This window comes from Protopterus annectens, chromosome 2.part1, assembly GCF_019279795.1.
Source record: "Protopterus annectens isolate FY-2018-M chromosome 2.part1, PAN1.0, whole genome shotgun sequence".
NCBI classification, from domain to species: Eukaryota; Metazoa; Chordata; order Ceratodontiformes; family Protopteridae; genus Protopterus; species Protopterus annectens.
The window spans coordinates 1,013,004,845-1,013,149,023 of NC_056729.1; positions in this window are offsets into that span (position 1 = coordinate 1,013,004,845).

Genomic DNA, 144,179 nt, shown 5'->3' on the forward strand with positions numbered 1-144,179 from the left:
TACACAGTATACTAATAAAAATCACAAAATTTCAACAAGCAACCCCACAAGCTGTCAGAAAAACATAATATAACAGTAATTAAATAGTACTAAATATTGGAATTAAAACTACAAACCACTGAATTAAATCAAGAAGAAATAAGGAGAAGTGTATTAACTTTAGAGCAAATTTTTAGATAAAGGGCATTCTTCTTAGGACTCTTACTAATAAATTTGTGAGCAGCCATGTATGTAAATACCAATGATTTAAAGTTATTCCAACAAAGCTTAGTACGATCCATCCAATTTCTAGAGATGTACAGCTTCATGAGAGAACATAAAAAGACCAAAACATGGGTATCAACTAAAGAAAGAGTACACATAGGTATGTGAAGGATGGCTAGTTCCCAACAAAGGGTTGATTTGTGGTATCCCATTTTTTGAAGATGGACCTTTAACGAAGTCCAAAGTTTATGAGTATGATAACAGGACCAAAAGATATGAAATAAATCAGCATAGGGTGCTGAGCAGCAGGAGCAAGAAGGAGATTTATTGGAGTCGATTTTTGCTAGTCTAGCTGGAGTAAAATATGTATTATTGTTAATCATCAATTGTGTGTAACAGATTCTTAAATGGGGAGAAATTAATAGTGTTTTTTATAGACAAAAGCTTCTGATTATGTGAAAGAAGAGGGTGATAACTATTCCAATAGTTTGAAAAAAGACATGGACTATTATTTATCATAGATGATATAAGTTTATATGAATTAGAAACCATTTTCTTGGGTAGAGTAAGATTATGCAAAACAGATTCTAATAAGGATATATTGTGTCCATTATCAAAAGGTGTATAAATTTATACTTAATAATATCTCTCAATTGTCTGATTATCGATAAATATTTTTATTTATCTTCAATATCACACATAGGTTAGAAAATGATTCATTATTATGTTTAAGTAAATCCCAGACCACAAAGCTTTTAATTTCCGGGAATTTAGAAAGATTAACAGGAAGATTATTAATTGTAATATTAGGATTTAGATGTAAGGGTTGAAGTAAGGGAAGGGTTTTATCCAAATTTATAAGTTTCATTAAGTTTTGAAAATAATAATCTTATGTTTTAAATTATTTGAGAGTTTGAGATTTTAAAGGAATCTTTTACGAGAAAAGGGAGGGCCTCAGTTCAAATTCAGACTTATAACATGTTGAAACCATATTTTAGACCATAAGGGATAAGAATTATAATCCACTAACTTAAATTTGGAAATACATAATAACCTACTTGCCGAAATGATGAAGTAGTATAATTGAAAATTTGGCAGTCCCAGTCCTCCACCCGATTTGGGAATAGTTAGTTTATTATATGCAATTCTCACAGATTTTGGATACCAGATAAATTTAGATAAATCCCTACATATTTTAGTCAAAAAAGACTTTGGTATTACCTGATCTACAGAGTTGAATTGAAAGAGAATTTTAGGTAGAATATTCATTTTAATTATAGCAGCTTTAGACAAGAGAGATAATTTCAACTTCTGCCACCTAAGAATATCGAGAGTTATTTTGGACCATGATTTAAGGAGATTATTTTGAAATGTAGATGAAACATTATGATTAAAGGAAATCCCTAAATATTTAATATCGAAAGTAATTTTAAAGGAAGACAAGGGAAAATAACTTGGATTATACCCCTGAGGATTTATAGGAAAGATGTGAGATTTCTGAAAATTGACTTGATAATCTGAAGCTTTAGAAAAGGCCTCAATGGAGGATTCAATCTTATGAAGATCAGTGTTAGGAAGTTGAAAGTAAATAATTAAATCATCAGCAAAAGCTGACAAAGGAACTATAGTATTCATTACCCTAGGATTCACATGAACTGTATTTGATTTTATATAAAGAAATAGGGGTTCAATGAATATATTAAAAAGGAAAGGAGATAGCGGACAACCCTGTCTAGTACCATTAGTTATTTGTATTGGTTTTGATAAAATTTTGTTTATCCACAAGCAAGTCGAGGAGTTATTATATAAAACTTTAATCATATCTATGAAAGAAGGGGGAATATTGAAATATGATAAGGAAAGAAAAAGAAACATCCAGTTAACCCTATCAAAAGCCTTCGTCGCATCTAATATCAAGGCATAAATTGGATTTTTGTCTTTTTTCAGAATATGCATTAATGAATCTAAAGTTAAGGTATTATCCCAAGTATGTTTACCTGACATAAAGCCTGATTGTTCCTTGGATATTATAGAAGGAAGAATTTTCCTAAGCCTATTTGCTAAAAGAGAGGCTAAAATTTTAATGTCAATATTAATCAAAGAAATGGGGCGATAATTGTGGGGATCTGATTTGTCCTTTTGATTTTTTAAAATTAAAATCGTTTTCGAAGTATTCCAGTAAAGATCTGAGATACCATGTTTTATTACATAATTATATACTTTTAATAATATAGAAGAAATCAATAAGTTATAAGTTTTAAAGAATTCAGCTGTAAATCCGTCAGGACCAGGTGATTTCCCTGCCTTAAGATTCGAGATAGCTTCTTGAATTTCTTGTAGGCTTATAGGAGCTGAAAGCAAGTCACCTTGACTTTTACTTATGGAGGGAAATTTAATAGAATTAAGAAACTCAATCATATTTTTATGCGTAGTACTACTTGTATTTCCATTAGAATATATGTCAGAAAAAAGGTTAGAAAAAAGTTGTATTATTTCTTGGTCAGAGTTATAAATCTTATTATTAAGGTGTAGCCGAGATATCTTAGGAGGTTCTTGATTGTTTCTAATTAATTTTGCAAGAAATTTAGATGGAGTTTGTGCCCATTCAGAGTAGGTTGCAATCATCCTTTGTTCAAAAATAGTTAGGTTCTGTTTATGTAGTTGAAGTAATTGGAATTGTAAGTCATTTATTAAATTATCTCTATTGGGATCTACATTTATTTTTTGTTGTTTTTCTAGTTTGAGAAGTTTATTTGTAAGCTCCATTTCTTTGTCTTTATATTTCCTTTTAAGAAAAGAGGCTTTATTAATTAAAATACCTCTCATATAAGCTTTACAGGCTGCCCATTGTATATCTAAGGGTATATCAGAACTATCCAGATTAAGAGTAAGATTAGATAGTATTTCATTAATTTCCTGAATAATGTCTTTATTACGAAGTAAATTATTATTGAGTGTCCAATTATTATATTTAGAGGGGGAATTTTTTTTGAATAGGGTTAATATTTATTGAAATCTTAGAGTGATCAGAGATGGATCTCGGATCCAAGAATAGAACAATTTCAAAGTGTGTAAGAAATTCCGAGATTAAAAAGAAGTCCAATCTTGACCAAGATTTGGAGCATTTTGAATAATAAGTGTATAACTCCTCTTTCGTTATCTGGTCCTTCAAAGAAACAGGGTCAGTAAGACTAAGGTCAAACATCAAATCTTCCAAGGCAGAGGAGGATTGGGTATTGTACCAATAATAGGAGGATTTATTAGAACGATCTACAATAGGATCAATAACAGCATTCCAATCACCCCCAGCTATAATATAATGGTCTTTAAAGGTTGCTAAAATATTATGAATTTCTGCAATAAAAATATATTGCTGAGAACACGGGCCATATAAATTAAAAAATAGAATAGGTTTATTAATATTAGGAAATTGAGATGTGAAAAAACACCATCTACCATTTACATCAGACCTTGTATTAAGTATGGTACCCTGGAAAGATTTTTTAATAATTATCGCTACTCCTCTAGCACTAGAACTATTACCTGAAGAAATAATAAGTTTCACCCATTTCTTTTCTCTTACTCCTGCCCAATCCTTATCATACAAATGTGTTTCTTGAAGGAAACATATATTAGCATATGATTTAAAAATCAAGTGACAGATAAGCGCCCTTTTAGACTTATTTTGCAACCCTCTAATATTCCACGAATCTATATATAAAGTCATAATACAATAGGCTTAGTAGGCCTAGTATACACCTATTTTAGAAGAAGGGAAAAGCCTAAAAAAAATAAAGACGGTGACTTTGTAAAAACCAAAAGCGCTCATTTTTATTCGTAAATACATAGCTGACTTTTATTTTCAATCTTCTCCTATATTTTCCATACTTTCCTTTATCTATAATCACAAAATGACAGTGGCAAGAATAGAAAAGGGACAAAGAAAAAAACAAAATATGACAGCAAAGAGAATCCTTCCATACCTCCCCAGTGCCTACCCACCCCTCAAAACTAATGGAAGGAAATAATATATAATACATCTGAGAAGCTTTTGAAATGCTAGCATAATAATTCTTGTTATAACAAAAGAAAGAATAAAAATTAAGTAACAAACTAATACTCCAACAATATGTACATATATACATCACACACTGTTTCCAAGACACAGCCATGTTAGAACCCATAAACCAACACCCACGAGATCATATTCAGAACAATGAAATTAGCCATAAATAAAAGGAAAAGTGAAATTAACTTAACTAACTATAACCTATAAATATGCGATTTTTCAGAAAAAAATTAAAACTAAAAAAAATATTATTTATAAAATGTAAACATTTTTATGGTACATACCTAGAATAACTTTAAGATTATATTTTAAATTTTAAGATTATATTTTAGTGCATATTCAACAACACTAGTAAAAATTAAAATTTAAGATAAAAAATCGACATATAAGAACACTAGACATAATACATGCACATACTGAACAAAGTTGCAAATACCCCAAGAAAAAACTGTGAGAAGCATTTATATCTTAACTGAGTCATGTAAACTAGACCCCACCGCATGTATTAAGGCAGACATTAACAAGTAATACATTAGATATATATTAAATTATACCACCATTACTTAAATAACTACAGAATAAAGTCCAGAACAATGAACTGTCATTGTAGGAAACCTCATGAAGTGAGAACCTCATGAAGCGAAGCATATCAGCATCTCAGCGACAGAATCATAAGCAGAAGTTCCGCCTTTTACAGTTAAATTAGAGCCAGAATTCTCACGCAACTCCACACGGAGAAAATGTATCCACCATTTCTTAAATAACTAGAGAATGAAGTCCAGAACAATGAACTGTCACTGTAGGAAACTACATGCAGTGAGAACCGCATGAAGCAAAGCATATCAGCATCTCAGCGACAGAATCATAAGCAGTAGTTCCGCCTTTTACAGTTAAATGAGAGCCAGAATTCTCACGCAACTCCACACGGAGGAAATGTATCAGGAAAATAATCTCCAGAACTAATCATGACACCATTTACAGTCACCAATTCCGGAACACCATGTTGTTTACTGGCATCTGAAGAATCATACAGTCCTCCAACGCCTATTCGAGTTTTCTCACTTTATAGTTCAAGTTAACAAAGAAATCATGCCACACCAAGACCAGTGTTAAACCAACAGCAAGGCTTACTTACTTTGTTTGTATATTTGCCAAAAGATAAATCTTGACATCCTAGATAAATAGCCCTTGAACAACCACTCATGCTGAACAAATGATTACTCGCATAAGACACTTGCATATATCAGCACTTGTAAACGAACAGCATTTCTCCACAGCGCAATTGTAAGGCAAACTAAAAGTTAACCAAATACATTTTTATAACACTGGATAAGAATTGAAGGCTTTAATAAAAGCATCTTTAGCTTCAGACGGTGTACTCGCTGAATATTTAGTCTCTTTATATGTAAATAAAAGGACACTCGGGTATCTCATCTGAAACCTTATATTTCTTTTAATTAAATCAGCACAAAAGGGAGCTAACCTCTGCCTATTCAATTTTATTTGGTGTGGCAAGTCTTGAGTAAAAGTAATTTTATGACTGTTCCATACCAATATTTTTTGCTTTCTTGCTGACTGTAGAATATTTTGAACATCCTGAAAGTTCAATAGTTTGGTATAGATGATGCGAGGGATTTGTGAATCCTGTCTACGTCTAATGGCTCTATGTGCCCTCTCAATTATTATTTTATCAGCTGCAAAACTCGGACCCAAAAGTGCACTGAAAATCTGACCACAAATTAAAATAAGGTTTTGGTTATCATATGTTTCAGGTAGCCCCTAATAATAATATTATTACGGGCTTCTCGCTTCAAGATCTGTTAGTTTAATTTGTAATTCCTCAATAAGCACAGAATTATTTTTTGTTACATCAGACACTTGACTAATTTTAAAGTCATTATTTTGTGTTTTTGCTCTAAGCGTGTCCATTCTTTGTACTAACTGGTTAATAGATTTAGTAAGACCAGACATTTGGTCAGATATAACCTGGATAGCATCATGAATTGGTTGAAGCGCTATTTTCAGATCGTCGATGTGAAGATTCGGTTCAGTTTTTGTCTTCGCATTTGTTTTATTATTTGAAGAACTACTATCCACAACTGTTTTTGAAGTTCTCAACCTTTTACAAGTGTTATCTTTCTCAGGGGAGAGAATTGAGGAGATTTTTGCCTTGGTACTCTGGGCATCCATATTCTCCGCACTTTCTGTCATACCTGGATACCGATGTACAGAACAGAAGTAAGGAGCGCCAACTGCTAGAAGAGCGAATCCTGTCAGGCACCAAATTTTCACACAGGCCTCTCGAATACTCGTACTCCTTATCCCAGAAACTGGTTAAAGGTAAAAAATACAATTTTTACCAGAGAACAGACCACCAAACGACTTCAGGTATATTATATTAGCCTCTTATATCAGCGAGTAATAATTACTACCATTAAGAAACAGTTAAGGCTACATAAAATAAAAATTAGTGGTAAGAGCTCGTGGTTAGGGTGCTAACTAGCCGACCACCATCTTGGAATGTGTGTAGCATGTTTGTATTTCATTAATTGGTATGGTAAGTAAGTAAAAGGTGGGAGACTTGTACAGAAATTACCTTAAAGTATGAAAGCATACTTATTTGACTTATATATGTCCATTACTAAGTAGTAGGCCTCAGGCATCAAAGAGTCACAGTCATACCTCTCAAACGTAATGATGATCACATCATGTCCATAGTTAATCACCATATGTTTTTACTGGAAAATCCTTAAAGAGAGAAGTTAGAAAGGATTGATAGACATTGCAGTTTCTGACTTCAAAGCCCTCACAAGAGCCTTCACTACAAAGTTGAGAAATGTTGTGCTTTCAACTATCTAACTTTCCCAAGCCAATATAAGTCAAAGCTACAGTTACCAGTTCAACACCACAAATGCAGCTATAATAAACACTAAGGTAGTTATGCACCCTGAGCATCAGACACAAAGGTTGTTTATCCCTGAATATCCAAAAGATAGAAAACAGGGGTGTGGCACAATTATCATCACTTGTGCAGGGTGTTGTTTTGGGGAGGCAGGAAGCCTAGGATGAATGAAAAGGTCACTGAATGCATGTGAGTAAGAAAGAGAAGCAGGCAAACATTTAGATAAACCAAAAAATGGCAAGTGAGACTAAGTGAGTAACTGGTGTGTGTGTGTGTGTGTGTGTGTGTGTGTGTGTGTGTGTGTGTGTGTGTGTGTCTGTGTGTGTGCATTTGAGTATGTCTGTAGGTGTCCTCCAAGTGAAACTGGTGTGTGAGTATCTGCATGAACACAGCCAAGCTCTGTACTGGCTCTACATCTTGGTATGTCAGACAGTTGTGAGACATGCATGGTAGAGGTGGCAGTTCATTGTTGTCATCCCCAACCATGAGAACTGGCTTTGTCATAAGTTGCACTGGCATGTCCATGCCCAAGGTCAGGTGCAGTACTGCTATCTGAATGTGACTGATGTCTGCTGGATGAGCTCCCTTCACAGGGATGCTCAGGACCACAACCCCACGGCCTGCCATGCCTGGGTGTGGACAGCACACTCAATGATGGAGCCCTGGAAGTACTGCCATTATGGGAGCATGATCAGTTATGGCCATGTTAGCTGACAGCAGATCTGGCTGACTTACACCCACGTGGATGCTGCTCCTCTCTCAGCAGATGTTCCAGAACAGACAGTGCTCGTTCTATGACAGACACCCCTCATTCCATAAAAGACACCCCTTGTTCCAATAGGTCATTCACCCGATCCATAGAATCAGCAACATGGTGGAGGCAGTCATGCATGTCAGACAGTGCCATATCTACAACCCTGAACATTTGTCTGGACTACCTATAGGATGTTGCTGTGCCTCCATGATGGCCCTAAACATACATTGAGTGACATGGGAAGAGACACCTGCACCAGCTGGAAGTGGGACAGCAGGCCTCATAAGATCACCCCTATCAACCCTCCTGCATGGTACCTTTCCCCATACTTTGGCTATGCCCAGAGTAAACAGGCACTGACGTGGCAGTAGCCACACTTCCCTGATCAATGGCCTACTCCTCCACCTGTCCAATATCTGAGGGCTTACTGAAATGGGTAGGTGTAGGTCTACTGGCTGTGTCTGATGGAATTGCAGGGGATGGCTGTATGTCACCCTCCGTGTCAGATTCAACCTCTTCATCCCCCTGACTGTGCCTCATTTTGGACACCATCATCATCAGAGTCTGCTGATACACTGGCATCAGGTGACAGAAGGCCCACACTACTACTGTCATGATCACCTGTAATAAAAAGCAATAAACACAGGAATACATTAATAACTACACTACTATAGTCCAATGTATGCTAACAAAGTAATAGTGCTGCCACTCTTACAGACAGTACAGCAATATACTCAACAGGCCTGACATCAACAGCACACTATAAAATGTTTCTTTAAATTGCTCAGCAGTACTGACCTAACAATATTTGGCTTACTATCTGCAGAGGAGATGCTTCTCTGCAATCCAGATTGTTTTGGAAGAAGTTAAGCAAGTGGTAACAGCAAAATCACTACAATTAACAATAACACAATGGGTAATAATTTTACCCCTTTATATGTCCATTCACTGTACATTCAACAAGAATGTGCCCGACAGCTGCAGCCTAAGTTAATAAGTGTAGCAATCTTTAGTCCCCCCCTCAAAAATGACACGTGAGATAGAAGTAACTTATTGATTAAAAGCTCTTCCTGGAATATGTTTGCTATCTTTGAAACTGCTGCTATGATGTTTTTTATTTATTTTATTTTTATTTTATTTGACATTTGTTAACTGGGTTGTTCCAACTGATCCAGAGGCCCATTTTCAGGGGAGACCCAAGGAGAAAAGCTCCAAAAGATTTTACAGACACAAGAACAAATGTTAACATAGTTAACATCCAGCACATGCTGTACTGCACTCTCCTGGGATTTGTTTGGATCCCTAATATCTGCCCAAAAGTCTTCATTGGGTGATAATGGTGATTCCCTAGCAGGCTCTCCCCAGTATTTGTCTAGTCACAGCCCACTGCAGCTGCTTTCCTCTGTGCAGATGTGATCATGTCAGTGGCCCTGTGGCATACCTGCTCATATGTCCTGCCATGACCACCCATGGCATTCAGATCATCCACTATCTGTTGCCAAATTTTCATCCTGCGTGCCATATTTCCCAGTCCACTTTCCAGCAGAAAAGCAAAATGTTGCCAAAAGGCATCCACTATAACCTGATTCTCAGCATTGGTGAAGGGGGGGTCCCTGAGATTTGACATGCCTAAGTGGCATATTCATAGGTGTCCTAAAATTCAACAGAAGGATAATACACATAGGTATCATATAACTACTATATAATTGTTTCTAGATAAAACAGAAAAGGTAGCCACTCAGTATTACCCCCTGGAGAAACATATAACACTCAGCAGATGTGAAATATGAACAGGTAGGCTGCAAAACAAGGAGAGTAACCAGAGCTACATATCCTTGTTTGCACCATAACAGTAACTCAGCTTTGCTCCCCCAAAAATAGCAGTCTATCCCTGTTTGTGTCATAGCAGCAACTCACCTTTACTCCCCCCAGAATGACAGTTTACCCTTGTTTGTGCCATAAGAGTAACTTACCTTCTCCCCCCAAAAGAACAGTGTACCCTTGTTTGTGCCATAACAGTAGCTCATCTTTGCTCCATTCTGCAAAAGAACAGTGTACCCTTGTTTGTGCCATAACAGTAACTCATTTTTACTGTCCCCACAAAAGAATAGGAAAATGACACATTTTGCTAACAAACCATCATTAAAATGCTAAAAGCACTATCAAAGAAATGGTTCCTGAAACATTTAGACATATTTATCACACAGCATTTCATTTTCATGTATTAATAATCATGTATACCTCTGAAATGACTTGACAAACATGCCCAAGCCATCAGTACACTTCTAACTAATGCATACAGATAAAAACTGTAAAAGCCTTTGCTTCAGATTTTTCTTACATACATTCCAGCATATACAGTATGTAGCTGACAAAATGGAAACATACCTTCTGAAGTTCAGTACTCCTCTGTGCAGATATATCCTGAAGAAATAGCTTATGTGCAGTCTTCCCAGCATAAGCAAATCTCCTTATCATCAGTTTGCCTAGCTACATGGTTGCCTTTTTATGTGGTGTAGATTCAGGGCTGTTAGCACAGTGAAGATGCAAATGAGGTATTAACTCATTATAATTGCTGAATCCCAAATAGTAGCATCCATGTAGGAGATGTAAACATAGTGCATGCTCTCCCTCAGAGTTTTGTTTTAATGGACTGCAGAGATGGTCTGCACCTGTCACCCCTGGGATTCAGGTTACTAGCTAAAGCTCTTGCCACCCCTATAGTGCCTTTTTTAGGCAAGGTTCAAAGGACAAAACCACCACCATAACAGATACAAGCATGCAAAAATCTGAATGTAATGCTACTCAGTGCTAGAAGTCTAAACCTCAAAATGCACTCTCTCAAGGCACTCCTAAAAATGGAGAACATCGATATCTGTGCGGTAATTGAGACCTGGTTCAAGGATCCAGAGAGCACCCCTGCAATACCAGGCTACAACTCTTACCACACTTTTCTGCCACAAAACCAAGACCAAAACACTAAAGGTGGAGGAGTGTCCATATTCATCAAGGATATTCACACCTTCAGGCTAGTTGCCCAACATAATGCATCTGAAATTCTCCAGGTGCAACTAACACTAGGTAAGACTGCAATCCAAATTATAGCTTGCTACAGATCCCCTACCATGCCCCAAGATTCTCACTACACCTTTCTAAACATACTGAAAATATTAAGATACAACCAAACACCCTAACACTGGGTGATTTCAACTACCCTGCCATTAACTGGCAAAACTACTCGGGTACCAACACCTTTTCCCAGTGGTTCTTGGAATTCACAAATTCCAACACCCTGGATCAAATAATCCATTGTCCCACCAGGGGCCCCAATATCCTAGACCTGGTCATTACCAACATGGAAGATAGATGCTCCACACCAATTGTCACCCCCTCATTGGTCAGGTCTGACCATAAGCAAATCACCCTTGACATCCACATCCCACCCCCACCCCCCAGTAAGGAAACCTTCATTAAAAAAACTCTCCAAAGCTAACTTCATGCTACTGAAGTCATAAGTGACAAACATCATGACATTCATGCATACGGGATCTGAATGTTCGATTGCTGAATCCTACACTAAGGCACTGTATGAGCATATCCACTCATGCATGAATCGTGTCATCCCAAATAGAACCAAAATGCTCTCTTCCAAAAAAAGGAAGCCAAGCTGGTGGTCCCCTGCTATAAACAAACTATACAACAGAAGGAAAAAAATGTTGCAGAAAAGAGGAAAATCCCAGGATGCAAAAAACTCCCTCACCAGCCTCAGTAAGAAGCTGAGATCCCTCATAAAATCCTCAAAAGCTAGTTATGAAAATAAAATTGCCAAAGATTCCAAAGACATCCACAAGGCATTCCATAGTTATGCCAGGAATCTAAATGTAATGCTCTGATCTGCTCTGAGCTACAACAGAATGGCATTAAATATACTGATCCCAAGGATATTGCCAATATCCTGGCAGATCAATTTAGTGCCAACTTCACAACCTTCTCACCCCCTAAAGGGCCCATCTTAATACCAAAAGCTTGCCAAATTCTGGTAGTCATGGCCACACAGTTAGAAACCTCACTCTCCAAAGCTCAGAATACAGCATCCATGGGACCAGATGACATCTCGGGCTGTGTACTACATGAACTACAAAATGAACTGGCATCTCACCTAAGTGTCTTGTTTAATCATAGCCTAACCTCAGGCTTCGTGCCCACTGAGTGATGCACAGCTACAGTTATCCCACTCCACAAGGGGGGATCCATCTTGGATCACGGGAACTACCGTCCCATCAGTCTGGTGAGCCTGATCTGCAATGGCATGGAACGCATTATCAAGGAACTTATAAACAAAGACATTGGCAACCTTCAAACACTGGACCCCTCCCAGTTTGGGTTCATGAAGGGCCAATCTTGTCTCCTGAACCTGATTGACTTCTTCGAATCAGTCTCCAGAGCAGTGAACAAGGGTAAGGCATTCCACACAGCCTATCTGGACCTCACCAAGGCCTTCAACACCACCCCCCACTCTTGAATCATAGATAAACTTACTAAGCTGGGCATAAATCCCTATGTCACTCGATGGGTTGCCAACTGGCTTACTGACAGAACCCAGACTGTAAAAGTAGCCGACTCCAAATCCAGCTCCAGACAAGTGACAAGTGGAGTACCTCAGGGTTCAGTCCTGGGACTACTCTTGTTTGGCATCTACTTCTCTGAAGTACAGGCCAGCACTAAGGGACTCTGGATAACAAAGTTAGCAGATGACTGCAAACTGGGAGCCATTATTGAATCCCCAAATGATGTGGATATTCTACAAAATGGCCTTAAAGAAACAGATGCCTGCTGCCAGAGCCATAGGCATAAACGTAATGCCAAGAAATGTATAGTTATCCCCTTTGGAAAAAACATGTACCCATGAATTACCATATAGGTGGCAGTACACTAAACATTGAAAGTGTGATGAGAGACTTAGAGACACAGGTGGACAGTGGTCTCAACTTTGATAAACATATCACCACAGCAGTCAGGAAATCCTTCCATGTGGCATACCTCATCACTAAGGGCTTTTCATCCAGAAAAAAGGAGGTCATTGCCCCACTGTACTCATCCCTCATTAGACCCATTATAGAGTATAATGCCCTGTTTGTTATGTACCTCACAAGACATCTGCAACAGCTGGAAAGGCCACAGAAATACCTCAATAAAAGAATCACAGGCCTAAAGCAGATGCCATATGCTGACCGTCTAAAAAAATTCCAGCTATACTCTGTGGCATATCGTCTACTCAGAGGTGATCTCTGCTTAACATACAAGGCCATGTCAAACCCTGAGCTGTTGGACATGTCCACTTAAAGAAATCCCAATCTCTCAGAGTCACATGCTCCAGGGATCTAAACCTTGTCATCACAATAAACAAAACATGCTGGAGGGATAGTTTCCTGACCCAGAGACTCCCCATTCTCTGGAATAGACTGCCCATACATGTCAAGCAGAGTGTCTCCTTGGCCCTCTTCAAATGGAACCTTGATGATTGGATGGGAGATAGGAAATTCACCCCGGGGATCATGTCAATCGCCGTGATAGACAGGAGTCCAGGGAAGTAAATATTGTGGGAAGAAATATCCAGGGAATTGTTATGGCTAGGCTTATATAGGCCCTAGGGCCGATATAGCTTAGTACCAACCTATGAACCTATGAACCTATGAATGATTAGTGGTTAGGAGAAGGAAAACACAACAGTACTGAAGGCAGTTATCGATAGCTTTTTTGGTATTTTATAGAGTTGTATCAACTTGAACATGCATATCTCAACTGTAAAAGCAAGTATGCATGCATTAGTTTGTAGCACAAACCAAGAGTACAATAATTAGACTTTAGTTAGAGATTTTGGATTCAAATACCACATTTCCCAACTATATAATATTGTTAATTCTTCAATAATATTTAAATTAAATTAAAACCTGTATACCAGTAGCACAAATGTTCTGTTGTAAACTGTATTCTGTATAACTGGGACATGCATATGTGCAAAATATGCACATGTCAAGTATTACATGCTACAGTCTGTAGTACAGTGTGCATCTGCTAGGAGGTGCTAGTCTTAAATGTAAAAGTTAAGATAATAGTGTCAAATAATTGTATTAATGCATTGTATGTCACATAAGATGGTACTAATCTTATCTCTTTTTGTCTCTCACCCTAACTCTTATCTCTCTTTTATTTATTTAATTTTTATTTTATTTCATATTATTTATAATAAAATATTTTTGTGTAATTTTTATTTCACTTTATTTTCTTTTATGAATATTTTTTTATTTTATTTTATGTTATTTTACTTTATTATAAAAATTATTTTTTATTTTCTTTTTATTTAATTTAATTTAATTACATTTTTGTTTCTTTTTGTAATTTTATTATATGTCATCAAAATGTATCCATGTCATCCATGCATACCACATCACTAAAAGCTCCACAGCACAGTGGGGTATGCTTGTCCCACAGGATTTGCCTGGCCACCCTTCACCAGCTCCAGCATCGATGCCCAGCATGTCTGGGAGCTAACCCGGTATTAACCATATTTTATTGTAGTTGGTTTCGCTTAACATTTTGAATAAATCAACCTTATTGAAGAAACACAAAGCAGCGTATATTTGGATGAATAAGAGAAGGAAAGTACTGCATGTTCCGTTTTCTCACAGCTATTTTGGGTGTATAGTTGTAATGGCTTTTTCTTGGTTTGTAGATCATCATTATAAGACATGAGTGGAGGACAGTGTCAAAGGCCTTGGATAACTCAACATAGGCAGTATGTCCTGTTATCCCTCATCCAGGTCTTTGGGATCAGTATCAATCAAATCTACAAGATTTAATAAGCAAGATCTACTCTTGACAAAAGCAAAATGGGTTGGGTCAAGTGTGCTGAATGTCACCTATGTTCTTGCGGATATGGTCCATGCTGAGTCCATCCATAGCCTTGCAGAAAAGGATTTTAGGTGTCTGGGTCAATAGTTGTAGGTCAGCATGTTATGAGATTGATATGCATTGCATAGCACACAACATTTGATATTACAGTTTGTAGTGTGGTTGATATTTGTGTGGAAAAAATACTATGACACCAGGGTTGCAGTGCTTGGGGGCATGCCGATGCCCCTTCAATCCCTGAACCCTCATGTAGTCCTGTTCTGGAGGCTGATTCAGTGGTATCCTCCGGGAGCAGTGGTGGCAGAGGTGGTGATTTTATTACCTGCACTAAGTTGCCAGGAATGGTTTATAGGATTGTGCGCCGCTCCTTTGGTGCATGCCTACACTGGCTAGAGAAGCCACTCTCCCTCATTTTGCGAAGTACTAGGAGAAAGAAAAGGAGATGTCAAGCACTCCAACCAGTGGTGTAGTGAGGTGACAGTGTTAACAGTCCAGTGGGTGAGGACTTGATTCTCACTGTCACCCAGCTTGATGACTGTGGGTTCAGAATGTCCCCAACCTCACCCCAATCATGATGTCCCCCACACTTTGTGTCTATCAACATCCATGTCTCTTGTCTTGTCTGTCTGCAATTGCTTCCTCACCTACAAAGATGTACCTGACCCAGACATTCCTACATCCCTTCCCCTACATTCCTTTCTCTCTGAAAAAAAATGGACACCTGTCCCACAAAAAAAAAAATTCATCCCATACATTGCTCTCCATTTTGCACATGTAACTTCTTGACACACTTGATTCAGTCCAATTGGCTATACAACATGATTGTTGTGGTCACCCCTCTCTCTGGAGGTGACATCCCAAATTCAATTAATATTTTGTATATATGTTCACATTACACTGTTAAAGAAATGGATAGGTATGATTCTTTCCTACCTCCTTCCTGCACATTCCTTTCCTGATTTCCCTTTGTTCTTTCCCCTGCTTGTTCCCCATTTCACCACTTTCCTATCTATCCCATTTTCACACCTTTAATTTGGTCAAAAATAGAATAACACACACCAGACATAAGTTCCTGGAAAACAATGGATTCCCTTCAGTTTTTGGGATCCATGTTTGTGTGGAAGTGTGCACCATGCACCAACATGCAACAATAGTGAGAGGCAGCAAACAGGTTTGGTTACCATCATACACTGCTGCTTAACACCACTGCTCTATGACAACACACAGCAACACATCTTATATAAACAATTCACGTCATAGAATTATCAGTCTGTAATGCAAAATATTAAAAAGTATTAGATACACCTGTATTCAAACCCAGTGCCATCTGGCCCCAAAAAGAAATGCATCAATGTATTAACACATGCTGCCACAGAGTCAGTTAAGCAGCAGGTGTATTTCATAGACTCAGTACTATCAGACTTTAGCAATGTGCTTTATGGTTGTGCACTGCTTAGCTATGGAAAAACAAGTGTATCACACATACGTATGCACTACGGAAATCATCTCGCAAATCCACTGCTCTCTGTGCTATTGAAATGTACATATTATACTGAATTACTGCTGTTTACTGCCCATTCCCTGTCTATGCCATCAAGTTCATGTGGAAACAATATAAAATGAGGTCCCTATCTAACAATATGTTAAATATTTACAATACACCCATGTGTTGGCATGCCCCCAAGCACTGCAACCCTGGTGTCATAGTATTTTTTCCACACAAATATCAACCACACTACAAACTGTAATATCAAATGTTGTGTGCTATGCAATGCATATCAATCTCGTAACATGCTGACCAGCAACTATTGACCCAGACACCTAAAAATCCTTTTCTGCAAGGCTATGGATGGACTCAGCATGGACCATATCCGCAAGAACATAGGTGACATTCAGCACACTTGACCCAACCCATTTTGCTTTTGTCAAGGGTAGATCTTACTTATTAAATCTTGTAGATTTGATTGATACTGATCCCAAAGACCTGGATGAGGGATAACAGGACAGATTGCCTATGTTGAGTTATCCAAGTCCTTTGACACTGTCCTCCACTCATGTCTTATAATGATGATCTACAAACCAAGAAAAAGCCATTACAACTATACACCCAAAATAGCTGTGAGAAAACGGAACATGCTTTACTTTCCTTCTCTTATTCATCCAAATATACGCTGCTTCGTGTTTCTTCAATAAGGTTGATTTATTCAAAATGTTAAGCGAAACCAACTACAATAAAATATGGTTAATTTAAAACAACAAATATTCAATGCTTTTCGTTTTCGGCTGTCCAAAAACTTTTTCAAACAAGTTATTACTCCTCCTCTTTCTTCTATTTATAACATCGAATGACATCACATGTCTCTTACACAATGTAAAATTAACTTATTTATCATTAATCTTTTATATTCTAATATACATTTGTTAATTAATACAGTCAAGTCTCTACTGTCATATACTCCTGTTATATATTCTTATCTATTCCAATGTTAATACGTATGCAAACCACTTTGTAACACATTAAAAGTACTCTAAGTTGCCTGTTTTTACTCTAAAAGGAATGCATATATATATATATATATATATATATATATATATATATATATATATATATATATATATATATATATATATATATATATATATATATATATATATATATATATATATATGGACCCTTAAAGAAAGAATGTACGAACATCTGTATAGTATAAGTCATAATAAACTAGATAATGCATTGGCAAGACACACGACAGAATACCCAGGGCATAGTTTTAAGTTCCGAGTTATTGACCAAATAAGAACTGATATAAGAGGTGGACCTGATAGTCTTCTTTTAGAAAGACTAGAGTTAATGTGGCAACTCATTACAAATGCATGTGTCTATCCAGGTATCATTGAGATGTATACTATCCTATGTATTTTAAGACTAAAGAACTTAGACAGAAGTAACTGACGTGTATTACATCACTATGTCTATAAGTGTTAGCGACACAAGATTCAGACATTAGTCATAATCATTTAGTATACACCTAGACTCTCTTGGTGTACAGTTATTTAGAATGACTAATTTTATGATAATTATAGGAGTCTTTGTATAGAGCTATGTAGTCTATATGTTAGACCAGTGTAACGTTAACCTGTAAAAATAGTATATAAACAGTTTAGGCACACGCTAACTACTTGTGTTCGATAATTAACTTTCATCTATCAGGCACATAGTTACATACACAATTTCATTATCTTTATTATTTGGATTTTATTATTATTTATTTTTATTATTTATTATTTTTTATTATTGTATGAGCATATAAGTAGGATATCAGTTCCATAAGCATTAACATGAGTAGGAACGGAAATGTATTTTTAGAAGATAGATGTGGATGAACTAGTAACGCATTGTAGAAAAGTTACTAAATGGTTCATGGCGTGCTCCTTTTGTTTAGAGTATGCACCTGTATCTTTAAGTTTTACTCTAAAATGGCAATATAGCTTCAAGAACTTGAAGACATGGAAGAACATATAGTACAAAAATAATAAAATAGTATTAGTTTGTATGCATACAAGTGATGTGTAATATACGCACTACAAACTATTACAGTGTTTTTCCAAATATGACAATATAGAGTTTCAGGTAGATACAGACATTGAAAGATAGGGTAGAATACAAAGTTTAAAAATAATATATAAAGGTAATGGTTTGAATTCATATAAGTAACGTGCTTAATAAACACTACTTAAACAATATATATATATATATATATATATATATATATATATATATATATATATATATATATATATATATATATATATATGAACCTCACCAGACACCTGCAGCAATTGCAGAAAACACAGGGTTGTACCTGAGAGACTCCAGGGGCTCCAAACATGGGCATAAATGGAAAAACTGAAAGACCTGTCACTGTACTCAGTATCATGCAGACTGCTTACCTACACATGCCCTACAGAGCAGTCTTAGGCCCTACCTTACTGGAAATGTTGGAAATCTGCAAATCAAATGGGACAAGAATAACTTGGTCCAGGGTTCTTATCCTAGCCTGTGAAATAAGCAGGGCATGCTAAGGAGACAGATATATCCCCAATGACTCACTGACCTCTGTAATAGAGGCTCCCATTGCATGTGAAGCAGTGCTCCTCAATGACCATGTTCAAGTGCAACTTTCACTTCTGGTTGGGTGATGAGGAGTGGTGATTCATCACTGTGACAAAGTAGAAATTCCCTGAGGCTCCAAGAGCAGAATCATTTTTTTAAAAAGCCTTTTTTACTGTTTTACTTCACTGTATTTTTGTACTGTTTCATACTGTTTTTAACTGTATTTTCATTGCTAGATAATGTTTCATTACTATAATTACATTTTAATTGAATTACTTAACTATAAACTGCTTTTTCACACTTAAGAGTTGTATTTTCTGTTTGTGAGTGCATGTCCCATTAAAGATCATTTACACAACTTCCATACACAATACTAGGAATGGGATATCACAATACTCTGCACTCTAGGTACATTGTCCTGTACTATGTTTGGACCATATACTTCATATTCATATCTCTCAACTGTCCAGATATTCTCAGAATGTCCAGAAGTTTTCCTTATCAAATTTATGGCTTTTTGCCATATCACTGGGATGATCTCAGGACTGATATGAGCAAATATTACATATATTTGGGGTCATATCTCTCAACTGTCCTGATTTGTGCAGAATGTCCACTCTTGATCTCATATTTCTTATTTTTTTTTCCTCATAACATATTGGTTTTCTGGCAAAGCATTGGCATGTCATTGCAGATTGAAGTCAGAAACCAATGACAGACATTTCAGTTTCAAACTTCATGCTGTTCAGACAGTTCATGGTTCTGTACAACCTATTATTCCTTCCACTTTCTAATTACGGAAGAGCAATATTACAAATACGTCCCTAGATTTGGGTCTTTGTCCCCCCATTATTTATGGCTTTGTCCAGATTTCTTGCTCTAAGGGGTTGAGAGAGTTTCATTCTAAGGCATTTCTATGCAACATCTATGACAAATATGTCCCTACTTCTAGTCATTTGTCTCCTCATTATGTTGGCCTCTGTGCAGATGTGTCATACTAACACATTGACAGCTATCTGTGAAATCCTGGTGATCACTTTGACATTCTGCGCAAATTCGCTGATGGTAGCTGCTCTGCTTTACACAGAATTCATGTCCATGTTCACTTACATGGTTTCCTGGTGGGCAACATGATTGCCTGCCATGAAACCTGGCTTAGACAGGCCCCACATAATTAACATGCATTGTGAGCTACCACTCCCCACATACACTGCACAAATATGTAAACTCTGTGTAGACTTCCAGCGGACGCAGCACAGAATCTATTGAATCCCAGGGACTGTGTACTATCAGTGGCTGCTATGTGTTTAAATAACACATTAGTAGCCACCTGTCTTCTAATATCAGATAAATAGCCACAAAATGTTCTTTTAAGTTTTTATTGCTTTTCCCTACATAGAATGCAGTACATTTGCAGCATGTGGCTAAATAAACAATATTCACTGAACTACATGAAGCAAAGCATTTATATTTATATTCCGTCACTGTAGCTGTATGTTTGAATATATTATCAGTTGATATATAAATATAAAACTGACAACTGAAACAAGGACTAGTATAATCTGTCATAAGTTGAACTACATTTGTTCTTGGTAAATCCTTGTAACATAATTGCTCTTTTAAATTCCTTTCTTTTAAACATAAACCTCACTCAATCACCTACTATATTCTTTATCTCAGGAACTGCAGATAATATGGACCAATTCTTCCTTATAATAGTCATAATTTGGTCTGACCTCCTATTATATTTCATAAAATATCTCATACCAAATTCCTCATTTTTAACCTTCTTACTAACACATTTAGAAAAAATGGTGTTCCTGTAGTTCCACTTTGTAGTTCAACCTCTAATTTATTAATTTGTAAACTCTCCAGTTATAGCTTCTGTCTATAAAGTCTATACTCATTTCATTAACTTGCTCATTAGTTATGCTTCTTAGTACTTCTACTAGCTCTCAAAAATTGCCCATGAGCCACCCCATTAAACACATGCTCAGGGTGTATACTCATCCTTTGCAAATATTTATTCTTTTGAATGTTTTTCTTATGTAATTTAGTATGTATAATACAATCTAAATGATAAATATAAATATCTAAAAATAACTAAAAAATGTACTATTCTCATTTAACTAATCCAAAAAAGATTAAAACTGAACCTCCCTTCCTGACCATATTAAAAAGATATCATCCACAAAGCATTTATACCTCAAAATAAAAGAAGCATATAAGCCATTCCAAGCAAATTTTTCTGCCCAATGTAACCAGTGTAAAGGAGAACACATTTGCTAGTTTGCTAGTTGAGTAATAAGTACAACTTTAGTCTAATCTTATGGAGCAATGCCCCTTTTAATACAAACTTAGTGCTCATCAAACAACTAGGTGCTCAGGAACTTACGGACAGTTTCATAACAAAATAGAGATTCTAATCACCTGTATCTATACAGGGCATTGCTAACCACTGCTGCATGATGAGAACCATCACACAATATGGCTATTTAATAGAGGGAGAGAAAATGAGTAAACCAGTGAAACAACCTACTGGCCAATCACAGCAAGCAGATGTTAACATTTCTTCAGTGATTTTCAGCATAGAAAAGTCTAGGCTATACTCTACTCTCAGTAGATGGCAGAACTGACTTTGTAACTGTAAGCTACTAAAATGAAGCCCAAAATCCAATAACCAGTTTAAACAGTAAACCTAACAGCTAGCAATTTGAACCAGGCAGAAATGCAGAAACGTAGCGGTTGATTAGAGTGGCAAAAAACTAAAAAAAAACTTTTAAAATAGATGAGTGCAAAAACTCTGCAAATAATGCATCAATATAAAAAACATCACTACTATATTTCAAGATGAAGTGCAACATCGCAATAAAAAAGTAATTATTTGCCACTAGCTACCTTCTCCCAGCTCTCTTATACAGTACACCCATTCTAACCAACCTTCAGTCTATAGTTAAAAATAAGCTGGAGGCATGGTATAATAAGGCTGCAAAATTTGCACCAACAAACAATAATACATCCAGCACTGTACTTCCCTTAAGGCATTAAACTGGCTTGAACTGCCTCACCACTTAGATTACATACACCGTATCTCCACTTACAATATTATTCACAAAGCAGATGACTGTTCTGCTATTAGTCCTATTTTCCATCCTTACCACCCTAATAGACCACTTTGCTCTAATGAACATTTTCTCAGCATATATAAACCCCTCAAATCCTCTGGCAAAAGTCTCTACTTATACTCAGTCACAAAAAACTGGAATTATAGCCCTTTGCAAATTAGATCTACATCTAACCTCAAACATCTACTAAATGACCACGTAAATAAGATGTGGGTCTGCTTCTGCACTACACCAGGCTGAACCAGTCTCTCCATACCCCCTGGCATATTACTTACTAATTCCTTTTTTCTGAATATAGTAAATCTAATTCTTAGGTAAAGGACAAGTAATATTTTGCCTACACTACATTATCTAGTCATATCTGTTCAAAAGTGTGTACTTAGTGTGTATATCATTTCTATGAACAATAACTAAGGTTCTGAGCTTTTTAATTATTGACAATGTTCTTTTATCAGTTTGATATCTCTGTCCAAATATTTACACTCTATATAAGTTCACACTATGTGAACTGAAATTGTGATTTGTTTTTACATAATTAATATGTCTTATGCATTAGTTTTTGTAATAACTTTATTATTTAACTGTAACCTTACTGTGTTATTGTGGAGCTTTCCTTCCAGTGCCTCCACAGAAAATGCAATATCATTCCATTTGGACATTCCTGGTAAATAAATGTCAACAAATATATACATTTTAACTATGTATGGATCTGAATAAAGCTCAACAGTCAAATACAGTGGCAGAAACAGCAGCACCACAAAATATCTGAGTTCAAAAACTGCAAATAATGCACAAATATAAAAGTGCTAGTATATTTCATTTTTTTATTTATTCTTTGTTGATTGGTTTAGTGGCCTCTTTTCAGGGGACACCTTAGGGGGTATTTAAACTGCTAGGAGAAGTTTGGCTAGGACATCAGGAAACTTCCATTCTTTTTGATAGGTGCTATGGGATGTTTTACATCCACCTGAGCTACCAGCAAATGATGCAGACAGAGCTTCAGATTAACATCTCATCCAAAGGATGACACACTCAAGAGTGCACCATCCTCCTTCTGCTGCACCGCAGTGTCAGTAATCAATCTGCCTAGATTTTCTCCCTAGGCCTCCACTGAAAAAGGCTCATGCTCAAGTGGACATACCCGCTTAACAAATGTCAAATAAATAAATAAATATTGAGACCGTGATGTGCTTTGTATATTTGCTTTAACATTTCAACACATTGTAATAAGGGCATTACTTTTCTGTCTTGGAACCACCATGCTCAGACAAATGTGCTTGGATGGTTTGAAAGTTATACATCCATCTCAGATATATAACAATTTGTCATTGTTAATCTTTACAGTTTGTTTTGACATTTTGAGTTTTTGAGTCTTTTTTTTTTGTAGTCACTGGTCACATTGTCATGATGTTCTGCACGTAGATGACACAATATTCTTAGGTATCTCACTGTATCTGGTCACATATAGGATTTCTGGAAAGCATATCAGCCCCAATCAACAGTAAATGGATTGCTGCGACATTGAATTGTTTCTTTCCTTTGAGTAATCATTGATATCTGGGTGACATCGTATCTAAATAATAGGAATTAATCATTGTAACTAATGGCTTATGGAGCTGTAACCTCGCTACATCAGTAGGCATCTGCTGCATTTCTCACATTCCCACATAGTCATATGTCATTTCTTTTAAATCTGTGAAAATCTCTGTTCCACACTGGTTAACATGCTTTGGCAATAAGGAAATGGATTTAATGCTTGTTCCTCCAGTTGGAGTAATGCAGCACCTAGACCAAAGCTTTGAGCACAAGCACTCACTGTTGTCATATGTTAGCACCAGAACAGTTGTCAGTATTTATAACAAAACAAAACAGAAAATAATCCACAGGGTAAATACTTCGTTGCAAAAAAAGTTAATATAAACGAAAACAAGGCAAGTGCTCACAACCAAACAATCAAGCAGGTTCTTAAAACCCTTAAGTTCTTTGTTCAAAGAATTTATTATAAACAGCAGTAAAAACAGTTACGGCAAGCGCTTTCGCTAATATGCTTTTTCAGACCATCCAACACTTAATAAAACAAATACTCTATATATAAAAATATAAAAAAAAATTGTCCAATCACAATGCTATTCCAATTAAGTCATACAACTTCTTAAAAGAACAATGTCATATCACATAAACATAATCTATTACCATATAAAACATTTCATAATACATTATGAAATGGAAAGAGTAGAAAATGCAAACAGCAAATGCATATAAAAAGGGAACAAAAATGCAATATGTGAAGGGGTATAATAAACATTTTCCATCCTATTTCTGTATCCTCCGTTTTTTAAGTAGGGGTTTGATGGATGCCCTTTCATTCAACTCCCTCCCCCTATCCGCTCTGAGAGTAATAATCCAGTTGGTTTCTCTGTATTCCATGTGATTCCTAATATCACCTTCTCTAATATGCGGAATAACAACCTCTAAAACCCTAAAATTGAAACTATGTGTGTCCCCAGCTTGCATAAATAGGCAGGATTTACCTTACCCTGTGGCAAATGTAATTTTTGTCCCTTAATTAATACATCAAATCCTTTTCATCATCCTGATCTCCAGAAAGAATTCATGTTTCATACTACTGCTACCTGTATGAAATCTAATGTGGTATATTTAGCGGAATGTGAAATCTGCCACTCGTTCTATGTTGGCAAGACCAATAGGATCTTTCAAGGCAGGATAAGAGAACATATGTACAATGTTAAGAAAAAAGAAGAGCATAACGCACTTTCTAAACATATTATGCATATTGTGCTATTTAAAAATGTGGACTATTTAAATGCTATGACCAAAATTGTTATGGATTCCGGAAATTACGAAGTGGTCTCTCTTAATGAAATCCACGTAGGATATAAGAAAATTGACCTTGCTATTGAGGAATATTTGTTGGATAATAGAATTTCCAAAGATGTTTATGATTTTCTTAGGGTTGATTTTCCAGTTTTAGCCACTATTTTCGGCATCCCCAAAGTCCATAAATGTGTATCCAACTCCCCTTTCAGACCGATTGTATCTGGTAGTAAGTCTAAAACCTTTCCTATCGGTGTGGTAATAGATCGATGGACTAAACCCTTGTATGAAAAGATCCCCCACCTCATTAAAGACTCTTGGTCTTTTTTAGGGAAATTATCCCCCCGATTTGTGGAGTAATGATTTGTTTTTTTTGACTATCGACGTTGTCGATTTATTTTCATGTATTCCGAGGGACATTGGTTTGGAGTACTTTTCTAATAGTCTTAGAACTATTTCTGGTTTTACTTGGGACCGTATTTGTGTCCTGGTAGATATGATGTCTTTGGTTTTAGACCACAATTTCATTTTTTTCAAAGGAGAATTTTACAGACAAATTAGAGGAGTGGCGATGGGTGCCTCTTGTGCACCCATCTTCGCTAATCTAGTTATGTTTGAGTGGGAGAATCAATTTCTTTTTTCTAGTAAATATTTTTCTAATATTTCTTTTTATAGTAGATATCTTGATGATTTGTTCATCTTATGGAAAGGGCCTGTTAGTGAGATTTCATCATTTATGGATTACATCAATAAAACCACTGATTTTTTGCAATTTACCTACCAATACAATACCAGCGGGATTGCCTACTTGGATACCTTTATCAGTCATTCTTTTAATGGTTTTGATTCGAGGATATATCGGAAAGACACTTTTTCCAACAATTATTTACACTTTTCTAGTGATCATCCTCGGTTTACCTTTAAGAACATTTTTAAAGGGCAATGCATTAGAGCTGCCCGTATGTCATCTAATAAGGGTATTATGTTAAAGGAACTTGACTTTATTAAATCATTGTTTTTGGATAGGGGTTATCCAAATAGTATGCTAAATGATGTTATCTCATATGTCAAACGGGAATGGGGTAAAAAATTCTTTCCAATTTTAGGGAAAGGTGACCTGTTTAGGAAAGCTTCAGTGACTTCATCCATTCACGGGTCCAGAGTATGTGTTTTGAATTTTTCCCCTTATGTTCAATATATAAAAAATATTATTTTCGAATGTTGGAGGTTGTTTCAAGCTGACTAAGATTGTGTTAACATTCTTGGTAACCAGCCTAATTTTGTGTATAGGACTGGCCCAAATATCAAGGATCTTTTAGAGTTAAGGAAAAAACCAAGATTTACTTTTGGTATGACCAAGAAATGTGGATACTGTGGGCAATGTTCATCTTTATTAGACACTAATGGGGTTAGGTTGGATGACCTTAATAGAGTTTATGTTAAAAGTAAAGGTGGTAATTGTCAAACTCCCCGTGTGGTGTACATTGCTGTTTGTTCTAAATGTTCTGTGTTTTATATTGGTAAGACCGAGAGGTCTTTCCGAAAGCGTATTTACGAACATTTGTATAAAATTAGAACTGGTGATCAAAAGAATGCTTTAGCCAGACATATTTCTCTTTATGATAATACTCACATTTTCAAGTTTTTCATAATTGACAGGGTTGATATTGTCCCTAGTGGTGGGAATTGGAAAGTTAATTTGGCCAAAAGGGAAGCTACATGGCAGATTAGAACCAACGCCACTTGTTCCCCAGGTATTAATGATTTATAAGTATTAAGCCATTTTTACAAGTTTGATTTTCATTTATTATTTTTATTATTATTATTATTTTTTTTTAATATTTTCAGTATCACTTTAGGGTACATTTCTAGTAGATATGTTTATATACATATATACATTTATAGTATTAATATTTATTAACCATATTTTATATTTACGTCTTCATATCAAATCATTGAATTCATATGTATATATAATTAATATGTATATGTGTACAACTATTTAATTATTAGTTAGCTTTATCATTTATGTATTACCGCTGGGGATTTATGAGATGTTAATGGGGTATGTGAACCTTTAGGATTGTTTTATGTTATTTTTGCCTTTTGTAATAAGCATTTTTAGCGTGTTTTCATGCATTTTTTCACTCATTCCTTGTATAGAGGAAAACGTATTAACTTTTTGGAAACGGTCTCTTTAAGATTTTTGGCGCCAACATTTTAAACTTGTGTATATAATGGGCAGATTCCTTTTGTTCAGGGTTCTGATGAAGTCTGGCTATCAGACGAAAGCGCTTAACCCTGTATGTGTGTACATTTTGTTTTGACTATGTCAGTTGGATTACGTGAATTTATTTGCAATAAATCCTTCTAACTTTCTACTTTGGATTCGTGGGTCATTCCCTACATCTTGGGATTGTTTCTTGTGCTGTTGGAAGTCTTCAGCCTTGGGTCGGCTTGATTTGGTTTTCTTATCAAAATGGTGTTTTTATTTGCATTTATGAATGTTCGTTAATTGATTGATTGATTAATTGTGATTTCAATGAGTATTTAAGAGGATCTTGCTGGGTGTGTTTTGTATGACTCTGATGAAACCAGTTTACCTGGTGAAAGTGCTCAGTCGGTGTGCTTGTTTGGAATAAACAGTTTCCTTATATATCTGCATTGAGTTCCTGGTCTGTGCCTTATTGTCTACTCCGCTCACATTGTGGTCGACCTTGTTTTTCTCTTTTTAAAGTGGATTCCTGTATTGGAGTTGGTGTTTGAACTGAATTTCACAGTTGGTTGACTTGGTGTTTGTGGCGTTGGCATGGTGAGACCAGAACATGGAAGGTATTCTCAAAGAGCTTACAGCAGTGTTGGGCAAGTTGGTTCATGTGTATGAAGAGGAGAGGGTTAATAACGATGACACTCCGGTTAATAGTCCTACGGAGACACAAGTAGAACTATATACTATGCATTCACCAAACGACATCACACCAGGGCAAAGGGATAACCCTACTGCTACTTACAGTGGTGTCGTTGGGAGGAATCAACCTGGAACTAGTGCTTCGAATGCTGCTGTGGCTGCCTCATTGGGTTCAAAGAACTACACTACCCAGCAACGTAATCTCGCTTCCTGGTTCGAGGCTCCTGAGTTGAGCTTGCAGCTTGATTCGTCCACGAGTGATCAGAGGGGCGATGGTCATCAACCTGTTCTCACGCTCAGAGAACAAATCTTCAAATATGAGAAATTGTGTACCAAATACTGAGCGGTTCAACTAGATAGCTTGTTCTTGTCTAAATCTAAGGACCTGAAGCAGGTACCGAAGGGTCTACGCATTTGGAAATTGCCTACGGGGGTTGACCCTGGGTCGGAGGCCTACAAGGAATTAATTGAATTATATCAGAGAACAGGTATGGAACTGCTTGATGTGATTTTACGCAATAACGATATCAAACTAAAGCAGCTTCGTGAAGAAATTGTTAGGCTTGACTCGAGTATTACTAATGATTTATTGTTTTTTCAACACAAGAACCACTTTGAAAAAGTTATTAAGAATGTTGAAAGTTTTGTTAAAAAGAACACGATTATCAAAAACAAGAAGTTGGCTAGAGACTGTATTGAATACAAAAACATGGTAGCATATCCACCAGGGTGTAACGCAACCGGTTTTCAAATCGGGACATATACTAGGGCTGACTCTAGTAGTTCCAGCAGAGATTGTATTGATGACTGTCAGGACCAAGATACTTTTTTAGAGGAGCCGGTGATGCCTCAGAGGTCCGAAAGACTACAGAACAAGGGGCAGCACTATGGCAAATTTCATCAATTGAGTCCCAGGAGGAGGGGAATGAATTACCATTAATATTTTCCACCTCTGACTTTATTGTTGATTTTGAAGTGTGCAAGGACATTGGAATTTTGTTTATTCCTGACAGTGTTTATGATCAATCTGTTCATGACGATTGTGTTATGGGGGGGTCAGTGATTATAACAATACCATTACGGTACCTTTACCAACATGCATTTCTGACGACGTTTTGTTTGTTACTGGCAGTGTTCATGATAATGTTGTTTATGACGAATGTGTTGAGGTGGGGGTCAGTGACTATGACAATACCATTACAAAATCTGCACCATTATGTAGTTTGCAAGACAGGGTTAGTAATCATGGGTTGACCAATGGAAATGTGTACAACAATTTTTTGTGCTTTGAAAGTGAACATGTTGCAGAGGATGGGTGTGTCTCTGCACCGGTAGGTTCTGACATTCTTGGATCTATGGAGACTAATACTTTAGAAAACTTAGCCCATGAGATGTTTAGTCTTGATGGGGGTGACAGTAGTTTTAACATAGAAGGAGTCAACAATCTGATTACAGTCCCAGTTGAGGGGATGAAGCACAGTATAACTAAGGAAATGGGATTTATTATATACAATTATACTGACCTTGTGCTTAATGAATCCCATTTTAAGTTGTTTAGTAAGGGTGACAAATTTGTGCCGAGTTTTAACATTGACACAACACAGTTATTGAAAAGTTTTAAACTGTTTGTGAGGGAATTAAACCTGAAGTTGCATTTTCATTCATCTTGTCCTGGTGTAATTACTCAAGACAAAGGGCAGAAAGATACAACACTTAAGAGGAAAAGCACCTTTATGCCACTTCCTAATAAGGAAATTAGTATTTTTGAAAATATGGTTGAGTATGAATTGAGGAGAATTTGTGTATGAAAAGTTGGATATGTTGACAATTTGACTAAAGGTGAGAGAGCTACACTCAATGAATTTATTTCATCTAGGCAGTATAGATGCATGAGACCAGACAAGGGTGGGGGGATGGTTGTCATGCACAATATTGACTATACTTGCCAAATGATGAAAATATTGAGTGATGACAACATCTATGGTAGGGTTTCTATGCATGAGGTGAATTTGGCATATCAGAAAATTGATTTATATTTATTGGACGCCTTGTACCAAGGCGTCATTAATGAGGTTGAATTCCATTATCTAGCAGTGAAGTTCCCTAATACGCCTAAACTTTTTGGAATACCTAAGGTATATAAGGGAACTGAGCACTTGCAGTTTCGACCCATTGTTTCTGCCAAGGGTTCAAAGACTGAACCATTGGCTGCTTTTGTTGACCTTTATTGCAAGAAAGCCTTATTGGATGCAGGACACATATTGAAGGACTCTTGGCATTGTCTTGAGAGACTGAATTCGGTTGACTTTTCTAAATTGGGTAACTTTGGTTTTTTGACAATTGATGTCATTAATTTGTTTTCTGTAATTCCACATAAAGAGGGCCTAGAACTATTTTATGACAGTTTATTCTCTAGTTCGAGTTTTGATTTGGAGAAATTGGAGATCTGTTGTGGGTTGATGGAGTTAGTTCTAGATAACAATTTCCTAATATTTGAAGGAGAAATGTAGAAACAGCTAACTGGGGTAGCAATGGAGGCTCGATGTGCCCCAGTTTTTGCTAATTTGGTTCTCCTGGCCTGGGAAAAAGAAAATATTTTTAATTCTAGGTTTGTTGAAAATATTTTACTGTACAACAGATTTCTTGATGACTTGCTTATTTTTTGGAAAGGTGATGAATTGAGTGTTAAGGAATTCATTGATTATTTAAATAATAGTTCTAGGTTCCTTAAATTTACGTACAGCTGGAGTTACGATTGTGCCAACTACTTGGACATTAAGATCTCTAAAAATAGTTTGGGGTTTCTTAGTAACATTTATAGGAAACCTAGTTATGCCAACTCCATGTTGCACTATTCCAGTTGTCATCCGATCCACCAAAGGAAAGGTTTGGTGAAGGGCCAAATGGTCCGTTTATCTAGATTGATCAGTGATGACACAACATTCAAAAAGGAGATTTATACACTCATTGGTCAATTTCTTGAAAGGGGTTACCCATTGGCATTGTTAACTAAAACCAAAAAAGAAGTTTATAGAAAGAGGAAAAGTAAATATGTACCGATTTTAAAAATTAGGGGTACATCATCCTCTATTGCCAAGTTCAATAGTGACGCATTGAACAATTGTACTGATGTGATTGGTCCAACTTTTGTATTGAAATACAATGATTTTTCACCTGAAATATGTGCAAGTTTGAGGGGTCTTTGGGATTACTTCTTGAGTATTGGCTTGAAAGCAATTTTAGGTGATGCACCTGCTATTGTTTATAGCAGGGGGCGTAATTTGAAGGACATTTTGGAAAGGAGCAATGATGGGTTCAGGCGATCTTACATGGGTAAATGTGGATGTTGCAAATGGTGCAGATACATAGCTGAGGGTTCCTACCTTACGGTGGCTGGTTTTGGACGCACAATTGCATGTCCTGGACGATGCAATTGTGTTACGAGTAATTGTGTCTATATAGCTTCTTGCATGTTATGCGAAGCATTTTATGTAGGCATGACTATGAGAAGCTTGAAGGAGAGGATTAGGGAGCATTGCAGTTCCATCAGAAGAGGGGATGATCACAACGCCCTCTTTTTGCATACAAAGAATTGCTGTGATTTTAAAAAGTTTTTATTCTTTATAGTTGATAGGATAAAATCAAGTTGTTATGGTGATGTTAACAATTTAGTAGCCCTTCGTGAAATGGAGTGGCAGATTAGATTGAATGCCACAAAATTTCCGGGGATCAATGAAAGTATTTCCTTGAAACCTTTATTGAAATATAGGGCTAATTTTATTTAAGTTTATATACTTGACTGTGTCATAATAGTTGTTTTTTATTCAACATTTGATAGTGTGTTATGTTATTAATATTTGTTATAGAGTATGTTTACATGTACTTTTGGGAGCAAGCTGTTTAACTATATTACAAGTGGTTTTTTATAGTAGATTGTTGCAATTTTATGTTTACATCAACTTTCTTGTAGAATTTCTGTGGACAGTGTGTTGTTCAGGCCAAACGTTTGTATTTGGTTTTATTACATGGTATCAAAACATTTAGTATTTCAAGAATTTTATAATTCTGAACACTTTTATGAATGTTTGTTAATTGATTGATTGATTAATTGTGATTTCAATGAGTATTTAAGAAGATCGTGCTGGGTGTGTTTTGTATGACTCTGATGAAACCAGTTTACCTGGTGAAAGCACTCAGTCGGTGTGCTTGTTGGGAATAAACAGTTTCCTTATATATCTGCATTGAGTTCCTGGTCTGTGCCTTATTGTCTACTCTGCTCACATTGTGGTTGACCTTGTAGATAATCACATTGATCACCAGTGTGGGGATACCTGTAGGACTGATCAAAGCCCTGGCAACACTATCACATGCTTCAGATTTGTATTCTGAGCCTGAATAGTCCCTCTGCAGTAATCAGGGTCGATGATGCTTAACTAGGAGTCCAGCAAACACTTTGGACTCCTGGATACCCCACCTCTGAGCTCAGATGTGAGCTCCCTCCTCAAGCCCAAAGTAGAATGAAGTTTTCCCACCAACTGCATTTTGTATCCTGATGTTTTGCCATCAATTCCAGTTATTATGCACTTACTGGGTATGTGCACAGTGTTTTAAAATGTTGCACAATGCTTACCATTGCACAAACATTGTGCTCGGAAGTGTACAATCATAATCAGCATTGGCTAGGAATGCAATTTCAGGTTTATTGGATGTGCAGGTCTTTGTGTATGTGTTTTAGGCAAAAGTGAAGGCCATGCCTGTCCACATAGAAGCAATACACTGCCAACAAACAAGTTACATGACATCCCTTATTTTACTATTTTGTTGGCCCAGATACTCCACTTTCAGTGTTTGCACTACATGGTTCATCATGCAAGCAGTGGCCAAAATATTTAAATGAAGAAAACTAAAGAAAGGAAAAATCAAATGTTGTGCTGTCTTACAATTATTGAGCAGAATCAGTGCTATATGTGTCATAGCTCTCAACCTTCCATCTTCAAAATGAGAAAGAGTAGCCCTCATAATGTGGAACAAATAGGCAAAATGTGGAAAACATACTAATGGCTTACTAACATCTGAAACTAGGAAGGTTATATGATGGTTAAAATGTGCTGGTTTTACTTACATAAAAGATCTTTTAATGAATTAATGTGATTAATTTCTATTTACCCCTGGCTGTCAGTGACAAATTTCATAACACTGGGTGTGTGACAGACCCTTGCAATGTGAAACTTCATGCAACATGAACTTTTTAAAACCCCAAATGAGGTACAATTGAAAGGTATGATTTGTGCAGTCCTGGTGGTTAGTGTCACTTTGCACAAATTTGCACACTGGAGCTGCTAGGACTGACACAGAATTGCTATCTACATTTGCTTGCAAGCTTTTGTGGCCAGCAACCTTGTACGGAAATGTTATCCACAGTCAGACCTAAGAGTTTTCATGGCCATCAAAACTGGTGTGAGCTGTGAAATCTTGCTTAGGCGCACCATACATCATTAATATGCATTGAGCAATGCAGAGTGATGAGCAACATCACATCCATGGTAACACTTAGTGTAGGCTCTGTGCAAAGTCTAAATGAAGTTTACTGAGTCCTGGAGAATAGATATGCAACAGAACTCGAGGTCAGCATAGGGATTACCTGCCTGTCCTGACAGGGGTTAGTACTAGTTTTTGGCAGGGCTGTCTTCTGGGGCAATTTCATTTTGGACCTCTATTTCACATATAAATGTGGGAATAGAGCTATAGATAATCATGTATGCTAATGAATGCAAACAGTGTTGCATAATTATTTCATCAACAGATTACAAAGTTTACCAAGTTGATCTGCAAAATATGCACACATACTGTAATAGTGGTAAGGACCTCACCTTTAATGTCAGTAAATGTAGCATCATGACACTTGACAAAAGGACATTAATTATAATTACAAAACAAATGAACAAGTCATAAAAGATGACACTATCCCTCAAGACTGAGGGACAATGGCAGACAATACATTAAACATTGGGCTGTGTCTATAAAAATATTCTGTAGCCCATCTAATTCTAAAAGTCATGTCCAGTCACTCAGTGGAGATCATCGTATTACTTTATGTATAATCTGTTCCATTAGGGGATACAATGCTATGCTTTGCAGCCTTTAAACAAACCACCTGCATGAACCTCAAAAGGTATATCAATTTCTTACAAGCAAAAGCATAAGACCGAAATACTTGCATTTAACAACAAAAAAGCTTCAAGAATTGTTATATTGTGTTTTTTACAGATTACCCTGAGGTAAAGTGAGTAATGTGTAATCCAGTGGGTCTTAACAGGTTTCCATTAGAATGAAAAGTCATTGATTAATCTTTTTCAAAAATAACCTATATCTTGTATAGAAATAAATCAGCAGATAAATATAAAACAATGTGTCAGTCTACAATATATTACTGAACTGAAGGAGAAATTACTGGAAAATACTCTTCTGGTAGATACATTTGAAGCAATCAAAATTGCATAAAAGATGTTTTCTGTTAGTACCACAAGTTAAAAAAATCTTTCATAACAGTTTTAACAGAACTTGTCTGGCATTTGGCTTAGGGTATTAAGGAGCTGTTAGTGAGCTGTTTCCTGTGGTCCAGTGGTGCAAGGTTTGATTCTCTCGGATTCCATTGCCTAACTGTGAGACTCTGAACAAGTCACTTAACCAGACACTGCTCCTGGGTTGAGTCTGAAGAGGGTTCATGGAGATAAGTGCTCTACCCTGGACAACAAACAATAAAAAAATAGTCCAAAAAGCACTTTCAACCAATTCCCTTCTTTCCGGATTCCTAGAGGAAGATGTCCAGAATTCTTCTTGTTATTTTTGAAAATAGGTTATCCTTTGTTGTAGTACACTAGTCAGAACCACTCTTCTGGGTACTAATGCCCCTTCTTATACTAAAAGAGACATACATGTTAGAAGCGTCTCTAATTAAAACTGTTGCTGTCTGTCTTACAGAGACAGTGCTGGTTGCACTATTTATAACAATATTCTATTTACAATCAATGTTATTCGCATTAAGTCACTTAAGTTTTATATAATTTTGCCATATCACAGGGAGGGAAGAATCATGCTATGTTGCATTTGACCCTCCAAAATTGAAACCATTGGTTTCAGACCCAGACCATCTATACTGCAGTGGGTAAAGCCTTACTAGTGTTTTACACCAAACTATTAAAGGCTATAAACAGAGCACCAGCCTATAAAGTTTAGTATTTCGAGTTGACAGAGTGTATTATGACATCATCCAAGTGAGCAGTATGATTTTTGACATGGGGCTTTATGGTTCAGTTACTTAATCTTTGAAGGATTGTAAGGGCACTATGTAACCAAAAAGGAGAAGAAGGGTGGTGTACTGGAACAAGCCCTCTGTAGTTGAAAAAGGCTGTCTTTACCTGGTTTCAGTTGTTAGAAGGATTTGCCATTAGCCCTTTATCAGATCTAATGAAGTCAATAATCATACCTTCCCCAATGGTTCTATTAGTGCATCTTCCCTAATCACTGCTGAATCTTACCAGTCCATTGGTCTTTGAGACAAAGGCTATAGGGCAGTTTTGTTTGCATTATGACTCATCTGTCTCCTTCTTACAAATGTTTGCACTTCCTTTTGGATAGTCTTTGGAATGGTCTCCATATAGTTTTGAATCGGGTTTGCAGTTCTAGGTACTTCTGAAAACAGTTCCTTTTTTAACAACAAAAAAGCCTTATTCTTGTATCTATGGCTCAAACAAGTTATCATGCACTGCACTGTAGGCAGGATGTCAGTTTTCTTTCTCTACCAGTTCCATCGGTTTCTTCCATTAAGCTAACTACAGAGATATGCATTTCTTTCCACAGTTTCTGAACATCAATATACTATATCTGCTGAGTCTTTCTCTCACCAGTCTGGCTAACCTTGTTATTTGAATCATTTAGTCTCTTCACTGTTTCAAAATAGAGCCTGCTATTTAGTTAGAAGGGTGCTTTCTGTGGAGAGGACCAAAACTAGAGCCTGCTCTCCAACTTTCTCTAGTCGTTGCATGTGTTTTATGAGCCCCTTTGACTCTTTCCATGTGTTTGCATATCTTGTAAGTTAGTATATTTCTCTGACACGTTTAAATGGGATTTCTCTTTATTCCAAGTACCTCTGGCAATATATAAGAGTCTGCTTGGTTGTCTGCCATATAATAACAAAAAAGGACTGAAGCATTTTGAGACGTGTGGTACATATCCAGTGGCAAGCATGAAATATGGTATTAATTGGTCTCAGTTTTTGCCATCTCCCATGATACCAAAGTAGTGTCTGAAACTGATCAGTTGTGACTGATGTACTACCCTGTTAAAGAAAATAAATAAATAAATACATGAATACATAAATAAATAAATAAAACATATGTATTTCTGTAACTACCCCTACTCCAGAAAATAATAAGACTAACTCCATAGCTTTAGATTTACATTAACCTTACATGCGGGCAGTCTGGTAGTCAAGATGCTTAGTTGCATAGTCCAAAATAATCAAGAAGCACTGAAACCCATTGCTGGATTTTACCAATGGCACTATAATGTCTATAGCAATATGTTCCAATGGCACCTCTGTGAGAGGTATTGGAATCGCAGCATTTACAAAGCCTGGGTGAGGGTCTGCATTCTGGTATGCAGGGCATTCAGGGCATCCAGCACAGAGGCTGTCACTTTACATTATTATTCTTGATCGGTGAGATATTGCTATGATCTATGGTTTAGTCTTGCTCACCTACTACAAGGCTATTTGCAGATGCAGATTGTTTTCTGAAAGGTCTGGGTGCAAATTATTGGCACAATACTGCCTATTTGCCTTTACTTATATTGTACAATAACCATTAGTAACTCAAAGAGATATGCATAAAAACTGTAAACATTTGGCTCAGCTTCTTCTACTAAAACCATAATTACGTGAAATAAAATGTTTTGTCAGTACAGTAAAACCAGCAAAATTTATTAGGACTCAAAAGCCAATAGTTAGCGCTTTCGTCTCCTCAGTCAGAGACTTCTTTAGACTAAGGCTTCAACACTTCATTAAACTTTTTAAATACTCATCAACCTGTCACATGACATCAGTTTAAATGAACATGTCATACTACTTAGTTCATTAATAATATTGTGTTCATTCATTAAAACATCTAATACTATACACTTAAAGTTAACTTTACATTTATTCTCAATATAATGTTTGCTCATAGCATTTTTTCATATTTCCATGCATAATTGTATAATTGTGTTCGTAGATCCTTCTATACAACACCCCATTAGTTCTTCCCACATAGAATGATCTGCATTCAAAACACATTAATAAATACACTACATTTTTTACTTTACATGTAAATCTTTCAGGAACCTCTACTAATACTTTTCCAACTTCTAATTCATTATCTTCAGTATACAAGTATTGACAGTAATTACAGTTGAAATACTTCACCATTCCCCTTTTTTGTTCAACTTTTTTGGGCCTATTCAACTTACTTTGAAAAAAAATCTTTATCATTTTTGGCCCTTTTTTGCACAAACTTTGGTTCAGCTCCTACCTTTTCTAATATCTCTCTATTACCTTTTAATATCCCCCAATTTCTCCTAACTAAACTTTTTATAGTATTGTAATCTATACTATTTTGTATAGCTAATGCTGTCTTGGAACTATCTATACCACTTTTAACCTTAATATTGTTTTTCCTGAATCTTTTCTTCTATTTTCTACTTCTTCTTCTTCTAATAAGACTTCTACTTCCTTCTGTGGATAGCCTCTTATTTCCATTCTTTTACATAAATTATTTGCTTCTTCCACAAACAGATTATGTTCCTTAGTTAAATTACTTATTCTTTTCAACTGTCCCTTTACTATATTTATTTTAGTCTTCTTAGGATGTAGGCTGGAGTAAGCAAATACATGTATATTTTAGATATCAGTTTGTTCCCTTCCTTATAAATGGTGAGGTCTAAAAAAATTTATTTTGTTTCTATCGTAATTATAAGAAAATCTTAAATAGGAACAAACATTATTGATGCATTCAAACTTTTTTTTAATTCATTTTCTGAACCTCCCCATATCAAAAGGATATCATCAATAAAATGCAACATTTTTATTATACATTTTTTTAACTCACTGTCTAATATGTTTGCTGTCTCCCAGCCTTGCATAAAGACATTTGCATAACTTGGGGCTTGTGCTGCACCCATCGCAACACCATTTGCCTGAACAAACTTCTGTTCATAGAAATCCAAATAGTTATAACTTAACACTAAATCAATCATTTCCATTAGAAGTCCCACAATACTAGATGAAAATTCTTTAGATTTTAATATTTCTATTCTAACAGTTTCCATACCTTCTTTATTGGGGATCATGGTATAGAGAGAATTAATATCTAAGGTAACTAATATGTCTGCATCTGTAACATACATTTCTTCTATCTTTTTCAGACAGTCATAACTGTCTTTTATATAGGTTTTGCTTTTTGGCACTATCTTCTGTAAATGTTTATCTACAAATACTGACATTCCCCCAGTTTTATTGTTTTTGCTTGCTATTATTGGTCTTGAAGGTGGTAAATCTAATTTTTTGTGACTATTTGGAATTCCAAAGATCCTACTTATTTTGGGGTTTGTGTTAGTTAAATTTCTTTTAGTTCTTTCATCTAGTCTTCCTGTATAGAACCATTCTTCTATACAGGAGTCTATTTGTGTATATCCTTTCATCGTAACTATTCTATAAAAATCTTTGTCTGCTAACATTTCCCCCATTTTTTGTTTATATTCTTTTCTGTCCAACAATACCATAGCTCCACCTTTGTCAGCTTTAAACACTAATACTTCATTTTTAATAAGCAAGTCAAAACATTATTTCTCTTTCTTTGTTAAATTATAATATTTAAATGCAGTTTCATTATCTAACATTTCTAACATTTGTGCTTCACAAACATTTAAAAACATTTCTAACAATTTAATCAATGGTGGATTATAGCAACTAGGCTTGTAGAATTCAACATTATTATGCCTTTGAGTCTCAAACAAAATGTTCAAGTTGAGCCTTCTAACATAATCTCTTATTTCATTTATCATTGTCAATTTATTGGCTCTTTGAGCTGGGGCAAAATTCCACCCCATGCTCAGAACATAGCAGTCATCTTTAGTTAATTCATGACTGGATAAATTAATAATTTAAAAATTCACTGCACCTAGGTCTTCCATGACTGCTTCTTCTTGTTCCAGTTCTTTCCTTGCCCTCTCTTAGCAAATTCATTTTTTTGCTGTTGATGCTTATTTTGATAATTAAATCTCTCCTGATTTCCAATTGCTGTCACTTGTGCCCAAGACTTTTGTTGGTTGTTGACCCTTTGGTAAACATCAATATCTTTTTGACATTCACTGACTTCTTTTTCTTTGCTTTGAGACACAAAGTTTGTTTGGTTGGCTTCCTTAACTTTTGGTCTCACTACTTGTTCTGTAACTTTGACTAGTTGCGTTTGTTTAAGCTCCTTTTTATTAAATAAACTTCCATTTACTATTTTCCCACTCTCGTGGCTAACCATTTGACCGTTAGCCATGTTATTCAATCTTTCTGATCTTCTTAACGTATTTATGTCCTCTTCCGATGATGCAGTATCCTCCATCATTATGTTACTCTGTATGGCACTCTGAAGTTGTAAGCCATATGCTGGCACCATGGCCCCAGCATAATCACCACGACATCTTTGAAATTTCTTTATTTTCTTTTACTCAGCGCCTAGTTTAGCTTTAACAAAGTCTCCTGTATAATATACATTTTACTGTTGAAATTTTCAACCAGTGTTATTTATTTCAGCTTTATATAATTAGTTTTTAACCTTTCAGTTAATTGCACTATTCTAGTATTGTTAAAGTCACAAAGCACTCCCATATATTGCAGACCAGCCTTCTGACTAATATCAAGTCACTTGTCAGTTAATTCTTTAGGTAGGTCTTTTCCAGCTGGTAAATTTTTAATTCTAAGCCCCTTAGGGACTGTCTTGCTTTGAGGCTGTTCTCAAAGAACAAATTTTCCCACTGTAAATGTTTCAACAGGGAGAAATCATTCACTAATGTGCAGAAACACTCTTGGAAGTTCAGGTCATTAGTTGGCATTTCATCATGCAAATCCCTTTCTTCGATGAAGAAAGGGGTTACCGGTGGGGCTAAACACCCATTTAAGATATCTTCACTAAAAATAATATTCAAACCTGTCCTTCTTTGACTTCCAATTACTGGGTTCATCACTCCATCTTCATTAACAATGAATGAATTACTCGGGGTGTCATTCAGCATGCATCCAGCTCATAAAGCTACAAAGCTTGTCCTCAGTAAGGAACTGTTCTCCATACTGATATGGCTGCAACAAACAATCAATCCTTGAACCAGCAGCAAACAAATAATCCAGAATATATGTGAAATAAAATGCTGTATCGGTACAGTAAAACCAGCAAAATATATTAGGAGTCAAAGCCAATAGTTAGCTCTTTCATCTCCTCAGTTGGAGACTTCTTCAGACTAAGGCTTCAACACTTCATTAAACTTTTTAAATACTCATCAACCTGTCAAATGACATCAGTTTAAAGGAATTTTTTTAACTAAGTAATGTGACGTTCCTTTAAATTGATGTTATGTGACAGGTTGATGAGTATTTAAAACATTTAATGAAGTGTTGAAGCCTTAGTCTGAAGAAGTCTCCGATTGAGGAGATGAAAGCGCTAACTCTTGGCTTGGAGTCCTACTAAATTTTGCTGGTTCTGCTGTATTGATACAGCATTTTATTTCACATATTTTCTGGATTATTTGTTTGCTGCTGGTTCGAGAAAAGCATAATTACATTTATCCCTGTTCTGCACTAACTGCCACTCTCTCATTGTTTATTTAGCTTATGCAGGGGTCAGCCAGATTTAGAGTTTCCTGCAGGTCAGTTAGTATTGAGGCAGATGACATTGCCTTTTCTCCTACTAGCAAAGGCCCTGGGGACTCTGTGTCTAACTCTTTTCCTAAGAAAGGTAACGCATACCAATACTAATTGCTGTCCACTGCTATTTCTTTTTTTCTTATTCCATTTTTCTAGCTTCCTTCCTGTATAAGTCTTATGCACAAAACTCACCTTCTTCTATTTAGTCTTCCTGCATTTTGACTCAACAAGAACATCATTAGGACCGTGCTTGAGATTATCTGGTCTCTTAGGAGTATTTTCTTCTTTTTCTTCTCTTATTTATGTTAGTGTCCATGTGTCTCAGTGTGATAGAATACTGTGCCTTCAATTTCTTTTACTTCTGTAGGTGGTTCTCCCTTTAAAAGCATTTATCTTCAGTTTTATTTTTCTTCCTCACTTACATTTACCTCTTGGCTAAAACCATCCCTTGACTGAAATCTCTGTGTTACACTGACAGATGTACTGTTTCTTTGTTTTTTACCACCACACTGAAGTCTTTCATATTTTCATATTAACCCTTCTAACAGTCATTTACTACTTAGAATGTTTCATTTTGAGGGTGTTCTGTTTTAGCTTTACAGAAAGTTTAGACTTCTGCTCAGGTTGTGCATTTTATCCATCTCCTAATGTCATACCCTTGAAATACATTCTTTTAGTACTTATTCCTTCCCTTCACTGCAGCAAATAATTTCCACTCCTCTGCTCTGCAACCCTTTCAGACTGCAATGACATGTCTTCTCCCTGCTTTGCAACGATTTGGGGTTGAAAACTTTTACTGTGCAAGTTCTTCCCTTCTACAGGGTCTGCTGTTGCAGGCTGTTCTGGCACAGGCATGTGCTAACATGTATCTTTAAGTGGCACAGGTTCTTACTCTTGGTACATTCTTAGCCAAACTCTTGTATCTTTATGGTTTTCTAACAATGTGTCTTCAGCTTTGCTGGATATATTTTATTCGCTCTTATGAATTTGTCAGGTACTTGCATCCTTTTTTTTTTTCCATGTTAGACAGAGGTGTATCTGTAGCATTATTTACTTGCTGATTCCCCATATAACACTGATAAGGCAGGCAGAAAAATACGTTCTTGACATTGCCTCCTCAGTTTTTTTTAAACTAGGGAAATATTTCCCTATTATCACATCACATGTTAAATTTGGAGCTGCAACAACATATTGAACTATCTTATTTGCTTAGATTTTGTTAACTTTTTAGATGGCTTTAACAGAGGACTCTCTTCAGCCATGACCTAGGTGCAGAAAGGCAGGTGTAAATAAACTATTAGAATATACAGATAGTTCATGGGAGCAATTGTGAAAATTGCAGTTTAGTGACCTACTGTTTCAGTAAGCTGTTTTGTCAAAAGCACTTTCACCAATAGAGGAGAATTCCCTTTTATCCAATCTTCTACAAACCAAGAGTAGTTATATTTAAATCTGCATGTGAGGGGTCCCCCTCATAAAGGGTGCAGGGCTACTGCAAAAAACATTTACTCTAGGTTTTACCAAAATGTTTTCTGCAAAACATTTTCAGGGTTTTTTGCTTTCAGGGAAAGTGGTGTTGCTCTATTGATATAAATCTCTTCAAAACCCAAAGATAATTGAAGAAGAGTCATACAGAAGTAAATCAACTATAAGAAGAACCATAAACATATGCAGAACACTGCTGCATTCCAACGATAAGTGAAAATTCTAAAAAAGATAAAGGCCATACAATAAATACATATGATGTTTTTATAGTGACTGAGTTCCAACAAATGCACGCAATCATAAATTTCACTGGAGTATAACGGGGTATGGCCAAAACCTAAAAGACAACTGAATATGTTCTTTGTATACCTAAAAGGCAATTGTGTGTGGTTTTTGTAAGGATTACACATTTAATCACTGCAGTTGCTAGAATTATCTCAGCTGTCAGTTGCATGTGTATCATAACTGCAGGAGTTGAGCTTAGTCATTAGACAAATTTTGGAGGAAAAGAAAAACAGGTTTATTTACATATATAGAAATTGCTGATCATATTGATTTTAATGTTAGAAGTCTGAGGTAATAGACCTGTCACGCTAACTGAACTTACCTTTTTTGCAATGAACCAAGTACATTTATAGTTAGATTCCAAGTGATTCAGGAGTTTTTCTCCAAATTCCTTGTAGCTTGTTGATATTTCTGAAGTTAGGGTAAGATGTATCCAGTTAGAAGAGAGAATTTTGAGAAACTTTTTCATCTATAGCAAGGTTGTATTTCAGGACAGTACAATGTGAGGGTTCTGTCATCCCAGCTTCACAAGATGTAAGAAATGAGCATAATTAAGGACAGTAATTCTTGTTTAGAGTGAGTGAGACTATCAGAAAAGTAGCATGGGCTAGAATAGGTAACCAGTTCACCTTTAAGAGGTGATGCCCATGTTGTGGAGAGAGATTTACAAATCTACAAATAGCAATGTATAAAGTCTGCAACCAGTCAGAGCAGTAGGAAGCACTTGGATAACAGAGAGAATAGCCTATAAGGGCCATTTTGCTTCCCCGTTTTCAGCCTCAGTGGTAAGATGTTAGTGATGGAGTAGGGAACCTTTAGTTGAGTATTTAGCTACGTGTCTGTCTGGGTTTTGAAGTTGCAGTTTGGTGATAGCCATAGACAGAAGCTGATGACCTGGTGGCAGGCAAGATGAGAGACTAACAATTCTTAAAAACACAATTTAAAAGGGCATCTCAGAATATCATATCTTCCTATTATTTTAAGGTTAAATTCTGAATATGGAGAAGGGTAATTAATTCATGAGAGCATTTCCTGCATGACTGAAAACTATTTTTACTACCAGAAATGATGCAGTTGAGAAAGCAGTATGGTTGATAAGAATGCTAGAAATTTTAGATGTATGTCTATAGACAATGGATCTTCTTATTGCCTTTACCTTGAGCAAACCACGCCCATCACCCTGCCTTGAATAATTACTGTGTTAGTGTTAATCTTGATTTGCAGTTTCTGCAGGATTCTTCATTTCGCTTTGGCTGAGACATCCTTAAAGTAAAAAGGGAGACTTTAGAGAAGGGTGAGCAGGCATGAAGTAGTGTTAGAGAAGGAGGTTTTTGATTGGTTAGAGATTGTGCTATTAGAAGTGACAAATAGTGAGATTGGTGGGTGGTGGGGAGTTGTGGTGACTAGAGTCGGGTCTGGGGATGCAGTAGGAAGGAAATGATTTAAAGAGATTTGGAGAGGAGGAAAGTGGGGGAGAATGTAAGTGGGAATAGTGGAACAAATAATAATTTTAACCAATTAAGAAAGGAGGGATTTGTCAGTTTGGTGAGGTTAGATTCATTCTTATTAAAGTAAGTTATGTCTTGATTTTTTTTTCTTTTTTAGTATGTTTTTGTTTTGATAAAGCAGGATTAAAATTTGTTGCTTCTCAGGTAAGTTGATATGGTTTATTTTAGTCATAGCCTGTATCTTTAATACAGTACTAGATATAATCTAGTATAATCTTCTGTGTTGTCTCCCTAACAAGTATTCCAATAGGTAGGGTGAGCCTAGGGAAATTTAACTCTTAATTACCTCTTAACTTATCTGTTAACAACTGTGAAGTCTTTGTTAAGTACTGTAAATGGAAAGCAATTCTTCTTTTCCCGGTTAGGGGTCGCCACAGCAGATCACCTGTCCGCTCATGATTGGCAGTGGAGTTTCACAGTGTCAAGTTGCCAATCCAGTGCCCAACCTTCCACAGAAGGCACACAATCACACCTAGGGCCAATATAGAGTGGCCAATCCACCTACAGCATGTCTTTGGGATGTGGGAGAAAACCGGAGCACCCACAGGAAACCCACATGACCACATGAAGACTCTGTATAGAAGGCACCCCAGCCAAGGATCAAACCGGAGAACCTCTTGCTGTGAGGTGGCAACGCTAACTGCTGCACCACTGTGGCCACCCTGTAAATGGAAAGCAATTAAAGATGTAAAATGCAGAGACAGGGATACTGGATTAATAGAGTGGGGACAGATCTGTGTTGTATAGGCCAGAGAGTACCTCATCCTCCTTAGGTTCAGAAATGGGTCTAGTTTTATATAGCTACAGCTATATATATATATATATATATATATATATATATATATATATATATATATATATACATAAATCTACACACACACACACACACACACACACACATATATATATATATATATATATATATATATATATATATATATATATATATATATATATCTTAGGTAGCTGAGGTCCATGGTGTTGTGAAAGAAACAATTGCTCGAGTGGGCAGATGTTTTTTAATGACACTGGTTAGGCAAAATGCTTCAACAACTTTGTGAGGATTGCTAATGATAATTAAATCTAGATCGGAGTTATTACCTCTCTGAGAAAATAGACTGGTAGGGTTGCAGAGTGTTTCATTGGGGCTCCATTTTAACAACAATGTGAGCATATGATTTCTTTTTATAAATAGTGCTTTAATGCTAAAGGCATCTAAAATTATGACTTTGTTATTGTTGCATATTTGGATAATGTCTGTTAGAAAAAAGTCAGGCAGATTGAGTGAGGTATGTAATCTGCTGCTACTTGACATTTTAAGTGAGAGACAATTGCAAACATGAGTATGTGTCCCATTATGGTCAGAGTAAGAGCAAAGTAGATCTCTCAACTCTCCCTGTTTTGGAGGAATGTTCCTATTTTCAGGCCTGATGTAAGATATCCCTATTTTTGAAGGTATGTCCCTATTTTCCAGTTTTATTTACCTCTTTACAGAATCATCTGTATCCCCCTCATCACATGTGATTTTTGAAACTGTCTAATGCACAGAAAACCACACTGTATGACCAAAATATTAGTGACAGCAACAATTTAAAGAAATAACATACACATCCTACAAGTACCTTTTTCTGAAGCAAAAATAAATGACTTATGTGATAGAATTTTGAAATACAGTTCATTAAAGTCTCTGAATTTACACTGTCTCTTTAATAATGTGCTTACATTTTCCATCATTTTATTTCACTTTCTGTTTTTAAATGCATTTCTGAGTCCGATTTTATGCTAATTAAATGTTCAGATTTTTAGCTGGATGTTTCTATTTTTCAAGGGCTTTTGTGTTTTCAATGTCTGCAGGTTGAGAGGTATTGGACAGGGAGAATATGTGGTTACTGTACAAGAGCCATTGCAAATTAATGGTGCTCTTTCACTGAGTTCTAAGAACAGATTTGAAGATGTGAAATCTGGGCAAAAGAGGAGAGACTGACAAAGACTGATGTCAAAGGGAGGAAAAGTGTAAGAGAATTATGTGAGACAGGCATGGCTTAGGTTTAAGTTGATGGTGATCTTCAGCAGGTAGATGTTTTTTGCATATTTGAGAACTAACTGAAAGGGAAATTGGAAGTATCAAGAAAGAAGGGTCGATTCGAGGGCGGAGCCTAATGGCTAACTGAAAGCAGCTTGATTTTGAGCTCTTCATACTCATACTAGAAAATACAGGAAAAAATTAATATATTTAAAAAAAATTGGGTAAATATTGAAGATGAAGTAATTTATAACAAAACTACCAATTTTGAAGAAAAAATTCTGAAATTTTCCTGTCAAATACTACAGAGGACATTCTAAACTGTTTGAAGATGAGTAACTCCAAGAATTCACATTCTGACTCTATTATAAAAAAAGAGATGCAACAGATATCTGCTACTTTGCTGGACTTATCGCTAAAAATGGACAGATTTACTGAAAATCTAGAAAGTCTTAAGGATAACTGCCAAAAACAAACAGAAGTTTTAAAAGAACAACAGCAACAAATAAAAATATCTGACATTGAGACTTCCTTAAGCGATGTTGATGGGAGGTTAAAAGAAGATGAACTACATACTCAATTTCTGCTACAACAGAACACTTGGTTAATAAATAAAGTAGATGATATAGAGAATAGAGAAAGAAGAACAAATATAAGGATTTTTGGTCTTCCAGAGAAATCCGAAGGTGACGACATTATCTCATTCTTGAACTCTTGGTTTCCTAAAGTTCTTGGACTAAAAGAAGGCTTATCTTATGGGATAGAAAGAGCACACAGAGCTATTGGTAAGACCCTTTCTACTTCTTCTAAATCAGCTCCAAGATCTATAGTAGTTAAATGTCTTTCTTTTATGGACAAAGAGCTTATACTGAGATCTGTATGGAGGAAAAGTCATGTTATGTATAAACAGTCATTATTAAGATTTGATAATGATTATTCAACAAGAGTTCTGGATATAAGGAAGAAAACATGTCCATTAGTAAAACTTTTAAAACAACACAAAATCAAAGTGCAGCTCTCTTATCCAGCCAAAATAAGAATCCAGTATAACAATGACATGAGAACATTCAACAGCATAGAGGAAGCCACATCTTTCATAAAGAATAATAACATAATTCCACTACCTGAAGAAATGGACTGGATAAATTCATCTTCTTTAAAAAGGGCTCCGGGAAAAAATATCTGGTCGGAGGCGAGAGAAAAAAAGAAACAAAAGACTGACAAAAAGAACTCTGATGATACTATTTCTCTCAAAGTATCAACTAAGGTATGATTATAATATGTTAAAACTAAACTCCTTATTACACTAATATAAAGCAGTTCTTTTCTTTTCTTCCTTAGTTGTTTAGTTTAATATAATACTTAAATTTTAGTACTAATTAATAATTTACTAAAGCCCTGAAGTATATATTTATTTTTTGATAACTTGAAAACAATAACCAATGAAGTTTACTAGACTTTTTTTTTTTGTCACTAAGCTTTTAATATAAACTGTCTTTTTAAATGGTTCTCTCTATACAACTACTTAGTGGATAAATTAAGGCGCTATCAATGCCTGAATAAATATTATCATTTTTAGTAATTACATTTATGTTATTTAAAAGTGCACATTTAAAATTCATTGATTTAATTTGATGTAGAGTATAGTGACAAAAATGTTATACAATAGAATCACTCATGAGCATTTTAGATGTATTCAGTATATTACTGTATTATTTGAAAGTAAATAAGCATCCACGAGCCTTCTGCTCAGTTATTTTTAGTTTTCTTATCTGAAAAGTTGTTCACTGCTTCATACATAGCACGCGATATATTTAACTGTACATAGATGTAATTTAAGTTACTGGCCAGAAGATGGCGTGTAAATACACACTATTGTAGAGTTTTCCTCTTTAACACTGCTGTTTCTTCTCTATACAAGTATTTGGTTACTAGAAAAGTGCGCTATCATTGCCCGAATAAATATTGTTGTTCTTGGTGAATGCATCTATGGTGCTTAGAGGTACACATTTAGAATTTATTAATTTAAATTAATGTAAAGTATATTGATGAAAATATTATAAAATGGAACCACTCGTGATCATTTTGGGATGTATCCAGAACATTATTGTATTATCTGAGGGTGGACAGTATCCATGAGCCTTCTGCCTGGCTTTTTCAGTTTTTTTGTCTGAAAAGTTGTTCACCGTTCACATTCATAAGCACGCGATACATCCTAGCGTGTTTAGATGTAATTTAAGTTACTGGCCACAAGATGGCGCGTAAACTTGCACTATCGCAGAGTTCTTTCCTTAACACTGCTGTTTTGATTACAGTAAAGGAAGCGTTTGCTTCAATTATTTTCATGTTTCATAAACATTCTTTTGAATGTTATTAAAAATTTTATGGTTTACTATCAAACTCAGCTAATATCTCTTGCAAGTATAGCACTAGATCTGCTTTGAAGAAAGCGCTATTATAACAAGAAAGATAGTGAATCATTTAAATACTGTTGTGTCTTAGTGGGTGAGTGTCTGGTAAAAGTATAATACATGCGCTCTGTGAACACATCTAACTGACACTATAAAGATTGCTTTATCATGCTTGTTATAGTATAAAAGAAGCACTATACGTATAATGATTATTACAAATGATTACTTATGGGACAAGAATGCTTTCGCACCATTATTAAGGTGGATTTCTCCTGCAAGTATAATTCTAATTTTGACCTTTTTCTTTTTTGTTTTATAGTTTAACATATACGATGAGACCTTTCACTAATTACCAGATGCTCACTACATTTGTGATAAGCAGAAGGCAATTTCTGATATGTGTGATCTTTAACTTGAACTTAATAGAGAAAATCTTATGAATAATAACTTACTAATAACAGAACTACAAAAAGGTCACATACAATTAACTTAAGAGTGAAACCTCTTACACATTTTATTAATTTTAGATTGTGGAATTATCAGAGTTATAAAACTGACATTAACTGAAGAATGAGAAAATGCTTTTATGCAAAGCATTATAAATGTTGCTTTAATTCTAACTGTTATTATATTAAATCTTATGAATGAATATTATTATCTGTAAATAGCTTATTTGGTTTCGATAAGTGGTTAGCTATATATTAATTAACTTTACTATGTTGATGTGATACCTCATATAGATCTAAAAATATGTAAAAAAAATCCTTTTTATTTTAAACAATATCTATCATACTCACTCTACTTCTTTTTATTATTAATAACAATGTTAAATGCCACTAATGAACATTAATGACCTGACATTTGCTAATATATTATCTACAATTGGTAATTTGCAAAAATTTCATAATATTAATGATAAATGAACATCTAATATATTGTTAAAGTAATTAACAAATGTCTTATTTAAAATTGTTTGCAATTGGAAATAATATCTCATTTTTTAATCTAATTTGTAATGAACAAAATTTTACAGACTAGACACTTATGTTATTTACATAATAAGTGTATTATGTTCTCTGGTTTTAGTTTTCTTTTTTTTTATTTCTTAATGAGGAGCTCAATTTAAAGCAACATTTCTTCATTAATGCAACTATTATTATTGAGGGTAAATCTGTTTGAACTTTTAAGTCCAAACATATTCGAGGTGCTAGACACTTCATGTTTGGGATTTAGAATGGCAAAATCATTAATTGTTTATTCAAAATATGTTAACGCAATGTTTTTCAACTTTTTCATTTTCCAGTGGTCCAATTTGAAATTTTTTTTAAACATAAATAGAAATAAATATACTCATTTCAAAATAACTTCTAAAAGAAAGGATAAATCTAGCACTCAAAACACATTAATTTCCAAGGTAAAACAAAATTTCAAGAACAAACAATCTAAAAGTACAAATAAATACTTATAAAAATGACAGACACAACTTTATTATCTATAAATATTAATGGTTTAAATAATCCTATAAAAAGGTCGAATTTTCTAAGATATTTGAAATTACAAAAAGCACAAATCATATTTATACAAGAATCCCATTTTAAAATAGATGATAATTTCACATGGAAACCTAGTGACTATCTAATTCTTTCTCACTCCCTATACAAAAAAAAAAAAAAAACAAGAGGGGTTATAATTTTATGGAAAAGAAGTGTAGTTATTCCACAGATCATTTACAAACATGAATATAAAGAAGGGTTAATGTCAATTGTAATAATAAAATATCAAAATAGATTTTGGACTTTAATAAATATTTACTGGATTCCTGGAATAGGATTGTCTACGGTTAAAAAACACATAGAATTAATTAACAAAGTAAACAAAGGTATGATAATAATGGGGGGAGATTTCAATTGTATTCTAGATAACTTTGAAACAACTAATAAAAGAAAGTTACGTCTCACACCCATAATTAAATATCTCAAGAGATGGTTAGAAAGCTTAAATCTGATAAATACATTTAATTTTAAAGATTCTAACTCATTAATTTATATACATAGCGATTATTGCTTTAATACTCAAACAAGAATAGATACAATATTTGTCTCCTCTGATTTAAACAATAGGATAACAAAATTTTCTATTATTCCATGTCCTCTCTCAGACCATAATGCCTTAATTCTTAAAGTGCAAATTGATTTCAAAAGACTAAACATTGTAACTAGAATACCAGCTTACATCCTTAAATTAAAAGAGTTTAAACCTTGGCTAGATTCAGAAATCAAATATTTCCTAGAAACAAATCCTATTAAAGATACAAATAATATAATAACTTGGGATACACTTAAGGCTTTTTTGTATGGCAAGATTATAGGATGGTTTAAAAATAAAACAAAGGAATGGGAATCTGAATTACACAACATACAAAAACGAATAACAGAAATAAATACAAGTTCTTATGATGTAGTAGATTCTCAGGAAACAAAAAAAGAAATTATAGATTTAAATAAAAAATACAATAAATTCCTCACTCATAAAACAAATCTAGCTTTGGAAAAACTAAAATTTGCCTCAATTTCAACTTCTCCAAAACACTTACACAATCTAGCAATGAGAATTAAAAAGCAGAATTTAGAAAATAACATCATAAATATAATACATGAAGGAAAAGGGAATAAAAAGGTCTCTGATGTGAATGATATTCTTGAAGCTTTTAAGTTCTATTATGCTAAGCATTATGGAAATAATGATAATAATATTTCATTTTCAGATCTGAAATTTAATAATTCCTTAATAAAAAAACTACCTGACCAATTAAAAGTAGAAATGGACAAGCATATCTCCATAAAAGAAATAAAAGATATAATTAAAGTAAGTAAAAACAACAAATCACCAGGAATGGATGGAATAATAATGGAATTATATAAAATTCTTCCAAATTCAGCAATTTCTCTACTTCATAATATGCTAAATGATATTCAAACTCAAATTATTACTCCACCATCTTGGAAATATTCACTAGTTACCCCTATAAAAAAAGATAAAAAAGATCCATCCCAATGCAGCTCATATAGACCTATCTTCCTGCTTAATAATGATTATAAAATCTTTATGTCTATCTTAGTAAATAGAATTAAGAAATCCCTGACTCAAGTCATACATGAAGACCAAACAGGCTTTATATTTGGAAGACACACATATGACAATATTCAGAGAATTTTAACCATTATAGAAACTTTGAACAGAGATAATTCAGAAGCTCTTATAATCACATTAGATATAGAAAAAGCATTTGATTCGGTAAACTGGAAATATCTATTTAAAATCTTGGAGCTTTTTGAATTCCCATTAAACTTTATAAATTTAATAAAGAATATATATAAAGATAACCTGGCTTATGTAAAATTAGGCCCATTTACCTCAGAAGCTTTTAAAATAACTAAAGGCTCTAAGCAAGGTTGCCCTATGTCTCCCATACTGTTTGCCCTGGCGATAGAATTATTTGCGTCAGCAATACGAAGTGATCTAAAAATAGAAGGAATTAACTTCTACAATAAATTTAATTCTAAAATCCTGTTATTTGCTGACGATATATTACTGACTTTAAAACCAAATGAAGAATCCATACAAGAATTAGAGAGACAAGTAGAAGTTTTTTTTTCTATTTCAGGTCTTTGTTTCAATAAATCCAAATCAAAACATATACTTCTAAATAAAATAGATGACTTACATCTGAATAAATATCAAATCATTGGAGAAAAGGTTTCTTCACTAGAATATCTAGGAATTCTTATATCTGAGAACATAGATACTACCATGACTTTAAATTATAATAAAATCCAAAATTTAATTCAAAAACAAGTCAATAGCTGGAATAAATTAATGTTAAAATTGGAAGATAGGTTACAGTTAATAAAAATGATATTACTACCACAAATAAACTATATAGCATTAGCAATCCCTATTTTACCAGATAAAAAAGTTATAAAAACAATACAGAAACTTTTAATGGATTTTCTTTGGTATCCAAAAAAGAATAGAATTGCTTTCTCACATCATATTAGACCCTGGGACTTAGGAGGAATTAAATTTCCAGACATAAAAACATATATTAAAGCTTCCATCATTAAACTTATACTAAATTGGGTAAATCCAAATTATTCATCTGCATGGAAAATTTTACATATAACTTTTTTCTTAAATGAAAACAAAATATTAAAAATATGGATTTGGAGAATTATAATAACATATTTTGGCATATACTATGTAATAACCTACAAAATAAAATAACAAAGCCCACTAATTTATCATATTTAAATAATATTTATAATCTATTTAGAAAATTCATAATTACAAATCCGGACATAAAATTATGGTTCAAACTCTTAATACCATTTAAAACATCAAAGAATTTTAAAGAAAAAATCCAAGAAAAAACTCTCATTAATTGGGAATCCAACAACTTTATTTACTGGTTTCAATGTTTGAATAATCACAGTACTTTAACCATCCAACAAGTAATAAATGAGCTCAGTATATTTGAAATAGACAGAATAGAACTCCAAAAAATATTACAATATGCAAGTGATTTATGTAGAATTATTAATGATTCAAACTTTAATACTATACCTAAATTCATAAAATATATGCAAGAATTGATTTATGGAAATCATAATAAACAAATTTCTATATCTAAATTATACAAAATTTTAATAGTGTATAAAACCAAAATAGGTCAAAATGTTGTGAACACTTTAACAAAGGGCTTGACAATAAATCTATCACCTGAAGGTATAAATGACCTTTTGTTGTCAGTTAAGCTAACTTCAAATTTTCAGATATGGAAAATCTTCACATGGAAATTTCTACATAGAGCCTTTTATACACCATATAAAATAGCCAAATTTGACCCTATCCAAAAGCCCATATGCTGGAGATGTACTTTAAACTGCGAGGCAGATTGGATACATATGTTTTATGATTACATTAAAAAATTCTGGGAAGATATTAATAGATTTCTTCAAGCCATTTATAATGATAAATTTGTTCTAACAAAATCTTTAATTTTTCTGAATGTAGAAGACTCAGTAACTATGAGTAAAAGTGATCAATATCTTTTATGGTCTATTCTGGCTGTAGCCAGAAAATGTATAACAAGAAAATGGAAATCCACAGTCCCTCCAAGTTATGAAGACTTCATATCTCTATTAAAGGAATCTGCATAAAAAGAAATAAAAGTCAAAGAAGAAATAATTTTTCCCAAACGTTGGACAGACAATCCTTGGAATAAAATCTTAATACTTATAGACACATTACAAAAGGATATAATTTCTTCTACATGAAATTGAAATGTCATAAACTAAGATGGACTTATGTGAATATATGCCAGTAAAGGTTATATTTGTTCTACGGGATTATTCTTCTTTATAACTTTGTTGGTTAATCCTTTTCATTGGACCACCTGTAAATATTGTACATATTGTTATAGTTATTAACTATTTTCTTTTATTTTGAATTGTAATTTAAATTTACTGTATCATAATTTGTTTACAAACAAAGAAAAATAAAAAACTATTTGAATAAAAAACATGAAAACAAGAAAGAAGAGTCGATGATAGTAGTAGAAAGCAGTGCTGGTCGGTAATTGATGGATTTTGGGGGAAACAGGTGGGAAGGTATTCAGTGCAGCTAGTTTGAGAAGAGGTAATTGAGGAATATGGAAATGAAGAAGGAATTAGTAGGCTTGATTTTTAAAGACTGGATAGGAAGAGGTATGAAGGGATTCATAAACAATAAAGAAAGATTAACTGGGGGGGTGAGTGTTCAGAATGTGAAGAGTAAGGTAACAGAGTTGAGCAAAACATGGTGAGGCAGAGTAGGGCAAGATGAGCCCAGGCATCTCATGGCTTAGTGGTTAAAGTATTCACCTTATAAGCACAAGGTGCAGGGTTTGATTATCACATGGGGTAACTGGCTAGGCTTAAAATGGCCCACAAGGGCAGTGAGCCTAGTGCTAATCTATGAATCTATAAACCTACGAGAGAAGTTTCTGTACTAAAGACAATCAGTGAGAGTAGAAGGATTACTATGGTCCCTCAAACATTTTGCCTTATTAAAAAGGAAAAAGAAGCAAAAGGTAGGACAAAAATATGAACAGATTAGTTCTTTGCAATTCTCTGAATTAATAATCCACACATTGCTGAGAGGGTGTGGTCAGATCTATTTTTTGGTAAATAAAACCACAGGACTAAATGGTGAGAGAGCCTTCACCTTAAAGTTAGGTAAGAACTATTCATATGATGGAGAACATCATGTCTCTGTGGCAGTTAGGAAAGGTAAGCAGGCAGACAAAGTATCCAATAACAGCAGCTGATGAGACTGATTTGCAATATTTCATGATGTGTGTGAGGTATTAACTAGATTTTTTTTCTACAATTGTTAAGCATCTGGTTGGGTTTGTTTGTTCTGATTTTTGTTTCCCACCCTCCCTACCTATTGGTATCCTGTTTTTATACTTGGTGACTTTGCAGTTGCTCGCCCCTACTGTAAATTTGATCTGGGACACTACTCCCAGTCTAGTGTCATTACCTCATTCTACCTAATCCAGAGAGAACATTTGAGAAGGCCAACCCAGTTAGTTTCTGCTCCTCCTTTCCCCTTTCCACTTTACAAAAACAAAACAAAAAAAAAAAAACAAAAAAAATGTTTTTTTCTAAGCTTGTTTTCTGTTTGTAAGCTTCTGAGCCTCCAAGCCTTTCTGTGTTGGAGGGAAGCCTTCTAGCTTAATTTTGTTTCTTAGAACTAGCCAATTTTCTAGTTTCAACACTCAAATCTGTTTCTTTGAGCTCAGCATTTGTTCAGAACTCATTGTAAGCACTAAATAAACTACAAATTACTACACCACTTAGCTTTCCTCACTTGTGTAGAGGAAAACAGTTTTTAGTACTTAATAAATAAGCACCTATCCAGGCATGCCTAAGGGTCAACTCCCGGTGTTTTCTCCTGTCTACCTGATGAATCTAGGTATCTTGGGGCAATGCAGCAATTGCCTGATATACACAGACAACCCTCTCCTCCTACCACCCAACACTACAACCTGTGAGAGATGCACTTATATAGCGAAACTGGAAGCAAAGCTCTCTTCACCCAAGACTAGACTAAACAGTCAAGAGGAGAAGGTAAACACTTACACCACACCACACTCATCACATAGTCCTTCAAAACCTACATCACCAAAATGCATACATAGAAACACAAAATACACACCTACATTTATGGAGGTTCTCAATAAAAATCTACCCAAGCAACAGGAACTCCAAAACAGAAACACAAGCAACCTCCACTCCCCCAACACAACCCGAATGACACATAACCCACAAACTCAGTGTACCACTCAATCACAGTCCATAAGGCATAACAATGTACCCAACAATCTAGTTATAGATGACTCTATAGTCAGGCACACTGATGTTCCACTCACCAGGCTAAACAAGGAGAAAGTTACTGTCAGCTGCCTGTCAGGTGCCAGGATCCACCACATAATGCACACACTCAGGTCACTCCGCAACAAGTGCAAATATGACTCTGTCATTGTCCATGTTGGTGTGAATGACCTGAGATGTACCTCCGTGGACTACATGAAAAGAGACATGGAGGAGCTGTCCAATCTTGTAGCCCAGGCAGTTATGACCCTAGCCCTGAGTAGCATCCTGCCATCACCCATAAGGATACCACAGTACAAGGACAAAATGACTGACTTCAACAACTGGCTAAGGTTCTGGTGACATTCTAAGGGGATCCAGTATCTGTCTGCCTGGGATGACATGATCAACAAACCACGATGGTTTGCCAGAAATGGCCTGCACCTGTTACTCTTGGGATACCAGATACTGGCTAAGGCTCTTGCCACCCCTATAGTGCCTTTTTTGGGCAAGGTTCAAATGACAGATTCACCACTGTAACAGGTACAAGCAAGCAAAATCTGAGGGTAGTGCTACTTAACGCTAGAAGTCTAAACCTCAAAATGCACTCACTTGAGGGACTCCTTAAAATGGAGAACATCGACATCTGTGCAGTGACAGAGACCTGGTTCAAGGCTCCAGAGAGCACCCCTGCATTACCAGGTTATAATTCGTACCACACCTTTCGGCTACTGAACCTGGACCGAAACACTAAAGACAGAGGCGTGTCCATATTCATTAAGGATATCCACACCTCCAGGCTAGTTGCTCAGCATAAAGCATACAAAATTATCCAAGTGCAACTAACTCTGGGCAAGACCACAATCCAAATTGTAGCTTGCTACAGATCCCACACCATATCCTAGGATTCCCACTCCTCATTTCTTGATACACTGGAAAATATTAGGGTAAAACTTATCACCCTAATAATGGGCAATTTCAACTACCCCACCATTAACTGGGAAAACTACTCATGTACCAACTCTTGTGCTCAACATTTTCTGGAATTCATAAATTCCAATGCCTTGGATCAACTTATCCACACCCCCACCAGGGGCAGCACTATCCTAGACCTGGTCATTACCAACATGGGCAACAGGTGTTCCACACCAGAGGTCAATTCCTTGTTGGTCAGATCCAACCACAAGCTGATCACCCTAGATAGCCACATCCCACCCCACCCCCCAGTTAGGGAAACCACTGTAAAAAAATTCTCCAAAGCCAACTTCACGCTTCTTAAGACAGAAGTGGCAAACTTCATGACACCCATGCTGACAGACAATAGAGGTACGACTGCTGAATCCTATACAAATGCACTTTATAAGCACTTACACGAGTGCATGGATCGTGCAATCCCTAAAAGAACCAAGATGCTATCCTCCAAAAAAAGGAAGCCAATCTGGTGGTCCCCTGCCATAAACAAACTCTACAACAGAAGAAAGAAATTGTTGCAAAACAGAGTAAAATCCCATGATTGGAGGAATTCCATGGTCAGCCTCAGTAACCCCCTAAAGGGCCCAGCTCTATACCTGAAGAATGCAAAGTTCCTTTAATCATGGCTGCACAGGTAAAAATCACACTCTCCAAAGCCAAGAACACAGCATCCAAGGGACCTGACAACATCCCAGGCTGTGTTTCACATGAACTACAGAACAAAGTGGCACCTCACCTAAGTACCATGTTCAGCCATAGCATCACCTCAGGCTTTGTGCCCACTGAATGGAGCACAGCAACGGTTATCCCACTCCACAAAGGGGGAGCCACCACGGACCCCGGGAACTGCCATCCCATTAGCCTGATGAGCCTGGTCTGCAAGGCTATGGAACATATCATCATCAAACGTATAAACAATGACATTGGTAATCTCCAAACTCTGGACCCTACCCAATTCGGGTTTGTAAAAGGCAGATCATGTCTCCTAAACCTGATAGACTTCATTGAAGCAGTCATCAAAGCCGTAGATAAAGATAAGGTGGTTCACACAGCCTACCTAGATCTCGCCAAGGTTTTCGACACCATCCCCCACTCTGGAATTATAGATAAAATCACTAAACTACTTATAAATCCCTATGTCACAAGATGGGTTGCCAACTGGCTCACTGACAGAACCCACACTGTGAAAGCAGCAGACTCTAAATCCAACTTCAAACCAGTGACAAGTGGAGTACCACAGGGTTCAGTCATGGATCCTCTCCTGTTTGGTATCTACTTCTCTAAAGTACAGGCTAACACAGAAGGTCTTTGGCTAACAAAGTCCACAGATGACTGCAAACTAGGAGCCATAGTCAAAACTCCCAATGATATTTACATTCTACAAAAGGGCCTCACTAAGACAGATGCCTGGTGTCAAAGCCATGGCCTTAAGCTCAATGCCAAAAAGTGTATTTTAATCTCTTTTGGTAAAAAACTCTGTACTCATGAACTACAACATAGGCAGTAGTCTACTTAACACCGAAAGTGTGATAAGAGACCTTGGGACACAGGTGGACAGTAGTCTTTCCTTTGATAATCACATCTCCACAGGGGGCACAACTCATCACAAAAGGTTTCTCATCCAGGAAAAAATAGGTAATTTTTCCCCTGTACTCATCATTCATTAGACCCATTATAGAGTACAATACCCCTTTTGGTATGTACCTCACAAGACATATAAAACAACTGGAAAGGCCACAGAAATACCTCACAAAGAGGATTACCAGCCTCAAACAGATGCCCTACGCAGACCATCTCAAAAAACTCCAGCTTTACTCTGTCACATATTGCCTACTCAGAGGCAATCCCTACCTAACATACAAAGCTATGTCAAACCCACAGCTGTTGGACATGCTCCACTTAAAGAAATCCCAATCGCTCTGAGCTACATGCTCTAGGGACCTAAACCTTGTCACCACAATAAACAGAACATGCTGGAGGGATAGATTCCTGTCCCAGAGACTTCCCATACTCTGGAACAAACTACCTATCTATATCAAACACTCCTCATTAGCACTCTTCAAGAAAAATCTTGATGACTGGATGGGAGATAGGAAATTCACCCTGGGGATCACTTCTGTGGCTCTGCTTGACAGGTGCACAGGAAAATAATTTTCTTGGGTGGTGAAAGCCAGGGTACCGTTTGGCTAGGCTTATATAGGTCCTAGGGCCAATAGCCTAGTACCTACTTATGAACCTATGAATAAGGTGAAGTAAGAAGTATAGACAACTTCTCTTGACTTTCCTTTTGGTATTGATCAGATTTCATTTTGATTTTGATCCCAGTGAAAACAATATAAATCACACACAAACCACTCAAGTTTAGCTATCTTGTAGGTGCATATCTATTTTCAGACTTTATTTGCTGTTACGCATGATATATTTATTGTGAGAGGTCCATCCCTATGTTTGGGTTTGATTTACCCTTCATATAATTTTCCTTATCCTGCCCCTGCAATACACGCTATTTTAAAGCAATTTTCTAAAAGGAAACCAGACTACATGACTAAGTAGTACCAATGATTTAAAGAAAGAGGGCTTACATGTTGGATCTCCCTCTTTTAGAAGCAAAAGAAAATTACTTTATGAAGTAGATTTCTTTAACATCATCCATTTCCCAAATTATCTATGACATGATCCCAAGTCCATGGGATGGATAAGGCCATTCACTAACCATATGGGACAGGTTAATTTAAGCACCAAAAAGGAAAGTGGCTAGGCTTTAATTGCTTAGTACTTAAATATAAAGCTATTTAAGTCTACATATTTTATACTATCTTTGATAATATGCTTATATTTTTGAGGCATTTTTATCTCTCATTTTTTTAGATTTCTATTTCTGAGTAGTATCCCACAGTCCTACCAAAGTAGGGATAGTTATGTGTTATTTGGTATTAAAATCATATACTAATTAGGCGCCCACATTTTTGGCTGTATGCACCTATTTTTCAAAGGCAAATGTGTCTACTTTCAATGGGTTTAGAGCTATGGTCACATAATGTATACTAGTTTATCTACACATATGTAAGAAGTGCAGTCCATAACCCCTTATTTCAGCACCACTGAGGCAGATCATTTTAGTCAAATGCTATCCTAATGAATGGAGAGGGACAGTTGAGAATAAAAGGGGATAAGGGATAATCATGTAAGAAAATAATGACAGAGGAGATGTCAGGCAGAATTGCAGTCTACGCACGATATTTATTACTAATAGAATGCTTAGGTATAATTAACCAACTATGAAGAGAAGAATAAATATATAAAAGTATTATGCTCAGCAGCAGTGTTAATGTTAGGAAAACTGCTAGTCTCCAACAGTAGCCAAGGAATAGATTCAGGACCAACTTTACCCCTCTCCCCCTCCCAAAGGACCAATCATAATACCAGTAGATTGTCAGGCACCCAGTATTACTGCTGCAGAGGTTAAAACAGCACTGTCCAAGGCCAAGGATACAGCTTCTATGGACCGTGAAAATATCCCTGGCTGTGTTCTACATGAACTACAGAGTGAACTGGCACCTCACCTGTGTGCCCTGTTCAATCACAGCCTCACCTCAGGCTTTGTCCCTACCGAATGGCACACTGCTATAGTCATCCCTCTCCACAAAGGAGGAGTGATACAGACCCTGGGAACTATCGCCCCGTTAGCCTGATAAGTCTAATATGCAAAGCTATGGAACGCATCATCATGTACCAAATAAAACAAGGATATAAGAAATCTCCAAATTCTGGATCCCACACAGTTTGGTTTTGTGAAGGGTAGATCATGCCTGCTCAACTTGGTTGACTTCTTTGAGTCAGTCACCAGAGCTGTGGATGAAGGCAAGGTGGTACATACAGCCTACCTTGATCTGGCCAAGGCCTTTGATACCATTACCTACTCAGGAATCATAGAAAAACTCCTAAGCTAAGCATCAACCCCTATATCACTAGGTGGGTTGCAAACTGGCTCACAGATAGAGTCCACAGTGTGAAAGTAGCTGACTCCAAGTCAGACTGCCGACCAGTCATGAGTGGAGTCCCACAGGGATCAGTCCTAGGTCCTCTCCTGTTTGGTATCTACTTCTCAGAAGTCCAGGCCAACAAGAAGAGACTCTGGATGACAAAGTTCACAGACAATTGCAAGTTGGGAGCCATTATTAACTCCCCAAGTGATATTGATATCCTACAGAAAGGTCTCACTGAGACCAACGACTGGTGTCAGAACCATGGCCTTAAGCTCAATGCCAAAAAAATGTGTCGTCATCCCCTTTGGGAAAAACCCAGTTCCCATGAATTGCCACATTGATGGTAGTCCACTGAACACAGAAGGTTTTATAAGAGATCTGGGGAACATAGGTTGACAGCAATCTCTCTTTTTGACCATCACATTGCCACTGTGGTCAGAAAGTCCTTCTATATGGCACATCTCATTACTAAGGGTTTTTCATCCAGGAAAAAAAAGGTCATTGTCTCCCTCTGCTCTTCCCTCATTAGGCCAATCATCCTCACTAGACACCTGCAACACCTGGAGAGGCCACAAAAGTACCTCACAAAGAGGATCCTAGGCCTTAAACACTTGTCCTATATGGACAGACTCAAAAAATTCTAACTATTCTCTGTCTCATATCGCCTACTTAAATGTGATCTCTGCTTGACTTACAAAGCCATTTCTGACCCAGCTCTATTAGAAATGCTAGATCTAAAGAAATCCCAACCCCTCCGCACCACAAACTCGAGAGACCTCAACCTCATTACCACTATCAACAGAATGTGCTGGAGGGACAGATTCATATCCCAGAGACTGCACATGCTATAGAATAGACTTCCCATGTCAAACAGAGCACCTTACTAGCCCTCTTCAAGAGAAATCTTGATGAGTAGATGGGAAATAGAAATTTCACTCCAGGGATCACTCCAGTGGCTCTGCTCAACAGAGGCACTGGGAACTAAGGTAGGGTGGCATGATGCCAGGGTAATCCTATGGGCTAGGCTTGTAAAGGCTCCAGGGCCATTAGCCTAGTACACACCTATGAACCTATGAATACACCTGATGAATGGGTAATAGCTTACACAGAACAGCTCAAAGCATCAGCATATATGAAGCAAATCATACCTAATTAACTAGACCCCAGCTCATTATTTGCACTTAGTAACTCTTAAGCTTGAGCATTCCAATTTTGCTACATTGTCAACAATTACAAATATAGCATAACATTTAGAAGTAATAGCTCTTAGATTCCTCTAACTGTTCCTTTACTATTCACCATTAAAGTTAATAATGCCTTCTGTGTGGAGTCTGCATGCCCTCCCCGCGGTCGAGTGGCATTCGAAAGACATGCGTGAAATGGGCGTGCCTTCATTGAAGGTTGGGTGTCGAGCTGGCACCTCGGCACTGTAAAAATCTACTTCCAATCATTAGCGGACCTGAGTTCCGCTGTAGCGACCCCTAACTGGGAAAAGCCGAAAGAAGAACATTAAAGTTAATAACTTCACAATATGCAGTGGTGAATAGAACACTCTCAAAAAACAAACTTTTTACATGGGTAGCACATGAGTTTCTGGGGTCTATATTAAAATCTTGAAGTCTGACAATATCGAATATGATATTGTGAATATGAGAATACCGAAAACGCACTACATCGAACGTTTAAATAAAAAATCTCCGCAGGGGGAGATTTCCATTTACTTCAATATAGTGCATTCTTGGAGTTGGTATATTTAAGTAGGGGGGTGTGGGGGGTGCAGGTGAGCTTGCCCCCCCTGCCTACACACTATTTAGTGTTTTGTTTTTTTTAATTTAGTATTTTTTTGGGGGGGGGTTGATGGTTTAAGACTTTGATCACTAAAGTTCGATCTTTAGTGATTCAAAGTTTTAAACCTTTGAGATTATAATATAGACCTGGGTTTCTGCACTAATCTGCATACCAGCACAGCAGGCTAATAGTACAGTTTAGCAATAAGCACTACACTATTCACTTAAAAGACCTAATGCCATTAACATTTGAATAATAATCTGGCCTAATACCATGTAAGAGAAACCATTTCCTCCAAGAGAAGTTTTGGAAGTGATATTGTCACATGCAGACAGTACCAAACCTAGTCAGCATTTCTGCTACAGTAGAAGAATGCACTTTCTTATCAACACATCTGCAATTTTTTTTTTTTTTAGTAAGGGTTTACTTTTCATAACATTGCACCTTTGTTAATATAACCTTGGACCTCAGTCTATTGTCTAGTGTTTAGCTCTCTACCATCAGTTAAGATATTAAACTTAATTTTGCAGTGCTACAGTATCAAAAAAATGACTCACCTATTCTTGCAGACTGTGACTTTGTGGCTGGTCTTTTAGAGTATACTTTTAATGTCTTGAGAGTACTTTGCTTATTTTAGTGACGTTTTGGCCACTCTGAAAAGCCTGGCTGTTTGGTCACACTCTACCATTTATGTTAGTATTGATTTTACTCAGTATAACTGGATACCCTTGTAAGAGCCTGAGAGTGGTTGACTGGTGGCAGCATAGTTACCTTGTAGTCTGGCAGAGAGGGTAGAGCTAGTAAATTTGTGCCAGCCTTTTCAGGAGTATGTATGTGAAAATTAAATACCCAGGTTGTGTGTGTCAGCTGCATGGAACTGGGATGCAGTGCTCCAAAGTGAGTCTTGTTTGGGATCTGGAGAAACAGAAAGTCCAGTCCCAGGTCAGAAGCATGTTCCTTGTGAGCTCTTGGGGGAAACTGTGCTTGATGCAAAGAGCTGCATCTTAAAATACTGTGTAAATCCATTCCTGTTCTTAGTGACTGTTTCTCACCAGTGTCAGTGGTGAAGATTGAGGCTACTTGTTTACTGGCTCGGGGTAAAGAGAGGCCATCACACACAGTGTATCACATTCCATAAGATCAATATTACCATCAGATTTTTTTTTAAATGGCTACAATTTTCACAAGTATAACAGTGTTACCACAATGAAATTTGCTATTCTAAATCAAGACAGAGAAGCTACGTAAAGGAAACTGTACCTACTACTGCACTGTTTTTGTAAGATATTGTTCTGTTTTGTGTTGTTTACAACTCTATAAGTCTATTGTTTTGATTATAATTTATATTACATTATCTATTTTTTTTCTTACTGTTCTGTACAATGGACCTCCATTAAAAAGGGCATTTCTAACCAAGTGGACACTCCTGGTAAATAAAGGCAAATTATCAGCTATTTTGCATATCTCTTAACAACTCAATGATTATTGCAAGAGCTAAGAAGATCTTTTCTGTTGCCTATGTACCATCCTCAGTGAGTCGCCATACACATACACAAATACATGCATCCAGACAGGAATGTGTGTGTGCGTGCACACACACACACACACACACACACACACACACACACACACACACATACACACACAGACGCATTGCCAGACATTTTACCTATCCCTGAGTTTACTGAACATCTTTAATGTTGTCACTGTCCCTTGTAAATCACAAATGATTACAGTGAGGTAGCAATGCCAGACATTAGAGGATCGCTCTTCTTCTTGTTTGTAGGATGTGTTGCTCTATGAACTTTTTAAGTGGATTAGATTAAAATCTAGAAAGACTCCATAGTGTCTAATGTCATTTCATGATTGCCCTGGCTTAGTTTAGAAGTCTTAAAGTCAAAGTAAACTTTATTATCATTTAGAACTACACACGTGTAGCCTAAATGAAATTTCATGGATCAGCTCAAATCCTGAGATTACAAAGGAAAGTGAAACAACACATACAAGTAGAGGAATAAACATAACTAACAAATGCAATACTACTCCCAATACATGCAAGAAAGAGCAGAGACATTTACCAACACTCATATATGAAAAGAAAACCCTCCTGAATTAAATTAAGTACCCTAAATTAAGCATCCAATCTTAATTGCCACTTTAACTCACAAATATCCAGGTGCAAATCTACAACTTTTCCCTGGGGGTCCTTTATCAACTTTTCAACTATCAAAAACTTAAAACAATGGTGACCATGTTCCCTAATGTGTCTGTACAAGGCATTAGTAATTTTCCCTTTTCTAATGTCATTTACGTGTTCATTAATATGATTTTTAAAAATGAGTTGAAGTGGCAATTAAGACTGGATGCAACTCAGTATCCAGGTATTAATGAAGCCGCTAATATAGCATGCATTCTGAAGTTAAAACATTTAATGGGTTAGGGTTTGTGTAAATGTATTGATTTTTAACTTTTTGAGAATTTATTAAGAAATTCTTATATATATATATTAATACATTTGTATTGGTGTGCAGATATATAGTGTTTTAAAGTATTTAATGTTTGTAATGATGGTTTTAGTTGATATGAGTCAATTATGTGATTATTCCATTAATTATTGAGTGTATGTGTATTTAAGGGCTGGGTAATTCATTGTAAGGTGTTCTGAGGAAGTCCCTATCAGGGGAAGAAAGCACTAAACCTTTCAATAAAGTATTCAGCTGTTTTTGGAGCTGGTGTCCGTGTGTTGGTCGAAGAAGCTCTGAAGTTGGTTTTGCTGTTTTTATTGTGAGGGTACTTAATTTAATCACCATAGGGTAGAAACTGTTACTGAATCTTGTAGTCCTGCAATGGCTGCTGCAAAATCTCCTGCCCAATGCCAGATGTTTAAACAGTCCATGTGCAGGATGCATGTTGTCCTGCATTATTTTGGTGGCCTCTCAGATCCTTCTTGCAGAATAAAGATGTGTTGATGGAAGACTGGAACCTGTTACCGTCTCTGAAACCTTCACCACTCTTTGTAGCTCCTTCCTTTATGTAACTGTGCAGCTTCCTAACCACGCTGTAAAGTTGCTGGTGAGGATGCTCTCTATTGCACCTCTGTAGAAGGTGGAGATAATATGAGGAAGAAGCTTAGTCTTTTTGAGCCTTCTTAAAAAGTGGAGGCATTGATGCACTTTCTTGACCATTTGGCTGGTGTTTCAGTTTATTTTAATGGTGGTCTCGCTGGAATTATATGTGAGGAAGCATACATCTTAGCTCTGGGCAGTAGCTATGTTTCAGAATATTGCAAAATATAATAACTAGTAAAATCATGGCTGTAAGAATTGATAAGATTGTACTGTACTGGAATTAACTGGAAATGTCTTTCCTTTATGGGCCAAGTCTTGTGTACGTTTCAGAATGAATTCTCCAAACACTGTAGTTCATTCAATAAGGCTTTATTAGATGTTTACAATATCCGAATACTGTCTTCATTAACAGTGCTGATAAACAATAACAGTCTGTAGAAATGCTGGGATGCTGATCAGCATCCAAAGTTACTGCACGTCCTATTCTGATTGTCCTGAACAACGTAAACTAAAATAGTCTTTATTTGACCTGTTTTCTGTACTCAGGCTAGAGTATCTGTATTGTAGCTTAATCTTCTCTGTAATGACAGGTCGAAGAAACTAATTAACCTTAACTGAACTGCTATCCTGAAAACAACATATTATATTGCTTCAGTCCAGTAATTTTCCTTTGTAAACCGCATTCACTCCCCCTAACCTTGGTCTCAGGCCTTGTCTCGTATGTGCTTTATTTAACATTCCACTAACAGTCTGTAGCTGGCAAGATTGTATCTTTCCCTTGAGTAAAAATCATTCTGTATTTGTGTATTTTCTGCACATTTTATGCTTATCTTTCCTTTTGAATAAACTGTCCTTCTCTGAAACTGACACTACATATTTTACCTTTTAGTCTGCATAATGACTAATAACTACTTTAAAATGGAGGTTCCTAATCTAACAACAGCCCCTAGATGACACCAGAAGTCAAATGAGTCCCTCTACAATCATACAGTATAATCTGGAGGGTCAACTAGTAAAATAAATCAGCATATTTTGTTTTCAAATGTTTTCAAGTTTTGAGTGTTATATTCACAGTGGTGGCACGCAGGGACTGTCTGTACTCTAACGTGGGCAGAATAACATTTCTGGCTATAGAAGCCCTAACAACAAGAGATAAGAAGTGATATATTCTATAGTATACTTTGGGTTGAGAGAATACATTGGAGGTGATCTTATCAGTATGAAATGTGAAGCTAAGGCAAGGACCCAGTGTAAGACCTAAATACTTCTGTTTTGTGACATTTGGAATGGTGATGCCATTGCATTCTTTTATATCTTAACATTCTGTTAGGAGGAAATGACCAGCTGTGAGACATGTGAGCATGTGTCTCTGACATAACACTACCAGTTCATAAAATAATCATTTTTGAACAGAAGGAAATCTTAATGGTGCAAACTCTTCTTGTATATACAGCTGTATCAACAGACGTTATATGAAGGACCATAAGAAAAAAAAAGTCTCTCACTCTAGTTGTAATACAGTCTAAAAGGGTATTTTTAATCAACTTCCTTCATTCCAGATTCCTAATGTTAGATACCCAAATGTTTTTTTTTTGGAACCTAACATCAGTAGCTCAATAACTGTCTGTGAAAGGCTCCTGTTAGCCCAAAAGACCGAGTAATTACAAAACCTATGTTGGTTCAATGAAAGGTAGTACATTACCTCTGTGTACCAGTTTCTTCAAACTTCATCTTATTCTGGAATATCTTCATCTTTATTACAGCATAGTCTACATGTCTGCTGTTCTAAGCACAAACTCCTCTTGCAACTGGATACCAACATATCATGCTAAAAGGGTCATAGCTCACCTTCTATCCAACATTTTACATGAATAATTACTCATCAACAACGTTTTGTTTGAAGACTAAAGCTGTAGCTGTCTGCCTATTCTATTTCTATCATTATTGTTTACAGCATGTCAGGTTTAGTATATTTTGACACATTGTATACCAAGAACTGCCATGCTATGTTATAACATGTGCATGTGTGTGTATGTATGTGTGTGTGTGTGTGTGTGTGTGTGTGTGTGTGTGTGTGTGTGTGCGCGTGTGTGAGCGTGTGTGTGTGTGTGTGTGTGTGTGTGTGTGTGTGTGTGTGTGTGTGTGTGTGTGTGTGTGTGTGTTTGCATGGGTGGGTGCATGTGTGAAGAAAAAAAATTATTAACATACAGTTACTGTAGTCAAGTTTCTTGACCTTAGAACATATGACTCAACCTATAAACTATGATATATACATTTTTTCCTTAAGCTGCAGTTGCCTTTGTTTAAAAATAGAATAGCATTGTCAAGTGTTTTGTATTTTACTTGAAATATAAATTTTAACCATCTGATCATTTCAGAGACCTGTGAAGTATATATCCATATTTTAATTTATTTTTGTTGCAATCAGATTTAATAATGCCTACACTGTGTACGCGACATGTATTCAAGAACATTCCTACCACAGTTATGTGCTTTCTAGTCACTCAGAAAGATTACACTAAGTGTACACATAGTCTATACTTTGTGGTAACCTTTATGAATCCCTATCAATATTTAAAGCTGCAAGAAAATCAGTAGGAAAACTAAAATTTGGATGAAAGAGGTGTGAGTTATGCCTGTGCTGTCTGTTCACGAAGAACGGTGTACACTTAATGTAGGCATTATTGAATCCGAGGGAATGTCTGTTTCTACAGTGTGCAAGGCAATTCAGGAATTTTAATAACTTACAGTTCTGAATATGAATGAATCTGCAGTTTCAAATAATGATGTATTAGACTATAAATGTGCTGGTGCATTTATCTATCAAACAGTAGACAGTCACTTTGAGTTTTATTGTTTCTAGATGTAAAGTTCTTTTTAATTTCTCAGTAATGTCATGTTACCTTTTTGCATCTGATGCTTTTACCAAATTTGTAAATTGATTACTCAAATCTATTACAACAGGCAATATGTTTTAATTTTTACTAACCAGGAGAACACTTCCTCTCTGATGCAAGTTCAGTTATATACTTAGTTCATATGTACAAAACATAATAGATATACAACATGAGGATATAACTATCACTGTGCGGAAGTCAGGATAGTTTTCGTTCTTTGCATGCATGGTTACTTCTGCTTAGAAAGAAATGTAAAACTTTGTATTTTATCACTTAGTATAAAGAGAAAGGACCCTTAACATATGAGCTAATATCAGGTAATGTATTCCCATACTTGTAATGGCTTATTACAGTAATAAGTACTATTTTAGCTTGAACTGTAAGTAATTCTAGAAATCTTTCAGGAACTTAGACACATAAACTTTATGTAATGAAAAGAAAAAAAACAGGAATCTGTAGCTAACAGACATCTAAGCTATAGGGGGTGGAATTAAATTGCACTTAATGGTGCTTGTGGGTGGATTAATTGGATTTTTATAGAGCATTTAGATTGACAGTTACTTTACCATTTATTGAATATAATATTAAGGCCAAGAGTACAGTCAAGTTAACTGGATTTCATTACATAAAATGAACACTAATAAGAAGTCAAAGTTGTAGAAATTCAGAGTAAACATGCCCCGTGAAAGATCAGCTAATTAACTTCTGTGTAAAATACGTTATTGTCTCAGAAATGTTTGTTATGCTTTCACATACATTCCACCACTGATTGTTTTGTTTATCATCTGATAATAACTGTTACTCTACATCACACAACTCAATATTGCAAAGTCTACTGTAAGCATTACCTGCCACATAATCTCATGTTTTACAGGATTTACTTTTTAATTATTTGAATTTTGCTACTCATGCCTCTAAATATGCATGGATTATAATGACTAATAAAGTTATCCTGCTCAGTATCATGCAGAAGAATGGAGAAGATTATGGTTATTTTTAAAATAATCACACAAGATGGACTATACTGTGTTATGCTGTAGCTAAGAAAGTCTGACACTAAAATTTCACATGCGCCTCAGAATGGCATCTTGCCATTTTTCTATATTTTTTCAGCATAACATAAAAAATATAATACATATAGCATTCAGTACAGCTGGTATATATATATATATATATATATATATATATATATATATATATACACATACCTAAGCAAATCAAACCTTAATAAATTAACTAGGTGCTACAAAAACATTGCCAGATTTGCCACAGGATCAACTTATAGAGCCCATCACTGCCTTAACCTTCAATCGTTAGACTGGCTTGAACTACCCTATCAACTGCAATATAACCAACTAATAGTTGTTCACAAAATCCTCTACCAACCAGACAGTACACCCATACCATACCTCTCAAGTGTACCTCATTACAAGGAATGTACCTCATTTGGGGTCTTAAAAAGTTCATGCTCCTCGAAGTTCCTCAAAGTTCCACATTGAAAGACTGTCACACATTCAGTGTTAGGAATTTTTTAAGTGAAATCCATTGTAAATAGAAATGAATCATATTAATTAATTAAACAATCTTCTTTATAAGTAAAACCAGCATATTTTAACCATCCTATGACCTTCCTAGTTGAAGTTGTTAGTAAGCCATTGGTATGTGTTCCACATTTTGCCCATTTGTTCCACATTATGAGGGCTAGTGTTCCTCATTTTGGAGATGGAAGGTTGAGAGCTATGACCCATACTGAAAATTATTATTACCTCCTACAGTAACCTAAAATCCCTTCGCTCTTCCAAAAAATTGCTACTGCAAACTGTTAAAACCAACAATTCAGCTGGCGAATCACTATTCTCCAACTCTGCCGGTAAAAACTGGAACCTACTTCCTGCTGAACTCACCACTGCCCCCTCCTTATCCCAATTCAAAAAATCCCTTAGGAAATACCTAAAAATGCAGTGGCTTTGTCCCTTTACAAACTCTGACTAACCCCCACTCAAACATAATTCATAAATGAGAACCTCATTACAGTAATAAAACTCTGACTCTCTAACTGTTTAAAATTATGTGTATCACCCACCTACTGGAAAGATTTAAAGTTAACACTACACCATGTATGATAACCACCTTTAATATATGTGTTTTCCTTTTTCAGATGAAATCTTTAACTATTTCTTTCTCAGCTACTTGCTTCCAACCTTTGCTGTGTGTATGTGAGAAAAACATGTACCTGTGTGTACAAATCAAACAAATCTCAGTTTTGTGATAACTCACTGTAATAATTTCACTGTATTTACACTTGTTTTGTACATTTGGAGCTTTTATCCCCGGGACTCCACTGAAAATGGACCTGTATCCAGTCGGACTTTCCCGGTTAACAAATATAAAATAAAATACAAATAAATAAATAAATGTGTGTGTGTGTGTGTGTGTGTGTGTGTGTGTGTGTGTGTGTGTGTGTGTGTGTGTGTGTGTGTGTGTGTGTGTGTGTGTGTGTGTGTGTGTGTGTGTGTGTGTGTGTGTGTGTATGCAGATATTGATGTGGAGATAACAGGGTGCTTTTTTAATTAGTTACACTTGTACACTTAATATAATTATCTAATAGTCCTGTCTATAAGGCAAATTGATAGGACACCTGATGGCTACTTTCTAGTCCCTTGTGGTTTTAGGAGATGAATGGCTAGTGAATGGCACAGTGACTACAATTCAGCATCGGGAATTCAAAGAGATTAATATACTGAAAAGTAACAGCAGATCACTGTATTACCAGTAATTTCCCAAATAATGCAGGTAGTGCTTCACCTTAACAGATAACAGAAACATCCATGTGTATTTCATATGGAACCAAAAATATTCATGCACATCTCAGGTCATACCTGATGGCTACGCAGAGGTTTGCAGTAACACCTGAAGAGAAGAAAGAATTAGAGTGCAGTATAATATGGGATGATTTGCAAGACATTTTGCCCTTTGGGGTTTGGATGCAGTATTAACTCAAGACCTTATGCATAAACATGGAAATAGAATAACTGCACAATGGAGTGTTGCATTAGTATATGTATTTTTGTGTTATGATTGGAGTCAGGTTTAATGATCATCAAACAATATTTCTAAGTAATAATACACATATTGCAAACTGCAAAATGACAAAAATAGAAGGAACAGTAAACCATATGAGTGTATGTGTATATAAGCAAGCTTGTGAGTGTGTGTGTGTGTGTGTGTGTGTGTGTGTGTGTGTGTGTGGGCGCGCGCGCGTGTGCATGCATTCCTGTTTGGATGCGTGTATTTGTGTATGGCGATTCACTGAGGATGGTATGTGGGCAGCAGAAAAGGTCTTCTTAGCTCTTGCAGTAATCATTGAGTTGTTCAGAGATATGCACATTAGCTGATAATGACATCTTTCCATTCCCACTTGACACTGATATCTTTCTGCTAAACTAAGCAGGGAAGTCATCTTCAACTTATTCTCCTCATGTTTTTAAATTTTCACTATGTTTGGATCTCGTCAGGTCAGCAGATATGCATGCAGTCCTATGACTGCAGATCTATAAATGCAACCAATTTCGAGAAGACCCATACCTCCTTCAGAGTGGGAAATATAGAATGCTGGTATACACTTATTTTTTACAAATTCTTTGATAAGCATGAAACATTTTTCTTGTTATCCTGTCCAACTGATTCAATACCTTTTGGGGCCAGTCAATCACTCCAAAACTGTAGGTTAGGACAGGAAGAACAAACTGGTTTATAGCTTGGGCTTTATTCCTAGATGTCAGAGCTGTTTTCAATATTAATTTTGGTCTTCTAAAATATTCCTTACTAAGTTTTATTTGCATTTTTTCATGTTTTATTATGGATCCTTCATCAATTCCCAAATATTTATACACTCCCTCTTGTTGAAGTTATTTTATATCACATTCCTGTTCCAAACTGATATTTTCTTGGTGCTACAGCTTTCCTGCTTCAAAGGTTGCTTTTGCACATTTATCAAGTCCAACTGACATTCTTATATTGTCTGAGAAAGTTTTGACCACTTGCAGTTGTGCTTTCAGTTCCTCATCTGATGAACTATATAGTTTTAAATCATCCACAAAAAGAAGATGAGAGCTCTTTACACTTTGTTGTTTTCTGGGAGCCAAATTGTAGCCATGACCTAATCTGTTAAGTAGTCAACTTAATGGGTTAACGGGGAAGACAAAAGAGCAGCGGTGACAAAGAGCCATCCTGGTATATCCCCCTTTGAAATTTTATTCCTGGAAGCATAATTTGTCCTTTATCATGGCTTATCTGCAAAAGGGTTTGCCACTGTTTCATGGTCACTGTAATATAATCGATCAGTGTAGTGTGTATCTTATACATATACATTTGTAAGCACTCTTTTGTCCCTGAATGTGGGATGCTGTCAAATGCTTTTTTGTTGTCTATCCATGCCATATTTAGGTGCTTCCTCTTTTTACAGTTCTCCATTATGATTTTATTTAACAAATGATCGTTTGTGCCATGTGACTTTTTTCATTGCCCTTTTGTTCTGTTGTTATGATTGGGTTTTCTTCTAAATGGCTACAAACTATTGGCATCAATTCCAGTGTATAGATTATACATCGCTGGAAGGCAAGTTATTGGTCTATAGTTTTTAGGATAGCTTGCAGGTTCACTCTTAAATAGAAGTATTGTTTTTCCTGTTGTTAACCAGGTTAGTGTCTGTTCAGGTACTCATATAAATAGTTCTTACTCATGGCTAAATCTTCATGTAAGGATATTAATACTTTTAGCTAGAAGTTAGGTACTGTGTCTTAACCTGTACATTTGAACTTCTTAGTCTTTCTTTTACTTCCTCTATCCATTTAGCATATTTGTTATGTCCATAGGGTCTTCACAGATATTTCTCCATAATCTGTCTATTTGTCCTTTTTTGGTGGTGTTTAAATCCCTTTTGCCTTATTTCCCAAGTCTCTGTAAAACTGGTTTGGGTCATCAACAACTTGAGTATTTTTCCTTAATATTTATTGCATATCTTTTAAGTTTTCCTGCCTGTGCTGACATCTTTAGTTTATTGTTTGCAATAGTTTGCAATAGATCATTATCTGTTCAGATACTGCACATTGATTTTATAACATCTATCTTTTTGAGTATTTTTGTTGATCTGTTCCCTCTTCTGTACTCTCATAACATTGACACTTCTTGTCTTAATTTGCTTTATAACTTTCTCTATTTGATGCTTCTGTGATGGCATTTGACTTCTCACTTCCTTTCCTTTACTGCCCTGTGTTTTATCTAGGGTAATGCTTTTGGAGGGGGAAAATAACATTAGTTTAGTCCTATTGGCATTTAGTGCTAGATGGTTCTGAAGTATCCATTACTCTGTAGCAGAGAATGCTTCTTGGGTACGTTTCATTAGTGTAGAAGTGCAGGAAGAAGAGCAGATAATTGTTGAATCGTCTGTGTATTGAATAAGTTTAGAGTTAGGGATAGCCTGGTGGAAGTCATTGATGAAGATGTTAAATAGAAGGAGTCCTAGAATTGAGCCTTGGGCTACACCAGTGGGTGTGAATTGGAAAGGGGAAATAGCTTTTTTCCACTTAATTGCTTGTTGCCTATTTGATAAGTAGCTGCTGAACCAGTTAATAGAGGAGTGGGATAAGTTTAGTTTAGAGAGCTTAGTAAGAAGAAGGTTATGAGAAATGGTGTCAAAAGCCTTAGAAAGGTCTAGGAGGAGGGTGGAAACAATGAGACCAGAGTCACGGGCCTTGATTACAGTCTCAAGGAAGGAGAGAAGAGCTGTGGTGGTACTATGGCCAGGACAGAATCTGTGCTGAGTGGAAATAAGAAGGTTATTATTGATGAGATAAGGTAGGAGTTGTAGGTGGAAACATTTTTCGAGAATTTTGGAGATGAGGGATAGGATATAGATGGGACAGAAGTTGGAGATGTCATTATTATTGCCGTCCTTTTGGAGTGGAATAATATAGGCCTTTTTCCAGATCTGGGGAACATGGCATTCAGAAATAGATTGATTTATTAAGATGCTGATAAGGTAGGCTATGGCTTCTGCAGTTATCTTTAGGAAGTAGGAGGGTATTTCATCAGGCGCATTAGAGCATGGTTTTAAATTTTGCTTTGTTATGAAGTGTTTTGTATTCATTAAGGGAAATGGAAGTTTTAGTTTTATAATAGTGTTTCCAGGTTTTATCGTGGTTTCACATGGTAGTTAGGGTGTTCCTAGTTAGCTAAGGGACAGATTTACTTTTTATGCGTTTAGTTCTTAAAGGAGCAAAGGAGTCTAGCAAGCTTAAGAAGGTTGTGTTGAAGTATGTAACCATGTTATCCAGGGGTAAAGTTTTTAATGGGCTCTAGTTAGCTCTTTTTAGAGTGTCAGAGAAAGCACTGTAGTTAAAGTTTTTTATGACACGAGTGGTGATGTAGGAGTGGGATAGTTGTGGGAAGGTGAAGGGCAAAAGTGGGAAGATGATCTCCAAATGGATCTGGGAGGGTGCCACTCTTGGAGAAATAGTGTGGATGGGAAACTAGTATCTAGTCTAAGGTGCTTCCAGAGATGAGGTCTTTAGAGGGTCTGGTTGGGGAGTTAATAAGTTGCGTAAAATTGTAAAGATTTATATTGAGGGAGTTGGTTTGGGATTGTATATTATCCCAATTAATGATAACATCCCTAAGGATTATAGTTTCATTTGTAATATTAGATGAGACCCATGAGAGAATGTCTTCTAGGACAGGGGCGTTATCCCTGGGAGGGATGTATAGAGTGGCTATACAGATGGATTTTTGTTTGTTTACTTGAAGAAGGGCTAAACGTAATTCAGCTTTTCCAAATTTGGGGACAGGTTTAGAGTAAGGGGTGAATGAGAGGGTTGAGGGGAAGAGGAGACTTACACCTCCCCCTTTCTTAGTAGTTCTGTCATATCTGATAATATTATAGTTGGGTGGAGTAAGTTCTGAGTCCTTAATATGTGGCTTGAGCCAGGTTTCGGTGATGGAAAGAAAATCGGGTTTGTTGTGATGGAGCCAGGCATGAAGTTGTAGGATTGTATTACATATGCTTTGGGCATTGAATGGGTTGAAGTGGAGGGGCCTTCCAATTGACTGGGGTAGAGGTGATGGGGAGGGAGAGATGGGAGTGGTAGAAGGGCCAGGGTTTGGGTGTATGTCTCCAGAGGTAAGGATGGAGATAATATGTTGTATGTGGTAAAAGAGGTGTTTAAGTTGTTTGTTATTGGGTTTGAAGTTAGTGAAGTGTCTTGAGATGGAAGTGGTATATATTTGGATAGTTATTTTGTGGTGAGATAGGAGTTTGTAGTTGAAGAGCAAGGAGTTGTTGTGGGAGTAGACTATAGGGGATATGTAGATTGAGGAGTGTGCATGTTGTAAGGGTGATGCGATGGTTGAGTGGGTTGGCGGTGTGTGATTGGTATAAAGAGGTCTGGTAAGATAGTGTGTGTAGGAAAGGCAAATTAGTATTAGTAATAGAGTTGCAAAGGTTACTGTGACTACTGTGTGCCTCATTATAATACTGCCCCTGGTCAGCTATACCACTCCCTGTTTACTCCAATTTGCTACCCCGTTCTCTCTAGGCCTTACATCAATTACCCACCCATTATCTCTATACTCCATAGGCTTTAAGTCACTCACCTACCCACATAACCTCACACACATACACTTCCCCTACTAACGCTTTCCCTAACTCTTTCACTTACTCTCATATTTTCCCATTGATTCAAGCCCCCATATCACTACCTAACTTCTGTTTGCTTCCTCCCTCTGGCCTCTCTCTCCCACATAGTCTTCCTTTGGCCTCATCCTCCCACATAGAATCCCCCCTCTGACCTCTCCCTACCCTAGACTATTTCACTCACCTCCAGATACCTGCTCCCAACCCAATGTCTGCCAGTTCCAGTGTTTAAAATTGTATAAAACCCAATCCATAACTAGACTTTTTGGTCATTACAGCTGGTATTCTCTCCCTGAGATAAAGTATCTGACCCCTCACTGATTGTTTCTTTCTTTATCCTTCTTGTCTGCTGAACCTACAGGAAGGTGCTGACCCGCTCCATTCACCCTCGCTAATTCTCGGGCTCACTTTGCTCCCCTACCCTACTCCCATTCCCACACACCCCCACATCAACTACATTTATAGCTAGATACCACTTCCACATTCACAACCCACTCACATCCCACTCCCAATCAACCAATCAGACCATACCAATTATTCCCCTCATTTGCATACTCCCACACACCCTACTTACCACCTGACTAGTATAGCTACCACACCCTAACCTAGCAAACTACACATAGAACTCATCATAATGTCCAATGTAAGTCACACTCAGCTACTTAAAGTGTTATGTTCCTCAGTAGTTATCCTCTCTCTCCTCCTGCTGTCACTTCTTTCCTCCTACCACACTCAACTCAATATCCCTCCCCCACCTCCATGGCAAACTGAATCCACAACCAATACTAGGAACGAAGGACATTACCCCATATCACCCTGCTTCCTCACCTCCCCCCAATCTTCTTCCTCCCTATATAATACTCTTAAATATAAAACTAATCCTCCACCATCCCAGAAACTAACTAAGTTACTACACAAACTAAACAAACTCTGTTTATACCTGTTCCAAAAACTAACTTGCTGTGGGGACATCCACCCCAATCCAGGACCAAGCAAACCTATCCTCAGTACCCCAGAACAACCACATCCTTTATATCTATGACCTTCCTCATCTCTCCTCCTTTTAAACATTAACATTAGAAGTATCCTTAATAAAACTCAGGACTTTCATGCCCTACTAGCAGTATACAAACCAGAGGTGGTAGTGCTAACAGAAACCTGGCTCAGACCTGAACAGCATGACAATGAAATAACTACCCCTGGGTACAATATTATACACAGATACAGACAAAGGAAAAAAGGAGGCGGTGTGACAATACTATTCCAAGACCACCTCACCATTGAACAATTTGAATGCAATGCCCAAGAAGTAAAGGACATAGAACTAATTCTGGCCAAACTAAAGATTAACTCTAACAAACAAATAATTATTGCAGGTGGATATATCCCACCAGGTAATAATACCCCCATACTGGAAACCCTTCTAAACTGGATGTCTTCATCCCTTCCACAAGAAACAATACTATTAGGAGACTTTAACATTGACTGGGCTGACTGTTCCAGCCAAAATCCCAACACACATATTAACCTCCATGGGTTTAACCAAATTATAACTGCCCCCACAAGAATAAACAAGGCCTCCAAATGCCAGTCCATCTTAGAATGGATTCTGCTATCCGATCCCACACTGGCTCACTAGTTAGGCTGACTTCCTGAAGCTCTGAGCAACCATCAGGCAACCTACTTAATTAGGAATCGATCACATCAGAATAAAAAAGCCCATTCTCATAGTAGTACGTAATAAAAAGCTCTTCAATACTAACGAACTAATCAACTCACTAAAATACTGCAATTGGACTCCCTTAAAACAACTGCCTCTAGACAAAGCTGTGCAGTACTTTAATTCAATTTTCCTTGAAGTCCTAAACTACCATGCACCCCTCAGAACCATCAGAGTCAAAGTCAACTATGCCCCTTGGCTAACAAAAGAGACTAAAACCATTATGAAAGATAGGGATAAAGCCTGGGCACAATTCCACAAACAAAAAATCCCCACCTTAAGACAAACTTATCTTGAACTCCGGAACAAAGCCAAAAAACTAATAAAACGTGACAAAACTAATTACCATGTGACCCTACAAGAAAAATATGCACACAACCCCCAAAAATTCTAGGCCACTACAAATACTTTACTGCACCCATGTAAATCATCCACTCCTACCCCTGTACTACAACCATGAAAATATCCCCACCCAATTTAACAAATTCTTTACTGAGACAGTCCTAGCCTTAACCAACACTTAAAAACCTGATAGCAGCCCCTTACCTACAGAGACCCTTCCCAACTTCAGTTCAACTAACAACTCCTTCTGTTTTTTCCCTTGACCCAGTCCCCATTAAAACAATTAAAAAACTCCTCAAAAAACCTAAACCAACCACTCTAGCAGCTGACAATCTACCAGCAGACTTCCTGCAAATATCAACTGAAGCCATAGCCTACCCAGTGTCGATTCTTATAAATAGGTCAATATCAGAATGCAAAGTATCTCTCTCTTGGAAAATCTCACATATTATACCATTACACAAAGGGGGAAAATCCCTGGAACTGACCAACTACTGCCCTATTGCAATCCTATCACCTCTATCAAAAATATTAGAGAGAGTAGTTCATTCCCAACTAATGCAGTACCTCCTTAAAAAAGACCTGCTATCCGCATCCCAACATGGTTTCCGATCCTCCAACAGCACTACTACAGCATTACTCTCCTTCACAAACACTGTCATCCACCATCGAAATAATGGACTATTCATATAATCAATATTTCTAGACCTATCAAAAGCCTTTGATATGGTGAACCATAATATGCTTCTAGAAACTCTATCTTCCCTTAACATAAGTCCCTCCACTATATCCTGGTTCAGGAACTACTTATCTAACCATCAGCAGGCTGTTCTATGGCAAAAAGATCTATCCCCTCTACTACCAGTTAACATAGGTGTCCCACAAGGGTCTATCCTTGGCCCTTTGCTATTCTCACTATTCACTAACCAAATAGCATCATCAGCACAATTTGCCTCAGTTGTGCAATATGCAGATGACACCACTATTATATGTGCCTCCCCTACCCTTCATGAACTAAGAACCATTACACAAAATAACTTTTCCATAGCAGAAACATGGTTCACTAATATAAAACTTATTCTCAATCCCCCAAAAAAACAAACTCATCCTCTTTAGTCCCAGTAGATCTCCACCACTAAATAATGACTTTACTATAACAGCTAAAGACAAGACACAAATCACCCCAACAACAAACACAAAGCTATTAGGCCTGGAAATCAATAGTAATCTAAAATTTGACATACACATAGCCCAAACAATTAAAAAACTTAACAAAAAGCTTGGCCTCCTATACAGAAACCGTCAGTTCATCACAAAACCTACCAAAGCCACATTAGCAAGGACTCACCTCTTATCCATTCTCCTTTATGCCTCCCCTATCTTAACTAACCTTTGCCACACAGAACTAAGCAAACTGGAATCTTGCTACAATAAGATTGCCAAGTTTGCTACAGACGCCTCTCAGAGATCTTATCACTGTTTAGCCCTCAACCAGCTCAACTGGCTTGAGTTTTCCCAACTACTCCTACTCAACCAACTATCAATAGCTCACAAGCTCTACTACTTTCCCAACAAAACCCCTGCACTCCAGGATCTAATTCACCCCTACACCACCACTAGAACCATAAGATCAAGTTTTCAAAACCACATAAATGTCATCAAACATAAGAATGAGGCTGGTAAATCTCTCTTTGCCTGCTCTATTGCCAGAACCTGGAATTCACTTCCAACCCACTTAACTGCCACCACCTCTACTTCCCAATTTAAAAAACTTCTTAAAACCCACTACACCAATAACTGGCTCTGCTCATGTTACTCCCCAGGTTAGTCCATACCATTGCACTGTTGCCAGGATTCAGCTATGTATCAAAAGGCTCTCCCCAAGTCCAACCTGTAAAAACAACTAAGTGGAAATAAAATTACTACCACATATGTTAGACAATGTGAACCTTTACGAGCTATGCTCTAATTTATTCTTAACATACATAGCTTTGTTTTCTTCTTTACAACTAATTCTTTCCCCTTGAAACTGCAGTAGGGCTGGTAGCCTTCTCCCAAGATGTACCTATCCTCATATGTAATATATTTATAATGTGTTATTTTTTCTTTTTGTAAACATGTTTTGTACTATGTTTCCATATTCAAGACTGTTTTTAGCTACTTTTTTCTGTATTAATGTTTGGAGCTTTTCTCCCTGGGCCTCCACTGAAAATGGACCTGTGTCCAGTCAGACTTTCCCGGTCAACAAATGTAAAATAAAATAAAATAAAAAAATAAAAATAAAAAATACTGATTTAGTGTTCATGATGTTTATAAAGAGTAAAACTGCTGGAGTGTATTTAAGTTAGGAAGGTATTAGGGTAGTTGTTTAAGAGCTGTAGGTTTTTGTGGATTAGTAAGATGAAGCAGGAGTAAAGGGTAGGTGTGGTAGGAGTGATTAATTAGTAGTTGTTAAGTAATGATTTAAGCAGGTAAGGGTGGAGGGTGTGGTTTAATAGCTATAAAGGTAGAGGTGCTGGGGCGGGTGAGATTTGGGGGCTGGGTAGGGGAGCGGAGTGAGCCCAGAGGGCGAACAGAGCGGGTAGAGCCAAGAGGAGTCGGAGGAAGCAGGTAAGAAAAACAATCAGGCAGTTTGGAGGAAGGTAGGTTATGGGCTAGAGAGCGGTATAGCAGAAGTAGGGAATGAGAGATATTTCTCGCCAGGGACTTTTCAACTAGTGAGTGATATTATATTAACCAGAGAGTACTTCTACTAGGAGCTGGGCAAGGGGAGGCTATGGAATTCACAGCTATAAAGAGTACCTACAGTACTAGTGGGTATGATTTTGCCACTGGGCTAAACATGGGGTAGCAAGTAGGTATAAGATTATAATATGGAGCTGGGAGACTGAGAGGGTGACTAGGAGATATAGAACCTTTGTACAGAATAGCTCGTCAAGTAGTGGAGTACCACTGCCTCTTGGTGGCCAAATTCTAGATTGCAAGGAGGGAGAAGCAGCGAGATGGCCAGGGAAAGGGGAGAAAGAGCAGGGAGAGGAGGAACTTAGAGATGGCCGTAGGCTGCTGGTGGACATATGGCGGAGCCCTAGTGAGACCAGATATTATGTATTCTCAGTAAATACATGCAACACACTTCAGTAACATACACACACAAATCCTGGGATGCTTCACAATACAGTACAAGTGGAGCACTGGTCTGTTGATGCAACTTCAGGGAGCAGGGTGGCCTTTATTCCAGTAAGGAAGCACTCAAGACATTGAGGACGCAACAGACCAGGCTGTAAAGGAAGAAAAAGCAGGATTATTTTTGGACTATGAGTACAGGGTGAGAAAAGAGTTAATTTATTTGGATTTGTTGTGGATAATTATTCCTGTAATACCAAAAATGATTACAGGCACATGAGCAAGAGAGCTTGTTTAAACAATAGCTTTGAGGGAAACAGAGTAAAGGGTAAGGAGGCTTAGAGGTTAGAGATAAGTATAGGAAAAACAGAGTAAAGGGTAAAGAGGTTTAGAGGTGAGAGACAAGTATGGGAAAAACAGAGTAAAGGGTAAAGAGATTTAGAGGTTAGAGACAAGTATGGGAAAAACAGTTGTTAAAACACAGAGGTCAGATATTTATAGGAGGTCATGTACAACTGACTACTATATTGGATAAATGCAGAACAATGCAAAAACTAGGCAAAAGCAATTGGCAAACACAGTAGAAAAAGGTAAGCAAACAGTAGGTGTGCCATGCAAACTTTGGCAAACACAGTAAAAAATGATAAGCAATATCTATAGTTAAAACTAAAAACACCTCACAATGGAGCTAGGACTCTGCACATAAAATACCATTTTAACAAAAAAGTAGGGAGGTTACAATGTGAAAAAAAGCATACAACTCATAAAGCGACACATACAAGTAAAATACAGATGTTACTATCGACTACCTCTTGTGCTGGGTAGGGGATAAAGACCGCATTACAAATGTGCCATAACTAGCTGAAATGACCGCATGGCAGTTTTAAAATTATTTCAGCAAAGCCAATCTGTGACAGTGTTTACAATCTCCAAGAACTAGCACAGAGGAAGGGAAAAAATGTAATGCAGTAGCTTAATGGCAGGAATATGAATCTCCAAGCGCTATCAACAAGGACAATATAGAAAAGTGGCTTCACGGCCTGATTACTATCTTCCGACCGCTACCAGAGAGGGGAAATAATCTATCGGCTTAATGCCAGGGTTACAAGCCTCTGAACACAGCCATGGAGGGAATAAAAAATAATACAATAGTTTAGACAGTGGGAGTACAAGCCTCTGAGCGTTACCAGGTTGGGAAAATGATTAATCAGCTCCAAGAGTTGCCACGGAGGGGAAATAATAATAAAACAGCTGAACAGCAGGAAAACAAGGCTCTGGGCATCACCTGAGAGGGAAAAATAATTTAAAAGGTCCGTGAGTTACCACGGAGGGGGGGGGGGGAATAAAATAATAAAACAGTTGAACAGCGGGTGAACAAGCCTCAGGGCATCACTACAGGGGGTTGAGTAATACCACGTGGCTACTGAATTAGGGGTTGACTTCATGGACAAGAAAGTATAATTATTAACTTTGCTCACAGTGCTGCAAGGTACCATACATCAGCTACCGCAGGAGACAAAGCACACATATAATATAGAATTAACAAAATGTAGAGGAAGCGTACATGAGCTACCATTTGAGACAATACACGATTATACTAAAAAAGTAGATTCCAAATAATTTACGTGTTTTGTAAGAGCAGAGCATTGATACATACTTGCTTGTGAAAAGAAGACAGATATTATGCACTACAGATACTGGAAAACTTACACATTCTGTTAAAACATCTCAGGTAAATAACAAGAACTCTCTGATGGGCAGGGCCAGCAGCCTACAGGAGGATGGGACCGGAATGGAAGAAAAGATATTTAAAAATGGTGCACAAGATACATACATCACTATATGGGTTTGGGGGGGGGGTGCAAGAAGATAGGCAGGAAAGGGGAAGAAAGGGAGCAGAGAGGAGAGGGGGAGGGTAGAAAAGGAGCCAAAATGAGTCGGAGGAAGCAGGTAAGAAAAACAATCAGGCAGTGTGGAGGAAGTTAGGTTATGGGCTAGAGAGCGGTATAGCAGAAGTAGGGAATGAGAGATATATCTCTCCAGGGACTTTTCAACTAGTGAGTGATATTATATTAACCAGAGAGTACTTCTGCTAGGAGATGGGCAAGGGGAGGCTATGGAATTCACAGCTATAAAGAGTACCTACAGTACTAGTGGGTATGATTTTGGCGCTGGGCTAAACAGGGTATAGCAAATAGGTATAACATTATAATATGGAGCTGGGAGACTGCAAGGGTGACTAGGAGATATAGAACCTTTGTACAGAATAGCTCGTCAAGTAGAGGATTAACACTGCCTCCTGGTGGCCAAAATCTAGACTGCAAGGAGGGAGAAGCAGTGAGATGGCCATGGAAAGGGGAGAAAGAGTAGGGAGAGGAGGAACTTAGAGATGGCCGTAGGCTGCTGGTGGACACTTGGCAGAGCCCTAGTGAGACCAGATATTATGGATTCTCAGTAAATACATGCAACACAATTCCGTAACATACACACACAAATCCTGGAGAGCTTCACAACACAGTACGAGTGAAGCACTGGTCTTTTGATGCAACTTCAGGGGGCAGGGTGGCCTTTAGAGCAGTAAGGAAGCACTCAAGGGTTGAGGACACAAAAGAGCAGGCTGTAAAGGAAGAAAAAGCAGGATTATTTTTTTGACTATGAGTACAGGTTGAGAAAAGAGTTCATTTATTTGGATTTGTTGTGGATAATTATTCCTGTAATACCATAAATGATTACAGGCACATGAGCAAGAGAGCTTGTTTAAACAATAGCTTTGAGAGAAACACAGTAAAGGGTAAGGAGGTTTAGAGGTTAGAGACAAGTATGAGAAAAACAGAGTAAAGGGTAAAGAGGTTTAGAGGTTAGAGACAAGTATGGGAAAAACAGAGTAAAGGGTAAAGAGGTTTAGAGATTAGAGACAAGTACGGAAAAAACAGAGTAAAGGGTGAAGAGGTTTAGAGGTTAGAGACAAGTATGGGAAAAACAGTAGTTTAAACACAGAGGTCAGTTATTTATAGGAGGTCATGTACAACTGACTATTAAATAGGATAAATGCAGAACAATTCAAAAACTAGGCAAAAACAATTGGCGAACAGAGTAGAAAAAGGCATGCAAACACAATAGGTATGACATGCAAATGGCAAACACAGTAAAAAATGATCAATTTCTATAGTTAAAACTAAAAATACCTCACAACGGAGCTAGGCCTCTGCACATAAAATAACATTTTAACAAAAAAGTAGGGAGGTTACAATGTGAAAAAAGCATACAACTCATAATGCGACACATACAAGTAAAATACAGATGTTACTATCAACTACCTCTTCTCTTAGATCACTTTCTTCTAAACCGATGGCACATTTTTTGTTTCCCATTTCCTATGGGCATTTTACAGAAAGTTCCAGAGCATCTGCCTATGCCATATTCTCTTCAGTTTCACCCTGTGCCATCCATTGCTCTTTCATATGGGAACTCAATGGCCTATCACTCCACAACATTGACTGCATCAGAATAGCCACATTTACCTGTTTCTTCCCTTGCTGTGCAACTCCAACTGAACTTTTATGCTGGTTTTCTGCTGAAGGCTCCGAAGTATCTTCATATGGCAACTGATTAGATGTTTCACACTCCACTGGTGTCTCCTTAATTTGGGGATTCATTATTCTATCCTGCTGTGGTGTTATCAGAGTTAGATTTTCTGTACTAAATCCTTCACTTCACAGGTAATTCATAACCTGTGTTTTGATTTCTTTAACTTCTCCATTACTAATCCTTATTTCTACTTTCCCTTCTTTCTTTTCTTATTTTTTGTATTGTATTATTTTCCACATCTGGATTCCTTTGCTTGTATTTCTCTTCAAATATCTCTGGTGCTGCTCTTTTTGTATTGATTGGTTTTACTTTCTCCTCTGCATGAGTATTGCACCATATTAAATCTCTTTTTCTTTCCCATGTCCATATTTCTTCTTCAGATGTCTCCTGCTCCTCCTGGCTCACCTTATTTGGAGGACCCGTTGTTCCAACATGCTGTGATATAACATGCGTTGGACTTTCTACAGTAAATCCTACACTTCATAAGTATTCCATAACTTCAGCTTCTATTTTTTAACTTCTAGTTTATTAATCTTCCGCCTTAGAAGTATTACAGTCTCAGACCCAAAATACATTTTCAGCAGTAGAAGTCTTGATCAGAAACTCTCAGCTGATTCTTAATCCAAACAAAACTAAACTTATGCTATTCCACCCCACAAAACCCACTATTCCCTTTCCATCATTTACAATAACATCACTATTCAAAACCGTTATCTAAACAGCAGTCCAAACCAAACTCCTGGGTGTTGAAATTGACAGCAACCTTAAGTTTGACATCCATATCTCACAGACTATTAAAAAGGTGCATAAAAAACTAAGTACTCTCTACCACAACAAACACTTTCTTACAAATTATACTACGTCCACTATATCCCGAACTCACATCCTGTCCACACTTCTTTATGCCTCTCTTATTTTCATTAACCTCAAAAACTCTGACCTAGCAAAACTGGAATCATGTTATAACAAAATAGCTAAGTTTGTAACTAATTCCCCTAACAGGACACACTATTGTAAGGTTCTGAAACAGCTAGATTGGTTAGAACGCCCCCAGAGTTTACTTTACAAGCAACTTACATTGGTCCATTAACTACTATACCATCCAGAGAACACTCCTGTACTACAAAACCTCTTACAACCATACTCTGGTACTAGAACCCTATGCTCTACTCAAAAATTCTTGCTTGACAAAGCTAACGCCAACAAGACAGGTGAATCTATTCTCTCACATTTTATTCCTAAAATCTGGAATACTTTACCCTCTAAAATATCCTCTATTACCTCCTTTCCCCTTTTTAAAAACGTATTGAAAAATCATCTTAATAAATCATGGCTTTGTAACTGTACCTCACCTGGATAATACAAACTAGACTTACTAGTCTCTCTGATTTATTGATCTCCTTGCAATGTTACCTCCTTACTGAAAACTCATTATATTCTCAAAACTGCTTAATATAACATTAATCTTAACCTTTCAAGTGAGATGTTATATACGTTATGTACATACTCAAATGCTAACATCATCTGTAGTTACTAATCAAAGTTATTGCACATATGTTTCATTTCTGACTGACTACAGTTAACTTGTCTTACTTGTTCCATCCCCTGTTTTACTAGTACTGTAATATGTTGCAAATTACCTGTACTATACTACCAATCCCTTATAATTATGTATTTTGTATTATGGATGTTTTTATTATTGTCACTTGTGGACCATTTCTCCCTGGGCCTCCGCTGAAAATGGACATGTGTCCAGATGGACTATCCTGGTAAACAAATGTGAAAAAATAAATAAATAAATAAATAAATTCTGTTTTGAGTTCCCCCTTTGCAATCTTATTTTTTGTATTGTGAAATTTTCCATATCTGGGTACCTATGCCTATTTTCTCTTTGAATATCCATCTCTTGTTAACTCGTTTCTGGTGTATTTCAAAAGAGGGTTTATTGACATCTCTATAACTCTTTTAAGACCAGTCATCTGGCTTGAATCATTCACATTTCTCTCAGCCATGTCCCAGAGCCGCAAAGACAAAAAATACTGAATTGTAGAAAAAACAAAGCAGCACCGGGTAAAGAGTCTCTTCACATCAGCAAAAAGTCAATATCCAAGAAACAAAAGAGGCTCACCACGACCACTTAAAACTACTTATTTTTGCATACATCTTTCGTTATAGTTATATATGTGTTTTTATTTTTATTTTATATAGGTACAGGATATATGTATATGTATATGTATGAGGGTATTTTTTAGGCTCTTCCTTTTTCAAAGAAAATATTTTAATTGGTTTAATTATTAAAGACTTAATTGATAAGGTGTGTCTATTTGAATACTATATATACTTACTCATTTTGTATAGCAGTTATTGAAGTCTGAAGAAGCGTTCTGGCAACGTGAAAGCGCTTACTTTTACTGCAGTGGAATAAAGAACAGTAGTTTTAAGTGGTCGTGGTGAGCCTCTTTTGTTTCTTGGATATTGACTTTTTGCTGATGTGAAGAGACTCTTTACCCGGTGCTGCTTTGTTTTTTCTACAATTAAAGGTAAGTTAGTCTAATACAAATACAAATTGCAATATGAAGTGAGGGAAAAACAGGCTCATGATATATTTAGAGAGAAAGTCAGGGAAGAGAATTAGATAGCACTAATGAAATAGGTAAAGAAGGGAGAGTAAGAAGATATAATTGATGAAAAGGTACAGATAAGGAGTTCCAGGCCTTAGCAACCTTGTACAAATGCAGACAATGCCCAGCAGACTTGCTAGGTTTGTAGACAGACAGGGGTTTTTGGTCAGTGGATTGCAATGAGACACTAGGAACATAGCTGTGCAGAATGTTTTTTAGTGCTGGACAGGCAGATGGATGCTGGATAATTTCATAGTTGTTAGAAGTTGTGTATATGTTAGTTGATGCTAGAGTTCTAACCAGTTTAGGCTTTTCAGTGCTATACAGTGATGGGTTCTGAAAGGGGTACATGCTGCAAATTTATCAACTTTGTTACAGCATTGTTCAAGTTTTAATTTTTGTGATACCTGAAGGTTAGTATGATACGAGTGTCATAAAGAAGTATGGGGAGGAGATAAGTAGTGGCAAGTATAGTTTTAGTTGCATCGGTGAGAAAGGTTTTGGATCTGTAAAGCATCCCTGGTTTTTGATGAGTTTTTCTTATGCAATTTTGTATACGCAGGTCATTTGTAAGATTACTATCCACTATCTCCCTTAATAGTTTGCTATGAGAAGTGACTTTGATGGTTGCATTATCAAGAGAGAGGACTTTAAATTTTGTTTTTCATGACAGAGGGATTTGGGAAAAAAAAGTAGTAGTATGGTTCTGTTTTGGGTTGAGCCTGAGATGTGGGTTACAAAGCCATGTTTCAGTGGCTGCTAAATCTTCCCAAGTAAATTTTTGGCAGTTTACCATGTTGTCAGATGTGCAAATGATTGTGGAATCATCTGTGTATTGTATTAGGGTGGCCTGTTGTGTGGCCGTATAGAGTGTGTTGGTGAAAACGTTAAAGAGGTGGGGACCAAGGATAGAGCCCTGTGGTACACTAGTAGTGAATGGGAGGTGAGGAGAGAGCATGGAGTGGCATTTTACTGACTGATACTTATTGGATAGATAGCTTTTGAACTACAGAAGGGTGGGCTGAGCGAGACCTAGTCAGGATATTTGAAGAAGTTTACTGTGACAAATGTTGTTGAAGCCTTTACACAAGTCTAGAAATAAGGAAGAGGCTAGTTTGCTGTTACCTCTAGCTTTATTGACAGTATCTATATAAGTTAGAAGGGCAGTTCTAGTACTATGTGAAGGATGGAAGTCATGCTGTGTAGGGGAGAGGAGTTTCTTCTTCAGGAGATAGTCTAGCATTTGTTTCTGAATACATTTTTCAAGTATTTTGGTGATGGGAGATAAGATTGCTATAGGTCTAAAGTTATTAACGTCTACTGAATGTTTATAAATTTGTTCCATGCCTTTGGGATGGCAACAGAGAATAGTGAGTCATAATAATTATTAGACTTTTTAGCAGCAGTTAAAGTTCTGAGGATCTTTGGGTTCTATTCGGTACATGCTATTGGATGACAGTTGACAGTGAGGTTGCTGTAAGTGGATGGTGAAGTATTTTGTGTGCTGTGAGTAGTTGGCAGAGGGTAGTATGTTGAGGAAGTTCAAACCCATTGAGGATACAGAGCACCATGCAGTGGTAGGAGCAGTTTGGAAATTTCTAATTTATGATCACTTAGCAGCTGCTTTGCTTTGTAACAGGAGCCTAGTTTGCAGTGTGTCTTTTTCACTGCAGTATCAATGTGTGTTATGAATTATAACTCCTAGTAATTTTGTGCTGGTGATGTTTTCAGTTTATTTGTTGTTTAAGGAGATAATATTAAGGTTGGTGCTGTTTTGATTTATGTTTTTGGGAAGGAATAGGATTAGTTTGGTTTTGTTGGGATTTAAGAGCAACTGATATTTATTTAGCCAACTTTGTATAGAAATGAAAGCTTCCTGTGTGCTAGTTTCTAAGGTGAGAAAATTTGAAGCTGACCAAACTAAAGCTGAGTCATTAGCATTTTGTAATCTGGTAGCAAATTTTGATTCCTTCTGCATGCCATTAATGAAGATAGTAAAAAGTATTGGACTAAGTATGGATCCTTGTGTGACTCTTAAATTGATTGGAAGGAATGTGGACTGGGTGTGATTGTTTAGGTAACTGGTGAACCAGCTAGTTGTGGGAATTGTGAGGCCTGTAAGATTTAGTCTTTGGAGGAGTAGTTGATGTGAGACCATGCCAAAGGCTTTTGACAAGTCCAGGAAAATGGTGGATACAAAATTACCTGAGTTTTTACTTTGATTAACGGTATCTAGAAAATGTAGTACAGCAGTTTTAGTGTTGTGGTGAGGACAAAAGCCATGCTGGGTAGGAGATAGTAACTGATTATCAAGTAGAAAAGCTAGGAGTTGCTGATGTATGCATTTTTCAAGTACTTTGGAGAGGGGAGGAAGAATTGCTATAGACGATTGCTTGACAGTTCAGTGGATGTGCCACCTTTGTGTAATGGGATTATGAAGGAAGCTTTCCATAGGGCTGAGATGTAGTTTCTGTAATGGATCTATTAATTTAGAAAGATAAAGCGTCTTCTGTGTGGAGACATGAGTGAGTGGACGTGCCTTCGTTGAAGGTTGTGTGTCAGAGCTGGCAACTCGGTACGTAAAAATCTACTGGCAATCATTAGCGGACCGGAGTTCCACTGTGGCGACCGCTAACCGGGAAAAGTGGAAAGACACAACAACAACAACAGGGTAGCAAATGGTGTTATCGCCTATACTAAGGTATTCAGATGGGAGGTTGTCATGAGCTAGTGTTGTGGGCTTCAGTTTTGTAATTAATATTTTTTTCATCTTTGGATAGTTGTTAGGTTGAGTTGGGGGTATGGATCTATGGTCTGGTGGATTAGGTGGGGTTGGGTATAGGTTATTATTGTCTGAGTCAAGTCGAGTGCTGTATATGAAGTGTTTACTGAATTTTTCAGATGGGAAAGGATTTGTGGTTGGTTTTCTGCTTGGTTTTATGATGTTGTTTAAATGTTTCCAAAATGTTTTGGGATTTTTTGCATGTGTGTTCTGGTCTGTGGAGAAGTAGTTATTTTTATCATAATGAACCTGTACCTTTGTGTAGTTTCTGAGGTATCAATATGAATCTAGTAGGACTGGGCCTACTTTTGTGCTGTTGTTTCCAGGCTTTCTCTCTGTCTGTCTGTCTGTCTCTCTCTATCTCTGTCTCTCATGAGTTGTTTAGTTTGATGTATTGGCCATGGAGCAGGATTTATTTTCACTCTTTTATGTCACAAAGGGGCTTGTTAGTTTAGTATGGTTAAGAAGTAGTTATTGAAGTTACAGACAGCTTCACTTAGAGGCAGATATTTGAGATGTTTCCAATCACATTGTTTAAGTGTGTTGTTAAATATGGATTTCTCAAAATTAGTTAAGTTTCTCACAGAGTTGAAGTATAGTGGTTGAGGGGTGTGTGGTATTCTCTGTTGATATAGGTGGGTACTGTGGGGGAATGCATGACCTTCCTAATGTATGCATAGCCCTCACTACTCATGCCATGGTAACCTTTCAAAGACAGACTGAGGACATGTTTATTTCTACTTCAGCATTCTCTTGGCACATGTGGATCAGCACATCTATTTCCCAGGATCACCTCAAGACTGAGCCAAAATCTTGCATGCCTTCTATGGGATAGCACATTTCCCCGAGGAGTGTCTTGTGACAGATTACAACTATGTTGCTATTAGGCCCTCATCAGGACCATGAAATAGAAATAGGAAGGGCTATCTTTCCATCAACTGCCAGATAATATGTGATGCATGTGGTCCATCTCCAACATGCTGGTCTCCAGCATCCTGTTAGTGTCCATGATTCCAATAGCTTGACACACAAGCTCACTCTACTGCCTCTTGCTGCATGGTAGTATGCCCCATGTTCACCTGTTTGGTAAGTGGAAATTTACTTAATTATTCTTTGGAAATGTATTATTTGGTACTAACCCGCACCCCAACCCCCCCCCCCCGACACACACGCACACACAAACACACACACTTCCTTTGTTCTTTTCTTTTCTTTTCTTTTTTTGTGTTTTGTAGGGGATGTAGTTTATCAGCACTAAGGGGCCTGCAAAGAAATAGTACACCACCACCCTTTCCCAGAAATGGACTGTCATCTGGCCAGTGTTTGGCCTGCTGAAAGCCCATTATCATTACGTGGGTGAGTCTAAGGATGCCCTTCATTATGACTCTGCTATTGTATGCAGGAAGTTTACTGCATGTTACATTCTCCACAACATAATCATGAGCCAGTCTAATATTGAACTGCCCCATGATGTCTCTGCAGCCCCCCAGTACAGGTCCTTCCATAGATATTTCCATAACTGATGATAGTGTTGGTGGCCAGCCAGCAGCAGTAGTAAGGGATTCCATGAGGCAGGCTCATGCACAGTATATGTTTTGCAGATAAAGAGGTGGCATCTAGTCAACAGCTATAGACCATGACATTCAGCTTAGTGTTACCTTCATTATACAAACACAGTGCAGAGCTGATGCATACATGGGCTATGCTATGTGGTGCATGGCCTACTGTCACTGTACATAAGACAAACTTTCATATCTGTAAAGCATTATTATTTTAATAAAGGTTTTCATATGGATTTTATACATTTTTATGGTTTCTTGTTACAGTATAGTAAGTATCATGCCTGATTGTTTACTGAGATCTGTGTAGTCAATGGTAGCATGTAAGGAATATCTAAATGTTGTACTTTATTGTTGCATGTGTTTTGTTTTGGGATTGCAGTGAAATATGCATGTACTGCTTCTGCTGGAATGTTCATTACTTGATAATTGCTATTGCTCTACTTAACTTACTAGTTTGAAGAAATTGTATGTATTTAAAAACTTACTCTTGCTGTATTCTACCTTGTAGTTTTCAAGATGGGTTGTCTTCCACAGGAAAGGTAAATGGTATCACATTTTTTTATGTTCTAATGTTTCTGCACTTTTCTATTCTCTGTTCAAGTACTACACATCAGATTAACTTACTCTGTCATAGACAGTAACCTTTGTGACATCAGAAGTGATAGCAGTCATCATTTGTGATGTGCTGAGAGTGAAGTAGCAACATAGCTTCATAGGTAAGTATGAGGCTAGTTGCCCTTGGGGGCCATTTTAAGCCTAGTCATCTTCCCATTTTGTGCTTGAAATAGCCTATCCCATTTATTATAGAGTGGTCTAGTTAATTAGTTATTATTAATTAATATGAATTATTAATTAATTATTGATTAGTTTCCAAGGAATGGTAGGATAAATCTCTTTTCAGAGAAAATAGATGACCTCCAAAATAGACCTTGTGCAGTGCTTTCAGACTGACTGGAGTTGCTGAAGGAACCACAGAAGATACTATGAGAACTCCTCAAGAGGAGCAACTAACTGTAGCCCTAACCGTATCCCAAGAAGGTTATCATTGACAAGACTCTTCATGTACTGTGACCACCACTGAGAGGGTCCCCTTGCTCCCTGACATATCTTCAGACTTACTGAATTATGTGACAAAGAGCTCTATTTCTTGACTGCCAAGAACAGAAAAGAGTTTGTACTGCTAGGGCAATTTGGAAGCCACAAACTGTTATGTCTGTAGCAAAAGTACAATCTCATTTGCAAGGTTCAGAACCAAACCCTTTTTGGATAACTATATATTCACTACATTATATGTTTGACTTTTTAACTTCTGATGTCTTGAAAGTCACTCACATCAATGGGGAGCTTTATCACGTCAGAAAGAAATAATAGTCGCACAGTTCCAGAGGTGTAGCCAGAGATTTACATTTTGTACTCAGACCTAATGTTGCTGCTTCCAGTACCCACTTGTCAGTGTAAAAATATACTTACCCCTCAAAATGCTACCCCAAGATACATGGAAAGATGTAATTTCTTTTCAACTGTTACAATTAACTGCCATTCAAAGCTAGTTATAGAGATGTATTCCTTTGGCACAAAAATTGTTTGTGAACTGCTATACTGTGAATATTCATTTACACAGTTCTAAACATTTTATGCTTTTTTAGTGTTGACATTAGCACGAGCTGCTCAGAAAAACTGGACACATTTCAGTACAGTGAGTATACTTACCTACATCCTTGCACAGTTCCAAAACAACATCAATGTGCAAGGCAGTGTAGCTAGGAGAACCTGCGCAGTTTATTTTTAAAGGTTGGGGAAACTTTCAGCAGTCAAGATGCTTTTCTGTCCCAAGTTGTACTGTGTCATTTGATGTATTCCCTGAGCTTCCAAATTCCTATTGGCTCTCTAACATCAAATAAGCTCATAAAACAAATTATCTGGAATGTGAACAGGAGTATCCTCTCCAACCCTACACTATTCCTACACAGGAGTCAGGAGGGGGCAAGTTTGGCAGACTTGAGCTAGATGACTGAAACAATGACACTGTACCAATATTTGGAAACACTGGATGTCCCCTTCCCATTATGGGACAATTTAGAAGCTTAACATTTTGGGAGTATCTCACACAATTGCTACCAGTGTTCTTTCCCTTTACTTTTACACAGTTGATACACCCTATTCATGGTTTTTAAAGCAATTGAACATTTCCCAACATTAAAGGTTTGGGGTGAAAGATGCCCCAGTCTGGAGGAACCTTACATTAGAAAAAAGTGCATCAAGACTACAATGGCAAGGATGGAGAGATAAGTGTAATCTGGTTAGCTTGCTTACTGCAAGAGAGTAAAGATGGCCTCAGCTTCACACTGCTGGTGCTGATGTCAGGATTAATGTTACACATGTAATCATTTTTTTCACTGTGTGTTATGTTCTTAATTGTGTATCGTATTTCATTGTGGTGCTGTCCTACCCCTTTTTTCAGTTGTTTTCTTTTAATAATTGTTCTTGTAACTGGAAGCAATAACTTTACTGAATTGAAACATATGCTGCTGAATAAGCCCTTAATAGTGCTCTATATTTGCAGCCTGCTGATTACCTTCTCTTTTTAGTTTTGCAATTTTTTTCTGTTGTTGCAAGCATTAGGATAACCCAAGTCAAATACATGCTGCCGAAGAGGGTCACATTATTGGTCATCATCACATTCTACAGATTTCCCTCCCTGCCGCCACCCTGCATTTTTTTCTTTTAACTTAACCTTTCTTTTGATTTTAACCTGTGAAAACTAAAAGGGCTGGAGAACTGTTACATGATATTTTCAGTAGCTGCATTGCCAACCCTGACTTAGAGTAGGCTAAGTGTGTCATATACAATATCCTCGAATGATAGGGTGGGTGATGGTGTCTGTGATGGTGAGGAAATGCTGGCATGTCAGCTTGAGATGTCTTGCTGTGATGACGTGACCTACTGGATGCAGGTCTCCCAGAGTTGCATGGCAGAGACATCAAATGAGAGGTTCTGCTGTTTTATGACCCCTCCACACACACACTTTTTCCGGTACTTTCTTGAGAATATGGTTGTGTATGATATACTAAACCCCAAGGGGGTCCAGACAGTACCCTGTCCTCATCCTTGTTCACCACTGCTTCCTACTTGAGTCTGGTAGGGTCTGTCTAGTGTACACGTGGAGGCAGACATGCTGCTGTATGTGTCACCACACTGCACATGAGTGTGACCATGGCATTATCAGTGCTCTCTACATTTTACATGTAGTGCTAGAAATTCTTACAAACACCCTGTGCCACCTCTATCTAACTTCCTTTGGCAGTGAAATTAGGCTGAACTAAGATTCAGCACATCTGCTGCTGGGTAGCCAATGCTTTCTTGGGTTTCTGGAGGTAGCTGTGAAGTGTCTGCAAATGACACCCCTTTGCATGGGTATTACAGTGCACACTTGTGTCTCTAGAAGGTTTTCCTGTGGTTGAGGGAACACTGTTGTTGAGGTACATGGGTTCTATCCCTGCACAGCCTGTATTAAAATGTCATTATCCACTTGACTTTGTGATCTTGTGTTACTTCCTGAAAGAGTCACATGTCTAATGTGGGGTGTACGATCCCGCCATTAAACTTGGCCACTGTGTTCAACTATCCTCAGGCTGTTTCATAAATATAACTGTTATGTTATCATTTTCAATAGCCATTCTGCTGTTGACATCTTCAAACTTTGCTGCCTCAGTAGATCTGCTCATTTCTACTGCTGACATTGTAAAGGATTGAGTGATGACATTATTACCGAGACCTTGGAGCACAGTAATGAATATTACATAATGAGATTTGCAGGACACTTACCATAAACAATCAGTTCACTTTTATGATGGCCAGAAATAGGGGCTTTACCTGGTGATAGGAAATGTGTTACATGTGAGCAGTCAACCTCTGCAGTCATCTTCATTATGTGAATATGTTATGGTGGATGCACTAACCTCTCTGAATGAATGTCTGTAGATACTGCTGAGGTGGGTAATTTTCAGTGCCCACATATTCTGTGATTATGCCTGTTCCATCCTCATCAGTATGTTAGTCATCCCCCCTCCATATGGAGAGAAGGTATTCCTCCTCATTAGCTGTTAAAGGGATAGGTCTAAGAGGTCCTCCATTAATACTGTTATGGGCAACTGCATTCTGCCTTGACTTTGCTCTGGGATGCTCACTATATCATTGGCCCTTTTCCTGCACTGTGTAAATTTGCAGTTCTTCCGCAATGGCATTTATATCCAGTACCACTTGGTTCCACATCTTTGCTCTATCAGCTTGCTTTGGACCCAGTTTTCTAAAAATGCCATATGTCCCGAGGGCATCCATTTGGATGTGGTTCTCCTCAGGACAAAAATCATCTTTTCTCCGCATGGAACCCCACTGCTTCATCATGCATTTACCTGAAATAACATATAGGAATACCCTTACTGAAGTTTGATTTACAGAAATGAAACCCACTCATCACCCCTGCAGCTTCATATACTATTAGCTAAGAGCTAGATAACTAATGCAAAAAGTAGAGGGGACAAGGGACATCCTTGCTTTGTGCCTTTAGTAAATCCTTGAGAAATGTAAGATCCAGTTTTAACATGTGCTTTGGAGTCTCTATACATTTTTTAATATTCAAATAAATTGTTCCAGATATGCAAATGCTTCTAAAGTTTTAAACAGGCAGTTCCAATTTACAGAATCAAAAGCTCTCTTGATATCGAAGCTAATTAGGGACAACTTCTTGTTCATTCCTTTTGCTAAATCAAGATAGTTACTACTTTTTCATCAGAGTTATTCTTTTTATCTTTATTAAGATCCTCAAGGATTTTTTAAGAAGATTAAGCTTTTCCTCTATGTCTGAAGTAAGCTTATTAGTGTGAGGATTTGGATATTATTGATTTGTGCCTTTTTGCTTAACATATTATTTCTATTAGCCAATCTATGTAGATTTTTGAAGTCAACACAAAACTGTGCAATTTTATTTTTTCTAAAGCTGCCTCCACTTTATGCGCTAAAACTGTTTCATATTTTATCATTTATTTATTTATTTTTATTTATTTAACATTTGTTGACCGGGAAAGTCTGACTAGGTTCCACAGAGCCTGTTTTCAGCGGAGGCCCGGGGAGAAATGCTCCAGATGCATGTCTTTGGAATGTGGGAGGAAACCGGAGTACCCAGAGGAAACCCACGCGAACACAGGGAGAACATGCAAACTCCACACAGAAGGCACCCCAGCCGAGAATTGAACCAGAGAACCTCTTGCTGGGAGGCGACAACGTTAACCGCTGCACCACTGCGCCGCCCTCATCATCAAAATCATTATTTTTAATTACTTCAGTATTATCTAATGTCCATGTTTGTTGTTCAAACTTTGCTTTGTGAATTTCATCTTGTGTTTCTATCAACTCTTTATCCCACTGTTTCACTTTATTACTATCCTATCTTCCCATTCAGTGTTTAATATGCATTTTAATGAGTCCATAATATGGCTTTACTAACCTGATTATTATCATTCATACATAAACCAGATAAAAGAAACCAAACAAATGTAGATAGGACCACAGGATCCAGGACACATGTGAGTTGGAAATATTATTGTAAAAATATTATTTTATTCACACTATAAAAGTCAAAACATGTTAAAAAGAAGCAATGTTGCCAAAAGACAATATTACTCAAATGCTTTCATCTCTGGCCATTCAGAGAATTTATCAAAATGAAAATCAGTGCAACAGGGCTTCACTTAAATAAAAATGTATCACATCCCATCAGCTTAATCAACCAATAGAAAAGTGAGAACAATCTAATACATTATTCAAAACCTCAAGTTAATTTCTATAAAAAATTCCATGTTAGATACATTAAAACAGATAAAGAAAAAATACATATATATTTTTGCATATAAGGATATATATATATATATATATATATATATATATATATATATATATATAATATGTAGCATATATGATGACAAACTCATTACATAAAACATAAAACCATAAATGATAACTTTATCAATCTAATGCCTTTAATTTCAAAAAAACATGTTATTGAAAAAGAGTCATTGATGCCTGGCCATTGAATAGCATTAGTTCTCAACTGCCACAAGGCTTCCTGTTTCTCCATTTGCAAGGGCCATGGTCGCCCTCTCAAATCTACATCAACACAATCAATAATAGTAAACTTAAATGAATGTCCCACCAGGCTATTACAATGTTTGGCTAAAGCATTAGTATCTTTTTTGAGTCTAATGTCTTTCAAATGTTTGTAAATACGACATTTTAATTTTCTCTTGGTTTTCCCTATTTAAAAACTGGGACAAACAATACAGAAAGCACAGTAGACCACTTTATCTGTCTGGCATGAACATTTCTTCTTCAACCTTACTATAACCCCATTAATATTGAAAGATAAACCTTTCAATATATAAGCACAATTGTTACAGACTCCACACTTTCTCATATAGCCCATTTGGTGTTCCCTAGCATGTGTCTTCAAAATATTTGTGACACCTCATGCTTTTCTATATACAATAGTGGGTTTTTATCCTAAACAATCCCGAAAGTCATTACATGAAGATATTATCACCCATTTTTTCTTCAAGATATCAGCAATGTGCCTGCTAGACTTATTAAATGAGGTAATAAATGTAGACTGAAATTTGTCATTCCTTAACTCATTTTGCAGTTCAGAGCCTCCACTTAGACCTAAAGTCACATTAGATTTTTGGAGGTTAGCGACTACAATAGCCTGAGAATCTTCAAGCAATTCATTGTGGTGTTCAGACAAAATGGCTTTAAAATGACCCTTTTCCCTTTTGTTGATGACCTTAAACATAACTTAATTTACTAAACCCAATGGGTAACCCCTATTTAGAAACATATTTTTTAGGAGTTCACATTCAGATAAAAATGTATCGAATAGGGTAACCAGCTGGGCGGCTCTCACTAACTGGCTCTTCACAACTGCTTTTTTCTGCTTATATGGATGTGAACTGTCAAAGTAAAAAAAAACTGTTCTAATAAGTATCCTTATGGAAATTTTCAGATGCAAATAGCCATAAAGTGTCACCCTTAATTAGTCTCACATCCAAATATGAAATTTCCCATTAACCTATATTATAAGAAAACTTCAAAAAGAGGTTGAATTGTTAATATAAGACAGAAAATCAGTAATCATATCAAATGGATCATCCCAAAAACTAAAAATGTGTTCCAGAAAATGAATGTACATTCTACAGTAGGCATAAAATACAGAATTAAACAAATATTTTTTCTCCCACTGCAGCATCACATGGATTGCATATAGGCAGCCACATAGTGAACCCATGAGTACCCCTTCTACTTGTAGAAAAACTCTTTATCAAAAAATATGAAATTATTTTTAAATACCATTTCAAATAACTGTTCATATAAATTGATAGTGGTCTGTGGTAAACCCTTTTCCACCAAATATTCACATGCCCATTCAAGACCTATATCATGGGGTATGACAGTATACAAATCCTTTACATTGATTGCAATAAACATACCAGCCTCCACATAATCAAGATTGTTAACCTTATGTATAAAATCCCATGGGTCCTTGCATAAATTTATTTCACTGGACAACAGTGGTTTCAATTTGATGTCTAAAAATGTAGCTAGAGGATAAGTTATAGAACCCCGGCCATTTCCAATAGGTCTAATGGGGGATTTAGGAGGCTTTTATGTATTTTGGGTAAACCAAATATAGATGGAATTCTTGGATGAGGGACAGACAAATAATTAAACTCTTCAATTGAAATTGACCCTTCAATGAACAAATCATTAAGTTTGTTCCTGATTTTTCTATATGCCACATTCAATTTGTTCAGTGAAATAATTCTATAGGAACCACTATCCAACACTTTCTTCATTCGTAGATTATAGTCACTTAAATTCATCAACACAGTGCCACCCCCTTTGTCAGGTTTTAGAATTCTGACATCACCATTAGCCTTCAATTTGGACAGGCCTTCAACCTCACCCTTATGCAAGTTAGAAGCATCACTGTCCCTAGTTAAATTCCAAATATCGATTTCACATCATTTTTCAAATGTTTGTAACATGGGGTGAATGGGAGGGTTATAAGTGCTAGAAATGTGTAATGGATTACTCACATATTCCACAGCTTTAAACAGCACACGTAAATTTAACTTCCTTATAAAATGCTTTAGATCAACCAAAATGTTAGCTATGTCACAGTCTTTTTCGGGCATAGATGTCATGCCTTTAGACAACAGGTCACAGACAGTCACATCCAACTGCAAAGATGAAAAATTAAATACATTAAGGTCACCATTAGAGTTTTTTAATACACTTTATATATGTCCAACCACTCCTTCCAATATTATCTCTGACCCCAATAATCTCCTCTCCTGTTTACCCTCTACAATGATGCAGTGTCTCCCTGACCCTTGTTTCCGGGTTGACCACCCTGTATTGGTGCCACTCTGTTGTATCTCTCCCTCAATCGATTGGACCTCCTCAAAGGAGGATATTCTTTCTCCTCTAAAAAAGTTTCCTCATTACCTTCATCACTAGAAGGGTTGTAGTTATCAATACTACCCCAATTTTGCGATTTAGGAGGTTTGGGGTACGCTGTGATATCACTTTATTGTGCTCTGTCATGCTGTATCTTTTTGAGCTTTCTGTCCTTAATATTAATTATTTGGTGCTTAATGCTCCTAAACACTCAATTGTATTCAAAAAGATTATTTTCATATGCAGCATCTTCCCACAATTTTTTCATCCAAGTCAGTTGCTTCCCTCATCAAAGTAGTAACCAAAGCTTCATTATGCTTAACTACCATCACCATGTATTCAAAACCATGTCTATCGAACATGGAGAGTAGTTTTTTATGTAAAACTGAATTAATTATTAGTCCAGTGGGAAAACAACACATGTGTAAACTCTTAGGTACTAGTTTCAGTCTTAAACATTATTTGAAATACATGTTGTCCAGTTGTAACTTTTTAATCTTTAATAACAAATAATCGAGTTTTTGAAAATTGTCAATGTAATTGTCAGTTGCTTCCATTGTAAAGCTCGGATTTTGCTCCAGCCATTCATTAACAACAAAGGTTTCATTCCTTGTAGTTGTTTGCCCATGTCAAAAAACATTTCTCTCATTGCTCCCAGACTGACTAGGTAATCCTTACTTAATCCATTCAGAGTACATTGTGAACATGTATGTTCATTCATTTGACTTCCAGGCATTAACGTTAGCTGCATGTTATTCAAAAGTTGTTGAATAGAACTTCCTCTGATTTCCTCTAAGCCCTGCATTTCCTGGTTTCCATGACAACCACCCACAGATGACAACATCATCTGGGCTCATTCTATTTGATCCAACTTTTGAGACATCTCTTCTAACTGGTTGATGAGATTTTCAATGGACTGGCCAAATGATTGTGAAAACAGCACTTGCTGTGAATTTGTCTCCTGGACCTCCAAAGCCATTCCAAAAATGACAAACTGGATAAAATAAACCAAACAAATGTAGATATGACCACAGGATCCAGGGCACATACCAGTCAGAAATTTTATTACAAAATATTATTTTATTCACAGTATAAAAGTAAAAAAGTGTTAAAAAGAAGCAATATTGCCAAAAGACAATATTACTCAAGCGCATTTGTCTCTGACCATTCAGAGACTTTATCAAGATGAAAATCAATGCAACAGGGCTTCACTTAAATAAAAATGTAACACAACCCATCAGCTTAATCAACCACTAGAAAACAATCTAATACATTATTCAAAACCTGAAGTCAAAGTCTATTCAAACACCATATTAGATAAATCAAAACATATAATGAAAATAAATGCATATATTTTTTTTTGCATATAAGGATATATATATATATATATATATATATATATATATATATATATATATATACACACACATATATATATATATATATATATATATATATATATATATATATAATGGCAAACTCATTACATAAAACATAAAACCCTAAATGGTAATTTTAATGCCTTTAATTTCAAAAAACATGTTATTGAAAAAGAGTCATTGATGCCCGATCATTGAGTAGCATTAGTCCTCAACTGCCACAAGGCTTCCTATTTCTCCAGTTACAAGGGCCATGGTCCCCCTCTCAAATCTACATCAACACAATCAATAATAGTAAGCTTAAATGAATGTCCCATCAGGCTATTATAATGTTTGGCCAAAGCATTAGTATCTTTTTTGAGTCTAATGTCTCTCAAATGTTCGTAAATACAACATTTTAATTTTCTCTTGGTTTTCCCAATATAAAAACCAGGACTGACTGTACAGAAAGCACAATAGACCACTTTGTCTGGCATGAACATTTTTTATTCAACCTTACTATAACCCCATTAATATTGAAAGAGGAACCCTCCAATATATAAGCACAATAGTTACAAACTCTACACTTTCTCATATAGCCCATTTGGTGTCCCCTAGCATGTGTCTCCAAAATATTTTTGACACCCTGTCCTTTCCTATACACAATAGTGGGTTTTTATCCTAAACAATCCTGAATTTCATTACATGAAGATACTATCACCCAATTTTTCTGTAGGATATCAGCAATCTGCCTGCTAGACTTATTAAATGAGGTAATAAATGCAGACTGAAAATTGTCATTCCTTAACTCATTTTGCAATTCAGAGCCACCATTTAGACCTAAAGTCACATTAGATGTTTGGAGGTAAGCGACTACCATAGCCTGAGAATCTTCAAGCAATTCATTGTGGTTATTAGACAAAATGGCTTTAAAATGACCCATTTCCCTTTTGTTGAAGGCCTCAAACATAACTTCATTTACTAAACCCAATGGGTATCCCGTATTTAGAAACATATTTTTAGGAGTTCACATTCAGATAAGAATGTATCAAACAGGGTAACCATCTGGGCAGCTCTCACAAACTGGCCCTTCACAACCACTTTTTTCTGCTTATATGGATGAAAACTGCCAAAGTGTAAAAACTGTTTGAATAAGTATCCTTATGGAAAATTTCAGATGTAAATACCATAAAGTGTCATCCTTAACTAGTCTCACATCCAAATATGAAATTTCCTTTTGACCTATATTATAGGTAAACTTCAAAAAGGAGGTTGAATTGTTAATATAAGACAGAAAATCGGTAATCATATCAAATGGACCATCTCAAAAAATAAAAATGTCATCCAAAAAATGGATGTACATTCTACAGTGGGCATAAAACACAGAATTAAACAAATATTTTTTTCTCCCACTGCAGCATCACAAGGTTTGTGTATAGACCGCCACATGGTGAAACCATGGCTACCCCTTCTACTTTTTCGCTTTTATACTGGGAATAAAACAATAACATTTCTGACTGGTGTGTATCCTAGATTCTGTGGTCATATCTATATCATTCACAGATAAACTATTTTCAGTTTGTTACTTAACATAACTCCTACGTTTTTTTTAAATTTCATAATATAAACTGAGATTCTATAAATAATTTGAAATTTCCTTATATCCATTAATATATTAATACTTAGTGCATTATGATCAGATAAAGGATGAGGAACAGTTTCAAAATAATTCACTTTATTAAGTAAATCTGCTGAGGCATAAAGGCTATCAATTCTACTTTGCATCCCATGTGCATAATAATAATGAATGAAGAACAATGTCTTATGTTCTGCTTTTACTATTAAAACAGCTAAATTATTATTACTAATCCATCTGTTTAGTGCGTTAACTGATTCCAAAATTTAAGTTTTTGTCTGTTCACGTGTATCCTCTATATTTGATATGCAGTTAAAATCCTCTGCTAGAATTACACTACCCTTCCATAACTTTGTAGTAAATTTAAGTGATCTTTAGCCACTCTTGCACCTATTCCAGAGATCTAGTAAATTAGCTAGTGTAAAGAGTTTCTCATTATGTTTAATTATTACAAATGTATACATTCCTTTGGGATCATTAATGGATTCCATGTCCTTAGATATTACAATTGATTTTCTCCAATGTATAGCAGTTCTGCTCCTCTTTTTATTGAAAAAAACTTGATAATATTTTGTAACCAAAGTTATTTAAATATTATATTTTTTTGTCTATCAAGTGAATCTCTTGCAAGAATATAATGTCTCCTCTGTTTTAGATATCTCATTAATGATTTATTTTTGTTGCCATTATTAATCTATTTACATTAATAGATAATAGATTAAAACTATCCATATGGTATAAAGATAATCTGACAATCTGGTAATCTTTTTGTACTACACAATTATACAAAAGGAAAATCAATGCACATTTGTATTCATCATGATGAAAGATATACACATATTTTAGATCTAACAAATGTTCTGAATGAATTGTAAAAGTACAAGTGTCGATATCTCAAAATTGTGTAACAATATGATAAATATCAAAATATTTAAAAATCCTTTAGCTTACCTTTAGCTTATTAAACTAATTCATAAAATATGTACATTACTCAGGAAATAGAGAAATGTCTTGCTATTTCTATGGAGTAAAAAAATCAGTCTGTATTGTATTCAAAAGTTACAATGTGCTTAATTTAAATTCCATTATCACTTCCTTGATTCAAACACATTGAAAAATCTACTTTACTTTCCATCAAAATGGATGTAGTGATTCAGCAATACAACACTCAATTTTCAGCTCAGACTTATGAAATGAGTTTTTTACATGTAGTATTAGTGAATATAATAACATGAAATATGCAAAATACTTCAATGTTCACATGACCAGGCTTCAAATTTCAGTTTCCATATTTTCAAATATTTTATTTGATTTATTATGTAAATTATATGAGATCTTGCAAAATCACATTTTTGCCACATGTAGGTATATGTTCTACATATTTTTCTTATATGCTGTTTGTTATTTAAATATATTTTTTCTATCTTGTCTACCAACATTTTACCTTGTTCTATATATCTTGTATTTCTAAACTCTGCCATTAAAGAGCTATTTAATCATCAGCTCTGTATTAAAGATTGTGGTATGTGTATATATTTCTTAACTTACAGATACTGTTCTTTTATTAATCTTACATAGTAAATATTTAATTCGGGGCGGCCACGGTGGTGCAGTGGTTAGCATTGTCACCTCACAGCAAGAGGTTCTCCAGTTTGATCCTTGGCTGGGGTGCCTTCTGTGCGGAGTCTGCATGTCCTCCCTGTGGTCGTGTGGGTTTCCTCCGGGTGCTCTGGTTTCCTCCCACATTCCAAAGACATGCAGTAGGTGTATTGGACACTCTAAATTGGCCCTAGGTGTGAGTGTGTGTGTGTGTGTGTGTGTGTGTGTGTGTGTGTGTGTGTGTGTGTGTGTGTGTGTGTGTGTGTGTGTGTGTGTGTGTGCCTTCTGTGGAAGGTTGGGCGCCGGGCTGGCAACTCAACACTGTAAAACTCCACTGCCAATCATGAGTGGACAGGTGATCCGCTGTGGCGACCCCTAACCAGGAAAAGTTGAAAGAAGAAGAAGAAGTAAATATTTCATTCATTGTGCATATGCATATATTCTTAAGATGTTTATTCATCTTATTAGTATTATTATAAACAATCTTGACTCTCTCTCTCTCTCTCTCTGTATATATATATATATATATATATATATATATATATATATATATATATATATATATATATATATATATGTATATATATATATATATATATATATATATATATATATATATATATATATATATATATATATAAAATAATTCCTGCTTGTTTAATTTGAATGTGTGTTTTCAGACTTTGTGAACTGCTGTTCTGATCTAATCTCATTTTGACATTAACATTTGATTATTGCATGTGAAAATATCAACTCACAGCCTGCAGGGCTAATTTCCTTTGTAAGTTTCTCATTCTTCTTAATTATTTTAAACTGCTCTAATCACAAATATCCAACTTTACTTCTTTATATTAAAATGTACAGTTAGAGTTAATAACACTGCAGCATAAGCTATTAACAGTCAGCAAAATGTAAGCAAATTATATGTCTGCAGAACTTAATCTAAATTACTATAGCTTTTGTTTTACCAATTCTTCACTTCTAAAAAAAGAAAAAGGATATTATTTTGAGTAGATTTCTCACATATATATTTGTAAAAAAAAAAAAAAAAGTTCCTTTTTGTTTTCACAGACATAAGTGATAAACTATGACCTAGATTTTTTAAGAACAGCTCAAGGTGGGAATCAATGCAAGCAAGAATCTTACATTCTCACACAACTGGAACATTCTTTTGTTCTTAAGGTTTTTATTTTTATTTTATTTTATTTTAAAATGCACAAATTATAATAACATACAGGTTTTGTTTTTATATTTTATTTTAATAAAGAGCAATCAGAGCAAAATAAGACAAATAACTGTTGACATACATCCACAGCTGTGTAATATATCAGTGTAATACAAATAAGCAAAGGTTAATATTTTTCAAGCAATTTTTTAAGTTTTGGCTATGATGTAAAGGAATGAGTAATATTAGAAGTTCCCATTCTAATCGTATGTATCTCAAAACTATATACAGTTTTTGTCATACTAAAAAATTCAGTACAAGAGGGAATGGTTTTACTCTTCTGGTTCTTAGTTATTTTCCTAACTATTGCTAGTATAGACCAAAGCAAGGGCACTTAGGTTCATAGGTTGGTACTAGGCTATCGGCCCTAGGGTCTATACAAGCCTAGCCATAACAATTCCCTGGATATTTCTTCCCACAATATTTAATTCTCTGGACCCCTGTCTAGCAGGGCAACTGACATGATCCCCGGGGTGAATTTCCTATCTCCCATCTAATCATCAAGGTTCCTTTTGAAGAGGGCCAAGGAGGCACTCTGCTTGACATGTATGGGCAGTCTATTCCAGGGTATGGGGAGTCGCTGGGTCAACAACCTATCCCTCCAGCATATTTTGTTCATTGTGATAACAAGGTTTAGATCCCTGGAGCATGTGCCTCTGAGGGATTGGGATTTCTTTAAGTGGAGCATGTCTAACAGCTCAGGGTTTGACATGGCCTTGTATGTTAAGCAGAGATCGCCTCTGAGTAGACGATATGCCACAGAGTATAGCTGTAGTTTTTTTAGAAGGTTAGCATATGGCATCTGCTTTAGACCTGTGATTCTTTTAGTGATGTATTTCTGTGGCCTTTCCAGCTGTTGCAGATGTCTTGTGAGGTACATACCAAACGGGGCATTAAACTCTATAATGGGTCTAATGAGGGATGAGTACAGTGGGACAATTACCTCCTTTTTTTCTGGATGAAAAGCCCTTAGTGATGAGGTGTGCCACATAGAAGGATTTCCTGACTGTTGTGGTGATGTGGTTATCGAAAGGGAGACCACTGTCCACCTGTGTCCCTAAGTCTCTCATCACACTTTCATTGTTTAGTGTACTGCCACCTATGTGGTAATTCATGGGTACATGTTTTTTCCAAAAGGGATAACTATACATTTCTTGGCATTAAGCTTTAGCCCATGGCTCTGGAACCAGACATCTGTTTCTGTAAGGCCCTTTTGTAGAATATCCACATCATTTGGGGATTCAATAATGGCTCCCAGATTGCAGTCATCTGTGAACTTTGTTAGCCAGAGTCCCTTAGTGTTGGCCTATATTTCAGAGAAGTAGATGCCAAACAAGAGCGGTCCCAGGACTGAACCCTGAGGTACTCCACTTGTCACTTGTCTGGAGCTGGATTTGGAGTCAGCTACTTTTACAGTCTGGGTTCTGTCAGTAAGCCTGTTGGCAACCCATTGAGTGACATAGGGATTTATGCCCAGCTTAGTTAGTTTATCTATGATTACAGAGTGGGGGATGGTGTTGAAGGCCTTGGCGAGGTCCAGATAGACTGTGTGGACTGCTTTACCCTTGTCCACAGTTCTGGAGACTGATTTGAAGAAGTCAATCAGATTCAGGAGACAAGATCGGCCCTTCACAAACCCAAACTGGGTGGGGTCCAGTGTTTGAAAGTTGCCAATGTCTTTGTTTACAAGTTCCATGATAATGCGTTACATGCCCTTGCAGATCAGGCTTGTCAGACTGATGGGATGGTAGTTCCTGGGATCCAAGGTGGATCCCCCCTTGTGGAGTGGGATAACTGTAGCTGTGTGCCACTCAGTGGGCACAAATTCTGATGTGAGGATATGATTAAACATGACACTTAGGTGAGGTGCCAGTTCATTTTGTAGTTCATGTAGTACACAGCCTGGGATGTCATCTGGTCCCATGGATGCTGTATTCTTAGCTTTGGTGAGTGCGGTTTCTACCTGTATGGCTGTGATTGCTGGAATTTGGCAATCTTTTGGTATTGAGATGGGCCCATTAAGGGGTGAGGGGGGGTGAAGTTGGCACTAAATCGATCTGCCAGGATATTGGCAATATCCATGGGATCAGTATATTTAATGCCATTCTGTTGTAGCTCAGAGCAGATCTGAGCATTGCCTTTTAGATTCTTGACATAACTATAGAATGCCTTGTGGTTGTCTTTGGAATCTTTGGCAATTTTATTTTTGTAACTAGCTTTGGAGGATTTTATGAGGGATCTCAGCTTCTTATTGAGGCTGGTGAGGAAGTTTTTTGCATCCTGGGATTTTCCTCTTTTCTGCAACAGTTTCTTCCTTCTGTTGTATAGTTTGTTTATAGCAGGGGGCCACCAGATTGGTTTCCTTTTTTTAGGAGAAGAGCATCTTGGTTCTATTTGGGATGGCACGATTCATGCATGAATGGATGTGCTCATACAGTGCCTTAGTGTAGGATTCTGCAGTCGAACTTTCAGATCCCGTCTGCATGGGTGTCATGAAGTTTGTCACTTCTGACTTCAGTAGCATGAAGTTGGCCATGGAGAAGTTTTTTACGGAGGTTTCCTTACTGGGGGGTGGGGGTGGGATGTGGATGTCAAGGGTGATTTGCTTATGGTCAGACCTGACCAATGAAGGGGTGACCACTGGTGTGGAGCATCTATCTCCCATGTTGGTAATGACTAGGTCTAGGATATTGGAGCCCCTGGTAGCTGGTGGACATTGGATTAGTTGATCCAGGGCATTGGAATTTATGAATTCCAAGAACCGTTGGTAAAAGGAGTTAGTAACCGAGTAGTTTAACCCAGTTAATGGCAGGGTAGTTGAAATCACCCAGTATTACGGTGTTTGGTTGTATCTTAATATTTTCCAGTATGTTTAGAAAGGTGTAGTGAGAATCTGGGGGCATGGTGGGGGATCTGTAGCAAGCTACAATTTGGATTGCAGTCTTACCTAGTGTTAGTTGCACCTGGAGAATTTCAGATGCATTGTGTTGGGCAACTAGCCTGGAGGTGTGAATATCCTTGGTGAATATGGACACTCCTCCACCTTTAGTGTTTCGGTCTTGGTTTTGTGGCCAAAAAGTGTGGTAAGAGGTGTAGCCTGGTATTGCAGGGGTGCTCTCTGGAGCCTTGAACCAGGTCTCAGTTACTGCACAGATATCGATGTTCTCCCTTTTTAGGAGTGCCTTGAGAGAGTGCATTTTGAGGTTTAGATTTCTAGCATTGAGTAGCATTACCTTCAGATTTTGCATGCTTGTATCTGTTACGGTGGTGGTTTTATCCTTTGAACCTTGCCTAAAAAAGGCAATATAGGGGTGGCAAGAGCTTTAGCCAGTAACCTGAATCCCAGGGGTGACAGGTGCAGACCTTCTCTGGCAAAGCATCGTGGTTTGTCGATCATGTCTTCCCAGGCAGACAGATACTGGATCCCCTTTGAATGACACCAGAAGCTTAGCCAATTGGTGAAGTCAATCATTTTGTCCTTATACTGTGGTATCATTCTGGGCGAAGGCAGGACGCTACTGAAGGCTAGGGTCATACCTGCCTGGGCCACATGATCCGAGAGCTCTTCCATGTCTCTTTTCATGTAGTCCAGGGAGGTACATCTCATGTCATTCACTCCATCATGGACAATGACAGAGTCGTATTTGTACTTGTTGTGGAGTGACTTGAGTGCATGCATTATGTGGCGGATCCTGGCAGCCAACAGGCAGCTGATTGTAATTTTCTCCTTGTTCAGCCTGGTGCATGGGACATCAGTGTGCCTGACTATAGAGTCACCTATGACTAAAGTGTTGGGTTCATTGTCTTGCCTTAGGGACTGTTGTTGGGTGGCACACTGGTGTTGTGAGATATGTGTCACTTTGGTTGTGACTTGTGATTGTTTGTGTTTCAGCTTCAGAGGTCTTTGTTGCTTGGGCAGATTAATGTTAAGGGCCTCCGCATATGTAGGTTTAGTGTTGTTTTGTGTGGGTGTTGATGGTGTGGGTTTTGAAGGGCTATGAGTTGCTTGAGGTGTAGTGCAGGTGTTAACCTTCTCCTCTTGACTGTCTAGCACAATCTTGGCCGGAGAGAGCTTTTCTTCCAGTTTGGCTATGTAAGTGCATCTTTCACAGGTTGTAGTGTTAGGTGGTAGGAGGAGAGGATTGTCTGTGTACATGAGGCAGTTGCCGCATTGCCCCAGTATGCCCAGATTCACCAGGTGGACAGGAGAAATCACCAGAAGCTGACCCTTGGACATGCCTGTTTAAGTGCTTTTTTTGTAAAGTATAAGAGCTGTTTTCCCTTACCTTTGCAAGGTACTTTGCAATTATAGGCTGTTTAGTGCCTACGATTAATTTCTCCTTATTGACAAGGAGAGTTGAGTGCTTGTATCAGTTTCAGGCTTCCTAGTGCTTTCCAGCAGGTTCTAGAGCAAGTGCTAGTCACAGGGGTTCAGATTTTATTGCTACTACTGAGAAACCAGCTAGTTCTAAGGGAAAATTTGAAGAGCAGTCTTTCTGGCACCTGGAATAGTTTAACTGAAGCCTCGCAGTGCTGCACAATGTGAAAAATGTGCAAACACGCGTTTTTAAGCCAGAAAGTTGAAAGGGATAGAAATCAGCCCAAAAAGGCTAATAAAATTACAATTTCAGAGCTGGAAACCACTCCTCTATCGTTAGATAGGCAGTACAATGCTCACCACTCCCATTGGTAAGCAGTAGGACTTCCCTCCACCACAGCAAGGTCTGGATAGCTCTGAACACAGAAAATAAAGTCATGAGACAAGCAAAGCCTGGGATATGGACTGGCTAGGAAAGGTGGGAAATGAGCAAACAAGATAGTATTTTTATTTTGTTAAAACAAGCTAAACAATGCACTAATACAGTAAATAAACACAGAAAAGGCTAACACACTTGAGTGTGTAGTCTTAAACAGTAAATGCAATTAAAACTCTACAAAATTAGCAATTTAAAACTTTTTAAATGAAGCAAAGCAAGTGTACAACTGAAAAACGATTTGAGGCAGTAATACAGCAGAATAAGTAGCTAGTTTACATATACAGAAAAGTCTATATATACAGAAAAGCAGCTGAAACACACAAACAATTCAGATGCAGTGCAACATAGAGCACTTGAGTTGTAGCAATATTAAGGCAATTGCAGTTATAATAAATGCTCTAAAATATACTCTATATTTCCAAAACGATTGAGAAGCACAGTCAGAACACAAGGAGATTCAGGCAATTTTTTTTTGAAAGGGAGAAAGGAGAAAAGGAGATACAGAAGGCTTTCTCAGATGTTCTCTCTGTATTAGGTAGAATGAGCTAATGACACTAGACTGGGAGGAGTGTCCCAGATCAAATTTACAGTAGGGGTGGTCAACTGCAAAGCCACCAAGTATAACAACAAGACACCAACAGGGAGGGATGGTGGGTACCAATACTAAAGCTATTAGCCTCCACTCTTTAGATAGTAAACACTACAGAAAGCCACAAAATGAAAGTTTTTAAACAGATAAAGGAGCAAAGAGACTCTACAGAATGCTTTTAACTGCAAACAAATCAGCTACCCATGTAGATTAGTTAATAGCAATAAAATGCACTAAAAACTATACAGCAGGCAATAAAAAGTGCTATATATAAATTGCTAGAAAGAATAATTAGTATAAATAAACCAAAAAAAAACAGGATACTTATATATATATATACTTGAGTCCTTGGAATTATTTTAGGGATTGGAGCATTAAATAAAAATCAATGAATTGGAAATACAGCATCTATCTGACCACACTACTTGAATAATGTTATTAATTTCTTTCCAAAAATGGGAGATTACCTCACATTCATATACCATATGTATCCAATCAGTTAATTCAGAATCACATCTCCAGCATTTGATTCTACTTGATTTATACATCATTGTAACCTTGTTAGGTGTAACAAATGCTCTGTACAAGAATTTCCAGGTGAAATTTTCCAATATAAAGAAGTTGTAGTTTTTTTCATTTCATTTTAATGCTATAGTTTATCTTCATTGGTAAAATTTCATTTTTGGAATTAGTCCACAAAAATTAATAAAGTATTGTCTAAGCGAATAAAGTCTAATCTAGGAATTATATAAATCTGTGATATTATTAATATTAATTAGGAATTTAATTCGAATTCCAATATTTGGGGCAAGATTTCATATCCAAGTTAAATATCTTATTTATCTTTGAGCTGACAAAATCCTAACATATTTGTAGTGTTAACCACTTGTTAGAATGGTGATTGTATCTAGGCATTAAGTTTTGAATAGAATGCATTCAGTTTCATTTAAAATTGATGCCAATAAATTATTTTTCTTTTATATCTATCATTTTAGTGAAACTGAGTTTCTAAGCATTCATTTGTATACGTTGTTAGAAAAATTGAATTTCTGAAGGAAGAAGGAATATTATTTCTACAGGGAATCTGATTAGAAGAAATGTTTCCCTTTAAACAAAATTCTTTTAATAGCCAGACAAAACTGTTGGGAAGTATTTGCTTATGGTAATTAGTAACATGTTTGTTATTTTTTTATAATAATACCCGATGCATTAGTTTCTATTTTGATTCATATTATGAATTTATCCACCGTGTAATAATTTTTACAATAGTTGAAGTAACATACAATGAAATGTACTATTCTACCTTCATCTCAACCTTTTGTGTGCCAATTAAAAGAAACTCTTGGTTTATTTGGATGCCAAAGAAACTTAAGTAGGATGCTATTATTTTTTTCCATTATTTTTTGTGGTGGAGACAGTGTTAATTAATGCATAACAGATACTATTTTAAGGAGAAATACCATCTTAATTAACATTAAAAGTCCTTCCATGGTAAAGAAGGGTCCAAATGGATATATGATAAGTGAGCAAGTAAAGAAGAGTATTATTGCTGAAATTTAATTCATCCTCAAGTATTGGTGAGTACCTTTGTGAGGTGGACCCTGTTTTTCACAAAATCTCACCAAGACAACACTGGTATATGTATTTATATAGCATATATCCTGGATATAAGTAGGTTAAAAATTAAAAATTAAAAAAGATAGCTGGGTACACAAAACCCAGGATAAAAAAATGCCTAATCCTGATGGGCACACTGGTGCTAGGACTGGAAAAGATGACAGTGTAGAATCCTCACAATACAGAAACATTCCTACAATGGGGCCAGGCCAGGCCCAGGGGAGGATGCCCCCCCCCCCATTGTAGAAGGAAGTAGTAGCTCACAAAAATCACAAAAACTGATAGGCCAAAGAAGAGCCATAAAGATGATAAAGTGGATTATTGAGGATAAGAAAGAAATTATGTATTGTTACTATTATGCAAAAAGCCAAGAATTTTCAAACACAAGAAATACAAAACAATTAAGAGAGAAATTAGAGGAAAGAAAAATACTTCCTCAAGAAAAACTGTCAGAAACCTCAAATAAAAATATATATTCATTAATACAACAGATTTGTGAAAAACAGTATATAGAGCAAGAAACTTTGATCTGCTTGGAAAAAGAAGCATCTGAGGAAGTGGAAAAATATAAACAAAACCTAGGGATTTTTGAAAAGTATAAAAAATAAATATGGAGATGGGAAAGCAAAAGAGATTTGATATGGTTTAATATTTATGCAAAGTAAAAAAGCCAAATTAATCAATATAAAGAAGGCAGCCTCAAAGATATTTCAAGAAAAATACAGGCAAAGGCATCCAGATATGGGAAATTTCACAATAAAAAAGTATAACAAAGAGGGAATGTAGAAAATAAGATTAGTAAAGTAGAAGTTAAAAAAATAGAAGTTGAAGTCATGGAGTGCCTATGAATTTAAAGATTTGGTGTAGAAGGTCTAACACAGGTTACATCACAGCATGATTGAGTGAGTCCCCAGAGTAAGGAGAAGCAGGAAGATCAGGAGACATCTGAAGAATAAATATGGACATGGGCAAGAAATAAAGATTTAATATGGTGTAATATCTATTCCAAGGAGAAAGCAAACCTAACCAATACAAAAAGAGCAGCACCAAAGACATTTGAAGAGAAATAAAGGCAAAGAAATCCAGACATAGAAAACTTTACAATACAAAAAATAAGAAGACAAAGAGGAAAATTAGAAAAGGAGATTAGTAATGGAGAAGTGAAAAAATAGAAACTGAGGTTATAGAGTACCTGCGAAGTGAAGGATTCAGTGAGGAAAATCTAATTCAGAAAGCACTCCAACAGGATAGAGCAATGCATATCCAAGTTAAAGGGAAACCAGTAGAATGGGAAGCAATAGGTCAGATGCCATATGAAGATATTTTGGAGCCTTCCACAGGAAACCAGTATAAATGTTCACTTGAAGCTGGGCAAGAAGGGAAGTAACAGGAAACTGTAGAAACTCTGATGCAGTCAATGTTGAGGAGTGATAGGCCAGTGAGTTCCCATATGACAGAGCAATGGCTGACACAGGATGAAATTGAAGAGGATGTGCCACAAGAATATGCTATAGAACTTTCTATAGAATGCCTGCAGGAAATGGAAAACAAAAAAATGTGCCCTCAGTTTAGAAAAAATGAGCTAAGAGAAGAATTGCTTGATTTAATAGACATAGATAGACATATTAAGATCAATGAAAGAAATAGACTGTAGAAGGTCTATAAAACCCCAAAAGTCAGAAGTCTGATAAAACAAATTAACACAGTAATTAGGACTGTCCATAGAGATCTATGCAATATAACAGAAGTAAACAGAATATATTACTGTGCAGCTAAATCAATAACTGATAAAGTTCTACCACAAGAACACAGGGTAGTGAGGGAAAACAAGGGGAGAAATCGAAAACCATCATGGAAATATTGGATAGAAAAAACTATAAAGCAATCAAGATAAGAAGTGTCACTGTTAGAAGAATATAGAAGAGGGAACAGAGCAACAAAAATATTAAGAAAGATAAACATGCTAAAAGCAATACACAGTATTAGAACACACCAGGATCTATCATACACTATCACAAATAAACTAAAAATCTCAGCTTAGGCGGAAACACGTAGAAGATATGCAGATAAATTTAAAGGAAAAGAATAAAATAAGCAATTTATTGATGACCCAAAAAGTTTTATAGAGAATTGGGAAACAAAGTAAAAGGAATTGAAAGACCGCCAAAAAAGAAGAAATAGACACATTTTGGAGAAGTATCTATTAAGAACCTGTGGAACGTAGCAAAGATGCTAAATGGATAGAAGAAGTAAAAGAAAGAATAATTTTATTTTTATTTATCATTTGTTAACCAGAAAAGTTCAACTTGGAACAAAGACAATTTTCAGCAGAGGCCTGGGAAGAAACACTCCAGATTCTTTGCAACATGGGGGGGGTACTGGATCACCCGCAGGAAACCTACACGAATATAGGGAAGACATGCAGACTCCACATAGAAGGCACCCCAGCCGAGAATCGAACTAGAGAACCTCTTGCTGTGAGGTGACAATGCTACCATTGCACCACTGCATTGTCATAAGAAGTTTAAAGGTACAGGATATGAAATGGGATTAAGTAACAGCCAGAGAGATTGAAACAAAGTTAAAAAAAGCCTTTAATTGGAACCCCCCAGGCCCAGATACCTACCTAGCTAACAACAGGAAAAACAATGCTCCTACTTAAAAGCAAACCTGTAAGCTACCCTAATAAATTATAGGTTCATAGGTAGGTACTAGGCTATCAGACCAAGGGCCTAAGTAAGCCTAGCCAACAAGGTTCCCTGGCTTACTTCACCGAAGAAAGTTATTTTCCTGTGCCCCTGTCAAGCAGAGCCACAGAAGTGATCCTCGGGTGTATTTCCTATTTCCCATACACTCATCAGATTTTTCTTGAAGAGTGCTAATGAGGAACTTTGCTTGACATAGATGGGTAGCTTGTTCCAGAGTATGGGAAGCCTTTGGGACAGGAATCTATCCCTCTAGCATGTCCTGTTTATTGTGGCGACAAGGTTTAGGTCCCTAGAGCATGTAACTCGTAGAGATTGGGATTTCTTTAGGTGTAGCATGTCCAACAGCTCTGGGTTTGACATAGCTTTATATGTTAGGCAGAGATCACCTCAGAGTAGGCAATATGCTACAGAGTAAAGCTGGAGTTTTTTGAGATGGTCAGTGTAGGTCATCTGTTTGAGGCCAGTAATCCTCTTTGTGAGGTACTTTTCCAGCTGCTGCAGATGTCCTGTGAGGTACATTCCAAAAGGGGCATTGTACTCTATAATGGGTCTAATGAGTGTCGAGTAGGGGGGAACAATGACCTCTTTTTTCCTAGATGAGAACCTTTTTGTGATGAGATGTGCCACATAGGATTTCCTGACTACTGTGGTGATGTGATTATCAAAGGAGAGACTACTGTTCACCTGGGTCCCATTGTCTCTTATCACACATTTGGCGTTACGTGGACTGCCGCCTATGTGGTAGTTCATGGGTACAGAGTTTTTACCAAAGGGGATGAAAATGCACTTTTTGGCATTGAGCTTGAGGTCACTGCTCTGACACAAGGCATCTGTCTCAGTGAGGACCTTCTGTAGGATGTCCACATCATTTGGGGACTCGACTATGGCTCCTAGTTTGCAGTCATCTACGAACTTCATTAGCCAAAGGCCTTCTGTGTTAGCCTGTACTTCAGAGAAGTACATACCAAACAAGAGAGGTCCCAGGACTGAACCCTGTGGTACTCCACTTGTCACTGGTTTGAAGTCAGATTTGGAGTCTGCAACTTTTCCAGTGTGGGTTCTGTCAGTGAGCCAGTTGGCAACCCATCTTGTGATGTAGGGATTTATACCTAGTTTAGTGAGTTTAGCTATAATTTCAGAATGGGGGATGTTGTTGAAAGCCTTGGAGAGGTCAAGATAGGCTGTGTGAATCACCTTACCCTCATTTACGGCTTTGGTGACTGCCTCAAAGAAGTCAATCAGGTTCAGGAGGCATGATCTGCCTTTCACAAACCTGAACTGGGTAGGGTCCAGAGTTTGGAGGTTACCAATGTCTTTGTTTATGAGTTCCATGATGATACATTCCATGGCTTTACAGACCAGGCTTATCAGGCTAATAGGCCAATAGTTCTTGGGATCAGTGATGGTTCCCCCTTTGTGAAGTGGGATAACTGTTGCTGTGTGCCATTCAGTGGGCACAAAGCCTGATGTGAGGCTATGACTGAACATGGTGCTTAAGTGCGGAGTCAGTTCATTCTGAAGTTCATGTAAAACGCAGCCTGGGATGTTGTCCCATCCCATGGATGCTGTGTTTTTGGGTTTAGAGAGTGCAGCTTTTACCTGCATAGTTGTGATTACAGGGACTCTGCATTCTTCCTGTATAGATATGGGCCCTTTAGGGGGTGAGAGGGGGTAAAGTAAGCACTGAACCTATCTGCCAAGATGTTGGCAATATCAGTTGGTTCTGTAATTGTTGTGCCGTTGTGCTGTAACTCAGAGTAAATCTGGGTGTTGCCATTGAGATTCTTGACATAGCTGTAAAATGCTTTGTGGTTGTCCTCAAAATCAGTGGCGATTTTTTTTCATAGCTAGCTTTGGAGGATCATATAGGGGATCTTAGCTTCTTACTAAAGCTGACCAGGGAGCTCATCCACTCATGGGATTTTACTCTCTTTTGAAACAGTTTCTTCCTTCTGTTGTAGAGTTCATTTATGGCAGGGGACCACCAGATTGGCTTCCTTGTTTTGGAGGATAGCATAGCGTCTTGGTTCTATTTGGGATAGCATGATCCATACACTCGTGTAAGTGCGTATAGAGTGCATTTGTGTAGAATTCAGCAGCCATAACTGTTTTGTCCATCTGCATGGGTGTCATGAAGTTCACCGCTTCTGTCTTAAGAAGCATGAAGCTGTCTTTGGAGAAATTATGGTTTCCTTAATGGGGGGTGGGGTCGGGATGTGGATATCAAGGGTGATTAGCTTATGGTCGGATCTGACCAATGAGGAGTTGACTTCAGGTGTGGAACACCGGTCACTCATGTTGGTAATGACTAGGTCTAGGATATTGCTTCCTCTGGTGGGGGTGTGGATAAGTTGATCCAGGGCACTGGAATTTATGAATTCCAGAAATCGTTGAGCAAAGGAGTTGGTACATGAGTAGTTTACCCAGTTAATGGTGGGGTATTTGAAATCACCCATTATTAGGGTGTTTGGTTGAACCCTAATATTTTCCAGTATATCAAGAAAAGAGGAGTGGGAATCTAGGGTATGGTGGGGGATCTGTAGCAAGCTACAATTTGGATTGCAGTTTTGCCCAGAGTTAGTTGCACTTGGATAACCTCTGCTGCATTATGCTGAGCAACTAGCCTGGAGGTGTGGATATCCTTAATGAATATGGACACACCTCTGCCTTTGGTTTTCCAGTCCAGGTTAGATGGCTGAAAAGTGAGTTATAGCCTGGTAATGCAGGGGTGCACTGTGTAGCCTTTAACCAGGTCTCAGTCACTGCACAGATATCGATGTTCTCCATTTTAAGGAGTGCCTCGAAGGAGTTCATTTTGAGATTTAGATTTCTAATATTGAGTACCACTACCCTCAGTTTTTGCTTGCCTGTTCCTGTTACAGTGGTGAATTTGTCATTTGAACCTTGCCTAAAAAAGGCACTATAGAAGCAGCAAGAGCTTTAGCCAGTATCTGAAATCCCAGGGGTGACAGGTGCAGGCCATCTCTGACAAAGCGTTGTGGTCGGTCGACCATGTCATCCCAGGCAGACAGATACAGGATCCCCTCAGAATGACACCAGAAGCTTAGCCAATCGAAGTCAATCATTTTGTCCTTGTACTGCGGTATCATTCTGGGCAATGGCAGGATGTTACCTAGGGCTAGGGTCATACCTACCTGGGCTACAAGATTGGAGAGCTCTTCCCTTTCTCTTTTCATGTAGTCCAGAGATGTACATCTCAGGTCATTCACACCAACACGGACAATTACAGAGTAATATTTGTACTTGTTGTGGAGTGACCTGAGTGCAGGGGTTATGTGGTGGATCATGACATTTGACAGTAACCTTCTCCTTGTTTAGCCTGATGAGTGGGACATCAGTGTGCCTGACTATAGAGTCACCTATGAGTAGTGTTTTGGGTACGTTGTTTTGCCTTATGGGCTGTGGTTGAGTGGCACACTGAGTCTGTGGCTATGTGTCATTTGGGTTGTGTTGGGGGGTGGAGGTTGCTTGTGTTTCTGCTTTGGAGGTCCCTGTTGCTTGAGCAGATTATTGTTGGGAGCCTCTGTGAATGTTTTTGTGATTCCATGGGTGGATTTTGGTGGTGTAGGTTTAGTGGGACTATGTGATGAGTGTAGTACGGTGCAAGTGTTTACCTTCTCCTCTTGACTTTCAAGTTCAGTCTTGGTTGGAGAGAGAGCTTTACCTCCAGTTTGGCTAGATAAGTGCATCTCTCACAGGTTGTAGTGTTGGGTGGTAGGAGGAGAGGGTTGTCTGTGTACATGAGGCAATTGCTACATTGTCCCAAGATGCCCAAATTCATCAGATAGACAGGAGAGAACACTGGGAGCTGACCCTCGGACATGCCTGAGTAAAAAATTATTTTCCTCTAGACAAGTGAAGAAAGTTAGTACAAGAGCTGTTTTTTCTCTAAGCAAGTGAGGACAGTAAGTACAAAAACTGTTTTTCTCTAGGTAATGAGGAAGGTTGAGTGCTGTAGTAATTTGTAGCTTATTTAGTGCTTACAACAAGTTCTGAACAAGTGCTGAGCATGAATAATCAAATTCAAGTGCTAAAACTAAGAATCTGTATCTGAACTAGACTATTTACAGGAAAGAAACAAGTGGAGATGCGGGCTTTTAAATCAGAAAGTTGAGAGAGATGTAAAAATTACCCAAATGGCCAATAACTACAATTTCTGGGCCAGAAACCACTCCTAATGTGGTAGATAGGTTACCTAGTGCTTACTACTTCCACTGATAAGCTAGAAGGCTTCCCTCCAACACAGAAAGGCTTGATGGGCTCAGGAGCTTACAAACAGTCCTGGATACAGCAACTTTGTACCTGAACTAGACTAGCTACAGAAAAGAAACAAGTGGAGATGTGGGCTTTTAAATCAAAGTTGAGAGAGATGGAAAAACTGCCCAAATGGCCAATAACTAAAATTTCTGGGCCAGAACCACTCCTTATGTGGTAGAGAGGTTACCTAGTGCTTACCACTCCCACTGATAAGCTAGAAGGCTTCCCTCCAACACAGAAAGGCTTGGGGGGCTCAGGAGCTTACAAAAAGATCTGGATACAGCAAATCTGTATCTGGACTAGACTAGTTAAAAGAAGGGGGGGACAAGTGCAAATGTGGGCTTTTAAATCAGAAAGATGAGATAGATGGAAACACTGCCCAAATGGCCACTAACTACAATTTCTGGGCCCGAAATCACTCCTTATGTGGTAGATAGGTTACCTAGTGCAAATAATCAGCCTTTGCAAGACTTGAATCCAGGACCCTGCACACCATAGCCGCAGTGAATTACCACTATGCCATTATGAGCTGTATAGACCAATAACGTGCCTTCTGACAACATATAAACTATACACTGCAATTGATGCTGACAGACTTTATAGTCATTTAGAAGAAAATTCAATTATGGCAGTAGAACAAATGGGCAATAAAAGAAAGTCATATGGAAGAAAGGATCCATTTGTTGTTAAATTTATTTATTTAACATTTGTTTACCAGAAAAGTCTGACTTGGAATGAAACCAATTTTCAGTGGAGGCCTGGAGAGAAATGCTCCAGAAGCATGTCTTTGAAATGTGGGAGGAAACCCACACAAACACAGGGAGGACATGCAGACTCCGCACAGAAGCCCTCTAGCCGAGAATCAAACTGGAGAACCTCTTCCTGTGAGGTGACAATGCTACCACTGCACCACTGTACCATCTAAATAAAGTCATAGTGGAGAACTGTAAAAATGGGAAGAATCTAAGTATGACATGTATTGACTACAAAAAAGCATTTGATTGTATCCCACATTCATGGATAAAAGAGTGCTTAAAATTATATCAGATGCACCCTACACTGATCGACTACATTACAATGACCATGAAACAGTAGCAGACTACTTAAGTTAAGTTAAGTTGTGATAAAAGACAAATTATTGTCCCAGGGATAAGAATTCAAAGGCAGATATTCCAGGGTGACTCTCTGTCACCGCTGCTATTCTGCCTTGCCCTTAACCCATTAAGCTGTCTACTTAACAGCTTAGGCCATGTCTATAATTTGGCTCCTAGAAAACAACAAAGTGTAAAGACTTGTTATCTTCTCTTTGTCGATGATTTAAAACTGTATAGCTCATCAGATGAGGAACTGAAAGTGCAACTGCAAGTTGTCAAAACTTTTTCAGATGGTATAAGAATGTCATTTGGTTTTGATAAATGTGCAAAAGCAACCTTTAAACCAGGAAAACTGCAACACCAGAAAAACATCAGTTTGGTAGAGGAATATGATATAAAAGAACTTGAGCAAGAGGGAGTATATAAATATTTAGGAACTGATGAAGGATAAACAATAAAACATGAACAAATGCAAATAAAACTTAGTAAAGAATACTTTAGAATACTTAAAGTAATCCTGAAAATGGTTTTGACATCTAGGATACAAAATCCAAGCTATTAACCAATTTGATCTTCCTGTCCTAATACAGTTTTGGAGTGATTGACTGGCCCCAAAATGTATTGGATAGATTAAATAGGAAAACAAGAAGGATGCTTCATGCTCGCCAAATGATTTATAAAATTCAGTGCATACCAAGATTATATATTCCCCATTCTGAAGGAGGGATTGGCCTCCTTGAAATTGATTAGATGTACAGATATGTAATCATGGGACTCCACACACATCTGCTGACTTAATTAGAACCAAACATTGTGAAAGCTTTGAAACATGAGGAGAATAAATCAAAGATGACTTCTCTACTTACTCTAGTAGAAGCATATCACCGTCAAGCAGGAATGGAAATCACACCAGAAGTAGATAAATATCAGGTAGCAAATGAATGTGCCAAAAAGCAAAGGAAAGAATATAAGGTGAAGGATCAGATGAGAAGGCAAGAAATGTGAAAAAAGCATAAATATAGTCGCAAGTATAGAAAACTTCTGGAAGAACCTTTTGTTGATCAGGAACGAATGCAGGAATGGTTAAGGAGAGGTGAATTCCAACCAGTAGATGAACAGTTAATATTGGCAGCCCAAGATAGTGGACTATGTACATGTTAGTTTACAAAGTCTATTAAACATGAGGGAGAAATAGACAAATGTAGGTTTTGCAAGACAGAATTAGAAACAGTTGCACACCTCATTGCTGGTTGCAACATACTAATGGCAGAATGACTGTATACTGAAAGGCATAATAATGTGGCAAGAATGTTGCACTGGGGATTGTGCAAACATTATGGTATTGAAGTGGCTGAAAAACACTGGAAACATGAGCCACAAAGTATCATAGAAAGTGATAAAGTTTATATCACATGGGATCCCCCATTACCAACAGTTCAAAAGATAGATGCTACAAAACTGGATATAGTGGTCCATGAAAAGAAGACAAAAGTAGCATTGATCATTGAAATTGCCACACCCAGTGACTACAGTGTCTTATGTACAGAGAGACACAAAGTCATATCAGGATTCGCAGGCAGAAATGAGAGCAATGTAGAAGAAAGATATCCAGATAGTTCCAATAGTAGTAGGAGCAATGGGTCTTATAAAAAGAATCTACAATCATATTTAGATATGTTACCAATACATGTAACTCCATAAGAACTGCAAAAGGAGTCATTACTGGCCACATTACAGGTTCTGTGAAGAGCACTTCTGGCTGACATCAAAGATTGAAACAATACTAATTTCATGAACTTTAATTGTACTTTGACTTAGGAATAGGATCCATTCCCATCATAGTATTAGAAACCCAAAATACTTATAAAGATTATAAAAGTAAAGAAAAATTGTTCCAGTTTGTGACTAGACTTATAATTTTTCAATAACCTGTTGAAAATTCACTTGTATAATTTCCTTACTATTAGATGTAATGCTGATATTTAATATGAGAATTATTCCAATTGAATTTGCATATTTTTATATGATCTTTTTACCTCTTATTGATTAAAAATTTACTAATTTTATTATGATTAAATTTAAAGTCCAAAATAGTTTAAAACTGCCTCATAGAATTAATTATATCGTCTAGTGATTTTTCTATACTTCCTATTGTAAGCAGACTGTTATCTGCAAAGAGTTGAATCTTTACTTCCAAATTATCTTCTATTTTATACCATAAATATTTTTGTTTGCTCTAATAAAGCTAGTACAAATTTCTATTACTAGTGCAAAAAGCAGTGGAGATAGTGAGCAACCTTGTTTAGTACCTTTTTGTAGTTTAAGGGTATTAGAAAGAAAGGAACTTATTTTGACATAAGGACAATAATTAAAGAAAAACTTTGAAATTAATGATATTAACTCAGCTAAGAAGTTATATTCTTTAAATGCTTTAAATAAATGAGACCAACTGACTGAATCAAAATCTTTGTCTAAATCAAAACTAATATATATATTTTTTTTATTTGCATAGTCTATTAGTGTATATATCCTTATTATATTATTAATGTACCTGTCTATTCAAAATAAAACCTGTTTGTTGTTAATTCATTTTGGTATTATTACATCAATTCTATTTGCTAAAATAGACATGAACATCTTTAGTCAGTATTTAAGAGTGTAATGAGTCTATAAGAAGAACATTTTGTAGTATTTTTGTCTTGTTTTAGAACTGGTGAAATGAAGGAATATTTCCATGATGGGGGAATCTCTGAAGTAAATTTTATTTCCCTGAAGGTTTTTTTATAGTATAAGACTGCATTACCTGGCAATAGTTTATGTAGCTCAGGTATAAGACCATCTAAACCAGGAACTGTATTCTTTTTTTCTTACTTTTTATTTTAATCTTTTATTTTTTTTAAGTAAAAAGTCTATCAATTATATTTAACTGTTCATTTGTTAATTTATGTTTTATATTTTACTTTAGGAAAATATCTACTATCTCATCATTTACTAAGCTATTTGAATGTTTATTTATGTTTTCATAGAATATTCTAAAACACTCAAGAATACCCTTAATATCTGTTTTCCTTTCTTTTTTGTTATTTATTTGTAATGTAATTTATTTAATGTGATTTAGTCTACTCATTTTCTTAGATCTAATAGTAAGATGGTGTAAACTTGATGGGTTCACTGAATATATTGGACGTTTAGTTTTTCCAGGTTTATTGACACTTTATGATTTAGAATTTCAATGTATTTTGTATTCAGTGTTTTTAGTTCAGACTGCTTAATAGTGTCATTTGATTTTAGATCTAGCTTTATTTTAGCTATTTTAGTTTGTAATGTATTTAATTATTTGCAGTTACTGTGGTGGTGCTGCGGTAGCATTGTCGCCTCACAGTAAGATGTAGTCCTGTTCGATTCTCAGCTAGAGCGTCTTCTGTGTGGAGACATGCGTGAATAGGCATACCTTCAATGAAGATTGTGCGTCAGGGCCGGCAACTCGGCATGTAAAAATCTACTGCCAATCATTAGCGGACCGGAGTTTCGCTGTGGCGACCCCTAACCGGGAAAAGCCGAAAGACACACACAATGTATTTAATTCTTTACCCATTCTTTTGTTTTATTCATATACCAGCATGTAATTCTGCCATTTAAGTAAGCCTTTAATGACTACCAAAGGCTGATATCATTTGCTTCACTGTTTGTATTTATTTCTATAAAGTGTTTAATTTCATTTACAAACCACTCTTTAATTTAAATCCTTTTACTTTAACAATGTTTGCTGGTAGTCTTTTATGATGAATTAAGATATTTTTAAAGGGTCTATATTAAAACTACAAATAGGTGTTTCATCGAATGCCTCTTCAGTGACACATAAAGACTGAAGTCTGAAAATGGCAAAGGCTCTAGCCAGCGATTTCTTTCTCAGGGAAAAAAATCACTTGGCCTGAGCCATAGCATTGCCCTTTACCCCACTGTAGTGCAATCTCGGAATTGGTCTATTTAGTTAGGGGTTTGTGGGGGCACAGCTCCCCATGTTGGGGGTGTGGGGGCAAAGCCCCCCACTTTAGGTTTTAAATAGCGTGTGTGTTTAGTACTAGTGATTTCTTTCCCAGGGAAAGAAATCGCTGTTTTGACCATTCACGGTTTAGTGCATTCGGTCTTTATGTGTTGGTGAAGAGGTATTCAATGTAATGCCTCTTCACGATTTTAATATAGACCCATTTTTAAAATAATGTTGCATACAATAGCAATGTGATCTGATAATGGACATGACACTATGGAAACTTCTCTTATATTTGAAATCAAATTGCCCGTCTGAGTTCCATATCTATAAGAACAATGGTTGTATTGAAGCAAATTTACTTTTCTTAGTTCATGCATGTCCTTTAAGTTCAATAACTGCACTCATATCTCTTTAGATAAGCCAGATTAGTTAAATCTGTTCCCATCTTCTCTTATAAACTCTTCTTGGTCCTCAGATAACCATAAGAAGGTTGTCAGATGGCCAAAATGGGCACTGACTAACAACAGTTCCTTCCAGCTCTGCCAGTTTTTTATATTTCTGACAGGATTTAAACTTCAAAAACAATCTAACTGAATTTTTTTTATATTCTTCAACTTTTATCAATCTGCTTGAAGATTGTTTTTAAAAATTATATACCTTCCATAAAATTTTCCTGTAAAAATCTTCAGACAAATATTGACAACTTCTCTGGGTGAAAGATGAGTCATACTAAGAACAACTCGTCAGACTCTTACATGAAGAAGGAACTTTTATCTCTGTCTACAACCCTGCAAGAGATGTCACTAAAACTGGATACAATGGCTACAAAAATGTATGTCTTTGAACAGGGGACTTCTACTGTATAGTGAATGAAAAAGATACTACTGATTTTAGGAAGAGGATGACAACTTCACCAGCTAAAAGATTGACTGAATTTGCTGATTCGTTTCATATTAAAGATGTAAATGATTTTGCGGATTCAAATTCGCTTTTTTATACATACTTTTCACCAAGACATGGCACATACTCTAGAATTCACCGAATATATATTTCAAACCAATTAGTTACTAATTTAAAGTTAAAGTTCACTCATGTCCAATATCTGATCACAATGCAATAACGTTTGACATCTTTCTACATTCTAGTTATTATCCCCAAATTAAAAGAATATCTGCATATCTGACCAATTTTTCTGATTTTAGGGATTTTGTTGTTTCAGAAGTTAAGAATTTTATTAAGCTAAATAACACTCAAGATATATTGATTACCTATGTATGGGATGCTCTAAAAGCATATTTATACAGGAGAATAATCAATTGGTATATCAATAAAAGGAAATCCTGAGACAAAGAATTAAAAATTCTTCAAGAAAAGATTGACAAAGCTAATTTACAAAAACAGACGAATAATTCCAATAATACAGAAGACATTTATATTCTAAATAATAAATATTTGGAAATAATAAATCATAAGACCAAGATTAGTCTAGAGAAATTTAAATATATAAATGTTTCCACTAATCCTAAGTCACAAAAAAATTAGCAATCAAAACTAAGATATTAAACAAATTGTATCATATTAAGGAGATTTACTTGAGTAATAAACAAAAGATGGTAATGGATTTGGGAGATATATTAAAGGAATTTAGAAACTACTTTAATAAAATTAACCAAAACCCAAATATATTAGATTTGGAACAAGAGGTAAATGCTTTTGTTAAGAAATGTACTAAAAATAAAGTAATGGAACAGCAAATTATGGCATTAGATAAACCAACCTCATTAATAGAGATCAAAAATCAAATTAGTATGTTGAAGCAAAATAAAGCCCCAGGTAATGATGGAATCATTCCATAACTATATAAATTATTTCCTAATGAATCACTTCTTATATTACATCAAGTTTTCTCACAATGTCAGGAAATGTTTAATATTCCTCCTTCATGGAAATATGCTCTCATCTCCCCTATTTTGAAAACAGATAAGGACCCCTCTAAACGCTCATCATACAGACCAATTTCGCTTTTAAACGTTGATTATAAACTTTTTATGTCCATTTATAACAATAGGTTAAAAAAGTTTCTTCCCGAGCTGGTTGATGAAGATCAAACAGGTTTTGTTGTAAACAGAAATACATTTGATAGTATTAAAAGGGTATTAACTGTTATTGATTATGCGTCTAAAACTAATAAGAATCTAACTCTAATAAGTTTGGACATAAATTGTACATTTGATTCAGTCAATTGGGATTATTTATTTCTTACATTAGAGGTATGTAATTTCTCTGAAAATTTTATTAATCTAATCTCCCAACTATACAAAGGCAGTCAAGCATACATTAAGATTGGGTCATATTTATCAGATAATATTCCAATATATAAAGGAACTTAGCAGGGTTTCTCCCTTGCTATTTACTCTCTTAATGGAATCTTTAGCTAATTATATAAGAATGAATTCAAACATTAAAGGTATAGAACTGAATTCAGAAACAACTTCCAAAGTACAACTTTTTGCAGATGATGTACATTTGACTGTTGAGGTAACAAATTCAACTTTACAAGCTACTTTTGAACTTATAGATTTTTTTTTCAAAATAAGTCAGGTTTAGTTTTTAATGATAATAAAATGAAAATACTCTCCATAACGTCAGATACTAATATTTGGAATCAGAAATATACCAAATATTTAATTAAATCAAAGTGCTTATAATACCTAGGTATTATATTAACAGACAACATAGTTGATATAATAAAAATAAATTATAGTGATTGTATTTCTTCAATCAATAATTTAATAATTAAATGGAAGCATTTAATATTTTTAATGGATGAAAGTCTTTCAATTATTAAAATGATTATCTTATCTAAGATACTTTACATTATTCAATCTATTTCACTAATGCCACTTAAAACACTAATCAAAGAATTTAATACATTGATTATGAAATTTTTATGGCAACCAAACAAACTTAGGATATCCCTTACACATCATATGAGAGATTGGTCCTTGGGTGGTATAGTTCTACCAGACACAGAGCATTATGCTATTTCTTCTATGATTAAGAATTTTCTATAGTTGATAAATGGAGGCTATTCAGCCAAATGGAAGAAATTTCAAGAAATTATTTGTTTTGATATAAATGAAAGAACCAGATCTTCTAAACTTTCAATACTAAATAATCCATTCATTTGGATATCCAAAGATTACTTTACTCTAAACAAATTTCATAAAAATGTAACTTCTTATATGAAACTTTTATTAAAGGAACTTAGAAATTACATATATAAAATATGATCTACAAAAACTGGATATTTCTTTTGTTTCCTATTGCATATACAAAAGATGTTATGGCCTCTTCCAATCTAATATATATCTTTTTTTAAAGAAAAAAAATCTTAATTTCTGGTTTCAATTCATACAGGATGATAAATTAATTAATTTACTCAATCTAGCTACTAATTATGACATAAATGAATCTGTTTGGTTGCAACTTCAGTCCTATAGACAATTTATGATAGACAGGATTGCTTTGATTCCTCAATATTCAAGAGCATCAATACCTAAATTAATAAAATGTTTGGTCTCTAGTACACAACAAAATATAACACTTCAATGTAAGCTCTCAACTATATATAGAATAATTAATAAAGAAACAAAAAATGTTCCAGATCATTTTTGGAACTATTTTACTTCAATTAATAAAAAGTCACCTACTGAAACAGATAAACAAATAATTCTGGAATCATCTAAGCATACAACATCATCACTTAGATGGAGAATATATGCTTGGAAGTTTATGAATAGAGCTTCTTTTACACCAATAGATTATGACTGATTAGCAAAAATGAAGTACTATGTTGGAGATGTAAATCGAACACTAAACCTGACAGGTCACATATGCTTTTTGATTATATAATTTTGAGACAATATTGGGGAAAAGTCAATTATCTCCTTCAAACACTTTTTACAGAAAAGTTTACATTGACTAAATCTTTGGTGTTATTTAACACCCCAATTCCAGATTGTATTAGGAAAATTAAATGTCCTCTTTTGTGGACTGTATTAACAGCACCCATAAAAGTAATATCCAGAAACTGGAAATCAGAACACACTCCTTCTTATGCAAAATTTAAAAATATTCTTACTGAATTTTATTGCTTGGAAATGATGACTATCAAGTCAAGAACTACTAGAACATCATTTTCATATATTTTGTGGTCCAATCTGAAATCTATGCTAGATAAAGACTCATGTACTGTTTAAAGTGATTACTTAGATTCTTATTATATCTGTTATATGGTATCTAAAGACACTGATGTAAATACTTTATTTGATTTTGTTATAATATTTATTTCTTTTTGATTGAAATGCAATTTCCTTGTTAATTTCTGTAAACATTTTCTTTTGGTTATAAACTTTAATAAAAATTGTTTTAAAAAAAGAGGGTTATCAGATGTCAATTTCACATTTGTTATTATAAAGGTCAAGAAGTTGCATATTATTATTTATTTTATTTACTGTATAAAAAAATATTTATACAATCTGCTAGCTATACAAATGTCTATTTGTCCCTATCTCCTTCTGTTCCTGCTTAAACTATCTTATACAATTTACTATTTACATGAATTCTGTACTTCAGTTATAATCTGTATGTACTAGGCTGTTTGAAAGAACAGATATAGCATCCCTTTTATATCAGGAAATCATTATTATAGTTCCTTCTTTTATTGTATACTTTCATTTCTTGCAAAGAATCCACTATCTTGTTTATTCATTATATCAGAGGGAATTGAAATAACCTCAAATATTTTTTTAAATAAAATTTATCAAATACTATCTACGATTTTTAAATCAGATAACATAAAGTATAATCATTTGTGTCCTACTAGAAGTTTCTTATAAACTGTAGTGTGGTTAATCTGTTATTATATAACAAGCAATCAATTTGTTAACATATAACAACCAATCAAAAGTACAAACCAAATATTATTAGTTTTAAAGCTCATTTTTAACTTTTAATTTTTTATATGAACTTTGTATATTCCTTATGTATGATTCAATACAATGTGTTTTAATTCCTAGATATAAATGTTTTAAAGCTAATGTATCAATGTTAATAGTTAAAGCACACTGCATTTCCTGTTTTAACATTCTAATACATCACATCATGTTCAAGAGGGTGAGTTCAAATGTCAGCTTTCATTTTTAAGGAAATAGAATAAGGCAAGAACAACAACTTATAGAACCTTTTAAGATTATAAAGCCTCACAAAAGTGCTCGCACCACTAAATAGCTTCTTTTAAAGATAAATTATGTTAAAGGCATGAAAATAGTTTGTTTGGCTTTACTTACATGCACAGAAATGCTCAAAGTCATGTAATCAAGAAAAAAATGAAACTCTTTGAACTTTCAAATACTTCCACAAATATAGATAAAATCTTTTCAGAAACACTGCATATACAGATAAACTTGTGACAATCGTGAGTATTCATTTTTTTACTTTCATTTTAAAATAAAGGCTTAAGTTACTTTAAATATTAAATAACTACTAAATATTGTAAGAAGACAGGAATTAAATATAATTAGAAATAAAACAATGATTCCTATATTTCATATGTGGATGTTTTCTCAGGTTTTCATGTGTTATTTCATACAAAACTTTCTATCAATCTTTTTTGTAACTTCAGAGACAAAAAATATCATATTTGTGCAGTGGTGAGAGTAAATTGTTAGCAGTGTTTGTTTACACTGCAGGGTAATAACTTCAATCTGTATTTTTTAATTAGTGTTTCTTTGAAAACATGTGTATTACTACTTTGAAGCTGAAGGTAACTGCCAGCTGTAAGAATGGTAATGCATAGAAAAGTGGTGTAAATGACTACAAACATATCATACAGATTTCTTTCAACAGTTCTTTGAGGTTTTAAACAGTACCATTACAGGGACAAAATGCATATAGTTGTAAAGTGTCTTATGTACCAACCCTTTGTTTTATTAATAGCTCATTCCCCTTTGGGTTAATAATTCACCTGTGTTTCTGAAGATCAAATTGTAAGTAACAGAATTGTCACATCTGGTTCACAGTTCACAGTAGTTCAAGAAAAAATGAGCCACACACATTTACTAAAAATAGGCTAAGTGATGGTGCAAATGATTTTTAAGATGGGTTTCCATGACAACTGGATGGTGAGTTGTTCTGATGTCATGATCTACTTGATGCAGGTGATCCTGCAAACACTGATGTTATAGTGCTGTGGGACCATGACTAAGACCTTGAATGAGAGGTTCTGCAAGGAGCAGGTGAATGCTGATGTGGCCTGCATGAAATCTGTTGTGCTGTTTCTCCCCTACTAATTATAGTACTTTCTTGAGGAGCACTTGTAGTGTCATGTGATCTGCCCCATGTGTCCAGATGGAATTCCCTCCCAAGATTAACTCCTGCTTGAGTCTGGAAAGTCCTAACTAGTGTATGAATGGAAATGGCCATGGTTGTTTGATTTGCCACCATATTACACATTAGTGTGATCATGGTATTATCCATACTGTGGAAATCTTCATGCATTCCATATAGGACTATACCATGTTTAGATGATTGTCTCTGTAGCAGTGCTCTGAGCCCTAACAATGTCATGTCAGATGTGCTGCTGGGCAGCCAATGCTTTGTATGGTTCCTGTAACAAATGTCTACACCTGGTTATCTTTTGTAAAGGTGTCAATGTGGACTCTGTTACCTCTGAATGCCTACCATCATCCTGAAAGTTGTCATCTGTGTTTGGAGATACTGGTGGAGAAGTACATGCATGTTCTTCCTGTGCAAGCATGTGTGAAATGTCAATGTGTGCTTGACTTTGTGATGCATTGTCACTTCCTGCAGAGTTACTGACATGGTGTGGCATGTGAGATCCTGCCATTAAACTTGGGGATTGTGTGCCACTTTTCTCAGGCTGTCTCATAAATATTGCTATGTTGTTATTATCATCATCCTCAACAGCCATTCTGCTGATATCCTCCAAATGTATTGGTACTATTTGTTTCTGTTGCTGACTTTGTGAAAAAAAAATTGAAAAAATTACTGATAAAGGAGTACTATACAGTAATGTATGCTTTTTAAGGAGGTGTGGAGGACACTTACCATGCACACACTGACATAATTTGCATTCTGTGCAGACGTAGAAGGGTCAACTATTAATAGTAATTGTTGTGTGTTTAATTAAATCATTCTTCATCAGCATTCAAGTATCTATATAAATATATGTCACTATATTTAAACCAACCTTTCTGAGCAGATGAGTGTAGCTGCTCCAGACATTAGTAATAGCCAGCATCCATACCACCTCTGATTATTCCTATGCCATCATATTCTATGTCATGCTCATCATCACAGATGGAGAGATTCCTATCATGTGTTAATGGTATAATTGTTTGTCCCCCCCAACCCCCAATACTGGTACTGGCAATTGCATTCTGAGTCACCTTGCTTCTAAGCATACCCTACCATAACATTTGTCCTCATTTTGCATTGTGTTAATGTGTGGTTTCTTCCACTCATTGCATTAATGGCAAGGAAAACTTGATTCCAGGTTTTTGTCCTCTCAGTTTGTTTGGTCCTTCCTTTACCAAACAGATAATTCCCATACCTTCTAAGGGCTGCCATGATGATGAGATTTTCCGCATGACTAAAGTTGTCCTTTCTCTGCATTCAACCTTTATTTTGCATTATTACTGCACATAGAAAATTCCACAGTCATGCATCAAAAACTGGTAATCATCAGTCAAACAAGACAGCAGTGACCATTTCTGCCTTTCATCTTCATATTAAAAACTTAACACAAAGCACATTATATACAAAAGCAAAAATTCACTCTAACAAAGTAAAATTGTGTTATACTGATGTCTGCAATATCAACCACTACAGTGAATGAATCACGTAACAAAAAAAAAAAATTTCTCCTGGTCCCTACCACTGCCTTGATTTCATAATACTGTTATGTTTAATTCTTCAGTGACACTCAGAAATATTCAATGGTGGAGGGGGCATGGACAAGATGGTGAGCAACTAGCAGCATAAACATTTTGCTCTGCTTCTTTCCAGTTATTCTGACATTTTTTCCATGACAATTTCCATGATTAATTTTGTCTATAAAAAATAATTCTGCAATAATATCCAGAAGAAAAATCAAGTTTTTGTGATTTTTCTAAGTCATTGTCCTGTCAGACTTTTTTTAGACAGGTCTAATCATTAGCCACTCTAAAGTTTCATATTAGGACAGTTTGATGAAGAAGGTATTACAATCTATTATTACAAGTATCCAGGATCTTTCAGTTAAAATGGGTAAGCTTGAGAGCAAAATGGATAATATAAAAGAAGACTGCAAGAAACAACTGGATTTATTAAATGAAGGTTTTAAGAAACAGTTCAGATTTCAACTATAGAAGAAACAGTAAATGGCCTGGATGGAAGGTTGACTGAAAATGTAAACCATGCAGAATTCATCCTAAAACAAAATACGTTACTGTTGTAAGAAATAATAGCAGTAATTGTGGAATACCAGAGAAAGAAGAAGGAAACAACATAATATAATTTCTAAATAACTGGTAACCAAAAATTTAACATCTACCAGATTAACTTTCTTTTGGCATAGAGAGAGTACACGGGACTCTTTCAAATTATTTTTAAAAAAAATAATCCACCCACTGCAAGATTTATAATTGTTAAATTCTTTTCAGCTCAGAAGAATGATCTGGTATTAAAGACTGCCTGGTCAAATTCTACAAATAAAAATGAAGGGAAACAAAATCAGATTTGGCAATGACTATTCTTCATCAGTGATTTCTAAAAGAAAAGCTTGCATCCCTTTAATTAAAAGCTTAAAGAAGTAGAACATCAAATCTCAACTTATTTTCCCAGCAAAAATTAAGATTTTTCTTCCTGAAGGACAAAAAAAAAAAAAAAACCTTTAACAGACTTGGAGAAGCATTGGAATTTACTCAGAAGAATAAACATTTGGACAAACCTGAAGAAATGGACTGGTCCTTAACTAGTTTAAACAGACAAGCAACTTGAACTGGATGGACAACTAAAGAAAAAAAAAACAGTAAAAAGAAAAAAGTGATGTTTACTTATTTTCTGTTTATATTGTTGCCTTTGTTGTTATCAAATACTGTTTTAATCTTCTTCTGGGGAATAACACAATCAACAAGGTAAAACCTTTTCATTTATCTGAATGTACCATTTAACAATAATAATAGGCATTTGCTTTCTTGAATTTTATATTCTTATATTGTTAATTTTTCCAGTAGTAGTGATTAGAGAACTATGAAACAACTTGTTTCAGCTTCAGTATTAGTCTTTGTTACTAGTTTTTTCATCTTTCTTTATTATCTTTCTTTCAACACATAAACATAATCAGTCTTAACTTTATTTAAATACTTTAAGTAGATATATTTGTCATAAACATCTATTTTAATGAAATGTTTTATTATGTTAATTCTGCCTTTTGTTTTTTTACAGCAGTCTTTAAATTATAGTTGTCATTATGAATGATATCACATTCTCAGAAATCTGCAATGTTTTGTAGGAAGCATGTAAATGTTACTAGCTTATAGGTTCATAGGTAGGTACTAGGCTATCTGCCCGAAGGCATTTATAATCCTAGCCAGAAAGTGTTGGCTTTCACCCCCCCCCCCTTAGATTAGTATCTTATTGATATAGTTGGTGAGTTGTAGTGTGTTTCAATGTTATTTTATCGGTATTTATACTTTAGTTATTTGTTTTAAAAGTGGATAACTTTTTAACCTGTTTCAGTGGATTTCATTAATTCAAGGCTAATCTTGTGTCGCCATGAGCTGTATTTCAAACTAAAAAAATACTGTTACTGCATTTTCCTACCTTGCTAACTTGCTTGACTAAAGAATGTAGTATAAACATAGCCACAAGACTGCTTTTAATCACTGCAGCAGTGCAGCTTTGTCTTGGATTTATGGTGAAAGAGGAAGTGCGTTGTGATCTTTCAACTTTGAAGAAGCAGGACGACTATGTTTCAGAACATTCAAATGAGCAGAAACAGGAAAATCTAAGCAATGAACTATTTTCTATTTTTTTAATTATTGATTTTATTATTTGGCAAAAGAAAATGTTTCATTTTACATTTTTTAATTCAGTGAAGTTTGAAATAAGTACAACATGCATTTTGAGTTGTTTAGAAAACCTAATTAAATTACAAGTTAATGGCAAATGGTCAATACAGTTTTGATAATGTCTACATAGATATTTTATGTAGGTATGTTTTAATATCTAAAAGGAATAGCTTGGATTGTTTAATGAATTGTTACAGATTATCAGTCTGATAGGTTAACAGTATCTTCTCTCCTTTATAACAAAAAGACACGTTATGTAGTATTTCTTTAAATATTGATTTTTTTTTTTGTATGCAGAAATTTTAATTTGTATACAGTGTGAATAAATACTTTATATTACCTTTGATAGCACATTTAGCTTTTAAGTTTAATATGACTAATGATGTAATAGATTGTAAAACAGAAAAGAGAGAGGATGCTCTAAAAATAATACTATAATAAATGTTATATGATGAGATAATTGAATGTTTTACATTATTATTCACAAAATGATATTCTAAGTAGGAAATATAATGTCTGTTTAGATATTTTATTTAGGTTTGTCTGTATATCTATTACAAATAGTATTGACTGTTTAAAGTTTTATTATAGAGTATTACCCCCAGATTCTCAAATGCTTGCATAGAGTGCAAGATCAGTGCAGGAGCTGAAGCAAGCAATATGTCTGCCATGCGATCCAGGAACAGCCTGCAGGGGCATGCACGAGTGCTCCTGCACTAATCTTGTATGGACTAAGCCCTGGTATGCAAATCACACCATTTGCAGGTGAAATCCATGCAAATGAGGTGATTTTGCAATCCAGGAAGCTTACAAGAGTCTATGCAACACTAGTGCTATCTGCAGAAATGTACTTGGTTAGTAACCGAGTACATTTCTTCAAAATCCAAAACGGAGCTATGACAGCTCCAAATAAAGGCTGCATATCATTGAGGAAGTATGCCAATGGCCAAGTATAAGAAAAAAAAAATCAACTTTTATTTTTTTTAGCCAATCTCGGCTGTTTAAGCATTGGGCAGCAGTGCGCAAACAGAATCGGAGGATAATAATAAAATAAACCTAAAATAAGCATTCTAACTAAAATCAGTATTCTGCCATGCAAGTCAATGGCAGGCAGAAGACAACTTGGCCAGTGAGTAGTGGTTGCTAAAGGGGGAGGCACAGTGTGACACATGTAACTATGCATTCACAGGCAATCCTATGCAAATGAGGGGAAGTTTAGTGAATCCCAGTTTTCCCCAGCATGGGAGTCAGGAACCAACAGTGTAAGAGTATGAATAGCTGTGTGCAAGCTTAGAAGGTGGGTGACATCATGGGGGGTGTCAGGCATACTGTAAGCGGATTGGAGCCCAGTGGCTTGGGTTTGCTCCTAGCTTAGCACAGCTAAGCTAGGGAGTGTGTCTAAACCTGCCTGACAGTCTTTACAAAGCGTAAGCGGGTGTGCGTGCAGTGCACCAAGTTTTAAAGGAAGAAAAAAGAGGTTAAACCAAGAAATAGCAGCAGTGTGCACATTTGAGCACTCTGCATGGCGTGCGCACAGGCTTAAACAGAAGGGCAATGGGAAGAGAAAACAGCAGAAGGAAGGTAATCAAGGAGTACTAGCTCATCTGCCAAGTGAAATGTATCAGAACCAGCCAATTACAGAGGCAGCAGACCAGCCTAGCCCAGAACACTACTATAAACTATGCAAACACCTACCACTCTGTTTTTTCCCACACTCTACACCACCGGTGTAAACAAGCAGGGAACTTTTAGCAATCACAACAGGAAAATGTTAGGAGCTGCAACAGCTATCATACAACTTGTGGAAGAGGCTGAGGGTGGTGAGGATGTGAATGCTGCCGAGCAACCCACACTGAGGAGATGGAGAAGAGTGTACAGACCCAGGGTAACCTACCAAGGGCTACATGAACTGGAGATAGTGGAGCACTATAAGGTGGACAGGGACATCCTGCAGCAAATTGTTGAGCTGTGCCAGCCACGCCTCACACACAGAACTAATAGAGGGGAATCCATCCCAGTGGATACCAAAGTATGCGTAGGCCTAAGAATACTAGCTACAGGTACCTTCCAAAGGCCAACTGGGGATATAATGGGGATTTCACAGGCATCAACATCCAGGGTACTTCACCAATTCCTGGATGCCATGTCAGAGCATGTCGGTGAGCACGTATATTTCCGCAACACCCGTGACGCGTTGGCCAGCAATATGCCTCTCTTCCACCAAATAGCAAAATAACCTGAGGTAGAGGGTGCAATAGACTGCACGCACATATGCATCAAAGCACCACCCAGTGAGAGAGGTCAGATCTACATCAACCACAAAGGATTCCCTTCCTTCAACTGCGAGGTCATGTGTGATGCCCAGGGCATAATAATGAACGTGTGTGCTGGCTACCCTGGAAGCTATCACGAATCCCACATCTGGCATCTGACACAGCTGTACCAGAGATTTGCCAATAGGGACATCCCACATGGTCACCTAGTGGGGGATGCTGGATACACACTGGAGCTGTGGCTGATGACACCCATCGGAAATGCACACACAAACAAGAACTCCATAATGAGGCACATGCACAAATAAGAATCATAATAGAGCATGTGTTTGGGATGCTCAAGTCATGGTTCTGGTGCCTGGACACATCTGGTGGAACCTTGCAGTACTCACCAGCTACATGTACCCAGATTGTCCTTGTATGTGCCATGCTACACAATATGATCCTGTGGAAACAACTGCTGCAGGAACAGCATGGGGCAGGGCCAGACAGCCCCCCACCATTGCCAAGGCCTGCACAGGCACAGCGTGTCTCAGAGGAGGAACAACCTGAGCCTGCTCCAGTAGGCAGATGGAGGCTTGCCCAGTATGCCCTGGCCTTGTACATACACTGACATGGGAGGGACCCAGGGAATAACACCTCTCTCTCTGACTCTCACATACAGTAAAAGGATGACAAGCATTACACTACCTGTGCCTAACCATGTGTAGGGAGTGTACTATGTGCATCCAACATAGGCAGCCCTGCAGCACCACCCTCAATACTGGGACACCCACAAGGTAAGTGACTCACACATGCCAAGTCAGGGCAGTTACATACCCAACATCAGTCACAGCCAGCAGGACAGGTGTAGACAAACACAAACAAATGCTGTACTATGGCCTCTGAATGAGGCCTATGGGTAACCTCCCCAGGTCTACACAGACAGATTACAGCAGGCCAGGCAGTGGGATGTCAGTTGTGAAGGCTAGGAAGTCAGAAACTAATATGCAGATAATTAAAAGCTATGATCTATAGTACACTGGTATGCCTCTAGCCAGCACGATAGGTAAGACTACAGACTGAAATGGAGTACCCGACATACAAGTACAGTCCTAGCAAATGTGTACAAGTGTCAGGTGTGCCCTCCCATCCCATACAGAAATATAGTAACAGTCAGGTGTGCCCCTCAAACCTGTGTAGAAATGTAGAAATAGTCAGGTGTCCCCCCAGCTATGCAGAAATGTAGCAACAGTCAATGCCAAATGATCAATGGATACACTGCAGACACAGCATGCTACCTGTTGGTGTACAACACAAAGGTCAGCACCGCAGTACAAACTACTTGGACTCGATCCACATATGCAATACAGATGGCCATACTGGGCTTGCTCACATACTTACAGAAATGAAGTCAATGTCAGACAACAACATACTGAAAGGTCATACTGGGCATACTCACACACAAACACATGAAAACCATGTCCACAAACACCAGTGGACCAGGCATATCTGACAGTTGCAGTTGTTAGTGCAGACGCTTGTCAGTATGCACCACTCATGCCTTGCACACACAATGGATAGGAATACAGACATATATGTAAGGACAACACACTATAATAAGCCAAAGGTAGACGGGCATAGATGTGTAGAAGAGGTTGACCATGACAAGGAGCCATCCAGGCCTATCCCACCCAGCACACAACTAAAGGGCCCCAAATGCATGAAGTGCAGATGTCACTCACTACAGATACTAGCCACCAGTATCTGTCAGCATTACAGAATATGCGGTGCACGTGCCAACTGTGCAACATGACTGTACAAGGAAGTAGTCATCTAGCAACTGTAGACACGTACCTGTGATATATGACACCATGTGTGCCCGCATGTGGTGTGTCAACCCCTAGATGAATGGGTTATGGGCCATGTACACACCGCCCTCCACATAGCCCTACTATGACAAGCCTGCTGAGGTCATCCAATGTGAAATACACCTTTGGCAGAATTGTAGCCCAACAATCTCCATGGCGTGTCCTGTAACCACATGCTGCTGTAGTGTGATAAACTAGTTAATTTGGAGTTCTAATCCCAGACTTGGCAACTGTGTCTGTTTGTGTGCGCGTTTATTTGTCTCTGACTGTGTTGAGAGCAATGTTTTTTAGGCTACTCACACTCCTTACAATAAATATACTCAACTTTGGCAAGGCTGTTGATGTCACCCACCTAGAAATACACCTCTGGGAAGGTTGTAGCCAAGTAATCTCCATAGGGCATCCTGTAACTGTGTACTGCTGTAGTGTGATAAAGTAGTTAGGTAGGAGTTCTAACACCAGACTTGGCAACTGTGTGTGCATTTGTGTGTGTGTCTGACTGTGTAGAGAGCAATGCTTTTTAGGCTACTCACACTCCTTACAATTCATATACTCAAATTTTGTAAGGCTGCTGATGTCACTCACCTAGAAATACACCTCTGGGAAGATTATAGCTCAGTGAACTCTGTAGCACGTCCTGTAACTGCATGCTGCTGTAGTGTGATAAAGTAGTTAGATAGGTGTTCTAATCCCAGAGATGGCAAGTGTGTGTGTGCCTGTCTGACCCCATCTGTGTAGAAAGCAATGCTTTTTAGGGTACTCACACTCCTTACAATTCATATAAACAACTTTGGCAAGGCTGCTGATGTCACCCACCTAGAAATACACCTCTGGGAAGGTTGCAGCCCAGTAATCTCTGTAGCGCACCCTGTAAGTGTGTACTACTGTAGTGTGATTTAGAACTGTGGTAAGGTTCTATCCCCACCCATGGCAGTTCTGGATTTTTGTGTGTGTTTCAATGTCTGTGTATGGAGCAATGCATTATAGGCTAGCCACACTCGGTACATTTCAAATGGCCTACTTTGGCAATCCTGCTGATGTCATTCATTGTGAAATACATATTTGGGGAAGGAGTTCTTTCATAATCCCCATGGTGTGTCCTATAATAGTTCCATGCTGTAGTGTGATATAGATTTCTGTTAAGGGTTCTATACCCACACATGTCAGTTGTGGATGTTTTGTGCATGTGTCACTGTCTGTGCATGGAGCAATAAATTTTAGGCTTGTCACTCGCAGTACATTTCAAATGGCCTACTTTGGCAATCCTGCTGATGTCATTCATTGTGAAATACACCTTTGGGGAAGGACTACTCCAGTAATGTCCGTGGTATGTACTATAATTGCGTAGTGTAACAAGCTAGTTAGGTAGGGGTTTTACTCCCAGACATGACAGTTGTGTGTGTGTTTATAACTTGTATGCTGTGTAGAGGTGGGTGTGAATGTGTGGCCAATGTGGATATAGTTTTTCATATTTCTTAAATGGTGGCCCTACTATATATCACAATGCCCACTGTACAGGGATAACAGATGTGAAATAGCTGAGAGGCTGGGGTGCAAAGCCATACCCATACATGTGACATCAAGGCCAGGCAATCACAGTTAGCAACCCCAGTATTACCCAGAGCACACTCTCAACATATGTCTCATACACACACACACATGCCTAGGCAACAGCCAATATGTGGGTAGTACACTGCATGGTGGCCACTGATAGCAACTATGGAGTGATAACAGTGGGCTACAGAGGGCATGCCACCCTGTCCATCTGTCTGATATGCTTGTACATGCAGACAGTGCACCTCACCCATGTTCCCCAATGGACACCTGCACCACCTGTGGTGCCATCACATGTGACCCACAAGAGACATACCATGCCTGACAACATGCCCTGTATGGACAGATGCCACTGACACCAGGGAATTCTGTTAGCATGCTATCAATGTAGGTGCAGGGTAAACATGCTGCCCATTACCAGTTCCCGCCACAGGTGGGCAAGACTGGTACATCTGATGATAGTCTGTGTTCACAACATTAGCCAGACACCCCAGGTACAGTTCCACATGTCACTGTACATGCATGTGGGAGGTGTGCCCATCCCAGACACTGTCCATGTTATGGACTAAGGAACACATACATGGTAAGCGATGCACAGCATTGGTCATACACAATAGTCACCCAGGATGACTGGATGGGGGATACATTACCCACCTGTGTGGGCATATACAGAAACCACAGCCCTGAGCCACAATGCAGACCATTGTCATGTGGCCTGATGCCAAGGTATACCCATCGCCTACCCTTGTATAGCCTGCTGGCACAGTTGACCACCACACACCCATGCAGACATGCACCCATGCATGTCAGCACTGGCACCCTGTGTGCATATGTTCACATCCACACTCACTACAACCCCCATGGGCATACTGAAGCATGCTGTCTGATGTCAGACACCTCCTCATACCCTTTGTCCATACAACCTTCGTATGACCTGTGTGGTGCATGTGATACCTGCACAGTGATGTGTTGTGGCAATCCCACTACTGATGAGTTGTACTCCTGGCCCTGCCAAGGGTTTCAATGTGTGTGCATCCCTGTGAGAGTGTGGCTGTGTTGATGCTGGCACCTGTTCATATGTCAGGCACATGTACATCACATACCATATAACTACCATATCCCTGTTGCAGATGTCAGTCACCATCACATATATGTTCTGAGTGCTCCACAACAGGCAACCCATGTAGTGCATCCAATAACTGCATCGAACTGTGATAGCACTACATAGTTGTCAGGGGTTTAATATCCTGTGCTGGTAGGTGTGTGACAAAAACATTTTTCAAGTTTTACTCTCCCACCCCTGCCTGACATGTCTTTGCCTCTGTCTGCCTCTCCCACTCCCTCTCTGGTGGATGTGGAGACCTACATCTGCTTTGCTTAGGCAGCAGCTTGTGTATTTTAAATGATGCTCATGATCAGCTAATGGCCTCTGCACAAATTGTAGCCCTCCCCTAGCTAATTGCATGTGGAACAGCTGTGGTAACATTCCCCTTAGCCAATTGCATGGAAACACACTCCAATATCTAGGAGCATCATTCACTGTGAGCCGAACTAGATCTGTTGTCTGGCAAACAGCATCTCAGATGGACTGGGGATTTACCTCTAACAACATGCACTGTGGAAAAAGGGCAACAAACAGGAGGGGGATGTACCTGACCTGACTACAGACTGTATGTGCTGCTATACTGCATTTGGAGTAATGTTGGTTTAACAGTGTGTGTGTGTGTGTGTGTGTGTGTGTGTGCGTGCGTGCGTGCGTGCGTGTGTGCGTGCATGCGTGCGTGCGTGCATGTGTGTGTGTGTGTGTGTGTGTGTGTGTGTGTGTGTGTGTGTGTGTGTGTGTGTGTGTCTGTGTGCATATGGCTGTCGTACATGTCTCAATACCTGCCATGTCAGTTCCATGTTAATGAAGAATCCCCATCTGCAGGGTCATCTGCAGACTGGGCAGTGTTGTGCCTTTGTTTTCATGTGTTACCCACGGAGCATATATTTGTGGACTGCAGAAGGTAGTGTGAGGATTTCAGTCTGTAGATGGTGAAATCCGTGACAGTTACTGACTTAATATCACTCATAGGACTTATGTTGCAACAAACCCTGTTAGAAAAGTAAATGTATGAGGTTATCACAGCAACATGTCAATATTGGCCCTGTGTGTGTTTCCAGCCACACCTCTGTCAACCTTTGTACATATGTCGTGCATGAAGTGATGCATATGTGATGTAAACCATAATTAGTGTCATCATAGCTGATAACAAGCCAGTGATATATCAGACCGCTACACATGTTATGAACAGTGGGGGTTATATTTCATGACATAACCTGGACATTCTGTGGATGTTTGTACAGTACAGAGGTCTGTGTAGTGATGGTGAATGCCGGCAGTGTGTGTATTGTTAATATGTACTTTAGCCTGTGTACAGACTGTGGTAGATGTCATTGTTCTAGTTCCCCTCCTATTTGAGGTTACATGCTGCCCCACTGTATGGTACCATATTGGCATACATATTTGTAGGACCATACGCACAGATGTCCCATACCACAGACAGCCATCAGACCAAACTGTGTAGCAGCCCAGTAAATGTAGAGTCAGTCTGTGAGTGACACATATGAGGATGGTGTAGAACAGATAGTCCTAATACTGTAATATTATGCTAGCTTACCATATGTGGCTGTGGCTGTGTTCACATTGGTTGTGGTTATGCACTTTCACACAGGTGTATCTTACCCTGTGCTGTGACATGCCTGTTAAGCCTGCTATATATGCAGGTACATGTGCATTCCCCCATAGGAGATGTAGGCCAGTGTTGAGCCAGTCTGCCTGAAGACTGCACAGTACATTGGTACATGCCTAGCAGCTTAGTATACTTACCCAGTGAGATGCCATGTGCAGATACTTGCCAGATGTACTGCTGCCGGGCCTCCCTTAAAAGTCATGTATGTCAGACAGAGCAGTGGGATGCTGTGCAGATGT